This window comes from Diceros bicornis, chromosome 20, assembly GCF_020826845.1.
Source record: "Diceros bicornis minor isolate mBicDic1 chromosome 20, mDicBic1.mat.cur, whole genome shotgun sequence".
Lineage (NCBI taxonomy): Eukaryota > Metazoa > Chordata > Mammalia > Perissodactyla > Rhinocerotidae > Diceros > Diceros bicornis.
In genome coordinates this window covers 21,923,412-22,067,590 of record NC_080759.1, presented here as the reverse complement: position 1 = coordinate 22,067,590, position 144,179 = coordinate 21,923,412, and the positions used below count along the sequence as shown (strand labels likewise).

Here is a 144,179-nt window from a genome sequence, read left to right as displayed (position 1 = left end):
CCTCTAGGATTAAAATAATTGTTATTAATTATAGAAAAAAAAGGTGGAATCGTGGCTCATCAACCAAACTCTACCTTGAAAATGCAATGAATGAGGAATGGCACCAATGAAGACCAGAAGCACCAGAGTAAACATTTTTTTTTTTAATGGAAGGTAAATATAATTTTAAAGTATTTTAGCCATGTTAATATTTAACAAAACTTCACGATGTTCTAGGTGCTGTAGCAAAAGTGCACAGTTCAAAATAACAGGTTTAGATATATTATTTCCCATAGAAATCTAGAAAAATGTCACTTTCTACCAACATTTTCAAAGCCACAAAATGTACCTTTTGTCCTTTTATTCACACACCCAACACAATCCCTGGTAATAAACTAAATTAAATCATCTTCTTCAATTTTAATATGATTTCCTACATGAGGACTATAGATTCCTAAAGAGGGTAATGAACTATTTCCAAACTATTAAAAATCCTAGTGTAGGGCCGCCCCGTGGCTTAGCGGTTAAGTGCGCGCACGCTCTGATACTGGCGGCCCCGGGTTTGGGTCCCAGGCGCGCACCGACACACCTCTTCTCCGGCCATGCTGAGGCCGCGTCCCACATACAGCAACTAGAAGGATGTGCAACTATGACATACAACTATCTACGGGGGCTTTGGGGAAAAAAAAAAAAGGAGGAGGATTGGCAATAGATGTTAGCTCAGAGCGGGTCTTCCTCAGCAAGAAGAGGAGGATTAGCATGGATGTTAGCTCAGGGCTGATCTTCCTCACACAAAATAAATAAATCTCTTTCAAAAAAAAATCCTAGTGTAAATTATGCAATTACTAGCTGTAAAAATATGGTATATTATTTAAATAATAAACTCATTTATTGAGGAACATTTTTCAAAACTTGGGTCCTGAGACAGACACATTTCTGTCTTCCCATTCCACTTTCCATTCAGATCAGCACAGTCATTCTTCAGCCAAAAGTTGTCTTGTAAATAGACTCCAGGCATGCCTGCTCTGCGTATCAGCAGACCTGCCCAGACATGTCCGAATCCCAGCTTCTATTTAGCTGGAATCCCCCCATGAGTACTGGATGGTCCCTAGGGTTTGCCATCCTTGGACCTCAGATATCTTGGCTGGTACCATCAAGATTCCTGTGGCTGAGCCCTTCACACACTTAAAAACATATTCTCTGGATTACACCAAATGAAGTCTTGGCAGAGCTGTAATTTATCATTTTTCTATTTTAAGAATATGGCCCAGGAACCAACTGGTACTATTGGGAGCCAGATATTCTCCCACCAAAAGTCTCTTATATTCATTCCCTGAGGACTCAGGTCTCTGGCTAAAGAATGAGCATAAGCTTTTCTCAAGAATTTGGCGCATGAAAGAAGTTAGAGGCAAAGTTACAATCCTAGTGAGGAAGAGGAGGTTCTCCATCTATTCTAGTTCCAAGAAGAGATCTTAATAGATCTCTATCTTTTCCAGCACTAAAAAAATTGCTGGGATGATTTCATGGTCATGATGCATCCCATAAGCGGTGGTGACAGTGAAAGACCAAGGCGAAGGCCAGTCTCTATAGTTTCCTGAGATTGCTGTGGCCTTAGGGCCCAATGACAGTAACAGAGCGGTTGGATTACTCAAAAGGCCAGCGATACCTAGAAATCCTAACGTAGAGTCTACTGTAGGATCAGTGCCCCAGAAGAAGTCATCAAATGGACTTAGGACAATTTATTCATTGGGTATGTGGAACCAGGACCCAGTTAATAAAATTTCAAATATAAACAGTAGTACTCAAGGTGTACTGGACCAGCAGCATCAGTGTTATCTGGGAGCTTGTTAGAAATACAAGATCTCTAGCACTACCCCACAACCACTGAACCAAATTCACTGAGGGTAAGGTCCAAGAATACGTTTTAACAAGCTCTCCAGGTGAGTCTTATGTATGCTAAAGTTCGAGATCTACTACCCTAGAATGATTTCAAGCTTTGAGTGAGCCCTGGCTACCTGATGTTCCAAAGGCTGCCAGAATACCCATGCTTGGGTCTCTGGTAGAGCACCAGGAGAGCCATTTTCAGCCCTCTTCCCCCAGCCTGATGTGGCCAGGATTCCCACACGTAATTGGGCCTTATGCTGCAAGAGTGTACCTGCTGGTAGTAAAGGCACTTGGCCATGGACATCATAAGGCGTGTTTTTTCTAACAGAATATTCTCATCCTCCACTATCTTAAAGGAGACATTCCCAATGAGACTTAAGCTGGGCTGGCTAGAAGCTGTGGACTCCCCTCCACCCTCCCTTCCAGCCACATGTATTGACTGGTAAGTTTATCAAGAAGAGAACCGAATTCTGAATGAACAGTAGTGTCATTCCAACCCTGGTCCTCCTTTAAGTTGACATTTGGTCCACTTACCTTCCCTGGCACTTGCCTGCAGCTTCTTCCCAGAGTTCTGCATCATCTTTTTAGACTAGCACTTCAGCTTCACCCATGGATTAGGAAATCAAAACTGCCACTCATCCGACCCACCTCTCCTAAGAACAGGGAGTTCTAAGCAACCAGATGCACTAGACATGTAGGCTTGAAACGATTGTAAGTGACATCATTCAAGATATGCATCCAGATGCAACAACATCCCAAGGTCTGTAGCCAGAGCCAACAATGGAAGGGCCTTTCTCTCCATTTTCTGCCATTCTACCCTTCCTGGCCTCATATCATTTCCTACCTCCATCACCTCAATGATTCTCTCACTAGAACCTTGGTTCTGTGAATTTCTGTTCATTTCCCCACACCCTGTGGCCAAAATCCTAACTGTGGATCAGTGAAATCCACCGTCTCTACACCTATACCTATGCTGCTGAGCAAGGATGAAATCTTCAAAAAGTACCAATTAGTGCCCCTAGGCAAGCATGGGAGCTAATCTCAACTGGGTTCTTTAACCTCCTGAACAATATTTTATATACATCTCTCTTTCCCATTCCCCTCTCTGGCATTTCCAAACCTTCACCACTCTCCTCAAGCAGCGTATGCAGTCCCTCTTCCCTCACTTTCAGTGAACTCTATCCCACCTACTTAACCAGAAAATTGCTGCCATCAGGAAACTCCCTCAGCTTCCTCCACTGCCAGCATTAACCATAAGTCTGTCCAATTCCATATCATTTCTAATTCCCTTCCCTCCAAACTCAGTAAATCTCGTTTTCATGTCTGTTTTCCACCACACCACCTCCCATCTTCTCCAGAAATTCACTCTATTAGTAGCTTTCCCTCCATCATTTTTAATTTCTCCCTCTATAGTGGTTTTATTAACCTGAGCCTACAAATATGCTTCATAAAAAAATTTTAAATAAAGTTATAGAAAATTGAAAAAATAGTAAAAATTGCCTAATTCAAAGATACACATTTGCTTCAGCCTTGGCTAGACCTTTAAAAAAAGCCTTCTTGTGTCTGCTTCTAGACACAAGTAGTAATCTCCACTCTGTCTTCATTGCCTCACCTCTCCCTCATTCATCAACCCACTGCAATTTGGTCTTTTCTCCTATTATCTATCTAAAGAGATTTGACAAAGGTTATCAATGACTTCCAAGCTCCCGATACAATGGACACAATGGACATTATTCTGTGCTTATCTAATGGTACCTCTCTTTCTTGTGTTCACACTGTTAACCAGACTCTACTCTTATCAATTCCCCTGGCTTTTGTGTTCCCACCCCCTCCTAACTCACCATTCTTACGGGGCTTCTTTATGAGCTTGTATTCTTCTCCGGTAAAGCAAAGATCAAAAACCAGCAACCCATGGGCTGTATCTGACTTAAATTTCATCACACAAACCTGTAAAATAATTTTGAATTAGTGGACAATATATAACATTTAGGAAATTCCACCAAAAAATCTGGATTTCCGCTTTCTCTTGAAAAACCTGAAAACTGGATGTCACTGAGCCTGTGATGCCACACAGGCACAATCCCCAGGAGCAGAGCAGACAGTAGCAGCTCTCTCATTTAGATAGTGAATGCTCTCCCTAGTTCACCGCATTTCCTATATCTCCCATTGTCCTTCACCTGGTTTGTTTCACTCATCTACGTTATCTGACTGCCCTTTGTAGGCCGAGTTCTATCCTCCACTCCCTTGCTTTTCAATCTACAGTCTTCTGCATATTCACAGTATCCAATATCATTATGGTTTTCACTGCAATCCATATGCTTGTGACTGCAGAGCTCTATGACCAGCCCTGACATTTTATTGAGCTTCAGATCATACTTCCTCTTCTATGATCTGGAAATAGCACCTCTACAATAGACCCACAAAACCAACTGCCCCTGCCAAAGGGATGACCCTCACTTTGCTTGTTTCTTCACATAGATTCCTTCCAAATCAAAATGTTATAAGAGTATATCTCTGTGGTAAAGCTAAGTCCCTAGCAAGGGAAGCTGGGAAATGCAGGGTTATTTAAGTTCTAAGCTGGGAAGGTGGAATTCAGCATCGAGAAGGATAAGAATGTAGAGAGGGTGTCCCAGAGATCTTGGCAGCCACAATGACAGGCAGATACTACTAGATAATCTAAACACAGATGGTTAAAAGTATAAGGGTATAAAGTTGTTAAAAGTAAAACTGGAAGAGGCTACAGCCAGAGGGAGAGTATAGAATTAATCAACATCAGCAAATTCCAGAGTATTTTCTCAGAAGCACTCAACAATCTACCAGTCAAATGCTCCATCCAATAAGATGGCAGCCTCCAACCACTCTGCATTGTCCCAACACAATTCAGAGGAGCATGGTCAGAGCAGAGAAAGAGAGAAGAGAACAGCAATATCAGGCAAACTGAGAGAGAAGCAATTTCCCAAATATTGAATGGCAGTCAGCATTTGCCAGAATGTTTTGCAAGCAAAAGCTTCTTGGACCTCCAGTGACTAGTGCAGGAGCCAGTGAGTACAAACACAGCGCTGAGGAGCCTGAACTCAGCCTCAAGCAAAGGCTGGTGGAAAACAGATTTCTCTGACATACCAAAGACACTTATAGGGGAAAGTCAGATCTCCAGAGCTGATCACGTGGGACAGAGATCTAGGTGACAAAAGAAAAAGGACCAGATCTAGATAAACATTTCCCTTCACCAATGTCCAGGGGCAGAGGGAATGAATATGGATGAACGTAATATTTTGAGAGTTGTTTTGTTTGATTGATTGATTATCTGTTTAAAATTCTCCTGAAGTGCTTTACATTTTATGGGCCAAAATTACACCTCAACAAAAGTGCACAGTTGTCATTTATTTATATTTTATGACAGAAGTTTGGGGATCAACTGTAAATTTTTCAAAATCTTATAGTATTAAATTAATGCAAATCTTCAATAGTCAAGCAGGGGGCCTGGGCCCATGGCCTGGTGGTGATGTTTGGCACGCTCCACTTCATTGGCCCAGGTTCGGTTGTCGGCAGCCATGCTGTGGTGGCGACCCACATACAAAATAGAGGAAAATTGGCACAGATGTTAGCTCAGGGTGAATCTTCCTCAAGCAAAAAGAGGAAGATTGGCAACGGATGTTAGCTCAGGGCGAATCTGCCTGAGCAAAAAAATAAATAAAAATAAAATAGTCAAGTAGGAGGAAAATATAAACAAATTTCTATCGATACATAATAAATCAATATAAAATTCAGAATTTGTCAGAGAAATATTGCACCTTTAAAAATTTGCCAAGATGTCCAGAATAAACAAATCTATAGAGACAGAAAGATTAGTGGTTGCCAGGGGCTGGGAAAACGGAAGAGAAATGGGGGGTGACTGCTAGTGGGTATGCGATTTCTTTTTGAGAGGATGAATATGTTCTAAAATTGATTGTGGTGATGGTTGCACAACTCTGTGAATATATAAACCCCATCGAATTGTATACTTTAAATGGATGAATTGTATGGTATGTGAATTTGATCTCAATAAAGATGTTATTGTTTTTTAATTACCCAGATAATTTAAGTGGAAGAATTTCAGTTTCACTTAATTTTAGAATTGTTTTAGTTTTACAAGAATCGATTTATAAAAGACACACGTTATTACACTTTAACACATTCTAGTTGTGTACCCATATTCACTCTAGATTTCTACACTCTTAAATACCAGTTTTGATGGTGGTAAATATAAACCAAGCATTGACATTATAGCTCTAGAAAATTTAGTCATTTTAGCCTCAGTAGGAAAAAAACAGAACTTTTTCATGGATTGAAAATATGCCATACTTTTATTCTAGTTTTATTGCTGTAGTAACTGCATTATTACCACAGAGATGATGAGAAAAAAGGAGTCAGAATTCTATGGAAAAAAAGACAATTTACCAATGTACATTTCCTTGAACATCACTAAGAAAATCCTCAGACTAGAAAATGATAAAAATCATAGTCTTATCACATACTACTTTTGTACTAAAAGCATTTAGCATAAAATTAAAACATCAACAACAACCAAATTCGTATAACAACTTTACCAAAAGAGAGAGAATAATTTTGGACCCACCTGGCTATTAACACAAACAGTCTTAAGGCAATTAATTATGTTATCACATGTTTTTATTGGTGAGCTGCCAATTTCTATCAGCACAGAAGTTAATTTTTTTCCCTTTTGGGTGTAAAGTGATGCTGGAAAAGAGAATTATTAGTATAAAACAGTTTAATCTATGGTAATGTTTTACTTGTTATACTTCATCTTGGAAATGAAAAGTTTGCAACTTTTTTGGCAAATATATTTATACCACTCATTCATTCTGATAAGAGCAAATTATTCCTTCTTTAAGAAAAATTTTCGCGCCCCAAATAAATATGCTTTATGTTCCACTTAGAAACTAAGTAGAAAATTAGACCCTACCATCTGAATGCTAATTTTCTTTAACTAACTTTATTTTCACAAATTACAGCTTTTAAATTGCAGCTTTCGCCTTCAGAATGTGGAAGAAGGAAAGAGTTAACTGTATCTTTTCTCCTTAACACGATTTTTCACAAAATCCTCTAATCTTACTCAGATTCTTATTCTTCAGTTCAAGTCGGGTGTGTACTTTTTTTTCAGATTTTAATTTGATCATTTAATTCTTCTGGAGGAAAAAAACTTGAGAATTTATGCAAGCATTTTGTTGTTTATCTAGAATATTAATTATATATCTCAGGATATGACATGCAACATACTACGGCAATGATGCATATGCATATATAATAGATATCCAAGAGCATCTTTCCCTAAAACCCCATCTCAATTTACATAGGGCTCCCATCATCATCCAAAGCTAGTTGGGGTTTAGATAGACCAAGGTTACTAACAGCTTACCCGTCAGAGAATCACATTTTGGGATTTGCCAGAGGCCTTTAATGCACACTACGGTGAGTGTGCTGATTATTCTGTTTGCAATTCCACTCTCATCCATTCTCCATCCTTCTCTCCTGCTCTGTTCCCTGGAAGCCTGAGCCCTGCAGACTGCACCTGCCAGGGCCCCAAAGGGGCTGGTTTCCCTCTAGGTTTGGCCAGGCCACTGAGAAGAGAGCAGAGGATGGGAGGAGAGAGACACTGGCTATTGCTTCCCTGCTCCCTCCTGTTTTTAATAGCAGCTCTCTGGCTGAGCTGCTTCCCCCCTCACCACCCAGGAGAAGCAGGGCAGCCCTATCTAGACATTTCCATCTCTCTTTGAGCTCCAGAAAATCTATTTCTTCCCCTCGTCCCCTCTCTGGAGAAAGTAAGAGCTCCCTGTTGTCACTAGTCTGGGTGCCTCTCGTAGCTCGCTTACTCTCTCACCCCCACCCACCCCACTGTAAGTAGTCCTGTAGTGAATGCGGGTTCTGACAAACCCTCTGGGGTGAATTCTCTTTTCTTGTCAGAACTATGACTGACACAGGCACCATCTAAGACTTCCTATTCAGACCTGATTTGTTGTTGATCAAGCCTTAATTTGTAAAGGAAAAGAGAGTGAGAAAACACTCAGGGAGAGAATAGTTTCTCTACCACAGCCTGATACTCCTGCTTCTCAGTTTGATCTACCTCATTTTATACTATTAAAAAACATTGCTTCTAAACTTCTGATCCTTACCCAATACACCTGAATGCATGCATTTATTTTTTTGTATCTAATGTAGTGAACACAGAGTTTCATGCTTTCAGATTGGGAATAGACAGCAAAGACAGGCAGCTTCTACTGAAAACCAAAATAGAGGTTCATGAGGCCTCCTCATTTGTTATATTAGCACACTCCAGTTTTAGGGCTAAAGCAGTCTATCCCACCACCCTCTATTCAGACTTGTCTCCAGGACCACAGTACCAATTCATTTGAAAGCACAAGGTTTTCAATTGTGTTTTCGATCATGAGTCTGCTATAAGCACTGTGTTATTTCCTTGCACAACTGAGGAGAAAAGTCTAGACTCAGAATCTGCTACATTTTTTAATTAACAAGGGAGCTTATCCTATTTATACAATAGAGAGGATAATTATAATAAGATCAGTAAGCTCATAGTCAATGTGTTAATTATCACAAGTAGGTAAATAAATTCAAATTCTTTTTTTTCCCCCCAAAGCCCCAGTAGATAGCTGTATGTCATAGCTGCACATCCTTCTAGCTGCTGTATGCGAGACGCAGCCTCAGCATGGCTGGAGAAGCTGTGCGTCGGTGCGCGCCTGGGATCCGAACCCGGGCCGCTGGCAGCGGACGGCGCACACTTAACCGCTAAGCCACGGGGCTGGCCTGAATAAATTCAAATTCTTAAGACGAACATATTTATTACTTTAAGTGAATAAATGTAATTTTGTGTAACAAATATTCTAACACGTACAGTTTCTTATAGTAAGCGTACTTAATCATGCTTTGAGATTAACATAGCCTTAAGTTTATAGGTTATAATGTTAACCAAAAAACCTTTATATTTAGAAGGTGCATATCATAGAATACTTCCTTTTAAATATTAATAGACATTTATAAGGAATCATAAATGTGTTTAAAAGAGACAAAATTTATACAAGTTTAAAATGGAAGAGCTTTACTCCTCTTCCCACCCTAGGTTGAGAGTTATTTGTACATCATGTCCTCAAAACCACTTAAGCACTTAAAAAAAAAGATATGTTTGTTTGATGTGAATAGGAAATGCATACACTATGAGATGGCATTCAAAGGGAACAAAAGGATATCTAGGGAAAAGTCGTTTCTCTCCTACCCCCATACCCTGGTCACCAAGTTCCCCTCCTCTGAAGCAACTAAGATTAAGAGTTTCGTGTATATTTTTCAAAAATATTCAGTGCATAACAAGCATGTACATGTATTTTTGTTTTGTTTTGCATAAATGGTACCACACTAGAAATTCTATTGTGCAGTTTGCTTTTTCCACTTTTTATATCTTATAGATTGTTCCACATCAGTATAGAACTGGCCTATTTCTTTTAAAAAAGATACAGTGTTAAATGGTATAGATGTACCAAACTTAGTCTATTTTATAAGACCTTTCTTTTAATAATATTTATTTATTTATTTTTCCCCCAAAGCCCCAGTAGATAGTTGTATGTCATAGCTGCACATCCTTCCAGCCGCTGTATGTGGGACGCGGCCTCAGCATGGCCGGAGAAGCGGTGCATCGGTGCGCACCCGGGATCCGAACCCGGGCCGCCAACAGCAGAGCGCGTACACTTAACCACTAAGCCACGGGGCCGGCCCTATAAGACCTTTCTTGCTTTGGGTGCCCAGTGCTACTACTCGTCAACCCTTTATTTCTCCCTTACCTTTTATTTTCTGTCCACATATTAGGTTTGTTTGTTCATTTGTTTTCACTTATATAGCAGAGAAGATAAAAACAAATGTGATGATGATGATGATACAAGAATATATGAAGGTGAAGAGACAACTTGCTTCCGCTGAGGATTTTTCAGTGGTGTGCTGGTGTGATTTAATAATCAGCTCTCCAGGGAGAAAAAGCCCTGGTTTGTGGCATTTGCTGATTATCCTATCACAGTCAATTACAAGCCACCAATGTGATGTCACTGAACCCAGATTTGGGAAGAGATGTGTGCCATTCTATAGTATTTGCACTGAGCAGATACGAAAGACTTAACCTCCTTGTCATAGACAATAGAAAAGTAATTAGGAAGTGATGAGTTTTAAAATATGTATTACTTTTGTTTTAGTATATTTTAATATACTTTATATATTTATATAGCTTAATTTTGAATAACATCTTGTTAATTTTTAACAACTGGCTCACAAAATTCCTAAAAATGTCACAACCAGCTCTCATGAGCTGGTGTGAGCTAGCTCAAGCACGCCTCTGATTGTGTTTATCCTCCTTGAAGAGGTACCTACATTAGAATACATCTACAGACATCTTCTCTTGACTCATAATCATCTCAAATTTAATATGTCCAAAGTCAATTTCCTGATTACCCCCATCCTCAAACCTCTCCTCCAATAGTCTTCTGTATTCCAGCAAACAGCAACTCTCTTCTTCCCATTGCTCCGGTCAGAAGCCTTGGAGTCATCCTTGACTCTTTTCTTTCATACACTAGATCTAATCTGTCCGTGAGTCCTGTTGGCTCTACTTTCAAAACATATCCAGAATCCAGCCACTTCTCGATACCTCCACTTACACCAACCTCGTCCCTCTCGTAGGCCCAGCAGCTAGAATGTTGCCTAGCACATATTAGACACTAATATTCATTGAATGAATAAAGGTATGAATGCGAGGCAGAGTATTTTGAAAAAGAACTTCTCATTTTTCTGTGGTTTAACTTTTCTTTGTCATTACCCAATCAAAAAACCTTCCACGGGTTCTTATTTCCTAGAAAAATGTTTGCAGTTTGTAAGCTACTGAGTTTGCAAAGGGCCTACATATCCATGTACACACCAAACATTGTAATACATCTGGTAACATATGAACATCTTTTTTTTTTCCCTATGTTTGTAGATGCTTTGGTGATAAATAAAACACAAATTTATTTTAAAATAAATTTATAGTAGCTTTTTTGTCATTATACAGGTTTTCAGGAAAGTCCAAAAAAATATGATTACAAAGGAGTCCTTGTACTAAAAAAAAAGAAAGAAAAAGAAAGACAGAAAAAGCTAGCCTAGAGGAACAAGTCCAAAATCAATTGCATTTAATTTTAAAACTCACTAATTAAAATTGTGCCAGTTGATGGGCCAGCCCCGTGGCATAGTGGTTAAGCGTGAGCGTTCTGCTGCTGGCTGCCTGGGGTTCGGATCCCGGGCTCGCACAGACGCACCGCTTGTCAGGCCATGCTGTGGCGGTGTCCCATATAAAGTGGAGGAAGATGGGCACAGATGTTAGCCCAGGGCCAGTCTCCCTCAGCAAAAAAAAAAAAAAGAAGAGGAATGGCAGATGTTAGCTCAGGGCTGATCTTCCTCACAAAAAAATAAATAAATAAATAAGAAAAAAAAGAAAAAGAAGTTCATCTCGTCCATTCTATTATCAATATATTAGTATCTGCTAGATTCTAAACTCCCAAGTTCAGGATCAATGTCTGCCTTGTTCATTACAACTCACCCACCACCTGAGACAGTGCCTGGCACATAGTAAACCCTCAATAGATACTTGTAGAATGAGTAGCTGCACTTAGTTTTGTTTTGTTTTGTTTTGTTTTTTTGTGAGGAAGATCAGCCCTGAGCTAACATCCGTGCTAATCCTCCTCTTTTTGCTGAGGAAGACCAGCTCTGAGCTAACATCTATTGCCTATCCTCCTCTTTTTGTTTCCCCCAAGGCCCCAGTAGATAGTTGTATGTCATAGCTGCACATCCTTCTAGTTGCTGTATGTGGGACGCGGCCTCAGCATGGCCAGAGAAGCGGTGCCTCGGTGCGCACCCGGGATCTGAACCCGGGCCACCAGTATCGGAGCGCGCGCACTTAACTGCTAAGCCACAGGGCAGGCCCTGAACTTAGTTTTAACATACTCCATCATCACATAGATTTTTGTATATAATTCTTCTTTCCAAAGAATTCCACATACCTGTCTAATCCACTAACCCACTTTATTCCCCATCGTTATACCCACATAAGGAAATTGCTCAGCTTAGCTCACTCCTTGAAGCCTCTGAAAAGTCCTATATTAAATTTGTGGATCTATGGAAATCACAATCACTAAAGTAGTTTATTTCTTTGACCAAGTACAATGCCCTTTGAACTGAATTCCTCAACAAAAGTATAGAAGCCTTTCTGGTTAAAAAATTATTATTTCAGCACACACAGAGAAATGAAGAGCATAAAGATGATTTAAATGACAGCATGTCAATATCAAAATTCTCAAGATAGAGACACAAGAGAAAAAGCCATGTGCCTGACAAATGTTAAAGAGCTGTGATTAAAAACAAATGATAAGCTCAAGGTTTTGTAAAGTCATCCAAAAATCAGAACTGAGGCTATAACATTATTTAGATATCTTTATTATCTTACCACGTGCCAGAAAGACTAAAATGACTCCCCAGAGTGCTGGGAGCATATTTCCTTGAGCACTGCTTTGAATAGTACTGATGTATTATAATGCTGTTTCTGAAGTATTTCATATTAAAACTCTATGTGTGTGTGTGTGTGTGTGTGTGTGTGTAAAACACACGGAATACTGCTTTAGTGAGCATTTTTCTCCTGATGAGTCAATTAGTAATACTTCATCGTACACCATACTGACCTTGCCTCCATTTGAGTGGGCGTATCAATCTGTTTCTTTACTTGAGCATGGTAAAAGGGAAGGCAAAAAAGTGGGAATGATGGGGCCAGCCCTGTGGCCTAGTGGTTAAGTTCAGTACGCTCTGCAAACTTCTGTAATATGGGTTGAAATGTACCCAGTACTAGATGTGCAAAATATTATACATTTCTTTATTATAAATGATCTCATCTTGTTATTGAGTCCCCACTGCCACTGGTAATTGAAGAAAAACTTGGTATCCATTAACTGTCCTCTCTAGTTAAAAGTGTCTGAATCAATCCATAATTTTAACTCCCTATCAAAGACGTTTCTTACTGCTGGAGGGAACTCCTCTTCCCTTCTTTCTTGCTAAGGTTGCTTCTGAGTAGAGAGGGAAGCTTCTGTGTATAGACAATGGTGGGAAGGAAAAGAGCCTTCAGTTTACCGCTATTCTCTTGATCTGGGCTATCCAATACAGTAGACACTAGCCATACATGGCTATTGAGCACTTGAAACGTGGCTAGGCCAAATTAAGATGTGCTGTAAATGTAATATACACACTGGATCTCCAAGGCTTAGTACAAAGAAAAAGTATATATATATAATCTCATTAATATTTTTATATTTATTACAGATTGAAATAAAAATATTTTGGATATATTGGATTAAATAAAATATGTTAACTATTAAAATTAATTTCACCTTCTTTTTTAACCTTTGCAATGTGGCTACTAGAAAATTTTTAAATTACATGTGTAGCTTGCACTCTATTTCCATTGGACAGCGTTGCTCTGGATCTTCTCCTATCTCCAATGCAGTAGTGCCAGTCTGTCTGTTTTCTCAGCCGTGGGCACTGGCGTCTGCTGAGGAGCATCTGGTCCTGAACGGTAACCACTACTATGCGATGACTACCGTCCCCATCATGGCCTCCAGTTGTAAGTTCTCCACCAACTCCAGCTTTCTTTGCCCAGTCCAAGCCGCTCCTTTCTGTCAGTCTGGGATACTGTGATTTATAAGAAATATATATTTGGTTTTCATCCCATTTCTGGCACAGAGCTCCTAAAACCCTTGGAATTTCCAGTGATAAGAGCAGATAAAGTTGTTTCTTGTTATGTTAATGAGGCAACTTTGGGAATGCACCTTAGGACGGGGGCTGGTTGCCTGGAGAACCAACCATGTGATTAAAGGGTTGGAACTTTCCGTTCCACCCTCTTGACCTCGGGGGAAAGAGAGGAGCTGGAAGTTGAATCAATCACCAAAGGCCAATAATTTCATCAATCATGCCTGTGCAGGGAAGCCTCCATACAAGCCCAAAAGGATGGGGATTGATAGCTTCTGGGTTGGTGAACAAGTGGAGATTTGGCGAGAGCGGCCTGCTGGGAGAGAGAATGGAAGCTTCCCGCTCCTCCCTGTACCTTGCCCTATTCATCTCTTCCATCTGACTGTTCCTGAATTATATTCTTTAATAACAAACCAGTAATCTAGTAAGCAAAATGTTTCTCTTAGTTCTGTGAGCCGCTTTAGCAAATTAATCGCATCCAAGGAGGGAGTCGTGGGAACTTCTGATTTATAGTCATTCTGTCAGAAGCACAGGTGACAACCTGGACTTGCGATTGGCTTCTGACGTGGGCACGGGGGTGGGGCGGGTGAGGTGGCGGGCAGTGGAGGACAGTCTCGTAGGACTGAACCTTTAACCTGTGGAATCTGGCACTATCTCTGGGTAGTGCCAGAATTGAGTTGAATTGTAGGGCTCCCAGTTGGTGTCCAAGAATTGCTTGCTTGGTAGTGTGGGAAGCTCCCCACACACACACCCACATTAGAATTGGGGGTGTAGAACTCTTACAGTCCTTGCAGCATCTCTGCTTCCTACAATTAAGTAGCATATGATGGTCACAGGCTGCAGATAATATCCCAGGCCCATCTCTAGAATCCTCCCAGTGCCCTTGCCGATTGACCTTTCCAGAGCTACGATAGATAAAGCAATGAGGCCAACTACAAGCCTGGATGTTCTCAGATTTCCCCTCAAGCTATCTGGGGTTACTATCATCTGGCCACACCCTCCTTTGCCCAAGAACAAGAATGATGGCTCATTAATCCCTATTCAGAGATCCAATTATGCTTATCTTGTTGCATTCTTTCCCAGTCAGTCTCAGTTTCTCCCATCCTACAAAACTTTCTCTTTCCTCTTTCTGTCTATCTGATAAGTAACTCCCGTCTATCATGTTCTCCAAGCTCTCTATACTATGGGTTATGGTAAAACTCTATAATCTGAATTCATGAGATTGGCTCTTGATATTCAAAGGAGAGCTTTTAGAAGATAGACTATAGAGCCACTGAGCTCTGCTGGAAAATACCATATCATCACTAACATCATTGACATAAATGTACAACTTCCAATTTTACCTAGACTGTCAGTATTTCCTGAAATCCTGTAATTCTCTACATAACAATTGCTTCTAGTCTTCACATAAACTATTTCATTCCTTCCTTTATTATATGTTAAAAATAGCTGTAGCTATATATATATATTTTGTAATATTACACATATTCATTTTAAAAATTCAAACAGTATAGAAAAAGCCAAATAAGAAAAAAGCACCCAAAATACCCACACCTAATGATAACTGCTGAACAATTTTGTAATTATCTTTCCAGATACTATGATTCCAGATTACTATGCTTAGTAATCAATTTTAAATAAATGAGGTTGTTCTATACATGCTGACTTTTTCACTGTTAGAATATTGTGGATATATTTTTACGTGAATTAATATAGAAATATATATTAATTAGGCCACAGAGTATTCCACTGTAGAATTGTACCCCAATTCTCTTATCCAGTCCCATGTTAATGAATTGGGAAGGATAAAATAAACAAAGTCTGAATGGACATCCTAATAGATACATCATTTTGTGCTTCTGCAATTACCCCTTGGAATATACTCTAGAAATGAGATTGGTGGGTCAAAAGCTGTATGTATTTTGTATTTGATACATTGTGTCAAATTGCCTTGTAGGATGGTTGTATTGATTTTATGTCAGTGAATGAGAGGGTCTATTTTCCTTCACTTCCTAGAACAATGGGTCATTTCAATCTTTCAAAACTGTGTAGATGTGGAAACTATATTTCACAGTTGTTTTTAGTTACATGTCTTTGATTATTGGTAAAGTTGAACATGTTTTTATACTTATTCACCAGTTGTGTTTCTTCATGTATCATGGGCCTGTTAAAACCTATCACTGATTTTTTTCTATCAAATTGTTATTTTTTAGTAGATTTATTCATTTGTACATTCTGGCTGTTAATCTTTTGCTGTGTGTTGTAAATTTTTCTTAACTTCTTATTCATCTTTCAGCTTGCTTGTGGTATTCTTTGCCATAAAGATGTTTTAAAATTTAATGCAATTTCTAGTTTCTGTGATAATTTCCTAACAATGAAATATCAATATATACACTTATATTTTCTTCAAGTTTTTTTACATTTAAATCATTGATTTATCTTTAAGTTTATAGGGATCTAAAAGTAGGGATTTAACTTATCTTTTCTAAGTTACTAGCCAACTGTTAAAATATCATTTGATGAATAATTCATCTTTTGTTCTACTGGTTTGAATACATCTTTACCATATAATAAATACCCATATATAAACTTGGTCCTATTTCCTGACTCACCAGTTTATTTTATAAACTCATTTCTGAGCCAATAACACACTGTTTCTTTTTTATTGGTAGCTTTATAGTACATTTTAATACATAGTAGGGCATATCATAATCCTCCAAATTCACCCTTCTCCACCTGATCTGTCCCCAAGAGGCTGATCTGTCAGGAACTACAACACAGATTCCTTTGCTCTCTGGCTTCTGGTTGGGGTTGGCCAACAAAGAGATGCAAGGAATTAAGGATAGTGAGGTCTAAGTATTTATTCTCCCATCTCCCCACTTGTGGGTTCCTATGAATGGCTGTCGCTCTCATTCTTTCAAAAGTGCCTGCTCCTGAAAGCCAGCCTCTCTAGGCAGCTTTCTAAGTCTCTGGGTTCCAGGAACTGTTTCCTTTTTTTCCTACTTCAGTCCTGGGAGTGATAACTGTGCCCTGGATTACCAGTCCTGGGGGGTTGCACTAAATCTTCCAATTTCCCTTATATGCTGCCCAAACCTTTATGAATAGTCCTTTTTTTTCCCCTTCTCTTTTCAATATCCCAACTTGAGTGTGTCATCTGTCTTTTGCTGGGAACTTTACTGATCCAAGCAGTAATAGTGAATACTTCTCTAGTCCTGGCTTAAATTAGAATGCTTCTAGTGTTTCGCCATTAACCATCCTATATTGCAGTGACATCAAACTATCTATAATGTCTTTGAACATCCACTCTATCACCTCTTCCCTCTCTCTCAGAAAATGGTCTCACCTGCTACTACCTCTGCGAACTTACCTGCACATCCTTCCTTCCTTCTCTCCTCCCACAATGGAAGAGTGATTTCTCCTGTCTCAGCCTATTTCCTCCAGCTATGCTCAGGATTCCATTCCTTCACTTTTCTCAAGGATCTTGGGCTATCATCCTTCCTTTCTACTCACTCCACGTTACCCTATCAGATCAAAATATTTCATGCCTGTCCTATCTTAAAGAGAAGTCCTCATTGGCTGGAGTCCCCCTCCAGCTTCTATCCTCTCTCTTCCTCTTCACCATTAAAAGTTTTGAACTTTACTATACATTTACTCTTCAACTTCCTCTAATACTCATAATTCCATGGAAACTTCTCTTGCAAGATCACTGTGTTAGAGGTGGACAGAGGGAAGAGTGCAAGAAGTTTATCTGGGAATAGCACCTGTGAAATACACAAAAGGAAAGAAGCAGGATTTGGGCATGGAAAGCCTTCAGATGGTGATGCAAATCTGAAAAATTTTCGGTCAATCAACAGGAAGCTGTGATTGCTCCTTAAAGGAGCCCAGTGCTGGGCAGAAATGTCCTCACTTACTCGATGCCCTTGTCATGCTGCGTCATTGGCTGTGGACTGTCCAGGAAGAGCTTGGCCTCAGTCTGAAAGCTGAGACAGATTCTGACGGTGCTAGAAGCTGGGCTCTGTCAGCCCAATGCTGTTGATCACTCTGTCCTTAAAAACTGTTCTCTGATTCTCCCCTATTACTCTCTCAGCTCCTTCTCAATCACATTTGAAAGATTCTCTTTCTCTGACCATCCCACTTACATTGTTCCTCAGGGTTTTGTCCCAGACCTTGTTCGTTTTGTACCCTGAACACTCTATCTAGAAAAGTCTCATACAGGTTGATAGTTTCAAAACGTTGATGACTTAAAATGTGTGGCTCTAGCCAAGATCTCTGTCCTAAGCTCTAGACCCATACAGCCAACAGCCCACTAGAAATTTTTGCTTGCGTGCCTCACAGGAACATTAAGACGTCCTACTTGAATTCTTTATTTTCCCTCCAAACCTGCTTCTCCGCCTCCAGTATTTTCTATGTCAGTAAATAGCATAGTCATCTGCCCAATTATCCATTATCTTCATCTCCTCCTCTCCACAATCGTGTTCAATCAATCACAAAGTCTTGCCTTTTTAAACTTCAACCATCTCCCCAATCTATTCTCTTCATCTTCATTCCACTATCTTACTGTAAGTCATGGCATTTTTCTCTTCTAAAATATTGCAGCAGCCTCCAAACTGGTTTCTCTCCTTTCTGCTTTGTGTCCCATCTTCACCAACCTTATTATTAATTAAATAAACAAAATTTAAAATAACTTTGTCTCTGGTGGGAAATACAGATTAAAGCAAGACTGAAATACAAAATTTTTACCTGTTATACTCATTTCCTGCGGCTGCTATAACATCACTACAACTCGGTGGCTTAAAACAGCAGAAATTCATTCTCTCACAGTTCTGGAGGCCAGAAGTCGGAAATCAAGGTATTAGCAGGGCCACATTCTCTCTGGAGTCTTCAGGGAAAATCTGTTCCTTACCTCTTCCATCTTCTGGGTACTGCCAGCATGGCATCCCTGGGTTTGTGTCCCCATCGCTCCAATCGCTGCCTCCGTCTTCACATTGTATTCTTCTCTGTGTGTCTGCCTCAAAACTTCCTCTGCCACGTGATTGCATTTAGGGCCCACCTGGATAATCCAGGATAAACCCACCTCTCAAAATCTTTAACTTAATCACATCTTTTCCAAGGTAAGGCAATATTCACAGACTCCAGATATTAGGATATAGATTTGTCTTTTTGGGGGGACCATCACTTGCGCACTACAGCTATCCAATTAACAAAGCTTTAAATAGAATGCATATTCAATGCAGGCAAAAGAGCCAAAAAACAAAATGCCTACACATCCACAGCTGGTGAGGCTATAAATTGCTACAACCCTGTACAAAACAATGCGACAGTAAAAATTAAGACCATTAAAAATATTCATACTCTTATCTAGGAATCTCACATCTAGGAATCTGTCTTAGAGAAATATGTTTAAATATAGACAAACAGAAGATTTGAATTTATATATGTCTAAAAATTTATACACACATCGAGAAAAACTAGGAAAAGCTGCATCAAAATGCTTATGATGGTTATCTCTGGATGGTAACATTATGGACATTCTTATTTATACTTGTCTATGGTTTTTAAAAATTTTATGATGAGCGTGCATTACTTTAATAATCATTTAAGTCAGTTTTCAAGTTTAATCGTATGAAATGTGGATTAGAGTTTGATTCACAATGAAGGAATAAATGACTAGCCATAGATTTGAGAATTACTTTCCAAAATATTTAAAATCCTATTTTGGGCCGGCCCCATGGCTTAGCGGTTAAGTGTGTGCGCTCCGCTGCTGGCGGCCCGGGTTCGGATCCCGGGTGCGCACTGACGCACTGCTTCTCCGGCCTCATGGCCGCGTCCCACATACAGCAACTAGAAGGCTGTGCAACTATGACATGCAACTATCTACTGGGGCTTTGGGGGAAAAAATAAATAAATTAATTAATTAAAAAAAAAAAAAGGGGGGGCCGGCCCCGTGGCTTAGCGGTTAAGTGCGCGCGCTCTGCTGCTGGCGGCTCGGGTTCGGATCCCAGGCGCACACCGACGCACCGCTTCTCCGGGCACGCTGAGGCCGCGTCCCACATGCAGCAACTAGAAGGATGTGCAGCTATGACATACAACTATCTACTGGGGCTTTGGGCGAAAAAATAAATAAAATTAAAATAAATAAATAAAATCCTATTTTGCTATATTTCCAGAGCCAAAGCAAGAAAGAATAAAAAATAGATTCTGGAGGGGCCGGCGCCATGGTGTAGCGGTTAAGTGGGTGCGCTCTGCTGCTGGCACCCAGGTTCGGATCCCGGGCGCGCACCAACGCACCACTTGTCAGGCCATGCTTAGCATAGTCCCATATAAAGTGGAGGAAGATGGGCACGGATGTTAGCCCAGGGCCAGTCTTCTTCAGTAAAAAGAGGAGGAATGGCATGGATGTTAACCCAGGGCTGATCTGCCTCACACACAAAAAAAGTAGATTCTGGAAATCAGACTTCCGGGATTTGTGATTAAACCCCCAAATGTGTCGGAGTTCATCTATCTCTGGAGAAAATTAAAAGTAAGAGAGAGAGAAGTGAAGTTGGCATTGCCTGCTAGGATCACCCTGTTATTTAGCTAAGGGGGACTCAAGAAGTCACCTTGTTCATTGTACTACCTAAAGGCACACAGGTGCACTCCAGAGAAATGTAAAAGTCTCCTTTTTAAAAAAGTATTTTAGAAAGAGAAACCCAATATCTCCAGTGGGCACCCATGTTCTTAAATATATCAATTATATTTGACAACGTTCTGCAGGTTAAGTAACTGGAGGAGAGATATGAGTTTATGAATTTTCTTTTGGGAACAATTAAAGAAACAAAGGAGAGACTGTTCCTTTGATTCTATGCTAAATCTAGCTACATAGAGCACAAAATTATTTTATGATTCTATTTATAACAGACTCCTATATGAACTCTGGTTTAAGATCAAGATATTAGTAACAAAATAATTATTAAGCAAAAGGCTATCTCTATGTAAAATATTGTGAAAAATAAAATAAAATTCCCCCAACAATAAGAAATATTTTAATGTGCCAAATCTAGCTAGGAGTAATGTGTTCAACCCACATCATTAACAGAAGAAATCATATAGTTCAACAAGACAAATGCTTTTTTCGTTATGAAATGTTATCACATATAGTTAAATATAACCTGAGGACACCAATTAACCTGAAAATATAGTTACAGTGAATTTATTTAGCATGTGCTTATTTGGTAATTATTAACTTCTTCTATTCAATGCATTACTCAATAAAATCACTGAGAAGCAAATATCTTGCAGATCCTGTCTCAGGAAGCCTTAGAAGAAATGATGGCTTCCCCATTCATGACACACAAAACATCTTAAGGATTAAGACAATTGTAGTCAAAGGACTCTCCTCTCCTATTATGTACAAAGATCCTCAAAGCCTTTAACCTCAAGAGATTATGCAGAAAATGTGCATACAGTCTCCCCAGAGGAAATTCAGTTTGGGTGACTAACTCCATGAGAAGATGAAGCACAAAGAAAGGGACAAGAATAACCAAGGTAGACAAGCTGAAGTTGTGCAATTATCCTGAGAATTAAGATCCAGTTAGGTGTAGTCATCCTCGAGACAGTGGTTACAGTTCTGAAAGTCATCTTTCAAAGGAAGGGACTATGCTATAAGCAGGGAAATTATGTAGGCTTGATTTGCAAATAATCTATTATTTGATGGAGTTAGTAAAGATTTTTGTGTTTTCTTACCATAACCTGCGGAGCAAATAATTTTAAATGGAGAGTGAGACTTAAAATATGGTAAAAATAAATACATGCATATGTCAAGCATACATATATATTTCAAAGATACATACATATATGGATATATGAATTCAAATATGTACAAGAACTGTCTTTTGCATTCTTCAGTCGAAAATCATGAAATCACAGAAATATTCATTTTTGGAGTAAACTTGAGAAAGCTTCAGTCTCAAGAGATTGGTGTGGGGATAAGAAATTAAGAAAGGCCATAACAACAGTGGTTACAAGTAAATAGTCTAGCACTGCAAAAAGAAACACTAGACAACTGTTAAAAATGATGAGATAGACATTTGTTGTCTGTGACATTTTTTTATGATAAAAAAAGCAGGTAATAGAACAGCATGTATGTTGCGTCTCTATTTCTGTAAAATTGTGTGTGTGTGTATGTGTGTGTAGAAAGATGTTTCTGTCATAGAGTGAGCACTGAATAAATATTTTGTTACATGAACACGGTTAATCTCAAGGTCATAAGACCTGGGATGAATTTTAGTTCCTTGTTTTTCTTTTTCTCTATATTTTTTCCAAACAAACAATTAGAAGTTGGAAAACATTTTCCTTTTTTTTTTTAAAAAACGGAAACAAAAACCAGATAAAAATCATAACATTGTTAGTTTCCTACATGTAATGCAATATCCTTGAAATACCATTCATCACTCAATTTGGACTTCAATAGAATTCATTCTGCTGTTCCAGGTTTTCTCTTTTTCCAAAGCCCTGGGTTTTTCAGAGACAGAAGAATTTGGATGAGGAAAACTCATTGAAGATAACGGTGTGTATATGAACTACCATAAAGTTAGGGAAAGAGAAAAAAAGGATTGCACATTTCCGTGTGTCAATTCAGTGTTTCTCACACTTTTCTGCTGGGGCACCCTAGTTGTAGGGAAAAGAATCTGGAAGGCCTTCAAAACCTTGAAATTTCTTTATAGTTTTACGTTTGATTTAAAAAATTTGAAATTTTGGGTTGTAGTCCATAAAATGGCTGTAATTTTAATGCAAAATGAGGTTTAAATTTATTTATCCTAGAGTAAAATTGATGCTCGAAGAAAAAGCTGGCCACATTTTTCTTGTGATTTGAGTGCCTGGTGGGCTGAGGGGGTGGGATAACTCATCCCAATAGAGAAGAGGCAGTGCGTAAAATCAGTATCACTAACAGACTGGTTGCTCTTGTGAAATAAAGCTCCAACTTTGCCCAGGATGTCTTAGCACCTGATCAAAATCACAGAACAGGGAAGGAAAACACACGATGAGAATAGAATGCGTTCGATCATACTTACTGTTCCTTTAAAAAATATTGTTCATTTTACTAGTTCTCTTCAACATTCAAGTCCTAAAAATTAAAATAGTATTTAAAAAAGTAAAATAGGGACTGGTAAGGTAAGTAAAACATAGTTACTAAGTATTCATATCAGTACATCAAAAAATCAGGGAGAAGCTGAAATAAATTTTTTATTTCAAGATTTTGTGTGTGTAATAATCTTATTGGTATTCTGACAATATTATATCTTTACTACAAATGTTTTGTAAAATTTAAAATGTATACAGATGCTTATTAGAAAATGAATAAGCCCCAGATGTTCATAAATCACCCACAATATCAAATTTAATTTTAAAATAAGGTGTTTCTTCCTCCCCTTCCAGGGCAACAAATAAAATTTATAATATGTATCTATCCTCTAGATAATAATGTTATCCTTTAAAATGTGCAGTTTTTCTCTCTTAAGAAAACCGTTCCCACAAGCCTTGAAATTAAGAAAACAAATCTTTTAATAAAGCATTTAATAATTCCAAATCTATTCATGACTTTTATCACTCTTCTCGTTTAGAAAGGAAAAATGTAATTACCCAGTATATCTCAATAAGAGGGAGGCATGGAGTAATGAAGATACCAGTTGATGAACATTAAATTAAAACCATGTGGAAACTTGGTAAGAGGATCAGGACAACCAAATTACAATTTAAAAAGTAATCTTCTCTGAATTTTTGGTAACTGAGCAATCAAGAAAAATAAATTCTATGTTGTTATAAACCAGTTACTGTTCAAAAACTCTAAAATAATATATCTTTCTGCAGGAGAATGTAGCTGGAGCGGACGGTCAGGGGAAGGTTTCCAGTGCTAAATGAAACTTTAAAAGCCTTCTTTTCCTTTTGCAATTATTCCTTTCTTGGGTTCAGTGAAATGTGTTGGGTCACAAAGAATGATCTAATTTTATTTTTCCCCCTAAAAAACCATAGTGCTATAAATTTAAAATTATAGGAAAAAAATCTACTTCTAGCAAAAAAGGAGCATTTAAAAGAGAACTACAAGAAGTTTTTTTACATTAAAAAGCAACTCAATGTAGTAAATTACTGTATCTGAATATCCTATTTTTGCACCACATTTAAATTGTTGGAGCCTGAAAAAGTAGATGCCAATGCTTGATGCAAAGAGATATTTATCACATTCTCTAAACTGATGGGAAGAATACACAGACACAATAGGGATTACAAGTCTCTTTGATGAAGTCTCCCTGATTTGAACCTGTTTTTTCCTCTTTCACGGAACAAGAGATAATCTCCCTGAAATAAATATTTCTCCCTTTGAAAAATGATTCAAACGAAAGATAATTGGGCAAAATAAGGTACTGAATAAATAGTTAAGGTGGGAAATATTAAATAAATATAAACACATAAAACACTAAGATTATATCTCTCCACTCTATTTTCAAAAGAAAAAAGGTAATGAGCAGACACCCACTTGTAATTTACTAGCTGAAGTCTTCCTTTGACAGCCCACGGATCAATTAAATCCTCTTCAAATTAGTTTTGATGTGTTAATGTGTAAGTTCCCCACCTCCCCAAGTTTCCATGGACCATTATTGGGTTTTTACGCTGGCTTTCCACTGAACTGTTTCTAGCGTTTTGTTGCATGTTAATACAAGGTCATTTAAAGCTATGTAAATACAGAGAAAAATAACTCTAAAGCAGATCATTTCCTACTTTGCTTTATTTTCTCACACTGTCTTCTCTCTTCCACTAGTTAAGGAAAGATTTAAATCTTGATTAATTTTTCTCTTCTATAGCTGTATTTGTAATCTTTAGCAATACTTAGATTATCAAAACATAGCAGGTGGCCATTTCCTAATTTCCACAAGCTGTTCAAAAGCACCTAGCTTCAAAAAATTGTTAACCTTAACCTGTCACAAATACTTAACTCTAACTTGGAGTGACTAACAGGTAAAGAAAGAATATTTTAAATTTATAACTGGGTAATTCTTTTCACATATGATGGAATCCAAAACAATACCTCAGTTTTATCTGACAGGGAATTACTGTCACGTTTGCCTCCCCAATGCTTCCTGTTGGGGGTGAGTGGTCTATTCTTCAGCATGACAAAGTCTGATTTCTGAATGGCTGGTAGTGTCAAAGGGCCATTAGTATGCTAAGCCTTTTAGTGGCATGGGATAGCTCCATCCTGCTTTCCTCAATTGTTGCAATCAGGCCACGTGATTGACTGATGATTTCAAGGCAAGCTTTGGAATCTTGATGTCCTCCAGAAATTAATATTCCTTCTGGTAATATAGTCTATTGACTCCTCTTGCTCAGTTCTTTAATGCCTGAAACAAGGCACAGTCTTAGTAAAACTCCTGAGCAATAAGAAAAGAGAAGACTCAACAAACAAAATTGCTAGTTTCTCTCATGATTAGGTTTTAAGAGTTTCAAAAGACAAGGCTAATCTATTTGGAAAAACTGTTGACAGCTTTTATCATGTTCTTCATTTTTTAAAATTCTACAAAGAGCGGTGACAATTAGACTTTGAAAGCAATTTTTCAAAACTGAATTAACTATAAAAATGTTTATAATACCTTTTTTTGTATAGTCAACTCTTCATTACCCAGCATTGATATTTCTTTCGCATTTCTTGAAAATATTTTTTTATACTTATTAACTGCCAGCACCCACAGTCTAGTAGAATAAGCACCAAACAATCATTTGAAAATTAAAGGCACTGGACTGGATGATTTCTGATTCTAGACTGACTAATTACTTATTTTATTATGTCTTATTCTACATTTAGCCTGCAAATCAATAAGCAAGTTTATTGAAATAGCACATTTAGCTCCAAAGAAGATTTGAAAGACAATACACTTTAGATTCGTTTGTCAGTGGTACCAAAGGAAGAGCTGACCAGGGGAGACTAGATGACAAAATCGATCAGTTTCTCGGCCTTGCAGGAATGAGATCTATATAGTGCATGTTATTTGGTTAGAGGGGTATTCCAGGAATATCAGCCACATGCATAGGTCAAATGCAGAGAGAAAATATCTACCCAAGTCCAATGCACAATATTTTTTAGATTATTAACATATTCATTAATGACAAATGTACCTATTCCTAATGGGTGAAAAACTGAAAATTATGGATATCTTGTCACTCTGTGACCTAGTGCAGCAGAGACTGCCCGGCTTTTCAGAAAACTTGTTTCTTTTTTTTTCCTGGGCTCACAGCTAGACAACACATCTCTGCCTTCTTTGCAGTTAGGTATAATTATGTGACTGAGTTTCAGCTGTAGGATGTATTTAGCTAATAGGATGTCCTTCACTGCCATGACTGGCCCATAAAAGTCTCCCACACATGATCTTTTATGTCCTTTCTCCACCTGCCAGCCTGATTCAGAGAATGATGACTGAAACCTTGTGATGAAGAGGGCAGACCCATAGGATAGAACTAGCCTCTATTCCAGAAACACTGCTGAAAGGAGAACTGCCCACCAATCAGGAATACTTATATTGGACTTTATGTGAGTGAGAAATAAACTTCTATGGTTTTTGAGCCATCGTGCCTTACATATTGGAAATGGAGTACTGCTGAAAATAACAACCCCAAATTTCTGACGTTGGTTTAGTGATTGAGCATCAAGCAGTGAGGAAAGTGATATTGGAGGATGGAAAGATAGAGAATCATGATATCTAGAAGAAAAACACATGGTAAAACCATCTCCAATGATAGCTTGAAGGAAGATCATCTAACCACCGACCCTGAAGCACTAGTGAAAGTGACTGGAAAAACTAAGAGTGACTGTTTTTAGCAAGTCATGACAAGAAACTGATGTGCTCAGAAAAGAACAGTTTGCAAACAGAAATGAAAGATGATAAAGAGAGTCCAGAAGTTTAGTTCCTTGAAGGATTGGAAAAGTCAACTGCTTCTAAACTCTACAGAATAGGAAAGAAGACTGGAAAAAAAAAAAGTTATGAGCAACCAAGGGCCATAAAGCAATTGTATGTTCTAGTTTGCCCAAGATAGTCATGGTTTATGCCTGTTATTTCTGCCTAAATATCAATTGTATTAATGTGACTCATTCTGAGACAAAAATCAGATTACAGGTGTGGCCTTCCTACCCAAAGTCCAGGTGCCCTGAAGGCAGCTAGCTAGTTAAGAGAAAAGAAAAAAAGCATAGGATAATGTAGTTATCTGTTGCTATGTAACAACCAACCCCAAACTTAGTAGATTAAAGCACAACCAGTTATCTACTCACGATTGTGCAACTGGGGAATAGCTCAGTGGGGATGTCTTGTCTCTGCTCCACACAGAATCAGCTAGGGTATCTCAGTAGTTGCCTTTAACTGGAACACTATTCACCACAAGAGGCAAGGAAGCAAAGAAATAAATGAGGCTTGAGAATTATGTCAAAGAAGGACATTTAAGCGTGGTTACTGACATGTGGAACTGAAAAGTACATGAATCAGAAATCTACTATGATTTTGAAGGATTGAACTATCAACACAATCACAAGCCCAAACTTGCACATCTGAGCAAGCACTAAAAACTAGGCAGCTCCCAAGAAGGGCACACTTCAGATGTATCTATGGACAAGGAAGTACCCCCCAGAGTGCAGGGTCTAGAAACCACAGAGAACAAAGGACAAGGGTCTTCCTAAAAGAGAGAAGAATCAGGGTCTAATCAAGGTAGGGTTCTTCATAATGCCCACTCAACAAAATTTCAAAGTTGCAAAGAGTACTGACGGCTGTGTATCTCTAATTCTTTCCTTTCTGAATAGGAGTGTTTATTGCAATTATCTGCCCCATTCCACCATTGTAATTTGAGTGTATATGTTGGCACTTGTCTTTTTATTTCATGTTGGTAGGCCGTGGATTGGTACATTAATATGAACTTCATCTGGATGTGGTATCTTGCATGAAACTTTGGTTTGTTTTCCTTGGGAAGCAAATGAGTGTTTTCTGTATGTAAGGAGAAAAGAGGACAAGAGATATTTGGTGATCAGAAGAGCAGACCATGGTAGAGACTCTTATGCGTTAACTGAAGTCCATTTCCTTTTTCTTCTAACCACATGGATATGCTACTTTTTCCAGAATTCCTCTTGCAGTGAAGTGTGACTGGGTGACTGAATTATGGACAACAGAATGTGGATAGAAGTGATCTACGCCACTTCCAAGTCTGATCCATTAAAAGTTTTCCCCATCATCTTCATAGCATCTTTTTTTATCCACTTAGTGAATGTAAAGTTCTCCAAGAACCTTGAGAAAGGTGGAGCCAGGGTCCCTGGCCTGACTGGGAACACTTTATTTTACTGATATGTGAGAAATAAACTTTTATTTTGACGAGCCACTGAGAATTTAGAGTTTATTTGTTAAAGCAGTTAGCATTATCTTAACTAATACAGGAAATTGAATGTACCAGAGACAAATGTTATCCGATTCACAAATTACTATAGGGTTAGTCTTGTTTATGATCAATAAACCCAAATGTGTTCATTGTCAAAAAACATTCTTAAATTTTTATTATCTTTTATGGGTTTAGGAGAAAAATAAAACCTATATCTCTTAGGCAAAAGTTGGGATATCTACCTGGCTCACATACTTTCTTTCAGAATTTGTCTCTTCTGAAGGGCTGGGCACAGGCAGCCATATCCAGCCCATGTAGTGCCATCACCTAGTCCAGCTGATTGGCAGGGGTGGAGATCTGACCCAAAATGGACCAATCTGATTCATCTTCCACAGGAAGCTGGTATTGGAAAACTACTAAGTAGGAATTGAGCATAACTGAGTCATTTTAATGGTGGGATCCTAGTGTGAATTCCATAAACTTGTGTTGATTAATGAGTAAAATATATGATGTCCAAGATTTGTTTTAAAATACTCCAGAAAAAAAATGTTGAGGAGGATATGTGTGTGTATGGGTCTTAATTTTTTAAAAATATGAGAATAGTATGATAAACCCCCATGTGCTCGTTAGCCAGCATCACCAACTATCAACATTTTGCCACTCTTGCTTCTACGTGTGTACACACAAACACACACACAGTTTTTAAAAACAGTATATCTCTTGTATGGTTAAAAATTTAGATTCTGGGGTGTGATGGACTGGGCTTCAAATCTTGTGTCTGTCACTTTCTAGCGGTATCCAGCTTGCTCAAGTTACTTTGTCCTTTGCAATATTCTCATATGCAACACAAAGAAAACATTAGTACTTATATTGTAGGGTTGATTAAAGATTAAATGAAACATGTAAAGCACTTAGCACCTTATCCAGCACATAGTAGGTACATTAGATTTACTTTTTTATTTTTAATAATGCCATGGTAGAAATTTGTACAATGTACAGTAATGGCACGAGGGAAAAACTGATGATACCCCTGGGGAGGTGGGGGGAGGGGGGACATTAAATGAAAGAAGAAACTGTTAAGCTGGGTCTTAAAGGTTGCATTGGACTTTTCTAAAAGGATAAGATAGCGTAAAGGGTATCCAAGAGAGAAAAGCCACAGCATTTTGGATACATACAAAGATACAGTGAGCATTTGTTATTTTTTGGCTGTCCAGCATGTAAATCCCCTTTGTAAGTTTGGGAAATTATCACCTTATGAATATTGATGAGAGGTGGAGACTGCATCTCACCAAGAAAACTGAAAATAACACATACCCTTTCCCAGCTCCCTCTGCAGCTAGGATATAATCATGTGATCCAGACTCAGGCACTCAGACACATTTGCCTGGATTTTGGAAAGGGAGCCATTGATACCTAGGGCCCAGGGCAGTGGAGAATCCCTTATGGAGACAGATGGTAGGAGTAGTGGCAGTGATACCCAGTTTTCATGGACAGCAGTGGCCATGGTTCCAGCAGTGGGGTCTAGTGTCCAGTGAGACACCAGGCATCTGTGCATCTTTATTTAACACAGCCATACTAGAGTTCTCACTGGGCTGGTTTCTGCGGCATGCTTTGGCTTTGGTCTGGCTCTCTGTCTAGCTTCCCTTGGTACTGCTCCTTTCTAATAGACCTCAGTTCTGCAGACCTCCCATGATTCTATTTGCTACTCAATACATTTTCAATAACCTCCTTTTCTACAGTCACAATAGGTTTCTGTTGCATACAACTAGGAATCCTGGTAGACAAGAAAGTGGAGCAGGGTAAGAGGGACTAGTAGTATGTGGTAGATGAGGGGCTTGGGATCTTGCAAATTTAGACAGGGTGGTATGTTGAACTTTTGCCAGCTTTTCTTAGATTCCTTCCCTGACTTCCCTGCTCTGCCATTTCATAAGGAACAATATCTCCCAGGTTCTCTTGACTTCAGGTTTCTTAGTAGGTTCAGTCAATAAGAGGCACTGGCAGACTGGAGGGCAAGTTGGGGTATTTACCTGCCCTCTCTCCAGCTTGGGGGGTGATCTCTGGCACTTTTTCCATGATTCTGCTCTAGTTCCTGTTGGACTGCCTCTCCCTTCCTGGTCCAAGCTCCCGCTTAGCATCCCTTGCTAGGGTTTCAGATCCCACTGGATGGCCCCAGCTTTGGAGCTCTGGTAACACCACTTATTCCCTGTGGTGCTTAGCCCCGGGGGTGACAGCAGCTCCTGCTGATTCTGACATCTGAGTTGCCTCTTGATCTCCCTTGTTTGGCTCCTCAGCAGCTCTATCACCTGTGTAAACAATTCCCTGAATTAAATTTTCTCTGTTTGAAATAGTGGTCTCTGTTTTCCTGGCAGGACATTGAATGATAGGTATGTCAGGGAAAGGTGACATTTGATCAAAGACTTCAGAGAGGAGGAAGTTAGCCACGTTGATATCTGGGGGGGGGGAAGTGAATTCCAGGCAGAGGGAACAATCAATGCATAGGCCCTAAGGCGAGAAAATGCTTGGCATGTTGAAGAAAACAGGGTGAGGAAGGAGAGAATTATAGCAGATGAGGTAAGATTGGTAATGGAGCCAGATCATCTCTGATGTGAGGACCCATTGGAGGGTTTTGAGCAAGGGGGTGACATGAATTGCCTTATATTGTGAAAGAACCATTGTGGCAGCTGTGTTGAGAATATACTGGAGGGGGCAAAGATGAAAGAAGGGAGACATGTTAAAAGACTCTAGCAGCATTCTAGGCAAGAGATGATGGTAGCTTGGATCTGTGAGTTAGCAATGAAGGTAGTGAGAAGTGGTAATATTATAGTTATACTTTAAAGGTAGAGCCAGAGGAATTTATTGTGGTGATAAAGAAAGAGAAGAGTTAAGGGGGACTCCAACGATGTTGTGAATATCTAATAAGGGATATACACAGTGGCCAAAAGTCTTTAAGCATGGTAGTGAGAAGTTACCTGCACGTGCTTCTCTAATACCTGCACAAATTTTGTTTTTTTTCTTATCTTCTTCTGGACATCTTTCAGATATTTTTTTTTTTTTTTTTTTTTTTTGCTGAGGAAGATTCACCCTGAGCTAACATCTGTGACAGTTTTCCTCTATTTTGTATGTGGGTCACTGCCACAGCACAGCCATTGATGAGTGGTATAGGTCCATGCCTGGGAACTGAACATAGGCCGCCAAGCAGAGTGCACTGAACTTAACCACTAGGCCATGAGGCCGGTCCCCATCTTCAATGTTAATGGTCAAAAGTCACTAAGCAGTTTCTGGTAACTGTCTTTAGGTCTTCAACTGACGGTTGTCAAATCTCACTTATAAGGACTTTGTGGCCACTCTGTAGTATAGAATCATTTTTCAGAAACATCCCAACGTGTTTTAGAACTAGTGTTCCAAAGAGAGAGAGAGAAGTCAAGGATCATTCCAAAGTTTTTAGGCTGAACTAGTGAAAGGATAAAGTTGCCAATAGTTAAGAGGGATAAGGATGTGGGTTGAACAGATTTTGGGGAGATCAGGAATTTTGTTTTTGACACGTTAAGTGTGTGATATCTATTAAATATGCAAGTGAGGAAATCAAGTAAAGGAGTAGAAATACAATTCATGGAAAAGACTGAGCCGGAGATAAAGTTTTGGGAGCTGTTGGAAAATTGATGACATTTAATAAGGTTGCCAAGGGAGAAGAAAAGACCAAGGATTGAATCTTGGGACACTCCAACGTTAACAAGTTTGGGAGAGAAGGAAGAACCAGCACTGGAGTCTGAGAAGGAGCATGTAAAAGATGTGGGAGGAAAACCAGGACAGTATGGTGTCCTGGAAACCAAGTGAAGCAAGTGGATCGAGGACTGAGTAATCAATTGTGGCAAATGACGGTTCAAATAACATGAAGTCTTTAGCAACACGAAGGCCGTTGGTGACCTTGAAAGAGCAGTTTCAGTGAAGTGGTGGGAGAGAAAGCATGACTGGCTGGGTTGCAGAGAGCATGGGAGAAGAATTGGAGATAGTGTATACAGACAACTCCTCAGAGGATTGTTGTGGCAAAGAGATGGGGCAGAAGTTGGTGGAATAAGTTAAGTCAAGAGAAGTTTTGTTTCTTAAAATGGGAGAAATGACAGCGTGCTTGTGACCTAAGGAGAATGTTCCGGGAAATAGTGAAATATTTACAGTGTAGAAGAGAAGGGGCGGAACTACCGGAACAATGTTCTCAGGTAGGTGGTTTAGGATGAGATCTAGGGCACAAGTGGAGGAATTAGCTTTAGACAGGGGCATGAAGAGATCATCTATGAAAACCAACAGAAGGCAAAGTATGTAAGTGCCGCTGCTGGTAAGTGACATGCTGGTGGGTATCTGAAGAAGCGTTCTTCTGATTAATTCAATTTTCTCCGTGAAGTAGGAGAGTCATCAGCAAGAAGTGAGGATAGGAGAAGAAATAACAGAGGTTTGAGGAGAGAGAAGAAGGTGGGAGTCATCTAATAAAGTGAGAAAATGAATGGGGTATAAGAATATACAAATATAGAATATAGGAAAGTTTAATATGATTGCCAAGTAACGTTAAGGGCCACCTTGAGGTACGTGGCAAGTGAGGCAAATCAGTATGGTTTGGCACTTTTCCCCATTCATGTTCAGTTGCATGGGTGCGGGTACAGGATAGAAAGAGAGTTGGATTTAACTTAGGTGGCAGTTACGCTGAGTACAAGGAAGTGAGAGAGGGGCAAGGGGAATTGTGAGTGTAGGCAAGAAAACGATCATAGTAATTGGCCGTGGAATGTAATCTGGATGAGGAGAGCGAGTCCTCATCAAGGGAGAGAAGAACAGAGAAATAGCGGTAGGACCTATGGGTTGGCAGTTCTTGTGGAATCAAATGATGATTGGAATATCCAAGCTCCTTCCACCTCATTATTTGCTCATCATAGAGATCTTGTCTTCATGCTCTGAGTCTTCACATTTACATCTAGATAGCAGGATGATAGAAGAAATAAAGAAAAGGCAAGGGAAAGGAGGTGCAACTGCTATCTATGTTTAAAGAAAGTTTCCCAGAAGTTGTTACATGATGCTTTTTTCTTACATGTCAACAGCTAGAAATTGTTACATGGCTACTCCTAGCAATAGAGAGGCTAGGAAAATAGAGAGGCTAAAGAAAAACAGTCTTTATTCCAGAGACTTCTATTACTAAGGACAAAGGGCAGGAAATATGTTGGGTTAGGCAATTACTATATTTCTTTGCTTCTAAAATGTACATTGTCCCAATTTTACTTCTCTGAAATCAGGATATATAATATAGTTGGTAGTGTGTCATGGTTTAATTAGTGCATTTTTTTGTGCTTAATAGTACAGAAAATAACGATGCATTTTATAGTTGATGACATCTTATATTGGAAGAAAGATGATAGTATTTTGCCAAGGCTGAGAATACTGGATGGGAGGAACAGATTTGCTTCGGGTAAGAGAAAAGGATGGAATATAATTAGTTTGGTTTTCTACATGTTAAGTTTGAGAATATTCTATAAGCAGTTGAAAATTTAGGATTGGAACTCCAGATTGTGATAGGGCATGTGATCAAACTGATATGTGAACTTTCCTGAGTTCTTAGGAATTTTGATTGTTTGTACCCTTTGTTTTCCAAAAATAATTTCAGGGGCAGTTCTTCACTATAGGTAGAAATTATTTCATTTGTTGCCAAAACCTCAGCAGCCCTGCCAGATGTCATGATAATTTTATAAGATGATAAGGTATTAATTCAAGATTTTCAATTAAATTAGCAGTGAAAAATAAGATGTGATTTAAAATAATGGTTTGTAGCCAATAAGTGATGGTGGAATTTTCTCATGTCTATAGCGATTGCATGTGAAACTTATGATAGAAACATCTGATTTTAATTTATTTTCTTCTGGATGCTTTATTGAAGACCCATGTGCAACGGGAAAAAATTAAAACCAGACAACTTTAGATCCACTGCAAATTTCACATGCCATCAGAAAGACTAAACTAAATGTTTCTTTTGGCCACCATGCTTGAAATACAAGCAAAAAGTAAAATCAATTCACATTTTAATACTCTTATTTGAAATAATAAAATGGTAGTTGGACCTAGACAACTATTAAGCATAGTGGTAGTATCTATAGTTTGGGTGAAATTGTGAAAAAAATAAATGCACACAGCCAATTATTACTGTTCCATTTTCAGGCCTATATCCTGTATTTGAAATGTGAGAAATAAGGAAATGAAAGGGGTTATTAAAATTTTTTTTAATGTAAGCCAAGTAAAAAGTAGATTTGTGGTTTCAGGTCTCTTGCCAGAAACACTGGGCCCCTACCCTCAACATCCCACCAAGGTCTTCAGGAAATGGCAGTTGATCAAAGATGAAATATTAGAAACCAATAAGATCTGTACATCTGAGAGAACGATCACATTAAAAATAATTTGTACAAGCGTTTTCTAAGCAAAAACAAAACAAAATAAAAGGCACTCCCTTCCTATTTTTGACATTTCTAAGTTCCAATTAGCTTCATTTATTCTACAACTTTTTTGGGGTCTATTATGTGTCAGGGAAAATGATGAGCGAAACCAGATACGATCCCTGTCCTCAGAACTCACTTTACCTTCTGGAGAAAGAGATGAGCACACTGCATGATAACTGTAGCATGGGAGGTGCTCTGAAGGAGAAAGATACAGCGCTAGGTGGGTCTACAAAGAGAGGAGCTGACGTGCTCAGGGAAGTCAGAGAAGTAGTCCTTGTGTGAGAGCATTGGTAAAGATATTTTTGGCTGCAGGATACATAATAAATGGAGGCTTAAACAATTAAGCCAATTGTTATTTCATATAACAAATTCTGGAGGTATTTTGATCAGAGTTGATTCAGAAGCTCGACAATGCCGTTAGAGCCCTAGGGTCTTTCCCTCTCTCTGCTCTTGCATCCTTCCTTGTTGGCTAGGTTCTTATGCTTGTCCCCTCGTGCCGAGAAGCTGTCACAGCTCTAGGCATTATGTCCTCATACAACTGCATCCAAAGGCAGGAAAAGAGGCATTTTTCCTTGTGTGTCTTTTTTTCAGAAGTTTTTTTTCCCAGAAGGATTTTAGATCCCCTTGGCCTTGAGCATATCCATATGCTAGCTGCAAGAGCTGATGGGAAGTATATGACATTTTTTAGTTTCTATAGCAGGAGTCAGGCTTTGTCAGCAAGGAAGGGCGGGGGGGGTGGGAAATGCCTATAAGATACTCCAGCCATGATCTGAAGGGCAAGGAGGATGATTGAGAAGAGGCAAGGAAGAGCACTCCAATAGGCAAAAGCTTGTGAAAGGCTCTGGGGCAGGACAGAAAGACAGCCAGTGGGCCACAGAGGAAGGTGGGGGACAGACCATGTGGAACCCATCAGGTAGGGCTAAGGGATTTTGTCTTTATTCTGAGGGCAATGGTAAGACATTGGAGGGATTTATATAGGTGCCATGATCATATGTTCATTTCCAGAGTGGGATATAAATTGGAGGCCAAAATGAATGTGGTAACCCAGCAGGAGCCATTGCAGATCTCCAGATACAAGTGAGAGTAAAATTATATAGTTTACTAATTACTGTAAGTGAAGTAAAAGTTTTCTCATTTAATCAATATTTATTGCAGAATTACAATAATTGTTCCTGGAAGCATTACTGTGAAGGTAAGGAAAAGTTTATGTCCACAGCTGGAGGGAGAATGACCTTATTTACTGAGGGGTTTTTCCTCCTTATTTTTTGTTTTATTTTATTTTTATTTTTTGGTGAGGAAGACTGTCAGTTATCTCAGACTGGCCCTGAGATAACATCTGTTGCCAATCTTCCTCTTGTTGCTGAAGAAGATTGGCCCCGAGCTAACATCTGTGCCCATCTTCCTCTATCTTGTATGTGGGACACCACCACAGCATGGCTTGATGAGCGGTAGGTCAGTCTGCACCTGATATTTGAACCTGTGAACCCTGGCCTGCGGAAGCAGAGTGCGCGAACCCAACCACTACGCCACCCCTTATTTCATAATTCATATTTATCATAGAAAGTTCATAACGTACTGAAACTTACAAAAATTCTAAGGAGGAAAAATAAAGTGGAGAAGATGTATAGAACATGTTGGAGTGGGGTTGAAAATTTTAGATAGGGTGGTCAGGAAGGACCTCACTGAGAAGGTGACATGTGAGCAAAGACATGAGAGAGAGAGGGGGACACAGGAAGAATATTCCAGACAGGGAACAGCATTCTAGGCACCGGAGACAGCAAGCATAAAGGCCTTGAGATAGGAGTGGGCCTCTGTATTTTGGGAATATCAAGGAGGCCATTGAATCTAGAATACAGTTGAATGAAGGGATAGCAGTAGGAAATAAGGTCAAAGTGCCTTTAGGGTGCCTATCGTCCAGGGCTTTATATGTTATAATAAGGTCTTTGGCTTTTGCTCTGAATGAGATAGGAAGTCCCTCCAGGGTTCCAAACAGAGGAATGGCATGACCTGACTTTTTTTTCAATAGCTCGATTGCTATGTGGAAACAGTTAGAAGCCTATGGCAAGAATCCATGCAAGAGGTGATGGTGGCTTGCAACAGAGTAGTAATAGCAGAAGTAAGGAAAACAGTCAAATTTTGAATACATTTTGAAGACCGAGGTGGAAGGTAAAAGAAAGAGAGGAATTAAGAATGACTCCAAAGTTACCATATAATCCAGCAATCCTACTTCTGGGCGTATATCCAAAGGAAATGAAATCACTATCTTTGAGAGATATCTGCACCCTTATGTTCACTGCAGGATTATTTACAATAGCCAAGATATGGAAACAACCTAAGTGTTCATTGACTGATGAATGGATAAAGAAACTGTGGTGTGTATATACACAATGGAATATCATTCAGCCTGAAAAAAGATGGAAATCCTGCCATTTGTGACATGGGTGAACCTTGAGGGCATTATGTTAAGTGAAATAAGTCAGCCAGAGAAAGATAAATACAGTATGATCTCACTTATATGTGGAATCTAAGAAAACCGAACTCACAGAAACAGAGTAGACAGGTGGTTTCCAGGAGTGAGGTGGGGGTGGTAGGAGTGGGGAAGTGTTGGTGGGGGGGAGGGAATGGATGAAGGTAGTCAAAGGGCACAAACTTCCAGTTATAAAATGAAGAAGTTTCGGGGATCTAAAAGACAGCATGGTGACTATAGTTAACAATATTGTATTGTATGTTTGAAAGTAGCTAAGAGAGCAAATCTTAAAAATTCTCACCATACACACACACACACAAAGGTAACTATGTAAGGTGATGGTTGTATTAACTAACCTTATTGTGGTAATCATTTTACAATATATGCATATATCAAATCATCATGTTGCACACCTTGTTATTTGTCCATTATATCTCAGTGAAGCTGGAGAAAAAAAATGACTCCAAGGATATTGTGACTATCCAGGTCTGAAATAGTAATAGTAATAATATGGAATCAAGTTTTAGGCGCATCTGTTAACGTCTCTGCAGAAGTGTTCTGCAGAATATCATTTGGGAAATGAGGTTAAAGATACTTACTAAGTGAATTAAAAGCTATGCTAAACTACTGAGAGGTCAGATAAGGTGAGATAGCCAGTACACATTGGTAGTAAAATAAGTGTCTTAGGTTGCCGTTTTGTTCAGCAATGATGAGCTCAGAAGGAGGATTCTGGTCACCATGCTTGAAATGCAAGCAAAAGGTAAAGTCAATTCATATTTTAACACTCCTACTGAAATAAGAAAATGGTACTTGGACCTAGATATTCTGTTAAGCTTAGTGGTAGAATCTATAGTTGAGGTGAAATTGTAAAAAAAAAGAAAAATGCACACAACAAGTTATTTCTGTTCCGTTCTTAAGCCTATAGCCTGTATGTGAGGTCAGGAAGGACCTCAGGCATGGGCGGCTGAGGGAATCCAGCAGAAACCATCAAGAGAACCAGAGATCCTCTCAGGAGTATATTGTTGGCAATACTGCTTTTGGATCATGGGTTGTGTAGAAAGGCAAAAAGACCAGAGAGTGGAGGCTTCCCTGGGGATTCCAAATTCACAGAAGGAGGGACTAGAATAGGTGGAGAGGTTGGGTTTTCATCGATAGGACCAGGAACAGGGTTACAGTAAGTTGCCTTTATGAACACTGGGACAGATCATAAGTTACCTTAATAAAGAAAAAATTCTTTATTAAAATTTAACTCAAACATCAAAGCCACTCTTGGACTTAAAATTCCCTCTGAAATAGAGAACCCAGAAGTAGCCACAAATAAGTACAGCCGACTGATTTTCTGACAAAGGCATGAACACAATTCAATGGAAGAAGGATAGTCTTCTCAACATATAGTGCTGGAGCAAGTGGATATCCACAGGTTAAAAACTGAATCTCAACCTAAACCTCACAACTTATTAACTAAAAACTTAACTCAAAAACTAACCCAAAATGGATGAGGGACTTAAATGTAAAAGGTAAAACTAAAAAACCTTTAGAAGAAAACATAGGAGAAAATCTTTAGGACCTAGGGTTGGTGACCAGTACTTGGACATGACACCAAAAGTACAATCCATAAATTAAAAAATGACTAAAGTGGACTTTATCAAAATTAAAAACATTTACTGAGCAACAGACCCTGTTAAGAGGATGAAAAGACAAGCTACAGATAGGAGAAAATATCTTCTAACAACATATCCGATAAAAGACTTGTATCTGGAATATATAAAAATCTCTCAAGGGCCGGCCCCGTGGCTTAGCGGTTAAGTGCGCAGGCTCTGCTACTGGCGGCCCGGGTTCGGATCTGGGCGTGCACCGACGCACCACTTCTCCGGCCATGCTGAGGCCGCGTCCCCCATACAGCAACTAGAAGGATGTGCAACTGGGGCTTTGGGGAAAAAAAAAGGAGGAGGATTGGCAATAGATGTTAGCTCAGAGCCGGTCTTCCTCAGCAAAAAGAGGAGGATTAGCACAGATGTTAACTCAGGGCTGATCTTCCTCACACACACACACAAAAAAACAAAAAACTCCTCTCAAGGTGTAACAGCAAAAAACAAATATTGCAATTAGAAAATGGGCAAAAAAAAGTTGGGCTGGCCCCGTGGCTTAGCGGTTAAGTGCGTGCGCTCCGCTGCTGGCGACCCCCGGTTTGGATCCCGGGCGCGCACTGACGCACCGCTTCTCCACCCATGCTGAGGCCGTGTCCCACATACAGCAAATAGAAGGATGTGCAGCTATGACATACAACTATCTACTGGGGCTTTGGGGAAAAAAAAATAAAATAAAATTATTAAAAAAAAAAAAGAAAGAAAATGGGCAAAAGAGACGAGATATTTAACCAAATAGACTATACATAAGGCAAATAGGCACATGAATAGATATTCAACATCATTAGCCATTAGGGGAATGCAAATTAAGACCATGATGAGATGTCACTATACCCCAATTATTTATGTTAGCTGAGCTGAAACTAAAAATAGTGACAATACCAAACGCTGGTGAGGATATGGAAAATTGGATCTCATCCATTGCTGGTAGGAATGTGAAACGGTACAGCTACTCTGGAAAATAGTTCAGCAATTTCTTAAAACATTAAACATACATGTATCACACGACCCAGTATTGCACTTTTGAGCATTTGTTCCAGAGAAATCAAAATTTATGTTGACACAAAAACCTGTACATGATTGTTCACAGCAGTTTTACTTGTGGTAATAGCCAAAAATGGGAAATAACCAAAATGTTTTGCAATAGGTGAATGATTGAACCAACTGTGGTGTATCCATATATATATCCTATTGGTTTTGTTTCTCTGGAGAATCCTGACTAATATACCATGGAATACTCAGCAATAAAAAGGAACGAGCTATTGATATGTGCAATAACTTGGATGGATCTCAAGGACATCATGCTGAGTGAAAGAAGCCAATCTCAAAAAGTCATATACTGCATATGTCCATTTATAGAATATTCTTGAAATGTCAAAATTATAAAAATGGAAACAGAGTAGTGGTGGTCAGGAGTTAGGGGTGGGTGGGTGTTGCTATAAAAGAGTAGCATGGGGGACATCTTTGTGGTGAGGGACTAGTTCTGTATCTTGATTGTGGTAGTGGTTTCATGAATTGACACATGTGATAGAATGACATAGGACTACACAAACACTTTATATCAGTGTCAGTTTCCTGGCTTTGATATCGTACTAGAGTTATATAAGATGTCATCAATGGGGGAAACTGTGTGAAGGGTACACAAGACCTGTCTGTACTACTTTTGCAACTTCCTGTGAAATCTATAATTATTTCAAAATAAAACATTTAAAAGAGGGCCAGCCCCATGGCTTAGCGGTTAAGTGCGCACGCTCCGCTACTGGCAGCCCAGGTTCAGATCCTGGGCACGCACCTGCACCTACGCACCGCTTGTCAGGTCATGCTGAGGCGGCGTCCCACATACAGCAACTAGAAGGATGTGCAACTACGACATACAACTATCTAGTGGGGCCTTCAGGAAAAAAGGAGGAGGATTGGCAATAGATGTTAGCTCAGGGCTGGTCTTCCTCAGCAAAAAGAGGAGGATTAGTATGGATGTTAGCTCAGGGCTGATCTTCCTCAAAAAAAAAAAAAAAAAAGAAAGAAAGAAAAAAGAAAAATTAAAAAAAAAGTTTAAAAGAAAATTCCCTCTGAGACATCTCTCCTTAGCTTTCCTTCATCTTTCTGTGCATTTCCTCTCTCCCTGGACATGGCTTTCTTTTCCTTTGGTGCTAGGTGCTACGGTGCTAAATCTCTTTCTTGCCCCCTTTGCCTTGTGTATTGAGTTTTCCTTTAACTGGCCATATGCAGAACCAAGTTATTTCCCATCCTCCTGTTAATCCTATTCTTTTAACAAAGGTTATGGTTCCATGTGCTTAATTTTAAAAGCAGCAACGTTCTAACTTTTTAAAAAATCTCTTAAAAAACAAATCCCACAAACCAACCTGCTTTTTATTTTATATAATCCACAGTTAATCATTGCTCTTAAGGTCAGCAGCCCACAATACAAACATGTTTCCAACACTTGTCTCAGAAGATAATTTTTGTTTTATATGTATGGAGCATTAATAATATTCCTGGTGTTTACGGACTATGACCACACATTCAGGATTTACTGGGAAAACAGTGATATCAAATACTATGTTCCATTCGTTTTTAATATAAATCCACATGTCAAAAAAATAATCCTTTTTCAGGCCATGTGTCCAGGCTTGTCGTTTGGAAAATATGATCATTACAACTACAAAACATCAAACTGAATACAGCCCTTTCCTGAGGGCTTGCAAACTGAATCTGGCAACACTTTGGAAAAGTACTACTTTAGGTTCTCAAGAACCCAAAGAGCCCTCTGGCTCTTCCAGTGGGCTCAGCCCCAAATATTCTGAGTCCTTTGAAACAATTATGAGTTGCAGGTGTTTAAATTTTCAAGTATTTTCTTTTGGTCTTTTCATTAAATAACCAGTCCTAACAACAAACAAGGATTACACTTTATGGTGGTAATATTTACACTTAATGTACTTCTGCATTTCTCTCCCATCCATTTTCCTTCTTATCTCTTTCAACCAAACCTTTCACCTCTTTTCTAAACTCCAGTATTTAACAAAACGGCAAACAAAAATAAAATACACAAAAAAACCACTCCACTACATTGTGGTTACACTGGCTTGAGAACGAAGGAAGTTTGTCCCTTGCGGTGATCCGTCCTGGTGTTTGCCTGCAGCAAGATGGCGGCCGTCTCAATGTCAGTGGCGCTGAGGCAAGCGTTGTGGAGGAGAAGGGCAGCTGCTGTAGCTGCCATTTCCGTTTCCAGGGTTCCGACCAGGTAACAGGATTGTCAGGCTGCTGCTTCTAGCTTCTCAGGTCTCTCCACTTTTGCGGAGGTCTCTGCTGGCCAGGTCCCGGACCTCGGGGAAAGCGTTCTCTCTTGACCCTTTGCTCGGGAGAGGGCGGGCGGATTTGGGACTAGCTGCGATCGAGGGGCGCTGGCCTGGCGGGTGGGGGCATGAATGCGGGCAGGGGCGAGGAGGACCTTTGGTTTCTTGGAAACTTAGGGGCTGTTGCTATGGGAGAGGGTCTGTGGGGTGGGGTTGTCTCCGGAGCTGCGAGCCGGGCCCCAGCCCCAGAGAAGGGGAGGAGTCTCACTGATTTCCTCCCCACCTTCCGCACCCCTCCGTTCTTCACCTGTTTGCCCATACTCCAATCCTTGCTGGAGGGGTAAATCCCTCTCTTCTTTCCGCGGCTTCAAGTGGTATCGATTGGGTTTCTGAACAGAAAGATGTTTTATTCATCAGTCTGCTTGGAAGGAAAACTTGGTTGGAATTCAGTGGTAGTAAAAATCTCACTGCTACTAACATGGGAAGGTAGTTTTTAAAAGGCTAGTGGTAATGCTAGGAGGTTTCTTATCCAAAGTTTTATTAAAGCCTCGCAATGATTCAGAGATTGTTATTGTTTTGCCTTGAAGCATTTTTGTGCTGGTGATTTCTTTTTTCCTGACTGCTTTACTTAATCCTCCATTTCCCTATTTTTCTGAATTTTCCCGACTGCGTTATAACACTACCACAACGGCATACATGCACACACTAGCGCTTTTATCTGTGAAGCATTTTTTTTATCGCTGTTTTCACAGCTTCTTAGTATAAATATAAACCAGGGCTTAATATTGAGTGTCTTCTGCATGCTGTGCAGATTACATTAAGTGCTTAGAACAACGATGGAAAGACTGGATGAACAGTTGTGAAGGAGGTGGGAGGAATGGGGGTGGTTAAAAATTGGAAAAAAAGATCTGGTCAAATGCTAATTAATTTAGTGTTTTATTAAATATATATAAAGGGAATGCAGAGACTTAGAACTAGAGTTAATTAGAAAGGATTTCTGAAGGTAAGTTTTATTAAAGTTTTAAATAGTTGTTGTTGGGTAGGAAAGAAGAGGATGTCCTGGGTAAGGTCAATGGCTTATGAAAAGGCTTGAAGGCAATAGTAGAGAGAGATATACATAATATAGTCATTGAAAAATAAGGATGCTAAGATTGGGGGAAGGTAAAAAGTTTATAGTTAACTGTTCTACATATGGGCAACTTGACGAATGGAAAGTGTTTCTCTAAGGTAAAATACTCCACTGGTTGACTTAGGGATAGAATCGAGGTAGCCAGGTTAATTCTTGTTCCACTAGACATTATGGAGATTAATTTTGCATTCCCAAATAATAATGTATTCACAGTAGCCCTAGAACTGCAAACAAATTTGAAAGTTCCGCTGGTGCATGGCTAATCAAAACGTGATTGTAAATCTAAGCTTATGTCACAGATATTTTGTCAGCAATTACAGTAGTTGAAGTTAAGATACTAGAATTTGGAAACTTCTTTTTTTTTTCTTGTGAGGAAGATCAGCCCTGTGCTAACATCTGCCAATCCTCCTCTTTTTTTTTTTTTGCTGAGGAAGACTGGCCCTGGGCTAACATCTGTGCCCATCTTCCTCCACTTTATATGGGACGCCGCCACAGCATGGCTTGACAAGCGGTGTGTCTGGGTGCGCGCCCGGGATCCGAACCGGCAAACCCCGGGCCGCTGCAGGGGAGCATGTGCACTTAACCGCTTGGGCCACTGGGCCGGCCCCAGAATTTGGAAACTTTGATGATAATTTGTACTACCTATGCAAATTTAAAGAGTTTTTGCTTGAAAATTTGTTAGAAGAGATTTGAAAATAAAATTTTAAGTCATGTAAAATGACCTTTGTTTCACACTTAAAATTTTTTTTTTTTCTTGAGGAAGCTTCACCCTGAGCTAACATCTGTTGCCAGTCTTCCTCCACTTTGTATGTGGGTTGCTGACACAGCATGGCTGAGAGTGGTCTAAGTCCGCACCTGGCATCCGAACCTGTGAACCTGGGTTGCTAAAGCTGAGTGCTCCAAGCTTAGAACTACCCCATGGGGCCAGCTCCCTGTTTCACTCTTTTAAAAACTTAGAAGCCAAAGAAAACAAATTTTGAACACAAATCAAATGACACATTTATTTGCTTTTTATACCACTTTTTACCCAAAGAACTTACGATGCTCTTCTCACCTTGAAGGAAGTTTATGGCCCTTTTCCTTTACATATTATTTGCTTGTCCTCTTTAAGCACTCTTTCCATTATGATTTGAAAGTAAAGAGGATCTTTTAAAAGGTTGAGTGTGGAAAGAGAACAGTTAATGGGGAAATCTACATCTAAAATTCATTTTATTGTAATGCTTAGAAAACATTTGCAAACGATGTAACATTTCAGATCATTTGAGTAAAATGAGGGAGAGTAAAATCAGTAAGGCACTTGGTAAGGGGGGGAAGTAAACAAATACAAATATTGAAGAAAAGGAACTATCCGTAGAAGGAAAGAAGCAGTTAACTGCTACATTAACTTATATGAATTTAACTATAATATATTAGTAAAAACAAGCAGACCTAGAAGCCCAACAACATATACGCAGAAAGAGAGAGAAAACAATTATTTAAACAGTGTAGATAATTCAGTTCATCTAGTTACTGAACTCTCGCTGTAGAATAAGTCTTAAGTTTCCACGTGCTTCTCATTTCCCTGAACTCAATGAGAGGAGGATAAATGGCCTACATTTGTCCTCACTTTCCCTGACTTTTCTAAGGGATTGTCCAGGGTAGGTTTAACTATTTAGGATATTAATCTGAAAGCCAGATAAAATAGCACTCTATTTCAAAATAGCAATACTTAGGACTCAGGACATCTGATGCAGAGGTTTTTGTTTTTGTTTTGTTTTTTACCTATTCATTTATACTCATCTCACCTAGCCTTGTTTCATCACTTCTCAATTTGGACTGAGTCTTGTGTTTACCTCAAACATAGCTCCTTAGGGTCCGCAGAGGGTGTTAATTAATGACTGTAGTGGGGACTAAGTGTGTGGGACCTTTTTGTGAGGCCTATTTTGTGCTCCAATCTCTGGCTCTATTCTGTTACTCTGTTTCCTTTTTCAGCATTAGATAAGCCAGTATGAAATTACCAGTCTGCAGCAACCTCCAATGATTAAGAGGTTCTAAGGTTGACAAACGTTCTATGTATATTACACTTTGCCGGGGAAACTGTCTCAGCCCAAATTTGAGAAATATTTAGGACATTTAAAATCTGTAGATTAACTTCTACTTCAGATAGGCTGGATAAACAAATTCCTCTCTGAAGGGCAGCTACTTTTGCTGTCTTTGAACATATCAAAGCCAAGTTTTGTGAGTGTGACATGTTTCTAGTGTCTTCTAATAGGTTTCATTGTTTTGCTTATTTTCCTCATTAAAAAAATACCTATCATTAGTTGATCTGTTTTCATCAGTAGCAGACATCTTTGTTGAATTATTCTTAGGAGAATTAAATATTTTACTACTAATAAATGTTAGAATAGTGTCTGGCACATAGTAAACCTTACCTAATAAGTGCTAATTTTATTATTAGTTTGAATAGCCTTAATATATTTCTTTTCTTTAATCTAGATGGTATTATTGTTTAAAATATTTTCTTCCCTGTGACAAGATTATGCATCACTGCCCCATTGGCTAAGTGACTTGTTTTGGCCAATGAAATATTACCGTAAATGATATGCCATGTCAAGCAGAAGCTTTAAGAACTGTCCCATGTTTTGCCATGTCCTTTTTCCCTTGGAAATGAACGTTTTGCCATGTCGCTTTGCTCCTGGAATGAAGATAACGTGGAGCAAAGCAGAAGCTTATTCTCGTAGGTTATATAAAATATAAAGTAACTAAGAAATAAAGCTTTGTTTTAAGCCACAAAGATGTTTAGATTGTTGATTACCTCGGCGTAACAACCTATACTGACCGTTTTTTACACACACACATTTGCAAATGAGCAGGTCTTAGCACATGGACTGATGGTCCAGTGAGCTCACAGGCTTTTGAAGGGCTGGAAAAAATTTTATTTATTTTTGTATACTTCACAGCACCTAGTGAATGGCTTACACATAAAAGGTAAATGCTTATCACATAGATGAGTAAATGCATATTTAGAGATACATGATTGTGAGGAAAAGCAGGAAACCGTAGGCAGTATGTCTGTTAATAGCCTCATCAGTTAAAGCCAGGCAGGCACTAACCTACATGAATGTGAATATAAGATGTCTATAGCACATTCTGTTCCAATTATTTGCAGTGGTCTGAGTTTAGGATATTCACCTAAACCTCTGTTAATTTCTGGACTGAAGTTGTCTTATAGATTGATTTTTTTATACTCACATATTTCCTTGACAAGTGTCCTGATCCTCCTGTATTCAAATTAAAAAAAGAGGGGGAAATGAATTTATTTGGGAAAGGGTACTCATGAAATATGAGAGCTTTTTTGGAATGATAGTAACTTAATGTGATTATTAGACTTACTCTCTGCAAGCTACTTTACATGAAGTTTTTAAAAATTAATAATACATGAGGCTTAATGGAGAAAGATGGAGCAACTTGGTTCCTTTGTAATGCATGTTGCAAGAGGTCTCTGGCTCTGGGGTGAATACAGAATAAGACAGTTTCAAATGGGAAAGCTTCTAAAATATATCTCTTGGTGAAAGTTGAGAGTCATTTTTATTGTATTTGTTCTGAGCACAAATTAATAATAGCAGCTAACATTTAATTCTCGCTGTGTGTTAGTGGCTGTGTCCAGGATTTTCCCTACATTATCTCATGTATTTTTCACAGTAATCCTGTGAAGTCAGGTGTTCTCATTCTCATTTTTCAGATGAGGAAACAGATATAAATGAGGAAACAGATTTTTAAGTTTGCTAGGAAATAGTCTGATTTAGCAGTCTAAAGGAATATGTTGACTTTTGCAGTGAGAAATATTATGTCTGGTAATAGTAAATTAAAACGCTAGTGGTCTCCTCTGTTTTCCTTTTAGCAAGGTATGTTCTTTATTTGAGAGACTGATGCTCTGTACTTGCACTCCACTGTTCCTTTTGTAAATTGAGAGTCTTCAATTGAGGAGTTAGGTTTCTTTTGTTTTGTTTTTTTATAGTGTGGATTTTTTTCCCCTAAGTTTTGTAATTATTTTTGGTGAGAGGCTTTTTTTTTTTTAAAGATTTTATTTATTTATTTATTTTCCCCCCAAAGCCCCAGTGGATAGTTGTATGTCATAGTTGCACATCCTTCTAGTTGCTGTATGTGGGACGCGGCCTCCGCATGGCCGGAGAAGCAGTGTGTTGGTGCGCGCCCGGGATCCGAAGCTGGGGCCGCCAGCACCGGAGCGCGAGCACTTAACCGCTAAGCCACGGGGCCGGCCCCCGTGAGCTCTTATTGTAACTTTTCTTTTTTAGTTTGCAGTGTCCAAAGACCTGGATGGAACCTTATTGTACCTGAATTATGCAGTGGCCACATTCTTCATAAAGACTTCCATCTAAATATTTGGATATTTTAGCAAACTATTCTAAGTCTTTTGTCCTTTAAGTAATGGCATGAGAGCAATTCAGAATTTCTGTTTCAAATTCTTTTCCTGTTGTCTGTTATTGAGTATTTTGATAGGTGAATACAACCTTAGGTTCTTTAGAACTAATTAGTTGCTCAAATGTGACATTTTCTTCTTGTCTTTACTCACTAGACTTAATTTTTCTTTATACGATCGTGTTCCTGTTCAGTGGTTTTTATTTTTTTATTATTATTATTTTTTTTGTGAGGAAGATCAGCCCTGAGCTAACATCCATGCCAATCCTCCTCCCTTTGCTGAGGAAGACTGGCCCTGAGCCAACATCTATTGCCAATTGTCTTCCTTTTTTTTCCCCCAAAGCCCCAGTAGATAGTTGTATGTCATAGTTGCTCATCCTTCTAGTTGCTGTATGTGGGACGCGGCCTCAGCATGGCTGGAGAAGTGGTGCGTGGGTGCGCGCCTGGGATCCGAACTCGGGCAGCCAGCAGCAGAGCGTGCGCACCCAACCGCTAAGCCACGGGGCTGGCCACTGTTCAGTGGTTTTTAAACCCTTGCTGTGCATCAAAATCACCTGTTGTGTACATAAAAAGTTCAGATGCCTTGGCCCCGATATATGTTGTTTCAGTAAGTTTAGGTTAAGGCTTAGCTCCATGGTCATTCTGATGGGAAGCTTGGGCTGAGAACTACTGTTTTATTTTATTTTTATTTTATTTTATTTTATTTTATTTTATTTTATTTTATTTTATTTTATTTTTTAAAGATTTTATTTATTTATTTTTCCCCCAAAGCCCCGGTAGATAGTTGTATGTCGTAGTTGCACATCCATTCTAGTTGCTGTATGTGGGACGCGGCCTCAGCATGGCCGGAGAAGCGGTGCGTCGGTGCTCGCCCGGGATCCGAACCCGGGCCGCCAGCAGCGGAGTGCGCCCACTTAACCACTAAGCCACGGGGCCGGCCCTTATTTTATTTTTTGATAGTTTCCATGCTATATCTTGAAAAAATTCAAAGTGCATTTTTCCTTGCAGGAGAGATGGAGGAGATTTCCAGAAACAAACAAAAATGCTTCCCTTCTTGTATATTTTCCTAATCTAAGTTTTATGTTTTTCACCCATGCACCGTATAGAGGCTTTTTCTTGGAGAAACTTCCCTTTGAGGCAAAGCAAGCATTTTGATAATTTTGGAGAAAGCAGGCCATGTTACTCGCTCTCTAGAGACCCTTGTTCTTCCTTTTGGAAGGGCTCAGGTTTAATATAGCACAGCTGTTGAACTCTGCTCTTCAAAGTTTTAAAAAGAAGTGTTTTATCCTTTAAAATGAAAATACTTTTTTTAGGGAGGTGGTCTTTGGCTGGATGTAGTTCTCTAAGAAAGTTTCATGCTTTTCTAGAGTTATTTTGTTTCAATGATTTCTTAGAATTGTTTCAGATGTTGAACACTGCCTCTTAGAGTAGAGATCTGGCTGCTTTGTTATATGTTTTTGTTATATCCTTAACAAAGCTAGATCAAGAGTTTCTTTCTTTGTGTTTTCTAGGACTCAAAAATATGTTCTTTCCTTTATTCAGCCACTCCATACATAAGTAAATGGTCCTTGAATAGGGTTTACTAGACAAAAGATCCTGTTCTAGGTGACTGTTCAGCAACCCATATGCTTCTCCTAAAAATGTCAGTCTGTCTTGATGAGCTTTAAAGTGAATACAGATGTTTTGGCTCTTTTGAGGACTACCACTCTTTGTGTGGAAAGAGTACTTTTTTTCCAAGAGATTTCTTCAATATACTTATAGAAATTTGCATTAAATTTATAACTTTTGTCTTTTAAGTCTAATGAAATTAGATTTAATTAGACATTATTAATTTGAATTTAATTTTAATATCCTCAGTACAAATGAGATTTGGAGAAATAAAATAGGTCTCAATATGGCTTTTGTTAAGATTTTGTATTTATTCTTTTTAAAAATTTGAAACTTAAAGTGCTTTATAATATTTACTTTCATACAATGAAAGGTGATAATCTGGCAGGAAGGGATAACTTTTTAGATGTTCAGTGTCTTCTACTTTGGTAGGTTAACTCTAGAAGTTATAGTTCATAGATTCATATAATGTTTGAGTTAGAAAACTCTAGGATCATCCTGTCTGACCCTTTATTTAATGCAAGAATCTCTAGAACTTTCTGCTTCTTGATTATCTAGCAGTTGAGGAATATATGGTGAATTTCTGGTAGCCCTAGAAAACCCTCTATATTTTTAGACTCAGTAAATGATGTTTCCCTTTAATGCTATATAGAAAAATTCTAACCCCCATGCACACGTCAGCCCTTCAGATAATTGAAGACATTTGTCGTCACTCATTGTCCCTTCAAGTCTGTGCTCCAGGCTTAGCATGTCCAGTTTGTTTACCCTTTATTATAAATGACCAAAATTCCTAATGCTTTACTACCTCCTGGTACTCCTTAGTACCGCTCCTTGCCAATGTCTTTCTTTGAACTATATACTGTACTTTTAACTAAATGAGATTATTAGAAGTGTTAGCTTAGTGAGTCGAAATTAAAGAGAAGAGTTGACTCTAAGTTGGATTTAAAAACTTTTTAGTTTTAAAATTATAAAGAAAAATTCACCTTTTTCCTTTTGGTGAACAGTTTTTAGAGTTTTAACACATGTATAGATTTGTGTAACCACCACAGTAATCAGGGTATAGAAGACCAAAAGACTTCACCCGAAAAGACTCCCTCAAGTTATCCCTCCCATCTCCTCTAATCTCTGGCAACAGGTTATCTTTTCTTCATCTCCATAGTTTTGTAATTTTGAGGCTGTAGTATAAGTGGAACCATATAGTATGCAACCTTATGAAGATTGATTTTTTTCACTCAGCATAATGCCTTTGAGATTCATCCAAGTTGTTGTATGTATCAGTGGTTCATTCCTTTTTATCGCTAAGTAGTATTCCATTGTGTAGATATACCACAGTTTATTTATCCCTTCACTCCTTGAAGGACATTTGGATTATTTCCACTTTTTGGCAATTATAATTAGAGCCCCTATAAACACTTGTGTACTGGGTTTTGTGTAAACATGATTTCATTTCTCTAGAGTAGATACCCAGGAGGGAGATTCCTGGGTCATAGGTAATATATGTTTAAACTTTATATGATAACTACCAAACCATGTTCCAGAATGGTCATACCATTTTGCTTTTCCACCAGCAGTGTATGAAAGTTTAGTTGCTCTTTATCCTCATTAACATTGGTATTGTCAGTATTTTTAAATTTAGCCATTTTAGTAGGTGTATAATGGTATTTCATTGTGGATTTTTTATAACAACTTTATTGAGATGTAATTAACATACCATAAAATTCACTCATCTAAGTATATGATTTGATGGTTTTTAGTATATTCACAGACTTATGCAACTATTCACAGTCAATTTTAGAACATTTTCATTATCCCAAAACGAAACCCCATGCCCACTAGCAGACACTCTCCCTTCCCCCCAGCCCTAGGCAACCACTCATCTACTTTCTGTCTATAGGTTTGTCTATTCTGCATATTTCATACAAATGGAATCATGTGATCTTTTGTGATGCTTCTTTTTCTTAGCATAATATTTTCAAGGTTTATCCAAGTTGTAGCATCTATTAGTACTTTATTCCTTTTTACTGATGAATAGTATTTTATTGAATGGACATACCATATTTTATTTATCCATTAGTTGGTGGACATTGGGTTTGTTTCCACCTTTTGGCTATTATGAATAATGTCTTATGAACATTTGTGTACAAGTTTTTGCATGGACATATATTTTCATTCTTTTGGATATATACAGAGGAGTTGAATTGCTGGATAATGTGCTAACGCTGTGTTTAGCCTTTTGAGTTAACTGCCAGACTCTTTCCAAGGTGGCTGCACCATTTTACGTTCCCACCAGCAGTAGGTAATGAAGGTTCCAGTGTCTTCACAGCCTTATCAGTGCTTGTTATTATCTTCTTTATTATAACTGTCCTAGTGAGTATGAAGTGGTATCTGGTGGTTTTGATTTTGCATTTCCATGATGGCTAACTCATTGTGGTTTTAATATGCATTTCCCCAGTGGCGAATGATGTTGGATTTTGGTGAAGTGTCTGTTCATGTCTTTTACCCATTTTTTAATTGGGTTGTTTATTTTCTTATTGTTGAGCTTTGAGTTCTTAAAATATTCTGGATATAATCCTTTGTCAGATATGTGGTTTGCAAATATTTTCTCCCAATCTGTAGCTTTTCTTTTCATTCTTTTAATGGTTTTTTTTTTTTTTTTATAATTTCATTTATTTATTTTTCCCCCCCAAAGCCCCAGTAGATAGTTGTATGTCATAGCTGCACATCCTTCTAGTTGCTGTATGTGGGATGCAGCCTCAGCATGGCTGGAGAAGCGGTGCGTCGGTGCACGTCCGGGATCCGAACCCGGGCCGCCAGCCGCAGAGCGCACGCGCTTAACCGCTAAGCCACGGGGCCGGCCCTTAATGGTATTTTTCATAGAGTAAATTTTCTTAATTTTGATAAAGTCCAGTTTACCAGTTTTCTTTTATGGATTGTACTTTTGTTGTCATATTTTTGTGTGTATGTGTGTGAGGAAGATCAGCCCTGAGCTAACATCCGTGCTAATCCTCCTCTTTTTGCTGAGGAAGACCGGCTCTGAGCTAACATCTATTGCCAATCCTCCTCCTTTTTTTTTTTTTCCCCCAAAGCCCCAGTAGATAGTTGTATGTCATAATTGCACATCCTTCTAGTTGCTGTATGTGGAATGCGGCCACAGCATGGCTGGAGCAGCTGTGTGTCGGTGCGTGCCCGGGATCCAAACCCAGGCCACCAGTAGCAGAGCACGCACACTTAACCACTAAGCCACGGGACCAGCCCTGTTGTCATATTTAAGAACATGTCATATCATGGCCTAACCCAAGGCCATGAAGATTTTTTTCCTATGTTTCCTTCATGAAGTTTTGAAGTTTTATGTTTTACATTCATATCTATGATCCATTCTGAGTGAATTTTTGTATAGAGTATGAAATTTAGGTTGAAGTTAAGTTTTTTGTGTATGGATGTACACTTGTTCCAACACCATTTATTGTAAAGACTATCCTTTTTCCATTGAATTGCTTTTGCAACTTTGTCAGCTATCAATTGGTTATGTTTGTCTAGGTCTGTTTTTGTATTCTCTATTCTGTTCCATTGCTCTAAATCCCTTTGCGAATATCACACAATCTTGATTACTATAGCTTTATAATAAATGTGTATTATAATTAAGTAGTTGTAATTCTTCCAGTTTCATTCTTTTTTCAAAAAATTTTTAAGCTATTCTAGTTCTTTTGCCTTTCCATCTAAAGTTTAGAATCAGTTTATCTATATCTATGAAAAATTCATCTGGGATTTTGATTGGTATTGTTTTAAATCCATAGATCAATTTTAGGAGAGTTGTCTTTTTTACTATGTTGAGTCTTCCAACACATAAATATGGTATTTCTCTTCATTTATTTATTGATTTCTTTCATCACTGTTTTGTGGTTTTGAATGTGCAGATCCTATATATGATTTGTCAGATTTATGCCTAAGTATCTCAATTTTGGGGGACTATGGTAAATAGCATTGTTTTTAGAATATCAGTTTCTAATTGTATATTGCTGTATATAGAAATAGGACTGGGGCCTCCCCAGTGGCTTAGCGGTTAAGTGCGCGCGCTCCGCTACTGGCGGCCTGGGTTCGGATCCCGGGCGCGCACCAATGCACCGCTTCTCCGGCCATGCTGAGGCTGCATCCCACATACAGCAACTAGAAGGATGTGCAACTATGACATACAACTATCTACTGGGGCTTTGGGGAGAAAAAAGGAGGATTGGCAATAGATGTTAGCTCAGAGCCGGTCTTCCTCAGCAAAAAGAGGAGGATTAGCACAGATGTTAGCTCAGGGCTGATCTCACTCACAAAAAAAAAAAAAAAGAAATAGGATTGATTTTTGTGTGTTGACTTTATATCCTGTGACCTTGCTAAATTCACTTGTTATTTCTATAAGTATTTTGTAGATTCTTTGGGATTTTTAAAATAGGTAATCATGCAGACTGTGAATAGGGACCATTTATTTTTTCTGTTCCAATTTCTACACCTTTTGTTTCTTTTTGGTTTCCAGAAAGATGTTAAAGAGTGGTGACAGTAAACATTCTTGCCATTTGCCAGTCTTAGGGAAAAGCATTCAGTTTTTTCATCGTTAAGTAAAATGTTAGCTAAAGATTTTTTTTTGTAGAAATGCCTTTTATCAGATTAAGGAAGTTTCCTTCTAGTTTGCTAATAGTTTCTATCAAGAATCGGTGTTATATTTTGTTTAATGCCTTTTCTGCATCAATTCATATGGTCTTGTGGTTTTTCTTATTTAGACTGTTAACTATGGTAGATTATATTGATTGATTTTCAAATATTGAACCAGCCTTGCATTCTCAGGATAAACCCCACTTGGTTGTGTTGTTTAATTCTTTTTATACGTTGCCATATTTGTTTTGCTAATATTTTGTTGAGGATTTTTACGTCTGTGTTCATGAAGGATATTGGTCTGTGGTTTTCTTTTTTTGTATTGTTTTTGTTTAGACTTGGTATCAGGGTAATGCTGGACTCATAAAATGAGCTGGGAAGTGTTTCCTCATCTTCTGTTTTTTTTGTTTTTTTTTTTTTTTGTGAGGAGATCAGCCCTGAGCTAACATCCGCCAATCCTCCTCTTTTTTTGCTGAGGAAGACGGCCCTGGGCCAACATCCGTGCCCATCTTCCTCCACCTTATATGGGACGCCGCCACAGCATGGCCTACCAAGCAGCGCGTCGGTGCGCGCCAGGGATCCGAACCAGCGAACCCGGGCCGCCGCAGCGGAGCGCGCGCACCCAACCGCTTGCGCCACCGGGCCGGCCCCTCTTCTGTTTTTTTTTTTTTGAATTGCTTTAGTTTCATCCCACAAATTTTGATATGTTGTGTTTTATTTTCATTTGGTTCAAAATATTTTCTTATTTCCCTTGACACTTCCTCTTCGATGCATGGATTATTTAGAGATGTTTTGTTTAATTTCCAAGTATTTGGAGATTTTCCTATATGTTCTGAAAACCCAGTTCCCTGGGGTTTCCCTTTTCAGCTTCTATCCAGAAACTTGTGGCTCTTGTTACCCTGCTCTGTAGTGCAGTCTTACAGTTGCACTCGCATCAGGGGCTAAGGGACAAGAGGACAGAAAGAAAAAACAAAAAAAAAAAAAAGGAAAGAAAAACCAAAAAAACAATAGGTGTTGGTCCTACCTTCTTAGAATTACAACCTCAATGAATGCAGAGAAAGATTTCCTTCTCTCAGAGTTTTGGCTCTTGCAGGTTTCCACATGGCCGCAGGATTGCCTCTGGCTAATGTTTGGTGATGAGAGAACAGAGAAAAGAGAAAAAAATGGTTGATTTCCACTCTCGCTCATTTCCATTAGTTCCCTTTCTAGTTCCTTGGGGCAGAGTGCTTCTTCTGGAGCAGTGCTCACTTCCAGGTTTCTAGTTGCATTAAGTTCAGGCAGCAGATACTGGTGGGAAAAAATATGGTAAACTCACTGCTGGTTGAGTGGTACTTTGAATTCTGGTGATCTTCCCTGATCTGCCTGCTATTTACTTTGCAGAGTCTTCAGTAGCTGTTCCGTGCATCCTGTCCAGAGTTTATGGTTGCATTCAATGGGAGAGACAGGGAAGAGTGTGCTTACTACATCTTACCAGGGCCAGCCATCCTAAGATGGATTATTTTTAAAGCTAAATTCTAATATTTGTTATATTTTAGCACATCTGAATAGATTTAAAAGGTCTAAAAATGACTCAAAAAGGTCTTCATGCCTTCAGATTCTAAATCATTGATTCACAACTGTAATGGGAGGAAGGAAGGAGTTAACCTACCAGAATCTTAGAAATGGGGCAGAGAAAGGGTTTCGAAATACGTGTGCCCTTGGTTGAAAATCATGACATTTAATAAAAGATGGAAGTTTGTTGTCCCTGTAAGTGGGCAGAAAAATACATTGAGTCACTGGTTTAGACCATCAACCAATAAATCTTAACTTCTCTGTGAGAATGTGGATTTATTTTGAGTAACTGATGAAAGTTTTGGTGACTTCTCTCTAGAAACCTGTACACTCATATATATAAAATCAGAGTTACATTTCTAGGGGATTCAAGGATCCCAGGCTTTGTAGCCCTTCCATAGAGAGTATTAGATCTTATAAGTTTTGTTTATACTAGCTCTTGTGTTAGACCTTTCTGAGTTACAAGTCACAGAATCCTAAAAACTCAAATGACTGGCTTAGGCAAGAAGAGGGAATTGGTTTATGTTACCAAGCAACAGAAAGGGCAGGGGTACTGCTAACCAGTCTCAGAGACCAGAGCTAGAAAGCTCGGAGGCTCTCTTTCTAGTTTGTCTCTGTCATTCTCTGAATGACAGCTACTGTTTCAGATTGTTTTTTCCTACACGGCAGATATCATAGCTGATGGAAATTTTTTCGTTCTTATGTCTTATAGCTTTATCACTAGAGAGGAACTGAAAATCCCCGTCTTTGGTACCAAGTTTAAAAAAATTGGGGGAGATACTCAATTGAGTCAGATTAAAGAGACTAAGAGTTTACTATAATATAGTCATTGTTTGTAATTCTACTTATAATGCTGTATCATATGCATGTAGATCATAGGAACCCTGGAAGTCAGATGTAATGAAAGCTGGGCTACCTGAACAAAAATTAACGACAGGATTTTTTTTTTTTTTTTGCTGAGGAAGATTCACCCTGAGCTAACATCCATTGCCAGTCTTCCTCTTTTTTTCTTTTTTTATGTGGGCCGCTGCCACAGTATGGCCACTAACAGACGAGTGGTATAGGTCCATACCCAGGATCCAAACCCGGGCTGCCGAAGTGGAGTGTGCCGAACTTAAGCACTAGGCCAAGGCTGGCCTAGCAATATTTTATATTGAGATATCTTTAGGGAACAAATAATGTTTATATATATTGTGGAGGCTGACCTCTTAACTTTTTTCCTAATGAACTCTGGGTCTTTGCTAAAGTTTGTTCAGTCATTCAACAAGTATTTGTATTTCTTTTCTAGTCTCAAAAACTGCATTTCTACAGACTTTACTAGGATATATGCCTTTGGAACGTCTGCTTTGAGGATGAATGTGTAGGGAAGAAGTATTCAGGCAAAGGCTAGATGATCATTTCTCGAGAGTCTTGTGGACAGGCTTTGTCTTAGATTGGCATTTCCTAAAGTTGAGTCTGAGACAGGAACATGGGTGTAGGTGGTTTATTTGAGAGTTGACCTAGGAACTAGAAGTGAAGAGTCCCGGAGTGAGACAGGGGTGAAAGAAAAAAGTGTGATATTGAGATTGCTGCTGTGAGCAATAGAAGCTCAGTTCCACTGACACCTCCTGAGAAGCATACAGATTGCCTTTCAGTATTGCCCATTTGAAAGATAGAAGGCTTGAACATTTATCCACTGATTCTGATTTCCCTTTGGTTGAAGGTGTTAGCTGTTCTGTACTTTGACCCATACTTGTGCTCCTGAAGGCCCTGAGGCATAATGGGATCACTTGAGGTGGGATGCTGGAGGATGATCTAAGTCTGAGCTACTATAGCTGTGGCTGAAATGACAGATGGGCCAAGGGAATGTGATGTGAGTACCAAAGGTGTCGGTTACAGGTTTCCTTACAACTTGAGAGTCTCTGTAACCTATTTTTTTGGGGGGGGGGTGCTAATAATAAGAATTCTGTCATTAATAAGAATTATTAATGATAAGAATTCTATACTAGAATAAGAATTATATCTATAAGAATAGCTATCATTTATTGAGCATTTCCGCGCTGAGGTAATCGCTTTGTTATTTCATGTCATGAAAGTCATCTCTGACTGATTACTATGGTGGTAGCCTTCTCTTCCGTCTTATTGTGTTTCAGCATATCATTTTAGTGCATGGTTAACACTGGGATGGATACAACATGCATCCAAGGTTATTTCACAAATTTCAGTTTCCTCTTCCTTTAGTTGAGACTTAAAAAATTGTTATTCTGTTGCTGATGAATTTCATGATTTAAGTACCTCTTAGTTACTACTTGTAAGTGGCTCCTCATTAGGGCTCAAGTTTTTATTTTGGTCTCAGATTTCATCTGTTGGCTTTGAGTTCAAACCATTCTGATTCACTTAATAATCTCGTACTAGCATCCTTAACTCTAGCTTTGGGAAAAACTGCTTTCCAGAGATTTCCTATTAACTCCTGATATTAGCCATGGTGCCAGGCTGTATTCTTAGCTTTCTCACTACTTGAACTACTCTATTGGATCAATCACATCAGTCTAAAATAGTAGTTAGGAGGACACGTTTTGGAGTCAGCTTTACCTACATTTGAGTCCCAGATCCAACACTTCCTAGCTCTGTGCCTACTTTGTGCCTGTTTTCTGTTCCATCAAATGGACATAATAATCTTTGTTTCATAAAGTATATAAAGTGTTTAGGGCAGTGCCTGGCATATGCTAAGTGCCTAATAAATTGTAACAACATTACATCGTCATCAACATCATCATTATTCTTTCTTTGGTGACTTCTTTCTTTTCCTTTTTGTTCCTTTCTTCCTTCTCCACATTTTTTTTTTTCCTTTTTGTAAATCTTACCTAGGTTCTAGTTCCTCTTCCTGGATTATCAGAGCATCTTGGATTTTGTCTATTTACAGTGTTTTATTCATGAGTATATAAAAGAATTATTTGCACCTGGCTTTTTCCAGATTGTGACCTCTCATGCACTCCTCAGCTCAACACAATCTATTTTTGGCATCCACCATTCCATGGAAATAGCTTTCATCAAGGTCGCCAGTGACCCTGTTGCAAAATGAATAGACTCTTCTCAGTCCTTATCTTACTTGATCTTTGCAATCCAAAAAAATGACTTTGTCATTCTTGAAAGATTCTCCCTTTGACTACTTTTTTGGCTTTCCTCCTCCTCAGTTCCCTTTGGATGCCCATCATCTTCTGCCCACTCCTTGATCTGTCAGTGTTTCTCAGAGTTTGATTTATAGTTCTTTACTCTTTTTAAAATGTTTTATATTATACAATATTTTATATACACATGAATGTATGTAACATATATATGTTAGGAAGCATAATGGCAAAATGCACTTGTGTGGACCCACCATCCAAATTAAAAATGAGAGAATTACCAATACCTTTATTCTTTGCATACTCTCTGTGTTAGGCTGCATAATGTCCCCCCTCCAGTACGTCTATGTCCTAATCCCCGGAACCGTGAATGTTACCTTAGATGGCAAAAGGGACTTTGCAGATATGATAATGGATCTTGAGTTTGGAGATTATCGTGGTGGGCTCAGTGTAATCACAATGGTTCTTATGAGAAGGATGCAGGAGGAGTCAGAGGAGAAGGAAATGTCACTATGGAAGCAGAGACTGGAGTGATGTGACCACATGCTAAGGAATGCCAGCAGTCTCTAAAAGCTGGGAAAGACAAGGAACAGATTGTCCCTTGGAGCCTCCAGAAGGAATCAGCCTTACTGACACATGATATTAGCCCTGTGAGACTCATTTTGTACTTCTGACCTTCAGAAGCATAAGACAATAAATTTGTGTTGTTTTAATCCACTTACTTTGTGATAATTTGTTACAGCAGCAATAGGAAGCTAATACACTCTCCCTGTATCTTATCTACCATGACTTCGATTACTATCTGTTTACACTAAAGCTTAAATGGACACAGTTCATTAGCATCATATACATTTTTCACTCAAGAAAGTCAACACATGTGGCAACTAAACAAGTGTAGAAAATGTTTTAGAAACATTAAAAAATTTGAGTTAATTCTCTCATTATTCTACTTACTGATCGTTTCGTACCCAACCAAAGAAACAGCAGTTGGTTCCAGTGCTAGAGGACTGGCTTATTAAGAGATGGTATGTGAGTCTCCACTGAGGGACGTGGGGGCTTCCTAAAGGATTTCCAAAGATAATTTTTACTATTTGAAATTTTTGCCTAACACACTGACTTTAGGACCTACTCTCTGGGTAAGAAGTGACTCTGTGTCTTTTTTCTTGATTTTAGACCTTTAGCTCTAACCAGGACATCTCCACTTGGCTTTTCCACAGGCATCTGTCTCAGTCACAGCATATCTGAAACAATTTGGTGATGATTGTCTCCTCCACCACTCCACTCATTTTCTCTGTTAATTACTGTCACCAACACCCAGCCAGTTATCTAAGCCAGAAACCTGTGTATCCTTCTTGTCTCCTCCCTCTCTTAAGCCTCCTATCATTTAGTTATTCAATCCTAGTATTTATTTTCCTAACTCTCATTCAATTTCCATCCTTACTGAAACTGTAGTTACTATCATCCTGCCTCATAACTGGTCTCCATGTCATCAATCTTAATTTATTCTCTATGTTGCCTATAGGATAGTGTCCAAACTTCTCAGCATGCCACAGAGTTCTTCATATTCTCTGCTCACATCTTCTGTTTACTCCTTGACATCCACTTTCTCATCTGTTTCCTTCTGGCCCAATCTCTAGCTATACTCAAACTGTATTTTAATGATTCGGAACTACTTGCAATCTCTGATTACTCACACTCATGTTCTCTCTCTCTCTCTCCCTCCCACCCTCTCCTATAATTAAGTTTCTGTTTCTTCTGCTTTCTGCTCTGTTCTCCCTGCCTTTACCCCACTTCAACACCCTTTGCCTATTTAGGTCCTCTTCGTCCTTCAGGTGGCACTTGATACATCACTTTCTCTAAGGAGCATTATTTGAATTCAAAAGCTTAGGTTAAATACTAATCCTGTGTGGTCTTAGAGCCCCCTGTTCTTACCTCTTACTCTTTCTAGTACTTATTATACTTGAAATTATATTGCCTATTTTGATTGCCTATTTCCTTGTCTGTGTTTCCCCATAGACTTAAGTTCTTTGGGAGCAGGAACTGTTTCTTCTTCACCTTTGTGTTTTCAGAGCATAACACAGTGCTTAGCATATAATAAATACTTAGTAAACATGTGTGGGCTCATCTGATTATGGAATAGTATGGAAATTTAAAAATATTTCGTAGCGTCTCCTTACGCAGGATAACATTTTAGATTTTTGTTTTCCTTGTGAAATAACTATTTGGGTTTTAAAGGTAACCGTCATGGACAATGGTGTTATAGATTACTGGAAAATGATGACTTTTATAGTTTTATGATGAGTCCTACTTCTTCCATATATTGAATAATAGTATTGCAGACTATATCTTAAGGCAAGATAAATATTTGATAATATTTGACTGAGATAAATATTTGCTAAAATGTGTGAGTGGAATTCTGTCAGAAAGATAGCTTTTTGTGTGATTTGGGTTTTTACTAGGACTCCAGAGTTTTCCATCAGAGAAAGAATGGAAAAGATGGAAATGTATTGCAAATTTAAGTAATTGCCAATAGTAATGTAATTTTTTTCTGTAATAAATAGCTCTGTGGCTATTATACTATAGATATTAGGATGGCAGAGTGCTTAATATACAGAATAAACCCTGACCTTTGAGATTGAGAATTACACATTCTGCTGTTATAGTCCACATTAAACAAACCACATGATTTTACTTAGTTAAATTTGTGCGGTTCTATTTAATTTAGAATAAAAGCAGATAAAAAATGGAATCTATTAGGGTTTAAGACCCTTTGGAATATTTTGGAAACTGTTAAATTTTACCATTTTATTTACTGGAAGGGAGTTGGGAGGAGGCAAAATAAGAAGTATTGGTGGAAAAATAAGCATTTTGGAGAAAATAAAGAATTCATGACCAAAATTGAAACTACTGGTTTTGTGGTACTATGTCTTAATTTAAAAATAAAACTACCACACATAATAGGCACTAAATATGTGAATGAATCAAAGTAATATGTTAAATGTTTTTTAATTATCTTCTCAATCTTCTGCTTTCCCCTCTGTTCTCCCTGCCTCTACCCACTTCAACACCCGTTGCCTATGTAAGTCCTATTCGTTTAGTGAACCAAGGTATCACCTCATAGAGCTACTGAGAAGATTAAAAGAGATATAAATGATAAGCACTTAGCACAGTCCCTAATATATTCCAAGAAAAGTACTAACAATCATTTAATAATTATTTATTTTGAGAAACTAAAGTTAAATTAACAGTTAAATTCCATTTAGAAGTTTTAAGTTTTTATTAGCTTAATCCTGATTCATGCCAATTCTCAGAGTGGATTTAACTACAAAAAAAATGTTCAGATTAAAAAAACTAAACAACAATTCATTTCTCTAAACATGTTTACTGAGTATTTATTATATGCTGAGCACTGCGTTGTGCTGTGAAGACACAGTTGAAGAAGAAACCGTTGTTCCTCTGTGTATAGAAAAGCACCTTTTATATAACATATCATAGAAATTACCACTAGCATTTAAAGTAGTGACATTGAAATTATTGTTTATATGTCTGCCTTCCTCCAATAAAATCTGTAAAGCCAGTGGCATTATGCTAGGGTGTAGCATTATGCATAAGACATAGTAGATATTTCAATGGGTATTTGATGAACTAAGAATAGGAATTAGAATCTTAGTGTACCTTCTTAAGTATATGTGGTCAACAGAGTCAGCTGGGCTTTTTGAACATACATACACTGTCTTTTAGTTGATAAGTATTAACTCTTGCCAGATCTTTCAAACTTCTTTTCAGAGAGTATTTTATTGCCTGGATATTTGTCAACGTAACAAAAAATGTTTTGTTTTGTTTTTAATTAATTTATTTATTTATTTTTCCCCCAAAGCCCCAGTAGATAGTTGTGTGTCATAGCTGCACATCCTTCTAGTTGCTGTATGTGGGACGCGGCCTCAGCGTGGCCGGAGAAGTGGTGCGTGGGTGCGCACCCGAACCGGGCCGCCAGCACGCACTTAACCGCTAAGCCACGGAGCCGGCCCCAAAAAATGTTTTAAAGTTAAAACATCTTCTTTAGGTATAGCATAGTGACTGTAGTTAATAATACTGTAGTACGTATTTGAAAGTTGCTAAAAGAGTAGATCTTAAAAATTCTCGTCATAAGAAGAAACTTTTGTAGCTATGTATGGTAATGGATGTTAACTAGACCTATTGTGGTGATCATTTCACAATATATACAAATATTGAATCATTTTGTTGTACACTTGAAACTAATATACTGTTGTATGTCAATTATACTTCAATTAAAAAATCTTCTTTAGGGCCTGGCCCGGTGGCATAGTGGTTAAGTTCGCCCATTCTGCTTTGGCGGCCTGGGGTTCGCCAGTTCAGATCCTGGTTGTGGACTTACTCATTGCTCATCAAGCCATGCTGAGGCGGCGTCCCACATAGAAGAACTAGAACAGCCTACTGCTAGGATATACAACTATGTACTGGGGCGGTGGGAAGAAAAAAGACAAAGAGGAAGATTGGCAAAAGATATTAGCTCAGGGCCAATCTTCCTCAAAAAAACAAAAAATCTTTAGGTGAATTTTTTTTAAACAGTTTTAATTAATTGATTAATTAATTAATTTATTTATTTATTTTTGTGAGGAATATCAGCCCTGAGCTAACATCCATGCTAATCCTCCTCTTTTTGCTGAGGAAGACCGGCTCTGAGCTAACATCTATTGCCAATCCTCCTCCTTTTTTTTTGCCCCCCAAAGCCCCAGTAGATAGTTGTATGTCATAGTTGCACATCCTTCTAGTTGCTCTATGTGGGACGCAGCCTCAGCATGGCCAGAGAAGCGGTGCGTCAGTGTGCGCCCGGGATCTGAACCCAGGCTGCCAGTAGCGGAGTGCATGCACTTAACCACTAAGCCATGGGGCTGGCCCTAGGTGAATTTTTTATTTTTTATTTTTTTATTGATGTTTTAATAGTTTTTAACATTGTGAAATTTTGGGTTGTACATTTTTGTTTGTCCATCGCCATATATATGTCTCCCTTCACTGCTTGTGCCCACCCCCACCCCCATTGCCCCTGGTAACCACAATACAGTTTTCTCTGACCATGTGTTGGTTTATATTCCACATATGAATGAGATCATACAGTGTTTGTCTTTCTCCTTCTGGCTTACTTCACTTAACATAATACCCTCCAGGCCCATCCATGTTGTTGCAAATGGGACGATTTTGTCTTTTTTTATGGCTGAGTAGTATTCCATTGTATATATATACCACATTTTCTTAATCCACTCGTCAGTCGAGGGACACTTAGGTTGCTTCCACTTCTTGGCTATGGTGAATAATGCTGCAGTGAACATAGGGGTGCATAAGCCTCTTTGGATTGTTGATTTCCTGTTCGTTGGATAGATTCCCAGTAGTGGGATGGCTGGGTCATAGGGCATCTCTATTTTTAATTCTTTGAGGAATCTCCAGACGGTTTTCCATAGAGGCTGCACCAGTTTGCATTCCCACCAGCTGTGTATGAGGGTTCCTGTTTCTCCACATCCTCTCCAACATTTGTTGTTTTTTGTCTTGGTGATTATAGCCATTCTAACGGGTGTGAGGTGATATCTTAGTGTTGTTTTGATTTGCATTTCCCTGATGATTAGTGATGTTGAACATCTTTTCATGTGCCTATTGGCCATCTGTATATCTTCTTTGGAGAAGTGTCTGTTCGTTTCCTCTGCCCATTTTTTGATCGGGTTGTTTGTTTTTTTGTTGTTCAGTTGTGTGAGTTCTTTATATATTATGGAGATCAACCCCTTGTCAGATGTATGTGTTGCAAATATTCTCTCCCAGCTGGTGGGTTATCTGTTCATCTTGATTCTGGTTTCGTTTGTCTTATAGAAGCTCTTTAATCTGATAAAGTCCCACTTGTTTATTTTTTCTTTAGTTTCCCTAGTCTGGGTAGGCATGTCATCTGAAAAGATTCCTTTATGACCAATGTCAAATAGTGTGTTGCCTATATTTTCTTCTGTGAGTTTTATAGTTTCAGGTCTCACCTTCAGGTCTTTGATCCATTTTGAGTTAATTTTTGTGAATGGCGATAGCAGATGGTCCACTTTCATTCTTTTGCATGTGGCTGTCCAGTTGTCTCAACACCATTTATTGAAGAGACTTTCCTTTCTCCATTGTATGTTCTTAGCACCTTTGTCGAAAATTAGCTGTCCGTATGTGTGGTTTTATTTCTGGGCTTTCAATTCTGTTCCATTGATCTGTGTGTCTGTTTTTGTACCAGTACCATGCTGTTTTGATTACTATTGCTTTGTAGTATGTTTTGAAGTCAGGGATTGTGATGCCTCCAGCTTTGTTCTTTTTTCTTAGGATTGCTTTAGCTATTCCGGGTCTTTTGTTGCCCCATATAAATTTTAGTGTTCTTTTTTCTATTTCTGTGAAGAATGTCATTGGGATTCTGATTGGGATTGCATTGAATCTGTAGATTGCTTTAGGTAATATAGACATTTTAACTATGTTTATTCTTCCAATCCACGTGCATGGAATATCTTTCCATTTCTTTATGTCATCATCGATTTCTTTCAATAATGTCTTGTAGTTCTCATTGTATAGGTCATTCACCTCCTTGGTAAGATTTATTCCTAAGTATTTTATTCTTTTTGATGCAATTGTAAATGGTATTATCTTTTTGAGTTCTCTTTCTGTTAGTTCATTATTAGCATACAGAAGTACAACTGATTTTTGTAGATTGATTTTGTACCCTGCAACTTTGCTGTAGTTGTTGATTATTTCTAATAGTTTTCCAATGGATTCTTTAGGGTTTTCTATATATAAAATCATGTCATCTGCAAATAGTGAGAGTTTCACTTCTTCGTTACCTATTTGGATTCCTTTTATTCCTTTTTCTTGCCTAATTGCTCTGGCCAAAACCTACAGTACTATGTTGAACAGGAGTGGTGAGAGTGGGCAACCCTGCCTTGTTCCTGTTCTCAGAGGAATGGCTTTCAGTCTTTCCCCGTTGGGTATGATGTTGGCTGTGGGTTTGTCATAAATAGCCTTTATTATGTTGAGGTACTTTCCTTCTATTCCCGTTTCATTGAGAGTTTTTATCATAAATGGATGTTGTCTAGGTGAATATTTTTAAAAGATAGAATGTTATTATGAAAAGTGAGTGGAGAAAGTACTAGTTTCATGTCTCATTTTCTTATTGATTATATTAGTTTTGTGATTGAAATCAAATTGCGTATACAATTCTGACAATACTTGTTATTTAAAAGTCATAGACAGGTATTTAGTTAAGTAATTTACTTAGGGAAGTCAGTGGGAATTTTAATTACTCTTTTCAGGTCTAGTAGTCTGCAGTTTTACTGACTGGATTTGGATAAATTTTATAGTGATTGTTTTTCATAATTGGTATGAAGATCCATAAAATTATTAATTGAATAACAGGCAGGCTATTAAGCTAACCACTATGAAATTTAGTGTGTGTGTGTCTTTATTTTTATATGGCCTTTTGTGCTTTTGCGCATATATATTTTGTTGTGTTACATTTATGAGATGATAAAGTCTAGATTGTATTTTACACTTTTTTGGGGGGAAGCTTGGCCCTGTGCTAACGTCTGTCACCAATCTTCCTCTTTTTCTTTTTTCTTCCCAAAGCCCCAGTACGTAGTTGTATATTATAGTTGTAGAGTTGTAGCTCTTCTCTGTGGGGCACCGCCTCAGCATGGCTTGATGAGCGATGAGTAGGCTGCACCCAGGATCTGAACTGGCGAACCCCAGGCCGCCAAAGCAGAACGCACAAAGTTAACCACTACACCACCAGGCTGGCCCCTTGTATTTTACACATTTTTTAAAAAATTCCCTTTGAATTTGTTTAAACAAATTAAAAGTCTGTCCAGTTTACAGACATGCTTTATTTTAAAAAAAATACTGTATTTTAAAGTAGCACTGCTCTGTTAACTAGTACAGGATATTTTCAGTTTTTCTTTTATTAACAACTCACCTCTAGTTACAGTAATTTATTACTAAATCTTTCCTTGATTTCAGCTGGATTTCAAAACATGATTGCTTTAAATCAGATCATAGGTAGCAAACATCTGCTGTAGCTGCTTAGGGAGATGAATTGTTTAGTTATTTTTAATCTGAACATTTTTTTGTAGTTGGATCCATGTCTTAGAATTAGCATGAATTTCAGGGTTAAGCTGATAAAAACTTCTAAGTGGAATTTAATTGTTAATTTAACAACTTTAGTTTCTCAAAATAAATAGTAATGATTGCTAATAATTTTCTTGGAATATATCAGGAACTGTGCTAAGTGTTTATCATTTATATCTCTTTTCATCTTCTCAGTAGCTCTGTGAGGTGATACCTTGGTTCACGAAAGGTGGACAATAAATTCTGATGATAGGAATGGCCTGCTGTCTAGTTAGTTCAGGTAACAGGGTTCTCTATGAAGTAGTGGTTCATGGGCCCTATGATGAGAATTTTGGTTCACTAAAGATAAACAATAACAGTAGTCTGATGGCAGGACTGATCAGGTCAGGCAACAGTGTCTTCCTCGAAGTGGGCGATCCTAGGCCCAAATGGAGCTGTAGACCTTGAGCGTTGTTCTAAAAGTCTAGGCTGCTGAGCTTGCTGAATTGTTAAACCTTGTTCGCTGGTGCCCACGCAGTTTTTCTAGCCAGTCATATATTTCAAATACCACTCATTTCATCAAGGAAAAATAATTTCAATCTTGATTTATGCCAATCAAAAAAATTCTTTGATATTAATTTTGATAATGGTATTTGAAATTCATGTCTCTAAGTAGCCACTTCTGGAGAGCATGACTAACCATCCCTAGGATGTAGATTAAAATTAACTCGTACACATTAGATAGTACTATTAATACTGAAGATTTTTTTTCCTTACTTCAACAGCCAAACTAGCAAACATTTATCGAACCATAACCAAGTTATGCTTAAGCTTTATATATGTTGTCTCATTTAATCTTCACTAACCGTATGCATTATGTAAAGATATGATCAACATTACTTCTCAGTGCAATATTTGAATAGATAATGCAGTCATAGAGTTCTATGTGTACAAAGTAAGTTATATGTAAGAGTCTTCCTCTCATCTCTCTCCCCAATCTGCTCATTTACCGCTGCTCTCCTCACCTCCCAAGAAACCATTGTTACTAGTTTCTTATGCTTGGAGTTTGTCTCTGTATATTCAAGCAAATACACTTTTATTCTTTTCCATTTTTCCACAAATGAAGCATACTAATGATAATATTCTTCATTTTGCTTTCAATTTTACTACTTTTTATTAAAATCTTCGCATAGACAAAAAAGTTAGTGTACAATGAATCCTTAATCTCACTACCTAGATTTAACATTATTAATATTTTGCTGTTTTTTGCTCATTTTACATGTATGTATTATATATATATAGATAAGCCAAATGCAGATATGAGTATATATTCTTTTTTACTTAAGCTATTTGACAGTAAATTATAAATATCATTATACTCCATCCCTAAATACTTCCATTTTTTAAGGTACATTACCACCAGCCAATGAAGGATTTTAAGCAAAGAAATGGCATGATTGAATATAATTACTTGGTGATGTGGAAGATGCCTTTAAGGGAGATGAGACTAGAGGCAGGGAGGCCAATTAAGTGATTGTTGTATTAGTCTAGGTGAGAGGGAATGAGGCCCAGACGTAGAACAGTAGATTTCATAAAAAAGAAAATTTAGCTGTTTACATTTTTTAGAGAAAATGGAAAAGATGTGTTTGTTAATCTTTTGTAGGGTTCTCTTTCCCTCTCTTGCCACTAAATAAACTGGTCCTGCTTGTTACTAGAGGGAAAGAAATGAACATTTATTTCTCTCTACACCAGGCACTCCATGACAATTACTTAACATGTTATTTAATTCTGCCAGTCATTCTGTGAGGTATTATTATCCTTATTTTTGCAGATGAGGAAATTGAGTGCAGAGTTGTGAAGTAATTTGTTCAAGATCATATTGCTCTTAAGTGGCATATCTGGAATTTTAACATGGGTCTGACTAACTCTGAAGTCACTTCATGACTGTTTTCTGAATTGTTTCATGAAGTTAAAAAAAATATATGAATGTTAGTGACTTTTTTCCTTCTAAATGTATTTGTAATTATTCTTATATCATGTAATCATCAGCCTTTAAGAAATACTGTGCCCAAGAGTGACAAATTTGCTGATGGACAGATACTTCATCTTAGAATTGAAGAATAGGGCAGGCCCCGTGGCTTGGCGGTTGGGTGCGCGCGCTCCGCTGCTGGCGACCCGGGTTCGGATCCCTGGCGCGCACCGACGCGCTGCTTCTCCGGCCGTGCTGGGGCCGTGTCCCACGTACAGCAATTGGAGAGATGTGCAGCTATGACATACAGCTGTCTGCTGGGGCTTTGGGGGGGAAAAATAAATAAATAAAATCTTTAAAAAAAAAAAAGAATTGAAGAATAAACAACACCTACCAACTAGCTTTCTCTTTGATGTAACATTACTGGGTAATGAATGCTAGTCTGTTCAACTATCATGTCTTATAATTTCAGCATATTTTCTGTGATTGAATTTATTATTTAATATATTTTAAATACTTTTGTGATACAAACATGATTCCACTGGTTTTATGGCAGCAGTTTTTTTTTTTTTTTTGTGAGGAAGATCAGCCCTGAGCTAACATCCATGCTAATCCTCCTCTTTTGCTGAGGAAGACCGGCTCTGAGCTAACATCTATTGCCAATCCTCCTCCTTTTTTTTCCCCCAAAGCCCCAGTAGATAGTTGTATGTCGTAGTTGCACATTCTTCTAGTTGCTCTATGTGGGACGTGGCCTCAGCATGGCCAGAGAAGCGGTGCGTCGGTGCGCGCCCGGGATCCGAACCCGGGTCGCCAGTAGCGGACCGCGTGCACTTGACCGCTAAGCCATGGGGCTGGCCCTATGGCAGGAGGTTTAAGCCAAAAGATTCCTAAACTGAAGCAAATAAGCAACAAGTTGCAATACTTCAAAGTGAAGATAAAATACATAGCTCTTTTTTTTTTTTTTTAATTAGGTGAGCTGTCCAAGATGAAACAGGGGCATTAAAGCTCATGTGAAGCAAATCATCTAATGGCTTTTTGATGCTTTCTAAGCTTTGGAGGCATGAGAAAATAAATCATGTTCCGTTCTAGACCAAAAATGTAGCTTTTTAAAGGTAACATCTTGATTCACTTGAAAATAGTAAACTCGCTGGCTGGCCCGGTAGCGTAGTGGTTAAGTGGTTAAGTGCGCTCCGCTGCTGGCTGCCCCGGTTCAGATCCCAGGCGCACACCGACACACTGCTTGTCAGGCCATGCTGTGGCGGCCTCCCACATAAAGTGGAGGAAGATGGGCACGGGTGTTAGCTCAGGGCCAGTCTTCCTCAAGAAAAAAGGGGGAGGATTGGCAGATGTTAGCTCAGGGCTGATCTTCCTCACAAAAAAAAAAATAGTAAACTCTCAATCTATAACACTTCCAACCTCAAACAATCAGTGTAGAACAGACATCATACAATTTAAGTTCTCATATGGCATTCCCTAGAGAAGTAATGAATAGAGAATTGCTTATCAAGCTGTATCAGTCAGGATACTAAACCCCAGAATATCTATGGCTTAAAATGACAAAGATTTATTTCTAATTCATGCTGCATGTACCTTGTGGGATAGCCGGGAGCACTACTCCTCCATTTGTCCTCACTTGGGGACCCAGACTAACCATGGTTGATTATTCTGACAGAGGAAAAGAGATAGGCAATTATACGCTTGCTTTTAAAGCTTCTGCTAGATAGTGTCACTTCCTCTCATATTTCATTGGCTGAAGTACGTCACTAGTCCACACCTAACTTCAGAGATGGCCGTGAAGTGTAATCTCACCATATGCTTGAAAGGAGAACTGGAATATTGGTGCACAGCCGTAGTGACCAACACACAAGCCTTGTGAGGAACGTAGAGAATTATGCATGATTAGTAGAATCATTTTTTTCAAAAGATGCTAAGTACCTCTGAAGTGCTGTGATTGAATTAATGATCTTGATGCTGAAAGGTGAACTAGATAGATAAATGACAACAGTTATTAATTTTATTAGAGGAGTCAGCTGGTTTATGTGGGCTTGCTTTTCCTTGTGTTTTGTCCTTTACATTTTTGTAAATATATTAAAGAGGATTTGCTCTCAAGTGCTTATTTGTAACATAAATCTGTTAGTGAAGAAAGATTCAAAATTATCAACTATTTTTATGCAAAACGTGTGTTGAATAATGGTGCCAATGCAACGGTCTGAAAAATCACCAGGGTGGTAATTGGTATTAAGTATGGTAACAAAGTATCACTTATTCTCTGTTTACATAGACATGTGCTAGAAATTTTTAAAAAGTATATAATGTTGGAAAATATGCTAATGAGGCAGTAGAAATGAATAATCCTCTTGATGTTCAGTAGCTTCAATTGGTCTTCTAAAAATTTGTGAAGAGATTAGTGATTAATATGTGTGTATAGACATACTTCTACATTACTTCTACATACATACATACACAAAGAGGCTTTCTCTAGATAAAGTTATAAATCTTCAGCTTTGACAAACTTTTATGTGTGTGTTCCTCTTTATTGGGTTGAAAACCAGGGTTCAACAGTTTTCTCACAAGGCGTATTCTTTTTTTTTTAATTGTAAGATTAAATATACGTAGACAAAATTTAACATTTTAATCTTTTTTAAGTGTAGTTCAGTGACATTAAATACATTCATATTGTTGTGCAACCATCACCACCATACATCTCCAGACCTTTTTTCATTTTCCAAAACTGAAACTCTATACCCATTGAACAATAACTCTCTATTCTCCTCTCCCCTAGCCTCTAGCAACCACCGTTCTACTTTCTGTCTCTGAATTTGACTACTCTGTGTACTTCATGTGTGGAATCATACACTGTTTGTCCTTTTGTGACTGGCTTATTTAATTTAGCATTTCTTCAGGGTTCATCCGTATTGTAGCATGTATCAGAATTTCCTTCCTTTTTAAAGCTGAACAATAATTCAATGTATGTATATACCACATTATGTTTAATCCATCCATCCATTAGTGGACACTTGGATTTCTTCCACTTTTTGGCTGCTGTGAATAATGCTGCTATAAATATTGGTGAACAAATGTCTAGTCAAGTCATTGCTTTCACTTCTTTTGGATGTATATCCAGAAGTAGAATTGCTGGGTAGTAATTCAGTTTTTAATTTTTTTTAGGAATTGTCATACTGTTTTCCATAGCACCTATACCATTTTACATTCCCACCAGTAGTTCCAGTTTCTCCACATCGTTGCCAACACTTGCTCCTTCCTTCCTTCCTTCCTTTGCCATTCTAATGAGTATAATATGGTATCTCTCAGTTTTGATTTGCATTTCCCTGATAATTAGTGATGTTGAACATCTTTTCATACGCTTATTGGCCATTTGTATATTTGCTTTGGAGAAATGTCTCTTTGAGTCCTTTGCTCATTTTTGAATTGGATTGTTGTTTTGTTGTTAGTTTTAGTAGTTCCCCTCTATATTCTGGATATTAATCCCTTGTCAGATATGTGATTTGCAAACATTTTCTCTAGCCCATTTCTTTTTCTCACTGAATTACATTCTATTGTATAGCTCTACCACAGTTTATCAATTCACTAATTGAAGGATTTGTTTTTGGCAATTATGAATAAAGCTGTGTCAAACATTCTTGTGCAGATTTTTGTATGGACATATGATTTCAGTTAAATTGGGTAAATACCTAGTAGCACGATTGCTGGATTGTATATTAAGCCTACGTTTAGCTTTGTGAGAAACTGCCAAACTGTCTTCCAAAGTGGCTGTACCATTTTCATTCCCACCAGTATGAATGAGACTTCTCGTTGCTCCACATGCTCACTAGTATTCGGTATTGTCAGTTTTGGTGATTTTTAGCCATTTTAATAGATGTATAGTGGCATCTCGTTGTTTGAATTTTCAATTCCCTAATGATGTATGATGTTGAGCACCTTTTCATATGCTTATTTGCCAGCTGTATGTTTTCTTTGGTGAGGTGTCTATTCAGATCTTTTGCCTACTTTTTAAATGGGTTATTTTCTTGTTTAATTTTAAGAATTCTTTGTATATTGTGGATACAAGCTCTTTGTCAGATATGTGTTTTGCAAATATTTTCTCTTAGTCTGTGCTTGTCTTTTCATTCTCTGAAAGTCTCTTTCACAGAGCAGAGCATTTAATTTTAATGAAGTCCCACTCATCTATTTTTTCTTTCATGGATTGTACTTTTGATATTGTATCTAAAAATTCAGCACCAAACTAAGGTCATGTAGACTTTTCTCTTATGTTATCTTCTAGCAGTATGATAGTTTGCTTCTCACATTTAGGTGTATGATCCATTTTGAGTTAATTTTTGTGAAAAGTATAAGCTCAGTGTGTAGATTTGTTTTTTTAATTTTTGCATGTGATATGTTCCAGTTCCACTTATTGGAAAGATTATCTTTGCTTCATTGGGTTGCCTTTGCTCCTTTCTCAAAGATCAGTTGACTGTATTTGAGTAGTCTGTTTCTGGGCTATTGATTCTGTTTCATTGATCTGTTTGTCTGTTCTTTCACCAATACTGTGCTGTCTTGATTACTGATATGTGTAGTGAGTCTGAAATCAGTTAGTGTCAGTCCTCTGACTTTGTTATTCTTTTTTCAGTGTTATGTTGACTATTTTGGGTCTTTTGTATTTCCCTATGAATTTAGAATCAGCTTGTTGATATCCAGCAAAATAACTTGCTGGAATTTCAATTTGGATGTGTTGCATCTGTAGATCAATTGGGGAAGAATTGACATCTTAACAATATTGATTTTTCCTATCCATGAACATGGACTATCCCTTCATTTATTTATATGTTTTGTGATTTCTTTCATCACAGTTTTCTAGTTTTCCTCATATAGATCTTATACATATTTTGTTAGATTTACCCCTAAATACTTATTTATTTTTTGGTGCTAATGTAAATGGTATTGTGTTTTTAATGTCAAATTCCAGGTATTCATTGCTGGTTGTATAAGAAAGCAATTGACTTTTGTATATTAACATTGTATCCTGCAAATTGATGTTATAATTACTTTTTAGTTCCAGAAAGTTTTTTGTTGATTCTTTGGGATTTTTCTCTATAGACAATGATGTCATCTGCAAGCTAGGATAGTTTTATATCTTCCTTCCCAATATGCATACTTTTCATTCCATTTTCTTGTCTTACTGCATTAGCTAGGTCTTCCAGTTAAATAGGAGTAGTGAAAGTGGATATCCTTGCCTTTTTCCTAGTCTGAGGGGAAGCTTCTACTTACTAACAATTAAGTATGTTAGTTGTAGATTTTATATATATGTTCTTTATCCAGTTGTGAAAGTTCCCCTCTATTGCTAGTTTGCTGAGAGTTTTTAGCATGAATAGGTGTTGGATTTTGTCAAATGCTTTTTATGTGACAGTGTGGTCATGTGATTTTTCTTTTTTAGCCTGTTGACATGCTGGATCGTATTAATTGATTTTTGAATACTGAACCAGTCTTGCATACCTGGAGTGAATCCCATTTGGTCATGGTGTATAAATCTTTTTATACATTGTTGGATCCGATGTGTTTTGTTGAGGATTTTTGCATCTGTGATCATAAGAGATATTAGTTTGTACTTTTACTTTTTTGTAAATTTCTATTTATTCAGTTTTGGTATTAAAGTAATGCTGGTCTCATAGAATAAGTTAGGACGTGTTACCTTCCTTCTATTTTCTATAAGAGATTATAAAGAATTAGTTTCATTTCTTCTTAAATGTTTGGTAAAATTCACCAGGAAACCATCTGGGCCTGGTGCTTTCTTTTTTGGAAGGTTATTAATTAATTAATTATTTATTTATTTTTAAGATTTTATTTATTAATTTTTACCCCCAAAGCCCCAGTAGATAGTTGTATGTCATAGCTGCACATCCTTCCAGTTGCTGTATGTGGGACGCGGCCCCAGCGTAGCTGGAGAAGCGGTGCACGCCTGGGATCCGAACCCGGGCTGCCAGCAGCGGAGCGCGTGCACTTAACCGCTAAGCCACGGGGCCGGCCCTGAAAGGTTATTAATTATTGATTCAATTTCTTTAATAGTTGTGGGCCTCTTTAGATAATTTCTCCTTGTGTGAGTTTTTGTGGTTTGTGTTTTGCAGATAATTAGTCCATTTCATCTAAGTTATCACATTTGTGGGCACAGAGTTGTTTATAGTATTTCTTTATTACCCTTTTAATTTCCATGGTATCAGTAATGATGACACCTCTTTCATTTTTGGTATTGGTAATTTGTGGCATCTCTTTTTTTTCTTGGTTAGCCTGGCTAGAGGTTTATCAATTCTACTCATCTTTTCAAAGACGAGTTTTTGGTTTTGTTAACATTTCTTTACCAATTTCTTATTTACAATTTCATTGAATTCTGCTATAATTTTTATTATTTTGTTCTTCTGCTTGCCTTAGGTTTATATTGCTCTTTTTTCTACAGTTTCTTATGGTGGAAACTTAGATTACTGAATTTAGACTTTTCTTCTTTCCTGATATATGTATTCAGTGCTATAAATTTCTAAACACTGTATTTGCTGCATCCCACAAATTTTGAAAAGTTGTAGTTTCATTTTCATTTAGTTCAAAATATTTGAAAATTTCTCTTGAGACTTCTTTGACCCATAAGTTATTTAGAAGTGTGGTGTTTAATCTTGAAATAATTGAGGATTTTCCAATTTTCTGTTACTGATTTCTAGTTTAATTTCGTTTTTGACTGAGAGCGTATGTTATGTGATTTCTATTCTCTTAAATTTGTTAAGGTGTGTTTTATGACCTAGAATGTGGCCTGACTTGGTGAGTGTTCCATGTGAGCTTGAGAAGAATGTGTATTCTGCAGTATTCTATAAATGTCATTTAAATCCAGTTGATTGACGGTGCTGTTCAGTTCAACTAAGGATATCCTTACTGATATTCTGCCTGCTGGCTCTGTCAATTACTAAGAGTGTTGAAGTCTCCAACTATTAATAATGAATTTGTCGGTTTCTTCTTGCAGTTCCTTCAGTTTTTGCCTCACGTATTTTGATATTCTCTTGTTTGGCATATACACCTTAAGGATTGTTAATGTCTTCTTGGAGAATTGACCCCTTTATCATGATGTAATGCCCCTCTTTATTCTTGATAATTTTCCTTATTCTGAAGCCCACTTTGAGATTAATGTAGCTACTGCTGTAAGATTTGATTGTTGTTAACATAGTATGTCTTTCTCCATCTCTTTACTTTTAAATCTATCTATGTCTTTGTATTTAAAATGTTTCTTTAAGCAACATATAGTTGGATTCTGGTTTTTGTTATCCAGTCTGACACATTCTCTCTTCCAATTGGTGTATTTAGACTATTTTCATTTAAAGTGATTATTTATGTAGTTAGTATTAATGTCTACCGTGTTCATATCCTCTGCTCTCCTCCTTCCTTTTTGGGGTGATTTTTGTCTTGGTTTCTAAGAGTCCTTTATATATTCTAGATATTAGTCTTTTACCTGCTATGTGTGTTATATTTAGTATTTCTGATATTTCCTTTATTTTAATTTAGTTTGTAGTACCTTTTGTTGGTCAGAAGTTATTTTTCTTTCAGTTTGTGGTACTGTGTCTTGATTAAGAAAACTTCTCCACCCAAAAGTTATTTTAAAAACTCTAACATTTTATTCCAATAATTTACACACACAACACAACGTGAGTGTATGTGTGTGTATATTAATCCATCTGGAATTCTTTGGTATATGATGTGACTATTTTATAAGAGGATTCAAACATTTTCTTCCATGAAAGGATAGCCAGATGTCTCAGTATCATTTATTGAATAGTCCAGCCTTTTACCACTGATTTGAAGTTGCACTTTTATTATATAATAAATTTACAGATCTACATAGTCTGTTTTTGTATTCTGATCTGTACTATTTATTTGATCTATGTGTCTGTGTCTCTGCTAATACCATGATATTTTAATTACTGTAGGATATTACCTGGCAAGGTACATCCTACCTTATAGTTATTTTTCAAAATTTTTGTGAATTTTTTTCTTCCTGGTGAGAATCATCTAATTTTATAAAAATTCTGTTAGAATTATTATTATTATATTTATTTGTAGATTAATAATTGATATCTTTATGGTACATTTGCTTCCAACTATTTACAAGACATGCCAAAGTACAACTCAGTTCCTTCCTTTAAGGCATTCCAACCTAGTAGAGTTACTCTTTAGTGGCCAGTATAACTCAATGATGTGACCTTCCTAACTATGAACTTTTCATATATTCATTGTGTTTTGTAATGTAACTGTTATCATCACCATGACATCTATATTTCTTATTCCCTTTATTTTCACCTCATTTATGTTTATTTTGATAACCTCTTGCTATAAACTTGGGTATATTTCTTTCTCCTTTACTTCACATTTTCTATCACGCCCTCCAATTTCTTTGTTACCACCCTCTAAAACCTTGCCCACATTCTCCTTCTTAGTACTTCTTAGTTCCATTCCAAAGTCTGGTATGTGAGCGTAATTACCCTTATCCCTCTTGCACAAATCTTTCCTTAGTCCATTGGATGATTCTCAAAGGATTATTTTAAGTTTTTGGCTTGAGTTGTGTCCAGAGGCACAACTGCTATTAGTTCCTGCTACAAGTTCCACCTGGCTCAGAAGAATGGGAAAAAGGACACCTGTGAGCAGGAGATTATTAATTTTTACTGACTTGACCAGTTGAACATTTTAAGATAATATTAAGTACTGTAGGTAAAGATTAGAACTTAATGTGATAAATCTGAATTAGAATCAAAGAATTTATTTATGAATAGATTCTAAACTGTCTTCACTGTTATTTCCACTGAAGTTAACCAAAACATTTGTAGGATCTTTGCCTCTCTACATTTGTGTAGGCACATATGTGCCTACTCTCACATAATTTCCCAGAAAATTAAAATGGTCCCTTGACCCCTCATCTTTATTTTTTACGTTAACAATTAGTTCTTTCTTGTTTCTGTCTAGTGAGTACAGTGTGACAAAGACAGTTTAAATTTTCTCTATTGAGTCAATGATCTTGAAAAGCTTCAAGGTCATTAACTTGAAAGTGATTGACCCAAATATCAACATATTTTAAGTCTGAGATAATTATTGTGGCATAGAGAATATGTATATATTGTTATTTTATTATTTCAGTTATAACTCTTAGTAATATTTTCTTATGGGTTAGTATAGAACTAAACACTTTCTGATTTAATGTAAATTTGGATTAATTCAATTTGCGATAAATTGGCAACAAGCGTAATTGGTTTTAATCAAAAGGTTGAGGATTAATTGATTCCTTAATAATTTCTATAGAATTAGGAATTCTACTTTGTCTACAAGTCCAGCAAATCATTTCTGGTTCCTTGAAGTTACTGTTTCAATTTTAATGTTTATAAAACCATATTTAATTATTTGTAGGGATGTTTTCATTATCTATGGTTAGGTACAGACTACCCCACTACTCAATTAAGTTTCTTAAAACAACAATAGTCATTTGTTTTGCTTACAAATCTGCAATTTGGGCAGGATTTGGCAGGGAAGCTTGTCTCTGCTCGATGTGGTGTCTGCTCGGATAACTCAACTTGGGCTAGAGGGTCCCTGTCCAAGATAGCTCACTCACATGGCTGGCAAAGTGATATTGACTATTGATTCCTCTTCACATGAGTCTTTCTGTGGGGCAGCTTGGACTTCCTCACAGCATCGTGCCTGGGTTCCAAGAGTGAATATCCCACGAAACAATGCTATAAGAGACAGGAAATGGAAACTACTAGTTTATGTTGTGTTTTTTTTGGTGAGGAAAATTGGCCCTGAGCTAATACCTGTTGCCAATCTTCCTTTTTTTGCTTGAGGAAGAGTGGCCCTGAGCTAACATCTGTGCCCGTCTCCCTCTATTTTGTATGTGGAAGCCTCCACAGCATGGCTTGATGAGTGATGGTGGTCCATGCCCGGGATCCAAACCCAGGAACCTGGGCTGCTGAAGGGGAACATGCTAAACTTAACCTCTACGCCACCAGACCAGCCCCAAAACTACTAGTTTTTTAAGGCCTGAGCCTGGAAAGATGCATAGCCTCACTTCTTTATTATATTGATCAAGCAGTCACAGGGTTCAAGGGAACAAAGACCTCTAGCTCTTGTTAGAGGAGTGTCACAGAAATTTGGGGCCAGGTTTTCAAACTGCTACAAGGGATATGGTAATTTTACTATTCTTAGTTGATAACGTTAATTTGCTTCAGAGGGAGTATAGTGTTAGTACTTGAGTCAGTAATGTTATTCTTACTCAGATACTGTTTTCCATTGCAAATGGTTTATCTTTTCACCATTAAGACTTCTTGAAGAGTATATTTTGAAGTATCAAAAACAGTATTTGCAAGATGTATATGAGGAAAACTACAAAACTGGTGAAAGAAATCAAAGAAGAGCCTAAGAAATATACATGGATAGGAAGACTCAATATTGTTAAGATGTTAATTCTTCCCAGCTTGATCTGTAGATTCAACACAATCCCAATCAAAACCTCAGCAAGCTACTTCATGGCTATCAAGAAACTGATTCTAAGTTTATATAGAAAGGCAAAAGATCCAAAATACTCGATATAATAGTGGAGAAGAATGACAAAATCAGAAGACTGACACTGACTTCAAGATTTAGTACACAGCTACAGTAGTGTGGAATTGGGAAAGGAATAGACAAATAGATCAATGGACAGAATCAATAGCCCAGAAATAGACTCCTCAAATATAGTCAACGGATCTTTGAGAAAAGAGCAAAGGCAACCCAGTGGAGAAAAGATAATCTTTTCACTAAGTGGAACTGGAACATATCACATGCAAAAAAATGAATCTATACACTGACCTTACACCTTTCACAAAAATTAACTCAAAATGGATCATGCACCTAAATGTAAGAAGCAAAACTACAAAACTTCTAGAAGATAACATAAGAGAAAATCTACATATCTTGGTTTGGTGCTGAAATTTTTAGATACAACATCAAAAGTGTAATCCTTGAAAGAAAAAATAGATGAGTTGGACTTCATTAAAATTAAAAGCTTCTGCTCTGTGAAAGAGACTTTAAGAGAATGAAAGACAAGCACAGACCAGAAGAAAATATTTGCAAAACACATATCTGACAAAGAGCTTGTATCCGCAATATACAAAGAATTCTTAAAATTCAACAATAAAACAAACAACTCAATTAAAAAATAGACAAAATATCTCACAGATACCTTACCAAAGAAAATATATAGATGGGAAATAAGCATGTGAAAAGGCGCCTCAACATCATATGACATTAGGGAATTGAAAACCAGTGAGATGCCACTACACACCTATTAAAATAGGTAAAATCGAAAACACTGACAACACCAAACACTGCCAAGAATGAGAGAGGAAGTCTCATTCATTGCTGGTGGAAATGCAAAATGGTACAGCCCCTTTGGAGGACAGTTGGGCAGTTTCTTACAAGCTAAACATAGTCTTAACATACTATCCAGTAATTTTGTTCTTATGTATTTACCCAAATGAGTTGCAAACTTGTAACCCAACAAAAACCCACGCTAGAATATCTTCAGCAGAAACAACCCAAATGTTCATCAACAGATGAATGGATAAACAAATGTGGTATATATATGTCTTTGAAAGATGTACCTCCTTAGATTTTTAGAGCAAAACAGATTATGAGTTGAGTAATTATTGCACAGCATTTCCATAGGGAATTTTAAAACAGACTAGAATTATACTCAATTCCACTTATTAGCATCACGTAGACTCATCACTAGAAGAAACTTTAGAGCAACAGGTCCATATTTTACAGATTTACAAAGAATGAAATTGAGATGCAGAGAGGTTAAGTGATTTGCTCATAGACACAACTAGTAAGTAGTAAAACCAGAGTTAGAAATAAGATCTCTTGATATCCATTTCCAGGATATCTCATTTTCTTACAGGAAACTTATACAGAAAAACTAAATATAAATATATAAATATTTATATATTTATGAGTGTATAAAAATGGCTTCCACAGTCAATGATAATTGATAATAACAGTCACAACTCGCAGAATTTATCCTTTGGGCTCAGAATTAAGGTTGACACTTAAGAAACCTGAATATATGAACAAGCCAGTTAGCAAAACAAATGGGTAGACGGAAAGGCAAGCTCATGAGGCAAGTACAATTTCTAAGTTTCTTGAAAATGGGTGCTAAATAGCAAAGTAAAATTAGCATTTATTTACTGATGATTACATATTAGTCATTTCTACATGTACGCTTAACTTCCTAGTGTTATGCATTGTCCAGTAAAATATGATTATTAATATTTTGGTAATTGTTGCTTTTGGCCATTGTGAATAATGCTACTATGAACTTTGGTGTACAAATATCTTTTCGAGTCCATGCTTTCAGTTCTTTTGCGTATATATCCAGAAGTGAAATTGCTGGATCATATGGTAATTCTATGTTTAATTTTTTAGCAACTGCTGTACTGTTTTCCACAGTGACTGCATGATTTTACATTCCCACAAGGGTTCCAATCTCTCCATATCCCACCAACACTTATTTTTTTGATAACCATCCTATTGGGTGTGAAGTGGTATCTCATTGTGGTTTTGATTTGTATTTCCCTAATGATTAGTATTGTTGAGCATCTTTTCATGTATTTATTGGCTATTTGTAGATCTCTGGATAAATGTTGATTCAAGTCCTTTTCCCATTTTTAATTGAGTAGTTTGTTTTTTTGTTGTTTGTCTCTTTTGAAACCTAAGAATTAGCCGTAGTTACTGATTTGTAAGAGCTCTTTTACCTATTTTGGATATTGATCCTTTACTGTTTTATGTTGTAAGTATTTTCTCCTTGTTTGTTTTCTTATTCTTCATTTACCATAACTTTGGTTTAGAAATTTTTATGTAGTAGCTTCTGTCATTTTTTCATTTCATTTTCATTCATTTTTTCATTCATTTTTTCATTTATTATTATTTCATTTTGAGGTTTTGTGTCTTTTAGTAATATCTTTATATTCTAATATTATTAAAAATGTTTTCTTTACTTCTACCATTTCAGTGATGTGACATTCTTTACAGGCTAATCAGTAAATAGATATTTGCTATATAATTCACGTTTAATCTAAAATTAACTACAGATTATATTTTTTAGGCATAATTAATTAAATGCTGTGTTTGTAATTGACTCTGGACCTCTGTTGCTACCTTCATTATCTAGAATTGGAGGAAAATTTTTCTCCACATCTAAGATGTGATATTTTTTTAATAATTGCTATCTCCATGTTTAAGAAATAGTTACTTGACATGGCCTAATATAACCTACACATACACATATACATACACACGTATTATATGTGCTTTTTTTTCTTAAATAAATTATATGAATATATTGTTTCAAATAATAAATAAAAATTCTTATGATCTCTTTGCAATCTAGCCTATCTTAAAAGTTTTTTCTTACAAAAAATTTTAATTGTGATTTTTAACTCTTTCTGGTAGGATTATTTTATTTAACATCTTTTGTCTTTTTTTATTGTGTTGCCTTTTACATGTAGCCTGATAAAAATATAAGAGAGAACTTTTCATTTGTGTATTGGTTTATAATAGTTATCTCTTTACAGAAAATGATAGTTTCATTCTTATGATTAGTTGAAGATTAAAATTATTAAAATATATCTATCTCTAAAGTATATATGCTTTTAAAAATTTACTTTGGGTTATGAACTAATGTACATTAAGATTTTATTATACAACTTAAGAAAAAATTGTTTAAATCAAATCTGTGCAGTCCAAAATTGTACAGTTCATGGATTGTAGCGTTCTAATATATCTAATAGTTTGCACTATTTTGATCTAACACTTTTCTTCATTAGAGGAACTATGTAGCTTCATTTTCTTAAAATGTGGCTACATTTTCTAATATTTCAAGTTCTCTTAGTTTCTTTATCATTACCTAATTTTTTTCTTGTAATATATGGATTTGGTTAAAAGTATTCAAGATGTTTTTAGTGTCATGTTATTGGTCTTAATGATTTCCAGAGTAAATAGATTTTTTTTTTTTTTTTTTTTTTTTTTTTTGTGAGGAGATCAGCCCTGAGCTAACATCCGCCAATCCTCCTCTTTTTTTTTTTTTGCTGAGGAAGACGGCCCTGGGCTAACATCTGTGCCCATCTTCCTCCACTTTATATGGGACGCCGCCACAGCATGGCTTACCAAGCAGTGCGTCGGTGCGCGCCCGGGATCCGAACCAGCGAACCCGGGCCGCCGCAGCGGAGCGCGCGCACCCAACCGCTTGCGCCACCCGGCCGGCCCCCAGAGTAAATAGATTTTAAAAGGTGCTTAATTATACTTTAATATTATAACAACCAGAACGTGTATTTTAACAATTAAATAACTTAAAGTAATTTCCATGTAGATGTATTTTGTATAGATGTATTTCTGAGCAGGGTATTTACAGTGGTAAAGAATTATATTAATTTTGGGAAATAATTAACATAGATATTTTCTAAAAATATATGTTCATAAAGTAGAAAAGCCTTTTGTATTATGGGCTATCTTTATATTAGTAAGTAGATTTTCTATAAAGCTGTGTACACTGTAGCTTTTGAAAGTTGAACCTTTGGCATGAAGTTTTGCATCAATTATTAGTGATTATGTTGCATCAAAATTATGGTGATTATATTGCATTTAAAAAAAACAAGAACTGAACACCATATATTTATTTGGTATGTAAATTTGAGTCATAATTGGATATACTAACTTACTTTTAAAAGAGAAATCCACATAAGATGGCTTAATATTTTAGAAAACTCTAAAATGCTAAATTGTCACAATCAGTGATAGCTATGGCATTCATTAGTATAAACTACAATGTGTACATGAAATAAAACATCTGTTAGCTTTAGTAATTTTTGGGGGGTGAGGGTGGCACGATGCCACGTATAAATATAAGAGAGCTAGATTCTGTGTGCATTTTATTTTTGACTTTATATTTCTATTTTAACTATTCACACTTTCTTCAATTCTGTGAATGGGATATAGGACTAAACTAATAACATTAGTTAAAATGATCATACAAATCCTTCCTGTTTAAACTACCCTTGTTTTGAAATTAGAGTGAAAAAACTTTTTATTTGTTAACATTATGTAATTAAATTCTATAACTTTTACTTTATTTAGGCCATTAAGAATATGATTGAGATTTTTCTTTTTCTGATGCCATCATTTGGGAATCAGCATTCCCAAATTTTTCTTCCTGGTAATGACAAACTAGCCACTGTATACTCATAGAGAGCAGTACAGTGCTTGTCACTGGTGGCCTTTCTGTGACAGAGAGCCTATAGACTGACATAAAGTGCAGCCTGTTGTGAACTGTCAAGTAAGAGTCTGCCAAAAACTCAGCAGACAGAACTAATTGGGGAGCAAAAGGATTTTTGTGCCCTCTTCTCTTTTTTTCTATTCTCTTTGTTTTATAAGACAGATATTGTTAGTAGGTAGTTTGTTTATGTAAGATTTGTCTGCCTCTTTTCTCATTGCATGGATCATTTTTTAACTTAAAGTCTTGCACTGCAGGTCGTTGAGCACTTCCACATGGAGGCTGGCACAGGACCAAACTCGAGACGCGCAACTCATAACAGTTGATGAAAAATTGGTAAGAATTTTCTGTTACACACTGCTGTGATTCTGCCTTCAGGGTTATACAAGTTTGTACAATAGGTTATACAGGTTTGTACAATAGATTTTCAGTATGGTGTTTTGGGTTCTTCTAGGAAAGTGATTTGAATTTGAATTTCTAGATCATATATAGATTAAGAAGAAATACTCGTCACAGAAAGATAAAGATAGTTTGTGTTAAGCATTATACACAAATATTGTCATATACAAATATTAAGAAATTAAAATTATGGAAGGCTTCCATTTTTGTGGTGTTTATAAGTAGCAGTCAGAACATTTTTATTTTTGTAATGAATGTATTTATTTTCTCACTCTCGTGTTTGATTAAGTTGTAAGACACTAGTATTATCTAAAATTAAGTATATTGGTTTTTTCTGGAACCAATTATTGTTATTGTTAGTGTGTGTATATATGTATGTATGTGTATACACACATACCCATTTCTACATTATGCCTGAGAGATTACAACTAGCAACAAATGAATAATATTCTTCTGTTACTCAGTAGCAGGTAGAATTTTGGTAACCATTCACTTATAAAATTTTTTAATGTGTGATGTTAGTTTAGATGCAACTTGTTATTTATGCTTATATTGTACAATAGCATAAATTTTATAAAGTTTCTAAGACTTCTAATAAAAATGTGTAATAGTATAAGCATGCTTTTCATTTTATATCTGGTTTACCATTATCAAATATATGGGTGTGTTTCTTAACTACTCCCCTTCTAATTGTTGTACATTCTTTTATCACTCAATTTTGAGCCCATAAGCATAATTTAAATAGTTGGTCACCCTTAAGTTTTTATTTGCACCATTAAAGATACAAGCAGGTGAATAAATAGTAAGTAAACAGACAGACAATTGGGAAAACTCACATCTTATGCTTAAGGCTGGTTGGTTTTGTCTTTAAATTATCTCTTAGATCTACTTACTGACATTGCCATCATCCTAGTATAGGCTACCATCATCTTTTACCTAGATTGCTGCAGTGGTGTCTTGATTGATCTCTATAGATACTTTAATCTTCCTCACATTCATTTTCCAAAGGGTAACCAGAATAGTGTTTTTTAAAATGCTAGTTTTGTCATCCTCTTGTGTAAAATCCTTTGGTATTTCTTACTGACCTAAGAGTAAACATTAAAATCCTAACATGGCCTTTGAGGTCTTAGATGATTTAACTCCTGCCTTCCTCTGTAGGTTTATCTTGTACCACTGTCTTTTATACTCTGTGCTCCAGCCACACAAAGCCTGGAACTTGCTGTTCTTTTTCCTGCCTTAGGGCATTCAGATTCCAGTTCACCATGCCTAGATGCCTTTTACCAGTCCTCTAGCTCTTCATCGAGGTACCATCTATTTATTCTTTAAATGTTAATCAAACATCACTTGCTTAGTCAAGTATCAAAGAAATGAGGCAGGTATGTGTGAGAGGATGATGATTTACACATGCCATGTGTTCATTAATTAATGAGAGTACTATTATTTTTTTATTTTTTATTTTTTTTTGTGAGGAAGATCAGCCCTGAGCTAACATCCACGCTAATCCTCCTCTTTTTGCTGAGGAAGACTGGCTCTGAGCTAACATCTATTGCCAATCCTCCTCCTTTTTTTTCTTCCCCCCAAAGCCCCAGTAGATAGTTGTATGTCATAGTTGCACATCCTTCTAGTTGCTGTATGTGGGACGCGGCCTCAGCATGGCCAGAGAAGCGGTGCATCGGTGCACGCCCGGGATCCGAACCCGGGCCACCAGTAGCGGAGCACGCGCACCTAACCGCTAAGCCACAGGGCCGGCCCGAGAGTACTATTATTTTAATTTTTCCAATGACCATCTCTTTTAAGCCCCAGGAGCTTGCAGTCTTGTTTCAGTGTTACAGGATTTACTCTATATAAAATTTTTAAATTTTATAGAGTTCATTAGTAATGTTTCTAAGTTCTCTTCTTTCTAGTTTGAAGAATGAAAAGTCAGACAGCAATTTATTGCTCTAAATAAGGTGCTATGAAGCATACCAGAGAGGTATACAGACTGCTTTGAACTTTGTGTTTTTAATTCTCATAAAATCAGTTGCATACTTTTAATGAATTTTGTTGCCCTGTATAGATTTTCCCCAGCTTTGTTATGTCTTTTCTTGAAGTGTATTAGTCAAAATGTCAGTATGGCATTCCAGTTGAAATCAAGTCTTCTTTTTTTTTTTTCTTTTTTTGGTAAGGAGATCAGCCCTGTGCTAACATCTGCCAATCCTCCTCTTTTTCTGCTGAGGAAGACTGGCCCTGGGCTAACATCTTTGCCTGTCTTCCTCCACTTTATATGGGATGCTGCCACAGCATGGCTTGCCAAGCAGTGCATCAGTGCACGCCCGGGATCCAAACTGGCGAACCTCTGGCCACTGCAGCGGAGCGCGTGCACTTAACTGCCTGCGCCACTGGGCCGGCCCCCAATTGGAGTCTTATGTATAATTATTCATAGTTATTGAAGTAATATTTAATACGGATTACTGAAACCCACAGGTAATTTTCATACCTGAGTTTTAGCCATTTATTTAGGTTTATATTAAAATGAAAGTATTAAATAAGCAAATAGGTAACATAATGCTGATAGGGATTTCATGTTCCTACACACTATCAGATGGAGAGTTCAGTAAGCAGCATAATGACAAGACTGGGGGCTGAAGGGTACGTCGAGAAATATTGAGCAATTGGAGTTGATTATATTTGCATTTTGAACAAAAATGGTTCTAAAAACATATGTCAACATTAATGGGGCCAGCCCCGTGGCTTGGCGGTTAAGTGTGCGCACTCTGCTGCTGGCAGCCCGGGTTCGGATCCAGGGTGCGCACCGACGCGCCGCTTCTCCAGCCATGCTGAGGCCGCGTCCCACATACAGCAACTAGAAGGATGTGCAGCTATGACATACAACTATCTACTGGGGCTTTGGGGGAAAAAATAAATAAATAAAATCTTTAAAAAAACAAAACAAAACTTTAATGATAAAAACTTCAAAATGTGAAGTAAATCCTTATGAGCATTTTAAAAGGAGCTGTGGAAACAGCATTTTAATGTCACTATTATATAATGTAAACCAATTTATTAACTTAGTATACCATTTTTATTAACTACTCATCACTAGATTACTGGTAAATTTGTACCTGAAATTGGATAGAAGCTAGACTCTTTGAAGGTAAGGGAATTAGCCATTATCATGATTTCTATTGGATATTCTTTTATAATGTATTTTTTAAATGAATATAGGTAATGCCTATTTAAGCCCAGAGCTTAAGTACGTGGACTAATCTTAGTTGGGGATCAATTTAGATGGTTATTTCTAGTTTCAGAAAATGGATTGTAGGAATTTAAAACCAGATAACTTTATTTTATTTTATTTTTTTTTTAAAGATTTTATTTATTTATTTTTTTCCCCCCAAAGCCCCAGTAGATAGTTGTATGTCATAGCTGCACATCCTTCTAGTTGCTATATGTGGGACTCGGCCTCAGGATGGCCGGAGAAGTGGTGCCTCGGTGCTCGCCCTGGATCCGAACCCGGGCCACCAGCATCGGAGCACGAGCGCTTAACCACCAAGCCACGGGGCTGGCCCAGAACCAGATAACTTTAGATGTTACCTAGTTATGTTACTAATCCAGTTATTTTTCATTTAAAAACTTGTTTAACCTTTTATTCAAGAGAAATCTTATGTGGGAATCCAAAAAGTAATAAACTAGATAAAAGCTGAACTACTAGAGGGTGAGCGTTTGGAGCATGAGGGAAGGCTTGTAATCCTTCCCCAAGACAGCCTTCTCATGGGACTTCCTAGAGTGAGATTTGGAAAGATCATTTAATCTTCTGCCTTTTTTTATTAGACTGAACAACTGGTTCTGTTTTAAAAATTTCCAATTAAGTTCTCTTTTCTTTTGAGGCTGCTCTTTATATTATTGATCAGCCATAATTATTAGAAAGCTATTTCTTATAGGGAAAAAAATAGTCTTTTCAACAAATGAAGATGGAACAATTGTATATCCAAATGCAAAACAAAAAAACACCCCAAACCTTGAGTATAATACCTTACATCATACTCAAAAATTAACTCAAAGTCCTAATGTAAACTCATAGTCCTAAATGTAAAACTAAAAATTATAAAACTTCTAGGGGAAAATCTTTGTAACTTTGGGTTAGACAAATATTCTTTAGATACAACACAAAAGTATAATCTATTTTTAAAAAAATTACAAAGTTGGATTTCCTCACAATTAAAAATTTCTGCTTTTTGAAAGACATTGTTAAGAGAATGAAAAGACAAGTCACAGATTGGGAGAAAATATTTGCAAAACACATGTCTGATAAAGCAATTATATCCAAAAAATAAACAACACTTATAACTAAATAATATGATATTGACTCAAATAAAAATGAGTAGACACTTTACCCAGAAGATATTCAGATGGCAGATAAGCAGATGAAAAGATGCTCAACATCATTAGTGATTATGAAAATGCATGTTAAAACTACAGTGAGATACCATTACACATTTATTTGAATGGCTTAAAAAAAGTGACCACACCAAGTGCTAGCAAGGGTGCAGAGCTACTGGAACTCTCATACAGTGCCGGTGGGAATGCAAAATAGTACAGCCATTTTGGAAAACGGCGTGGCAGTTTCTTATAAAGTTGAACAGAATGCTTGCCATATAACCTAGCAGTCCCACTTCTAAATATTTACCCAACTGAAATGAAATCTTATGTTCACACAAAATCCTACATGCAAATACTTGTAATAGCTTTATTCATAATTCCCATAACTAGAAACCACCCAACTGTTCTTCATTACATCTATATAATAGATTTCTACTCACCAATTAGGAACAAACATGAATGAATCTCAAGTGCATTATGCTAAGTACAAGAAGCCAGACTCAAAGGCTACATACTGTATGATTCCATTTATTTGACATTTTAGAATAGGCAAAACTCTAGGGACGGAAAATTGATCAGTGGTTGTCAGAGTTGGATATGAGAGGAGGAATTAACTATAAAGGACATTAGGAAATTTTGGGCGGTGATGTAACTGTTCTATATCTTGATTGTGGTGTTGATTCTTTTGTCAAAACCCCTATTTGTTTGTATTCATTTGTTTAAAAAAACCCCATAGAACTGTATGCTTTAAAGGATGAATTTTACCATTCACAAATTATGTGTCAGTTTTTTAGAAGATTATTTCTTAATTTGGTACTAATCTACCTCTTTATAACTAACATCCGTTGGTTCAAGATCTGCCCTAATAACATATAAGGCATGCTGGGTTTTTTTGTGTTTGTGTGAGGAAGATCAGCCCTGAGCTAACATCCATGCTAATCCTCCTCTTTTTGCTGAGGAAGACTGGCCCTGAACTAACATCCGTGCCCATCTTTCTCCACTTTATGTGGGACGCCACCACATGAAGTGGTGGCCTGAGAAGCAGTGCGTTGGTGCATGCCCAGGATCCGAACTGGGGCTACCAGCAGGGGAGCGCACACACTTAACCGCAACGGCATGGGCCCAGCCCTGGGCATGCTGTTTTCTACATGACAGCCTTCAGTATATTTGAAAACAGCTCTTTGGTCCTAAATGAGTGGTTCTCAAAGAGTGGTCTGGGCAGGGGGGCCCAAGACCCTTGTAGGTAGGAGGTACACAAAGTCAAACTGTTTTCATAATTATACACAGACTTTATTTGCCGTTTTCACTGTGTTGACATTGACACTGATGGTACAAAAGCAGTTGTGGTAAAACTGTTAGCACCTTAACACATATCAAAGCAGTGGGCCCAAACTGTGCTACTGGTCATTGTATCCTTCATTTCTTTGCATTTGAGGTTAAAAAAAAAAAAAAGTTAGTTTCACTTAACATCCTTGATGAAGCAGTGAAAATTGTTAATTTTTAAAAATCTCAACCCTGCATACACGTCTTCCTGTGTTCCACGTAGCAAAACAGAAGTATGCATAAACACATTTGCTGCATACCAAAGTACCACGGTTGTCTCAAGGAAAAGCACTTCTATGGTTGAGTTGCCGTTGCAAACTGAACCTAGCCACTTTTTTTCATGGAACACCTTTTAATTGAAAAAACAATAACAGATGATAGACAAACTATGGTTATTCAGTCTTCAGTTATTCAACACTTTCAAGAAAGTGTTGTACATGATAAACTTCAAGCTTTTGAGTGAAAATTAGAATTTTTGTAGAACTGGCTTCTGCCACTGATTAATTAAGCTTGACAACTTCCCAGTAGTTAAGACTATTCTAATGGGATTGGTGGTGGTATAAGTGAATGTGATTTTTTTAAATGTTGTGTAATGAAATACGTTAAGGAAGATCTTCATACCTCTGTGAACCAGTATTTTCCATATGACCAATGTATGATATTATAAAATCATACATAGGTAAAAATTTAATTTAAAGCACAAGAGAGAACAATGGATTTAATGAAACCGAGTATGAAAATATTAAGGCTATTAAAATATTGCTCCATTTTCTAATTACATATCTGTGTGAAGATGCATTTTCTTCATATATTGCAACCAAGATAACTTAGCTAAACACTTTGAGTGCAAGGTGTTAGAATTCAGCTATCTTCTATTAAGCTAGACATTAGAGATTTTCAAAAATGCAAATCAGTGCCACTCTTCTCACTTAATTTTTTAGTTTTTGAAAATATAGTTATTTTTCATAATAATATGTTAATGTATAATTAGTTTCTTATTTTAAATTAAGTATGTATTTAAATTTTTCTTCATTTTAATTTCTTACATGGTAAATATCTATAGATATATCTCACGTAAAAAAACTTCATTGGAGTCCCAGTAATTTTTAAAAATGGAAAGGAGTCCTGAGACCAAAATGTCTGATAATTATTCTCCTAAGTCTTCTCTTTTCTGGGTTAAATGTCCCCAGGGCTTTGATTCATTTCACACGAGTTCCAGTTAATTCATCATCTTGATTATCTTCCAGTTTGACTGAATCTCCTTTAAAATGGTGTTGCCGGGATCTCTCATGATACTCCAGATGTATGGGGCAGGGTGTGGTGGGGATTATTATCTCTATTCCTTTTAATCTCAGCAGTTATAGTAAGGCAACTTAAAATTTAGGTTCTCATACTTCTTCCTTATGTGGATTTCATGGAGAGCTAAAACCTCAGATCCTTTTTTATTTGTACTGTTATCAAGTCATGTTTCATTTCTTCCATCTTAAGTATATGCTGTTATTATTTTTAATTCTCATTCTCAGATTAGCTCAAAGGGCATGTTAGTAAGTGAAGCTTAATTTTCTTTTTTTTTGCTGTTACATCAGACAGGCAGAATTTAATATATAGAACACAGCAAATTAAAGCTATTTTTATAGTGTTTCGTGGATGTCAGTACCATTATAAGTACAAAGAAAAAAATGTTTTATTCTGGGCATCAGTTCTATATTGACAATATGTATCCTATCTTTTTATTAGGCATAGACTGTAGAGGGGAAAAGTGTGTCTGGCATTTTCTAGTGAAAAGAATCTAGCCTCTCATTTTAGAACTATGTACAATGTTAACATTGTTAGAGTACAAATCTTCAGAGAATGAAATTGTAGTAATTCCTGGATTATTGTTAATAATGAATTATATATCAGAGCACATAGTAAATTTCTAATCAGTCAATCTTAAGACTATCTGCTCTCGGGCCGGCCCTGTGGCTTAGCGGTTGAGTGCGCGCGCTCGGCTGCTGGGGGCCCGGGTTCGGATCCCGGGCGCGCACCGACTCACCGCTTCTCCAGCCATGCTGAGGCCGTGTCCCACATACAGCAACTGGAAGGATGTGCAGCTATGACATACAACTATCTACTGGGGCTTTGGGGGAAAATAAATAAATAAATAAAATAAAAAAAAAAAAAAGACTATCTGCTCTCTTGTTTGTTGTGTATAAACTAACTATCCTTTTCATTTACTCTCAGAAATAATAAATTTTTAAATATAGAGAGACTAGATGACAGCATCTTAAAATAATCTTGTCAATTTATGTAGAAGCACAATGTTTAAGAAAGAACTTTTTGTGGGTTGCACCGTTGTTATTTCCAAATATGTGATACTTCCTACAGATAATAAGGAAAGCTTACAAATGGTTGTCTACTTGGCCCTTGGTTTTTGTTGCAGGAGTTGCTGTGCTGTGGAGGTTGGGTGAAGAATGTCTTTGCCTTTGTGCTTTATTTAAGAGAGTAACTTTTTTTCCTTTATGCCGCCCCACCCCAATCTCCTTTCAGTACATTTGATGAATACTCAAGTCCAATGAACATATTGTCTTTTTATATTCGCTTGGACTGTACAAAAGAGAGAAGTTAAATTTTCAATACTCTAAAGATTTTGAGTAGGTGCTCCCCCACAAAAGAACCAAAGCATGAATTAGACCTACATAGGTATATTTTTGACTTGTTTTTAAATCATTTTTATTACCTATTTTTTAAATACTAATTCCCATTTGTCAACAATCACCTTATGTTAACTATCTACTGCTATAGTTAAAATTTTATATAAAAAATTGAAAAATATTTATTAATAAAAAATGTGAAATAAGCCTTAATAGTTTGGACATTACTATATTAATTCTGTAAAATTATGTTGGCTGCCATCTTTCCTTCATTCATTTATTTGTTCAGTAAATGCTTATTGAACATTTACGTGTACCGTAAATGCTTCAGTGTTTATATTGAGTGCTATGCTTCAGTGTTTATATTGACACTTTCAGTGGTTTGTTTTCATTTAGGTGCTTGCTTATTTTATTTAAAACCTATTAAGCAGCACCTGTTTTACATCTTTCAAAAGTATTATGGTTATACATGTATCCTCAACACAAATGCATATGAAAAAGGAAACTTTATAAAATCTCAAATCTGAAGGGTGGGGAAGGATGGCTATCATTTCTAAGCTTTTTTTGAGAAATTATAGTACACACTATTAATGTAAAATCCTACTATTTTGGACATTTTAAGTAGTCTGTATTGATATCTTTATTTAAAAATTAGGTGTGCATGTAAAATAAAGAGAGTCAGTGTTTTGAATGTTGCCAATATGTTGTGTTTTACTGCTTGACAATTTTTTCCAAATAGAGATAACAACACTTAAAGCTTTGTTACTTGCTGATATTTGCAATAAGTAATTGCTGTTTGATTAAACACATGTATTAGTAGCACAGTCGGCCAACTGGGTGATAATATTGCTGCTTTAGAATGTCTGCAAGCAGCAACAAGTTATTTAATAAAATTTTTTGTGATTTTTAATAGGTTTAAAATTTTTTCATTGCTTGAACTTGGTCTAAGAAATTTGTAAAAATGAATGCCTTTTCATTTTTGCAAGCCTTCAAAAATAAAACAGTTATATTTGCTATGCAAAAACAGTTATATTTGCTATGCAAGTAGTTGTTTTATGTTGTTTTTGCTTTCTAACATACTAAAAGTTTATAGATGAAAACTTTTATAAGTCTGCAAACTTGAATCAAAAATCGGTCATTAAGAGGTGACCTGCACAAAAAGATAAACCTAAGTTAAAGGCTTACATTTGCGTTGATTGCTTGCTTTTTTTTTTTTTTCCAAGGGGTCAGTTTTCTTTTGGTGAGATTACTTTCTTTTGGTGTATGGCAGCGCTATCTCTGCTAGATTATTGGAATGAGTAGTGTCTGCAATTGGGGTTATACAGCCTTCTAGCATCTCAAGTGTCTGTTTTGTCTGGACTTTCCTCATGCAGCATTCTTGTGCAAAAATTTCAAGGCTTTAGTCTGGAGCACTGGGTCAAAGGATATGTCTCTTTGAAGGGTAGACAGGAGTTTTTTATGTTTTATTCACTAAGTAGTATTTCATTTTACATCAAAGAATTGAAGCCTTTGAGAACCTTCCATGGTGGCAGTTTAGCATGTGGGGTTTTTTTCCTTGAGGAATTTCACTAAATATGGAATAATGTTGCTTCATGTATTTCAGTCTACAAATGCTTTTTATATTCTTGTGTTTAGATGAGACTATTAAAATAAAAAGAGAAAAAGCATTACTAAATGTTAGTTTGCAGTATAGTTTTATGTTTTAAAAACAACTGTAGTTTTTTACAATGTACTTCTCTCTGTTGGTTATATATACTACCCATAAGCTACTGAAAAAAAAATGGTGAATAGCCTTTAAGGTTGTAGCAGTGCTGTTGCTTAAAATTCTAAAGAAGGGGTAATGACTAATGATTTCAGAAGTGTAAATTTTATAGTGAAATGGCTGTTCTTTAATTGGCCTTTTTTCAAGTACTGTTTTGTGTGTGTGCATTGTGGGGGGACAGTGATTTTGAAAAATATCAAAAACTCAAGTAATGAAAAATGTTAAGACTTAGTATAGCTATACAAGTAAATGTTCTTCTTTCTACACTTTTGGGATAGGTTAATCAGTAAGTGTATTACGAACCAATAACATAATCACGATTGCTTATATGTTTAGAACATCATTAAATTGCATTTAAAATTCCTGTCACATGACATATATACCTAAGCATTTGAACTAATATTAAAATAGATTGTTTTTATGTTTATGGGTAAAACGTGCTCTTAAATTACTGAAAATTTATCTAAATAGAATTAATTGATCATTTAAAATAGAAATATTTCTACTCATTAATGACATAGTTTTAAAACAACTTCAGTTAACTCTGACATTTAACGTTGATTAAAACAAGTCAGATCATTTATTATATACAATTATTTTAAATAAAATTATATTAAGTACTGAACTTTGTTTCCTAAAATATACTCCCAATTAAAATAAATTATTTTCGCATATTATCAAGCTATATAAAACTTGCACTTATTAAATACTTACAGAGGAAATGAATGTTAATAATAGTTTTTATACTAGGACATAATATAATGGCAGACAGGAACCATTTAAACTTAAAATAGAGAATGATCTTTCTATATTAAAATTGTTTAAGGAACAAAAGATCTTTCCTCTACAGTATTCAGCCATCTCTATTATCCATGATTCTTCAGCAATTAAAGCAGATTTATTTTCCTCTTTGTTCCTATTTGGAATACTTGAACAATGCTGGAGAATTGAACTGACTGGAATGTTTTATCTTTCAAAAGCTTTAAAGTTCTATGTACCAATTAGCAAAATACAGTAAAGGTTTAAACTGTTAATAGCCACAACATCTTTAATGCATAGATCTGTAGTATGCCAGGGCTGTATAACAGTTCTCCATTGTATGTCTCTTTTAAGGAGAGTAACTGTGTCAGTTCTTTTCTTGCTTTACTACCTGCTGTGTATGGAAATGGTGTATAGTACTTGACACTTGCTTTCAAGAATTTAAAATTCTTGCATGTTATTATGTAGGAGCTTTGGCTCTCAGTAAAGGATTGATAATATTTTATTTATTTGGATTTTATATTAAGATTTTTTGTCGTATTTTAGAGATTATATAATTTATATGTGGAAATACATTATCTGTTTTTCTTTAATGATTCAAAATATGTAAGCTATACATTATCTCCTTGGAAATTGCTTGTCTAATTTTATTCATTTAACTGAATATAATTATAAACTAATCATCAAGGTTTATATCAGAGTATGTAGATACATGATGTTTTATTTTATATTGTATTTGTAGGTGGGGCTTTTTTTGTTGTTTGTTTCTTTGGTAGTAGAGAGTATTTTGTTTTCAGAGTTACAGCTTTTTTAATTGGCCAGCTTACCAGATAATTTCAAAACTCAAGAATTCATCCAAATACCCACCTTAAACTTGTTAAAGCCTCGTGTCTATCATCTTATAGTAAGTTCTTAATGAAGGCAGGGGTGAGGGGAAGTGAAGAAAATAGAGTAACATCTTTTGGTGACAGTTATTTTTTCTCTTTATATCATTTATCTCAGGAAATAGAATTGGAGCAAAGAAAAGGAGAAGCAGACCTCAGAATTTGAGACTAGCAAACTTCGATTGTTTCTGTGTTCAGGCTTTCTAATCTTGTATGACTTAGTCTGTGCTCTGACTCCACTCTTCAGAATACACTTGCATGCTTGCAAATATCATTCATGTTTTACAAGATGAGGAGTTTAAAAAATAGGGTAGTGATATGGAAGCTTTACTGTATGCAATGTACTATGCCTCCACAGAACTCTGCCTCTTTATAAGGCATACTTTTCAAGAAATGTGTGAATAGGCTTTTTGTTCAGTTCCTGTTTCATGTTTAATACTTTACCTCTTTCAGCTTTGAATATATTGCATATTAGTTAATGAGTTTTTTTTTTTTTAATTTTAATGCTTCCAATAAAATAGGTATAAAAAATGATCTTGGCTTTCTCCAAACAACATGTAGGCCACAGATATACCAAAATGTTGGGCTGAGAATGCTGATTTAAATTCAAGAACTGAGGATATAATTAGTATACTGATTTGCATTTATGACATTCACTACTGAGTATTTATTGTTATAATTAAAATCTATCAATTAAAAAAATTTTCAAACCTAATTGAGTAGTTTGAAATTTGACATCCAAAAAATTAAAATAAGGTTTCTGGTTTAGTAAGCATTATAATGTATTAAACATTCAAATATGGCTGGTGTGGCCTGTGCCTAGAGTGTTTAGAGATTAAAACTTCTCTAGGGCTAGGAGTTTTCAACCACGACAATGTGTAGTTTTTTGTGACGATCCTGCAAGGGATTTTTTTACTCGTCTCTTATTTAGAATATAAAATGTTACTGTACTTTTTCATTTGTTCATTCAGTTATTTTGAGCACCGGCTATATACCATATTTTAGGTCCTGGGGATATAGTAGTAAATAAGGAACAACATTGTTGCCCTTAGAGTTTATGTTCTCATCTGTAAGAATATGCCAACTTTATTTATAAATAATTAAGATATTTTCATAGATTAATGAATGTTATAGAAGAAAATCAAGCAAGATGATGGGATAGAGAGTAGCTGGGGGGTTTGGGTAAAAGAGGAGTTATTTATAGTGCAATCAAGGAAAGCCACCTTGAGAGGGTATGATATATGAACTAAGATCTGAATGATCAGAAGGAGCCAGCTATGTGAGAATCCAAGGTAGGAGCATACCAGGTAGAGGAAAAAGCTAATGCCCCAGAGTGTAAACTAGCTGATAGTAGTCAAAGAAGAGAAGGAAAGCTATGACATAATGATAAAGGGGGAGATTTGTATAAAATGAGGTCAAAGAGGTAGGCAGGGACTGGATCAGGTACGATTTTAGGTCAGTGGTAAGAAATTTGAATTTTATCTTAATTACAATGAGAAGCCATTGTAGGGTTTTAAGTAGGAAAGTGATTTGATCTGATTTACTGATCAAAAAAGCTTGAGAATTACTTAGCTATTATGGTTAAAGGTCACTTCAAAGAAGCTCAAAGGAGGTGATTTTTAATTTGTTGCCATTTTTATTTACTCATATGCCTTTTTTTTGACATTCATGAAATAATTTTTATAGTTTTCATGAAGTTTTCTATGTAAAGTTTTCTACAAGTGATTGAATTTTTAACAACTACTTTTTTAAAGGATCTCAGTGTTTTTCTTTGGATTTTAGATTTTACGTATAGTATAACAATTCAGTGATTCTTCTATTAAAAATCTTCTGAATTTCAAATTGCTTTTTGATAAAGGTCATATTGAGACCTGGAATAATAAATTCATCTCCTTCGTCTAATTGCCCACTCTCCATGGCCCTCCCACACCACCACCACCCCTAACGCACCCCCTCCTCCTCCATCCCAAAAAGGGGGAAAAAAGTTAGTCAACACAGTGAAGGAATATAAGATGGAGACTTGTCATCACGGTAGCAGAAGATATGAAATTGACTAAGCTGCTGTCCACCAGGTAGGTGCTGACAAAGCCCCAAATACGTTTAAGCTTCTGCACCTTGCTTCAGCTGGTGGTGATGATTGTCTGTCTTCATCTTAACCTGGACTCTGCTTCTCTCTCTGCCTCTGCTTTCTCCTTCTTTCTCTCTGCTTCTTGGAATTTGTTTCTCTTTCCACTGTTTGTATGGCTTTTTTCCTCTGTCTTTGTGACTCTCTGTTCCTCTTTTGCTGACTATTTAGCTGATAGTCATGTCTCTCTCCCTTTCTAGCTGCTTGTGTTTCCCCCCATCACCTTAAGTCCTCCCTTCCGGTGGCTGGCTATTTCTTTCTCTTCCTCTGCCCCTTTTGTCTCTGTCTCTATCTGGTTTTTGGCTCTCTGGCCAATTCTTTGGCTATCATCATTCTTTTCTTTTTTTCAACTCTATGTCTTTTCTACTCCCTTTATTGTTCTTCGTCCCTTTCTCTCCTTTCTTCCACACTTCTGTTCTTTTTGTCCTTTTTCTTCTTCCTTTACTTCTTTGTCCTTTTCCTTCTCCCATAATGGTGGGAGAGCTATATCAGATCTAGAGAGGAGAGACAGAGATGGCCCTACCCTCTAATTGTTTTTTTTCCCCATTGTCTTATTTCCCTCTTTGGGAATATACAGGACTTTTGAAGACATTCACTAACTGGGAAAAGAAATGCCATAATTTGTACATTATATTATTTGAAATTTTCACCCTAGTGAGAAACTTGGGATACTGGAAAGACCATGGACTTAAAGATTTAGCATTAGGTCTTAAAATCCCTTCTTTTAGCTCTATAACCTTGAGCAAGTTATTTAACTTCTGTGAGTGTCCTCATCTTATAAAATGAAAACCCCTTTTTAGAGTTGTTTTGAACATTTGAGAATACCTACCTTAAACAACAGGAGAACACAATGTCTTGTTTATTATATCATTCAATAAAAGTTCTTTTCCTCCCTTTTTTTCATATTTGGAGTTGTTAGCAAACTGGAAATATAATTGTTATCCTTAATTGAATCTGAATTAACTGAGAAGATTACTGTTCTGAGTCACATTTGCTGTTCAGATGCTGAGTTCTAGGGGATCTTGGAGCAAAATATTGGCCTCAATTACAATGGTCTTATATTAGTCAAGTGTGTTCATTTGTGTATGTACCTGTACGTATAGTTGGTATTTAACAATTTTTGTCATGTAATTTGTTTGCCCTCCAGATAGCCTGTGGCATTTTACTAAATCATCTATGATATTACTATCTTTCATGACATAGTTTCTGACAATCAGTTGTGTAGATGTATTGCTATATAATTATCATTTCAATGAGAAATTTCTTTAGTCATTTATAACCTGTTTTTAATGGTAGGAATTATAAACTGTATTACTCCAAAGAAGTTTCTGAAGACCTTATTCACATTATATTATATTTGGTCATTAAACTGTATGTAATTAAAAAATTTTTTTATTGATTTTAATAGTAACATGCACGTTGTAGAAACATTAACTTGGAAATGTTAAACTATAAAAAAAATTAAAATCACCTTTAATCTCATAGTCTTGGTGAGTTTACTTCTTTTTTATATGCATGTTTAAACACATCAACATCCAGCATATTTATATATAACACAAATCAAGCTTTATAGTTTGATGTTGTTTTTTTCACTTTATTTGCATTATATTTTGAATATCTTTCTGTCTTTAAAATTATTTAAAGGCATAATTGTAAATCGATATATAATTTCCCATTGTATGGCTGAACTATATCGTCTATTGTTATACTGCAGATTGTTTACAATTTTTCACAATTATACACAATGCTAGAATGAACATCTTTATACCTAAGTCTAATCTTTGATAACATCTTTATTTTAGGATTGATTTTTTGAAGTGGGATTACTAAATCAAAGGACTTAGTATTAATATTTTAAATATTTTTTGATACCCAAAGATAATTGATACAGAATACTTCTAGAGAGGTTTTTATTGCTTAACTCTATGTAATTTTAAAGATACAGCTCTTCATAGCCTGTGCTTTTTTTCTAGTATACATGGTCCAGTTCTACGGATGACTTTCAGACTCAGACGCAGGGTTGTAAGAAAGTCTACCTAATAGATAAATACCGTACATCTAAGAATTAGAAAATAAAAACGCTTAATACTTTGATGAAGTAGCAGTGAATTAGAAAGTACATCCTGAGGATCAACATTATGTATCATTGTACTATCAATTTGTGGATATGCAGGTTGATGAGATTTCTATCATAAATCTATGTAAAATATTGGGCCAGTGCATAGCAATTAGTACTACTGCTGCTATTACTGTTATTTTATAATGCATTGTAACAGAGTTTGTATTATAAAGAAGGTACCTGAGGAAGTTATGAAACATTCTCCCTATCTTACAGGTCAGTTTATATTCTTCTTCTTGTTACAAAGCCTCTCCAGAACGATGCAAAGTGATCATTCTCTAAAATATCTGTAATACTTACCATCATCATTTATTCGGTGAACTACATTATTACTGATTTCTAATTTAATTTCATTGTAGTCAACAACACAGTCTTTATGATTTCAGTTTTGAAATTTCTTGAGACTTTTTTTTATGGCCCTGAATATGGTCTATCTTGATTAATGTTCCATGTACATTTGGAAACAATGTACATTTTCTAGTTTTTGGGTTTGGTGTTCTATAAATTTCAATTAAGTTTTAAGTTGGTTAATAGTGTTGTTCAGATTTTCTTTATCTTTACTGATATTTTGTCTCCATCTTCTGTCAGTTACTGAGAGAGAAGTATTAACATCTCAAACTATAATTTGTTTCTTCCATTAGTTAGATCACTTTTTTGCTGTACTTATTTTGAAGCTCTACTGTTAGGTGTGCAAACATTGAAGATTGTTGTGTGTTCTTGATAAATTCATGTTTTTATCCTTATGTAACATCCCTCTTTATACTGGTGCTAATCCTTGTTCTGAAATCTGCTTTGATGACATTAATACAGCTGCTCCCCTTTTCTTATTCTTAGTTTTGCATGGTGCATCTTATTTCACCCTTTTACTTTTAATGTATTTGTGAGCTTATATTTAAAGTTTGTCCCTTGCACATATATTTGGTTCATGCTTTTTTTTTATCTAGTTTGACAATCTCTGTCTTTTAATTCCCATCTGATTCTTTTTTTGATCCCCTCAACCCAAACCCCCCACCTCTGGCAACTGCCAATCTGTTCTCTGTATCTGTGAGCTTGGTGGGGCTTTTTTAATTATTTTTTTAGATTCCACATATAAGAGAGATCATACGTATTGATCATATGTATTCATCTTTCTCTGTCTGACTTATTTTGCTTAGCGTAATGCCCTCAAGGTCCATCCACGTTGTCACAAATGGCAAGATTTCATTCGTTTTTATGGCTGAATAATATTCCATTGTATATATACATACAAAAATTTCATTCATCCATTGATGAATACTTAGGTTGTTTTCATATCTTGGCTATTGTAAATAATGCTGCAGTGAACATAGGGCTGCATATATCTTTTTGAATTAGTGTTTTCGTTTTCTTCAGATAAATATGCAGAAGTGGAATTGCTGGATCATATGGTAGTTCTATTTTTAATTTTTTGAGGAGCCTCCAAACTGTTTTTCATAGTGGCTGCACTAATTTACATTCCCACCAACAGTGCACAAGGCTTCCTTTTTCTCCACATCCTCTCCAACACTTGTTATTTCTTGTCTTTTTGATAACAGCCATTCAGACAGATATGAGGTGATATCTCATTGTGGTTTGGATGTGCATTTCCCTGATGATTAGTGATGATGAGCATGTTTCTGTGTATCTGTTGGCCATCTGTATGTCTTCTTTGGAAAAATGTCTATTTGGATTTTCTGCCCATTTTTTAATCGGATTGTTTGTGTTTTTTGCTATTGAGCTTTATGAGTTCTTTATATATTTTGGATATTAGCTCCTTATCAGATAGATGATTTGCAAATATTTTCTCCCATTCAGTAGGTTGCCTTTTCATTTCGTTGATGGTTTCCTTTGCTGTGCAGAAGCTTTTCAGTTTGATGTAGTCCCACTTATTTTTGCTTTTGTTGCTTTTGCTTTGGGTGTCAGATTCAAAAAATCATTATCAAAACCTATGTGAAGGAGCTTATCACCTATGTTTTCTTCTAGGAATTTCATAGTTTTGGATCTTATTTTCAAGTCTTTAATCCATTTTGAGTTAATTTTTGTGCATGGTGTAAGATAGTGGTCGAGTTTCATACTTTCGCATGTGGCTGTCCAGTTTTCCCAACACTGTTTATTGAAGAGACATCCTTTCCCCATTGTATATTCTTGGCTCCGTTGTTGTAAATTAATTGACCATGTATGTGTGGGTTATATCTAGGCTCTCTATTCTGTTCCATTGATCTGTATGTCTGTTTTTGTGCCGATACCACTGTCTTAATTACTGTAGCTTTGTAATATAGTTTGAAATCAGGAGCGTGATGCCTCCAGCTTTGTTCTTCTTTCTCAAGATTTCTTTGTATATTTGGGGTCTTTTGTGGTTCCATACAAATTTTAGAATTGTTTGTTCTATTTTTGTGAAAAATGCCATTGGGATATTGATAGGGGTTGCATTGAATCTGTAGATTGATTTGGGTAGTATGAACATTTTAACAATATTGATTCTTCCAATCCATGAGCGTGGAATATCTTTCCATTATTCGTGTCTTCTTCAGTTTCTTTCATCAACGTCTTGTAGTTTTCGATATACAGGTCCTTCACTTCCTTGGTTAAGTTTTTTCCTATTTTATTCTTTTTGATGCAGTTGTAAATGGGATTTTTCTCTTAATTTCTCTAATAGTTTGTTTTTAGTGTATAGAAATGGAACAGATTTTTGTGTATTGGTTTTGTATCCTGCAACTTTACTAAATTTGTTTTTAGTTCTAACAGTTTTTTCATGTAACGTAAGACTCTTAAAACAATGCTTCTATCTATCACTGTAGTCCTTTGTGTTAATGTTTAAACAATCAGTTATCTTTTTTTGGGGGGCTGAGGAAGATTTGCCCTGAGCTAATACCTGTTGCCAATCTTTCTCTTTTTGCTTGAGGAAGATTCACCCTGAGCTAACATCCATGCCAGTCTTCCTTTATTTTGTATGTGGGTCACCGCCACAGTATGGCTGCCGACAAGTGGTGGAGGTCTGTGCCCAGGAACCGAACCCAGGCTGCCAAAGTGGAGCATGCCGAACTTAACCACTGGGCCACGAGGCCAGCCCTGACAATCAGTTATCTTTTAAGGAAATTAAGAAATAAGAAAAATCTTTTATATTTACCACAAATTTACCGTTTCTGGTGCTCTTAATTTCTCCAGGTAGATACAGATTTACATCTGGTCTCTCTTTCCTTCAGCCTGAACTTCATTTAACATTTCTTGTAGTGCAGATCTATTGGGACAATATCTCTGAGCTTTTGTTTATCTGGAAATACCTTGATTTTGCTTCTGCTTTTGAAAGACCTTGTCTTAGCTCAGGCTGCCATAACAAAATACCATAGACTGAGTGGCTTAAACAACAGAAATTTATTTTCTCATAGTTCTGGAGGCTGGAAGTCAGGTGCCAGCATGGTTGGTTTCTGGTTAGGAGTACCTCCCTGGCTTGTAGATGGCCACCGTCTCACTGCATCCTCACATGGCAGGGAAAGAGAAAGAGCAAGCACTCAGCTGTCTCTTCGTAGAAGGGCACTAATTGCGTCATAAGGACCCCACATCATGACCCACCTAATCTTAACTACTTCCTAATGGCCTTTTCTCCAAAAACCCATCATATTTGTGGTTATGGCTTTAATATATTAATTTGGGGGGCAGCAGGATACTGAATGTTATGGACATTCAGTCTGTAACAACCTTTTCATTGGATACATGTTTCTAGGTTGTAGGTTTTTATTTTAGCACATTGAAGATGTCATTCCATTTTCTTTTTTTAATTGTGATAAATATACATAACACAAAATTCACCATTTTAACCATTTTTAAGTGTGCAGTTCAGTGGCATTAAGCACATTGATGGTGTTTTGCAACCATGACCACTATCTGTTTCTGTTTCCAGAACTTTTTCATGATTCCTTACAGAAACTCTGAACCCATTAAACAATAATTCCCCATTAACCCCTTCCCCCAGTCCCTGGTAACCTTTGTTATACTTTCTGTCTCTATGAATTTGCCTACTATAGGTACCTCATATAAGCAGAATCATGCTGTATCTTTCCTTTTTTGTGATGGCTTGATTCATTCAGCATAATGTTTCAAGGTTCATCCATGTTGTAGCATGTCAGAATTTTCTTCTTCTTCTTCTTCTTCTTCTTCTTCTTCTTCTTCTTCTTCTTCTTCTTCTTCTTCTTCTTCTTCTTTTTTTGGTGAAGAAGATTGGCCCTGAGCTAACATCTGTTGTCAGTCTTCCTCTTTTGCTTGAGAAAGATTGTCTCTGAGCTAACATCTGTGCCAGTCTTCCTCTATTTTGTATGTGGGATGCCCTTACAGCATGGCTTGATGAGCAGTATGTAGGTCTGCGCCCAGGATCTGAACCCGCGAACCCCTGGGCTGCTGAAGCAGAGCATGCGAACTTAACCACTGTGCCACCAGGCCAGCCCCTGTTTCTTTTTAAGGTTATGTAATATTCTATTGCATGTCTATGCCATATTTTGTTTATCCATTCATCCACTGATGGACATTTGGGTTGTTTCCACCTTTTAGCTGTTGTGAATAATGCTGCTGTGAACATGATGTACAAATATCTCTTCCAGTCTCTGCTTTCAGTTTTTTGGGTATATACCCAGAAGTGGAATTATTGGATTATATGATAATTGTATGTTTAACTTTTTTTTTTTCTGGTGAGGAAGATTAACCCTGAGCTAACATCTGTTGCCAATCCTCTTCTTTTTGCTGAGGAAGATTGGCCCTAGGCTAACATCTGTACCCATCTTCCTCTACTTTATATGTGGGACACCTGCCACAGCATGGCTTGATAAGTGGTGTGTAAGTCCATGCCTGGGACCCGAACCTGTGAACCCTGGGCCACCGAAGCGGAGTGCACGAACTTAACCACTACGCCACCTGGCAGGCCCCTCTATGGTTAACTTTTTGAGAAACTAATGTACTGTTTTCCACAGTGGCTGTACTATATTCACGTTCCCAACAGTGCCACACAAGAGTTCCAGTTTCTCTACATCCTCACCAATGCTTACTTTCCATGTTTAAGATAATAGCCATCCTAATGAGTGTGAAGTGGTATCTCAGTGTGGTTTTGATCTGCATTTTTTTTTTATTGAGGTCATATTGGCTTATAACATTGTATCAGTTTCAGTTGTACATTATTATATTTCAGTTTCTGTATAGACTGCATTGTGTTCAACACCAATATCAATAGTCTGGTTTTTATCTGTCACCATGTATAAGTGCCTGTTTACCCCTTTCACCCTCCTCCCACCCCTTTCCCTTCTGGTAACCACTAATCTGTTCTTATCTATGTGTTTATCTTCCACATATGAGTGAAATCAAACAATGTTTGTCTTTCTGTGTCTATCTTATTTCACTTAGCATACTACCCTCAAGGTCCATCCATGTTGTCGCAAGTGGCACAATTTTGTCTTTTTTTATGGCTGAGTGGTATTCTATTGTATATATATACCACATCTTTATCAATTCATCCATCGATGGGCACTTGGGTTGCTTTCACGTCTTAGCTGTTGTGAGTAATACTGCGATGAACATAGGGATGCATAAATCTCTTTGAATTGTAGATTTCATATTCTTTGGATAAATATCCAGTAGTAAGATAGCTGGATCATATGGTATTTCTATTTTTAATTTTTTGAGAAATCGCCATACTGTTTTCCATAGTGGCTGCACCAGTTTGCATTGCCACCAGCAGTGTATGAGGGTTCCCTTTTCTCCACATCCTTTGCAATGTTTGTTATTTATTTGTCTGGTTAATTATAGCCATTCTGATGGGTGTAAGGTGATATCTCATTGTAGTGTTGATTTGCATTTCCCTGATAATTAATGATGTTGAACATCTTTTCATGTGCCTGTTGGCCATCTGTATATCTTCTCTGGAAAATGTCTGTTCATATCCTCTGCCTATATTTGATCGGGTTGTTCATTTTTTTGTTATTGAGTTGTATGAGTTCTTTATATATTTTGGAAAGTAATATTTATATATATCCCTTGTCGGATATGTGATTTGCAAATATTTTCTCCCAGTTGGTAGGTTGTCTTTTCATTTTGTTCATGGTTTCCTTTGCTTTGCAGAAGCTTTTTAGTCTGATGTAGTCCCATTTGTTTATTTTTTCTTTTGTTTCCCTTGCCTGAGTAGACATGGTATTGAAAAAGATACCAAGACCGATAACAAAGAGCATACTGCCTATATTTTCTTCTAGGAGTTTTATGTTTTCAGGTCTTACATTCAATTCTTTAATCCATTTTGAGTTAATTTTTGTGTAGAATGTAAGATAATGGTCTACTTTCATTCTTTTGCACGGGGCTGTCCAGTTTTCCCAGCACCATTTCTTTTTTTATTTTTTTTTCATTCTTTTTTTTATTATTATTATTTTCTCCTCTTTTTTTTTTTAATTGTGAAATGTTTGTTGTACCTTATTGTTTGTCAGTCACCATGTAAGTGCATCCCTCCACCCCTTGTGCCCACCCCCCACACCTCTTGCCCCTGGTAACCACCAAACAGTTCTATCTGTCTGTGTGTTGGTTTATCTTCCACATATAAGTGAAATCATGCAGTGTTTGTCTTTCTTTTTCTGGCTTATTTCGCTTAGCAATACCCTCCAGGTCCATCCATGTTGTTGCAAATGGGATGATTTTGTCTTTTTTTATGGCTGAGTAGTATTCCATGGTGTATATATATATACCACATCTTCTTTTTTTCCAGTCATCAGTCGAGGGACACTTGGGTTGCTTCCGTCTTTGCTATAGTGAATAATGCTGCAGTGAACATACGGGTGCATAAGCCTCTTTGGATTGTTGATTTCAGGTTTGTTGGGTAGATACCCAGTAGTGGGATAGCTGGATCATAAGGTATTTCTATTTTTAATTTTTTGAGGGATCTCCATACTGTTTTCCATAGAGGCTGCACCCGTTTGCATTCCCACCAGCAGTGAGTTAGGGTTCCCATTTCTCCACAGCCTCTCCAACATTTGTTGTTTTTTGTCTTGGTGATTATAGACATTCTAATGGGTGTAAGATGATATCTTAGTGTGGTTTTGATTTGCATTTCCCTGATGATTAGTGATGTTGAGCATCTTTTTATGTGCCTATTGGCTATCTGTATATCTTCTTTGGAGAAGTGTCTGTTCATTTCCTCTGCTCATTTTTTGATTGGGTTGTTTGGTTTTTTGTTGTTCAGTTGTGTGAGTTCTTTATATTTTATGGAGATTAATCCCTTGTCAGATATATGGTTTGCAAATATTTTTTCCCAGCTGGTGGATTGCCTATTCATTTTGATCTTGGTTTCGTTTGCCTTGTAGAAACTTTTTAATCTGATGAAGTCTCACCTGTTTATTTTTTCTTTTGTTTCCCTTGTCTGAGTAGACATGGAATTCAAAAAGATCCCTTTATGGCTGATGATGAATAGTGTACTGCCTATATTTTCCTCCAGGAGTTTTATAGTTTCAGCTCTCCCCTTCAGGTCTTTGATTTATTTTGAGTTAATTTTTGTGCATGGCGAAAAAAGATGGTCTACTATCATTCTTTTGCAAGTGGCTGTCCAGTTTTCCCAACACCATTTATTAAAGAGACTTTCCTTTCTCCATTGTATGTTCTTGGATCCTTTGTCAAAGATTAGCTGTCCATAGATGTGTGGTTTTATTTCTGGGCTTTAAGTTCTGTTCCATTGATCTGTGTGTCTGTTTTTCTGCCAGTACCATACTGTTTTGATTACTATAGCTTTGTCATGTACTTTGAAGTCAAGGAGTGTGATACCTCCAGCTTTGTTCTTTTTTCTCAGGATTGTTTTGGCTATTCGGGGTCTTTTGTTGTTCCATGTAAATTTTAGGTTCTATTTCTGTGAAGAATGTCATTGGGATTCTGATTGGGACTGCATTGAATCTGTAGATTGCTTTAGGTAATATAGACATTTTAACTATGTTTATCCTTAGAATCCATGAGCATGGAATATCTTTCCATTTCTGTATGTCTTCTTCGATTTCTTTCAATAATGTCTTATAGTTTTTAGTGTATAGCTCTTTCACCCTGTTGGTTAGATTTATTCCTAGATATTTTATTCTTTTTGTTGCAATTATAAATGGGATTGTATTCTTGACTTCTCTTTCTGCTAGTTCGTTGTTAGTGTATAGAAATGCAACTGATTTTATGTTGATTTTGTACCCTGCAACTTCACTGTAGTTGTTGATTATTTCTAATAGTTTTGATCTGCATTCTCTTAATGACTAGTGATATTGAGCATCTTTTCACATGCTCATTGGCCATTTGTATTTCTTCTTTGGAGAAGTCTATTCAAGTACTTTGCACATTTTAGTTTTGGGTTGTTTTTGTTGACTTGTAGGAGTTCTTTATATATTCTGGATATTAATCCTTTATCAGTTATATGTCCTTTGATGCACAAAAGTTTTAATTTTGATGAAGTCCAATTTATGTATTTTTTTCTTGTGTTGCATTTGATTTTGACATATCCAAGAAATTCTCACCAAATTCAATGTCAGGAAGATTTCCTCCTATGTTTTCTTCTAAGAGTTTTGTAATTTTAGCTCTTAGATTCAGGTCTTGGTCCATTTTTAGTTAATTTTTGTATATGGTGTAAAGGAAGGGTTCAGTTTCATTCTTTGGCATTTGGATATGCAGTTTTCCCAACACCATTTGTTGGTGCTTTCCACATTGAATAGTCTTGACACTCTTGTTTAAAATCATTTGACTATACATGCAAGAGTTGGGCTGTCTATTCTATTTCATTGGTCTATGTATCTGTCGTTATGCCAGTACTACACTGTTTCAAATACTATAGCTTTGAGGTAAGTTTTAAAATCAAGATGTTTGAGTCCTCCAACTTTGTTCTTTTTCAAGATTGTTTTTAAGCAAAAATTCCATATGAATTTTGAGGTGAATTTTTTTTTTTTCTGGTGAGGAATGTTGTCCCTGAGCTGAGCTAACATCTATGCCAGTCTTCCTCTATTTTGTATGTGGGATGTGTCCACAGCATGGCTTGATGAGTGGTCTGTAGGTCTGCACCTGGGATCCAAACCCGTGAACCCCAGGCTGCCAAAGGAGAGCGTGCAAACTTAACCACTATGCCACCGGGCGGGCCCCAAGGTGAAATTTTCTATTTCTGCAAAAAAACATCATTGGGATTTTGGTAGGGATTGCCTTGAATCTTTAGATTGATTTGGGTAGTATTGTCATCTTAACAGTCACCTTAACTTCCAATCCATATACACGGGACATCTTTCCATCTATTTATGTCTTTAATGTCTTTAATCAATGTTTTGTAGTTTTCAGTGTACAAATCTTTCACCTTCTTGGTTAAGTTTATTTCTAAGTGTTTTATTCTTTTTGATGCTATTGTAAATGGAATGCTTTTCTTAATTTCCCTTTCATATTGTTCATTGTTAGCATATAGAAACAATTGATTTTTCTGTGTTGATTTTTTTATCTTGCCATTTTGTGAGTGTGTGTGGCATCCTATATAAATCTGCGAAGAGAGAGAATTTACTTCTCACTTTCCAATTTGGATGCCTTTTATTTCTTTTTCTTGCCTAATTGCTCTTCAGAACTCTGCTTCATAAATGTTAGTCAGCTCAACAGCCCCAAACTCTGATCTGTACCTTCTCTGCTCAGTGAGACTGCTGTGTTCCACTTGGGCTCCACTATGGTCTAGCATGTGCCTCCAGGCATAAAGCTGGGAGAAATGTAGGACTACATCATAAGTTTTCCTTCTTTTAGGGATTACAGTGTGATACTGCCTGTTATCCAGTTGTCTAGTATCTGAAAATAGTTGCATAAAATAACTTTAGCAGTTTTATATGGCAAGAGCAGTAGTCTGGTACCTGTTATGCCATCATGGATGGCAGTGAAAGTCCATGTACTACATTGTGACAATTCTTTTACGATAATGGCCCTGTTAACGAATCTTTACTTTTTTTAACCAACCTTTAACAATTTGTTCAGTTATTGATGCTCTCAATTCTTTCTATAAAACATACTTACTAACAACTGACACACTACATACTATGGCTTAATTTAAGTTTTATTTTAGTATACTACCAGATTCCAGCTCTCAGTAATTGAGTCATATGCTTACTAAGACTCAGTTGTGCTTGTTTCCACACCTTTCTATGCCAGTTTTATTTGACATTGTAATTACATAATTTAATTGAATACTGCAATCTGAATGCTATATGGAGGGCAAGGAGTTCTTTCTGTGACAGTTCTGTTGAATACTTTGAACAAAAAGACAGTAATGGTGAATTTCTGACAAATAATTTTTGTCAAATTAAGTAGAGGTGAAGCAGTTATAAAAGGTTGTGATATGAAAGGAATCATAAAATTCTAGATGGATTTTGGATTCAGATTGTTTCACAAATGTCTTTACATTCTCACTTCTCATTTAAAAAACCACAACTATAAATTATAGATGATGTATTTTCTTGGTAGTCTATGGAAGAAAAACACTTGGAATTCTAATCACTGGACATATACTAAAAAGGTACTGGCCCTATGTCAGAAGATTTTTAAAAGAATGTACATGTATGCTTTTTGAGTTTTAAGGTATGCGTGTGTATGTGTGCACACGTGTGCACACGTATGCATACGTGCATTTACTTACTTGGTGATCCCGTTTTCACTAATATTTTCAGTTAACTGACCAACTGTCAGTTCCTAAGTCAGGAAAGAAACTTTTATTGCATAGTTTTACTTTTATTCTTAGGCTAAATTAACAAGGGATTGTCTTATACTTTTTATGTGCCTCCTTGTGATCTAGTTTGACTTTCACACATTGCCTGTTGAATATTGTTTTATTAAGCCAGAAGCATTCAGCTTTGGATCCATTATTTTCTATTATTTCCAGCTTCTTTTCCAGATTTAATTAACTTCATTTATTACTTAAACCATCACTTGATTTTAGGAGGTTTATTTACCGTGTGTTCCTTTGCCCTGATGTTTATTCAACAGTTATTTCATATTTAGTTCTCTGCTGCCATGGCTTTTACTCTAATAATTCTTAATGTATGTTGTATGTATGTCAGCCTAATTTTAATTTATTACCAGAGTATGGGGAAGACTGTTTGATTAAGAAATAACAGATTGGATCTTTTCAAAATGTAATATGCTATCTAAGTTCCAAGTGCTTTGTGGCCAAACTTTTTTTCCCTTTTATATCACCTTCTGAAAAAGCTTCTACGAGACCTAATATAGCTACATGACTTAGTGTTTTAAAAATTCAAAAAATCCTGGAGCATTAGATTAAAAAACAAAAAAAAAGTCTTTTTAGCTATTAAAAAGTTGATCATTATTAATATGTTGGATACCTTTCTCATAAGTTTAAAAAAATTGTTAGCTTAATAACTTTCAGAATGCTTCAGTGAAGCATGCTGGTTTTCACTGAGGCAGTATTGATCATTCATTTATTTGTTAAGCATGATTTTAATTTTTTTTAGAAACTTTCATTTGTCCCCAAGTTAGTAGAAAATGAAGGTTTATTCAAGTGTTTCTTTGTAAAATTGAGGGAGGTCTTCCAATGGATTTTCCTGATTTGGGGGGAAAATAGTTCATTTCTAAATCATTTTTTTTTTTAAATAATTTTATTTTTTTTATTTTTTCCCCCAAAGCCCCAGCAGATAGTTGTATGTCATAGCTGCACATCCTTCTAGTTGCTGTATGTGGGACGCGGCCTCAGCACGGCCAGAGAAGCGGTGCGTCAGTGCACGCCCGGGATCTGAACCCGGGCCGCCAGCAGCGGAGCACGCGCACTTAACCGCTAAGCCACGGGGCCGGCCCTCTAAATCATTTTTAAAAAGTGTAGCATTCTGTCTTAAAAGGTGCTTAGTGGACTTGATTTGGCTATGCCGTATGTCAAATCGTGTACTGCAAAATATAACTACGTACAGTAAAGATCGGAAAATATTTGCTATCCCCACACCGTTATAAAGAGATTATACATCTGTGTGATGTGCCAGAGTTATATTTTGAGAAGTTAATTAGATTTTAGGTGAGTGTTACCTTTTTGTACCTGTTCCTTCTGGTAGCAGATCTTAAAAAATAACATTACATCATTGGGGTTAATTTTGAGGAAATTTTGTTAGTTTTTTTTGTATGTTTTTACAAGAGAAAAATCAAACTCATCCTCTCCTTTATAGTTTTGTTTGGAAGAACACACACTAAATAAATTCAAGCCAGTTAATATATACCCGTTTCTCTGTGCCTTGAGATGGTAAAGGAAAGTTGGCCTACTTTGTTGGTGGTCATATAAAATTTTACCACCTTTTTGGAAAGCAATTTGATAACATGTCAGGGACCATGGAAATTCTTGTAACATTTGACTCGGTTAATTCTCTCCTCAGTGACTAACCTTAAAGGAATTAGATTCCTGAGATTTTCATTGCAGTAATCTATACTTAAAAAGCAATAATAACAAAACAGTTTGATTTTTCAATAATAAGGAATTGGCTAAGAAATTGTGGCATATCAACTTAGTAGATTATTAATGAGACCATTAAACAAGAAAAATGAAGACTGGGTGACTACATGGAAAAAAGTTAGCGATAGTGATACTTGAAAATAATGAGTGCAAAATAACATTATTGGAACTGTGTGAAGTAGATATGTATATGGATTGTTGGTAAGCATATAGATATATTTTTAAAAATCCTCTTTAATATTGTTATAATGTTTTAACAGTATCTCTTAAAAATCATAAGTATCCTGAAAGAACCATCATCTGTTTCTCTTTGGTCAGGTATTTTCTGATACGTTTCACCTTTAAAACCAAATGCAATCTGTCTTTTATTTGACTCCCGTGGCATTTATCCTATTTTCCTTCACATCCTGATTTAGTCCTTCCAAACAGTGCTGTGAGGTAGATTTTGTTGTACATTTTTTAGAAGAGGAAACTGATGTACAGAATGTTTAAGCAACTTGTCAATAATGCACAGGTAGCAAGTGATGGAAGTGGGGTTCCTTCAGATTTATCTGGATCATAATTCTTTGCTTTTAACCAATATTGTGTTTCACAGTATGATTATTTATCTCCCCACCCCCCTGCTATGGGTGCACAGATTATAGACTTCTTAAATTCAGAAATAATGCCTTATCTTTAGATCCTCTGTTGCCCCTGGCATAGATAACTTGGCATAGTGGGATCTTTCAATTTGACTTGCAGTGAACAAAGGTAAATTATACTTTATTCCTTCATTTTCACGAATGTCATAGGCTTTTCAGTGTGTGGTTTCATACTTAATAAAATAAATTTATTTAACACATATTGTACTCATTGTTTTTGACGTATACAAGAAACAGAATATTCAGCCCTTATTAAAAAAGAAAAGCTGGATTTTTCTCTCCTCTAGACTTGAAGCAACTTAGTGACTCTAATTATAAAACACTTTGTTGTATTTTAATTACTAACTCATATTTTTCAACGAAGATGGGAGATTTTCTGCATCTTGACACTAACTTCCCATTACTTGTTCACTCTGTCCTTTCTAAAAATTTCAATAGTAATTTTTGTGAATAGGGATCATGTCTGTACTGTTGAGTATTGTGTCCAATGTTTAATATATCGTAGGTGCTGAAAACTATGAATAAATAAGACACATTCTTTTTATTGCCCAAGGTAAGCACTTTACAATACATTATTTAGTCCTCATTTTATCTCATTGAATTGATTATATAGATGACAAATTAGGAGAAGTCTATTCATTTGCCCAAAGTTGTGAGTTGGGATTCTAACCAAGTTTTGACTCAGCCCTTTGCTTTTAGCCTTTGCTCTACCCTATCCTGCTCAGAAGGATCTAAGAGTAATGCAAGTAGTTTGAGATTGAGACACATGTCTCTAATTCTTAGTTTTTTACCCATTGTATGATTGGCAGCATCATTTGCATGATCTGTTTCTATCTTCACAACATTCCATTTAAAACTTAACTTTTGGTTCCCTGTTAGCTTTGCCCAGTATACAAAATATAATGGATGTCACATTCCAACACTTGTTTCATTACCTGCTGGACTTCCACATTAATGTGTTGCTTTAACAAACAAAAATTGTGTCTACTGGCACACCTCTAATTTATTTTTACTGTTGTGATTGTATCTGCATGGCTGTGGCCACTAACTTTTTATAAAGTGTTTAAATTTCTTCCATGGTAAGTAAATACATATGGTTATGCTATCTGCCAACTCTCTGTTTTTCAAACTGTGGAACTTATTTTGTAAAGTGTTCTTCATTATTTATGAGACCATTTAATGAGTTTCTTGTATTAAGTATCTGTAGGGTACTTGAAAGGAAGTTTTTATTACAAATCTAAGATTGTTTTCCTTTTAAGATTTTTCATGGTTGAAGTAGAATATAAACACGATCATCAAATTTAGATCAGTTATAGCCCTAAAATAAATTTAAACAGATAATTGGTTAACTACTAGCCTGCAGTAGAACAAGTTTCTATAAGCAATATTTGTACTTAATTTTCCAATATGTGCTCTATTAAAACTTTTCAACATTGATCCGTAATAACTTGCAGTTTAGCGAACTTATTACCAAAAAGCCTGACAAAAATTTTGACTCTTCTAGGTGTACTGAGAGATCTATCAAAAATTCATCCAAAGTGGTGAAAACCATTTTCATTTATTTCTCTTTATGACAAGTGTAAACTATTAAGGTTAAGTGGGTGTGGCAACCGGAAGTAATTACTAAGGCCAGTGGCATTTTTGTGGTTTAATAAAGGCAGAAGCTAATTATTCAGTTTTTATTTAAGTGAAATGGTGCCAAAAAGGAGGTTCCTGCAGAGCAGCTGCACTCCTTCAGTGTTACCCTAATTTACCAAAGACACAACTGTCACAAACAAAACTTTTAAACTTGATATATAGCCACAAAAGTAAGGAGGCTTTTGTTTGGAGTGCATGCAGAAGAACTCCTTTATACAAATCAACCGGCAGATGACGGACAATGATGAAAATTTGATTCTTTGAAGTCATAATAGTCATTGAAATGTGTGAAATTCTGGTATTGAAAAGAGAGCGGCCAGCAAGACTCTAAATCCTGGGTGGTTGCAAGAAGCTTGCTGGGAGGTTTTTCTGCATTTTGACACCAACTTCCCATTGCTTGTTCCCTGCTTCCTTTGTTAAAAAAAAAAAGTTGAATTCACATAAGATAAATGGAGACAGTTGATAACCGAATCATACAGTTTTTATATGGAAAGCTAATATTTTATAATGGAAATGGGTATTTGAAAGAATCAAGTTTATTTACATATACTGGCATATACTTTCTTAATGATCTTTTAAATTTAACTAGACTTGTGAAATGGAGGGTCAGCTATCAGCTCTTCCAGAATTTAAAATTGTGGAAAAGATGGTGGCTGAAAAAATGGAACTTTGAAATGTGATATGCATCTTTTCAGTAGCAAATTTTTATTTGAATGCCCTTTAATCTATGAATTGTGCTTAGTTACTGTTTCTTAAAATAGCATATTGTACATAAGATTGTGTTTCTGAAACTTGATTAAGATAGTGACATTCTTTAATAGGAAGATAGGTTTCATGCTTGACCCAACAGCTTAAAAATTAAAAGTTTTAAAATTCAGTAAATGTGTGTATAATATCTATAGAGTAACTTGCTTTATTAGAATTTATAGATAATTATTAACTGGTAAATCTTGAGGTTCTTCAGGTGCCCACTTGAAGGCTTCTCATACCTTACGTGGTTTAACTTTTTTGTAATCACAGACAATTTATGAATTATTTATAAATTATTTTACTAATAAAATGAGAAATTTTCTAAAAGGCAATATTGACATCTTCAAAGCATTTCTATCTTTTATAAGTAGGTTTTTTGAAAAATCACAGGTGATTCATATTGCAATACAGAAGTAGCAATCTAGAGAGAATATCATAAGTTCAATATAAAGTAGTTTGCAGATGTTTTATTTATTCACTTTTTGCAAAAGTTGAGTCACAGGTAGATCAGTGAGAACTTGGACGGAAAGCAAAGCATTGACGACACAAGTAAAGAGTTCAACATAGTGCCTCGTAGTTCTTTTCAAGTATTACATTGTTTTAATGGAATCTTGGAGTGGGAGCTTTAGCCCATTGAAATGTCGCTTAAAGGACAGGTTCTTCTGTACTCGCTGAAGCTGTGTGGATGAAATGATAACAATAGGGTGTCGTAATGCATTTTAAATGTGTGAGAAATCAGTTTGTCTAGACCAAGAGTGTGGCTACAGGGACTAGGAATTTTAGAGCTTCTGTGCCCTTTAGGTGTCAAGTATGTGAGAGATGCCAAGCCTTTTTATTCTGTCTTTGGCAGCAGCTCAACTGGGCTGCAGTGCCCTACATGTGTTCTGCAGGCAAAAACAGGGATTCTATGTCAGACAACTTGGGTTTCAAAATTCAGAAACACATTTGTTCGAATGCCAGCTTTAAATTGGGCGAAGATATCAATAAATAATTGCCAAAATTTGAGAATGCATGGAAGCACTGGTTGTTAGGAGTTCAAAACATAAAGAGTTTAGCAACATGTTGTAGCCACTTATTTTAAGGGGGTTTTCCATCCTAAAAAATAATTATCTTTCTACTTTAATAGATAATACAAATCAAGAAATACAATTTCCATTTTTTAAAAGCTTTATTGGTTTTTAAATTACTTTGGCATATATACATCACATTATAGAAGTTTATAAAGAAAAAGTAAGTCTCTTTCCTATTATCCCATCTTCCTAAGGTAGCTAGTGTTAGGAGTTTAATATGTTTCCTTTCCTATAAGTCTTAATTTAAGGAGTAGCCAATTTATAGCTCCACTTTTTATGGAATTTGGAAATGGACTTTGGAAATGCCTTACCCCGTAACTTTTTAACACAAATATATTGTTTGTTTATACCCTGCTTCAACTATAGTTGAGGAAATAGGATATATTATATAAAAATATATAATATTAAATAATAAGTTAATATGACAGATTACAAATGCTGTAGTGAATTCAAAGGGGGAAATAAGCATTGAGGATTTCCCTGGAGCTGAGTCTCTTTCAGGTTCTTGAGTAGAAGAATATGCTTTAGAAAGTCATTAAATGTAATAATACCTGAAATTAACTTTTCTTTGAAGTTGAACTTGACAATCAAAAATTACCAATTAAAACTTATATTGATACCTTTAAAAATTATGTACCAATTGCACTCATTTTGTTTTTATTTTATCCTATATGCAAAGAAACTTTTTTAAAAAATGTAGGCACATATGTGAATTGCATATTTGTGTAAATATTTATGTGGATCATTTTGATAGTTTCTCCAAACAGACAAGCTGTGACAAAGTAACCGCACCTAATTATTGGTGCAAGTGTAAGGGTATTGTGGTAAGCAGAGGATTGGCTGCCAGCTAAAATAACTTTCAAGAATTGTTTTTTTAAAAATCTGTGGGTAGAAAGACTAGTTGAGTCAGAAATAACACTTAGTGCTGCAATATGTACTGGGAAAACACTAAGTATTTATACTAATTCTTTGGTCCTTAGTATTGATTAGAGTGGAGCTACAAATAAACATTAGCCTTCATTAGGGGATATATTACATGAAATTAAAATTCACAAAATGGGTTAAATTTTCTTGTTTTCTAGTTATACAAGCTTGATATACTCATTTTCATGTTACTCTGCTGTTTGTAACGAGCTATTTAAAATTTACGTTAGTAAGTGAACCATGATTTTAAAATGCTTCTTTATAAGAATGGTATGGTTGACCTGAATATGATCTTATTTTGACAGAATAAAGTATTTTACCATAACTAAATGGAGACAAACTCTGAATTAGTTTATTATTTTGTGTCCTGACTGCTACTATAATTTGATAAATATGTCTAATCTGAGGCATCAAAATTGTATGCATTCATCAGTTGAGCATTTGTTACTAGATAGATTTATAGAAAAAGAGAGTCAGGAAAGTTACCAATGTTTTCCTCTTACATTTCTGCAAAAATTGTGCAACTTTTTGGCTTACCTTTGCTAAATAGATTTGATGTATCATTTTCTCTTCGGTAGGTTTCACCAAAGGGAGATAAATCAAAATGCTGGTTGAAGTTGTTAATTGATTTTAATTGTTCACAAAAAAGGTTCAGGCCTTCCTTTGAAGGGAATGCCTTGTTGTAAGCTGTTTGACATAGAAACTACTGGTAATAGATTTTTTTCTATTTAAAATTTAGTCTCTTTTTATATCCCCAAATTTTTAATATCCCTTTACATTCTTTCTCTGCTGACTAGTAACGTCTGCTCATGAAATAAGAGTCTATTGACACAGGCTCTTCTACCAGCAAACTCTTCAGAAATTACCAATGCTGTGTTGGACAAAAGGGACCTAAAATTTTTTTATGAACACTTTCCCACTGTACCCTAACCCTCTCCCCAGTATACCTTTTCCAAATATCAAAATAGCAATTTACATGGTAAATTAGCAGAGTAGTGAACCAACCAGAGAGCTAAAAAACCCAATTTATAAATAAAACTCAATTTATAAATAAATCTGAATAGAGTTGCATGAATATAGAAAGCAACAAAAGTACATTAGAATGTAGGTGGGCTGTTAGAAACTGTTTGCTTATTTTTCTGTAGGATATCACTACTTTAACTGGTGTTCCAGAAGAGCATATCAAAACTAGAAAAGTCAGGATCTTTGTTCCTGCTCGCAATAACATGCAGGCTGGAGTAAACAACACGAAGAAATGGAAGCTCGAGTTTGATACCAGGGAACGATGGGAAAATCCTTTGATGGGTTGGGCATCAACGTGAGTACTATGGTTGAATTTGAATATTGTTTTCAGTTCTCTTTTTCTGTGTAGATTTTCCTTTTAAATATACTGATTTTTAAACTCATGTATGGTAAGCTTTATGACAATACTTTTTGAGACCATTTGGGTAGGTATCACTATGTTTGATGGCATAGACATATATATTACATTTATTTACATATATTATATACATTTTAATATTCATATATGTGTGGCCCAGCACAATAAACCATAGAAAGTCTTTTTCAGAATACTATTTATGGGATAAAATGGCTGACATTGTGAGTACTGTTAGCATGGTCCCCAAGCTATGTATGTTAGTTTAAAAGATACACTATGTGAATAGTGGCAGTTTCTTATTTTTAAATTAAAATAAAACTTCTTTATAAAGAATTTTTTTGTTTGTAAGGGGAGGAGACTGGGTGAGTTTAGAAATTAGCTATTTTGAGGGAAACTTGTAAGTTCCTGAGATCATGTGATTAATAAATTTACAGTGCATTGGAATAAAGTAGTCATAAATTCTCTGGCACCAGTCAAGTCAATGACCTAAATCTCTACGGTGGAATAAGGCCCAAGTGTTAAAATAGCAAGACTGCTTCTAGTTGAATAAAAGAAGCTGCTTCTAGAGAAAACAGCCAGATAAGCTAGAAAATTGTCATTTTTATTGAGACTCCTAGAACATTATGTGTATCCAGTCTCCAGTTGGAGGTAGTTAAGTTTAAATTATGTCTCATTTTAGAAAAGTATGATATATAACATCTTTTCCTATTGATGTACCTGGGAGAATTTTTGTTAAAAACATCTGCCCTGTTGCAATTTAAGTAGTATTATATTTTATTTGGCAAAATGATATATAGGCAGTTTTTTAGGTGTTTTGATATCTTTAGATTTTGTTTCATGTAATATATGGAGTGGTATTGTAAATCACAGGCTTGTAGAGACTAAAGGAATTTATAAGGAACAGCTTTGTCCATACCCAATGGTTGAAATGTTATGATTACTCTTTTTTAAGTCACATGAAATTCTGTGTTCATCTATACACAAGATTTATCCGTTGCACTATTTATTGATGGCTTTGGGTAGTTTTCAGTTGTGTTTATTTTGCATAATACTAAAATGAAGCTTCTTGTACATATCTTTTTTGGTGAATGTATGACTTCTTGTTGATATGCTAACCCCTGAAATATTAGTTATCAGTTGATAATCAAACCAACTTATATTAAGAAGTATCAATAATCTATTAATTCTCTATCCCTTATGCTTATCTAGTTAATGATAGTGGCAATGTGATGAGTTTTATTCTAGCAGACAGTTAAACTACTGATAGATCATCTTGAACTTGTAGAGGATATATTTTATGCGTTACTGGGTGGGTCTGCTTCGATTTTACTCACCTTAGTCCTGGAAAGTAGTGTTAAAAAAATTAAAAGGCATGGCCTTTATGAAGTTGTGATGGAAAGCACAAGCTGTTTACCAAGTCCTTCTAATGCTACAGAACTCCAAACTAGGTCTCCTCTGTAGCAAGTAGACAGCTGCTGAAATCTCTGCTCGTTTCTTTCAGCCTTCTTGTTACCGCCCAAAAAGGGAGTTTGTCTGCCTTCCACAAGACATCCCAATAGTCAAGAAGCAAGGTGGTAGGAGAAAAAGGACTTTTTATTACAGCTTGCTAGCAAGAAGGAAGATGGCCAACTAATGTCCAAAAAAAACCATCTTACAGAACAAAGACTACAGGCCAGTTATATAGAGGGCTGGTCTCCGAGTTGGGGGGCATCCATCTGGTCTTAGTTCCTAGCAGTCTTTTGTTTTACTTGATATGCATCAGAGACTGGAGCAACGCCCTATACCCTGATCTTTCAGTTGTCATTGATGATGGCTATCAGCATAGACTCTCTGCCAGGGGGTCATCACATTCGTAAGGAACTCAAAAGAACAAAGTGATCAACTTATAGCAGCTGGGAGGGGCCATAAAATCCAGAGTTAGTCAGAGTCATTCTAAGTTACAATATAGTTTCTTTTCTACAATATGGCTTCCCTTATGTCAACCTTATGTTGAGCCTGTATCATTCTCAGCTATTGTTTTAGAGCCTTACCCATTCATGTGCAGTTCAAAAGTTCCCTGCTCTGGAGATCCCTCCTTTTCACTGTTTTCCCCACTAAATTTCCAGCTGCTCTGGCAACCCTAAACTCCATCTCGAGACTCCCTGTATTGATAAGACTATGGCTTTCTGCTTGAGTTCTTGATGTTCCTAGCTGCCTGGACTAGAGAGTACCTTTAGGGGTAAAACTGTATAAACTTGGATCTAATCCAGTTTGGTTCCCTTCTTTCAAAAGTTAGAGAGGTCCAGATTCTTTCCTGCTTTTGGTCACTCTCTGGTCCCTTCAAACAGTTGTTTTTTTCTGTTTTGTCCAGAGTTTATACTTCTCATATAATTGTTAGGCAGGTAAATCTGATTTTAATGGTAGGTAAATCTACCATTACCCAAATTGGAACTTCAGTAATTGGGAATTGAGCAAATAAAGTCTAAAAATATAAGCACAAATTATATTCAGTAAAGATTGAAAAGAGAGATTGGAGGAGGGTAGGGTATGAAAGCCTTCATGGAAAAGATTGGAATTCGCTGTAAACCATGAGAGGTGGTTGGGATGGACTTCCATATGCTGAGATAGTGTTCTTCCACTATATTGCAAGCGGAAGGAACAGATTGAGCTGGTGGGAACATACGGGCTATGTTTAGAGGAACAGTTAACAATGTGATTTGACTAGTTGTTTACTTCCATGAGGAGTAATTAAAAAGACTGGAAAGTGGGTTCTGATTATTTTGTAGAAGTGCTTAAATGCCAGGGTGGGAGATTGAAATTAATTTGGTAGACAGTGGAAACTAAAGTTTTTGAGTTGGGCAGCGAGCTTGGGAGTTGAACTTAAGGAAGATTAATCTGGCAACGTGGCAAAGGGTGGATTGGAGTCAAGAAAGGAGGCAGAAAGATTAGTTAGGAAAGTATTATGGTAGTTTGGGGAAAAATAAAAAAGGCTGTAAGCTGGTGGTAGTAACATAACTAGAAAAAGAACTGCAAAATTAGGAGATGAGGGAGAATAGGAAGGGTAGAAACTGAGTGAATGGTAGCTTATTGATACCAGTTGTTACTATTTAGCCTATACATGTTTTTTTTTTTTAATTTTTTATTTATTTTTTTCCCCCAAAGCCCCAGTAGATAGTTATACGTCACAGCTGCACATCCTTCTAGTTGCTGCATGTGGGACGCGGCCTCAGCATGGCAGGAGAAGCGGTGCGTCGGTGTGCGCCCGGGATCCAAACCCGGGCTGCCAATAGCAGAGCGCGCGCACTTAACCGCTAAGCCACGGGACCGGCCCTATACATGTATTTTTAATAAATAAAATGAGGATAATAATAAAGGCTGTTTCACCTTTGCAGGAAGTAGAGCTCCTGGCTCCTAAGTTTTTTCTGTATTATTTCTTCTTCTCCACTAAGCTAATGTGTATCTCAACACTCATCAAATTACTTGATCATGTTTATATTGACACTTCTATTCTCAGCATAGTTTATCTAACTATAGTTTATCTATCAACTGAGAAATCATATGTGCTTTGAAAAGGAAGAACCAATATAAAATTATCATTTGTTAATAGTACTAATACAGCCAGCCAATGTGAAGTTCTTTTGCTTACAAGGTGGGGTTTATAGTAAGAATACCATACCGTGGTAAGATCATTATAGGGATCTCATAGGAGTCCCAGAACAGTAACCACAGTGTATGACCAGAACTTGAGTAGCAAGAACTTGTGGATCTTCACTTCAATGAGAGCTACTTCCCATGTATTCTCTTCTGTGTATATCTCATATCTTTCCACTATCCAAATTACTTACTGAACCCTCTTTTCTATATTTTTTACTTCCACATTTCTAACCAATGTTTCATAGAATGCTATGCAGTTGTCCTTCGGTATCTGCGGGGGATTGGTTCCAGGACCCCCACGGATACCAAAATCTGCAGATGCTCAAGTCCCTTATATAAAATGGCATAGTATTTGCATATAACCTGGGCACATCCTCCTGTATACTTTAAATCATCTCTAGATTTATAGTGTTTAATACAATGTAGATACTATGTAAATAGTTGTTATACTATATTGTTTAGGGAATAATGACAAGAAAAAAATGTCTGTACATGTTCAGTACAGATGCAACCATCGTAGGCCTTTCCATCTGTAGTTGGTTGAATCCATGGATGCAGAATCCATGGATGCAGACCCTAGGGGTATGGAGGGGTGGCTGTATTTGCCTTTGAGAGATTCGTAATAAACATTTGTAGCAAACAGTGTTCTCTACCTTTTCATAAACATACTAATAAAAGTGACATTTCTGAAGTTATTTGGTGTTTTGTAAAGAGTCTATGTAGATTTATAAACATTACCACTATCCTAGATTGAAAAACTCAATTAGATGTCAGATCTTGGAGCTTTATTTTTTTAAGTGGCCATATGCTTAAAAGAGTATTGTCCATAATGATGGAAGGTTCATTAAGAAGAGTGGGTGTTTTTGCCATCTGTTTTTTGGGGGGTAATGATAGTACTGACAATTGCACTCATCAGTAATTTTCTAGATATTAAATTTATAAGGTCAGTTTGAGAATCCTCTTCGGTTTTTTTTATTAAACTCTAATTTTTCTTTTTTTGTTGTTGAATAAATAATTTTATTAAAGACTAAAAATTGCTGAATGTCTTCGCAATTATAAATTTTTTTATTTGACAATTCATGTTGGAAAATCTCCCAAATTTAACACAGAAAAAGATCTTCAAACAATTAACAGTTTTAAAGAGATTATTGAAAATATTTCATCAGTAGTGTGCTTATTTGACATTATAGCGACTGTTTATTTTCTAAACATTTTACTTTACTTTAAATATTGATTTTTTTTTTCAGCCAAAACTTAATGTTAAATCCTGGAAAAAAATTGTTTCTTACAGGGCTGATCCCTTGTCCAACATGGTTCTAACCTTCAGTACTAAAGAAGACGCAGTTGCCTTTGCAGAAAAAAATGGTATGTTTGGTCTGTTTTTGTTTTGCTTTGACAAATAAAATCAAGATATGATTTTATGTTCTTAACTTTAATCAAAACCAGTCAAGGATATAGAATTTGAGTTGAAAGAAGTCTTTCAATGTGTCTAATCCAGTGGTTTTTAGATTTTTTACAGCATCAGAACACCCCCTCCCAAAAGAAAAATCTAAAATGGAATGCCCACGTAACATGTAAAAGTTGAACTGCTCTAATTTGAAGTAGAGGCAGGGGATAAAACTACTTGTCTAACTCCTACCTTGTTTATGCATCCCTTTGCAAAATCACTGACATTTGGTTTTTAAACTCTAATTGAACATCTTATAAGGCAGGCTGTTCCAATTTTGACACCTGTTTATTTTCCTTTTTAATTTGAGCCAAAATCTCATGTCTATTATTCCACCTAATAGCTCTTCAATTATTTGAAAATAGTTATCATTATCATATTCCCTCTAAAATATCATGTAAGCCTAAATGTCTGTCTGTATTTGCCACTTTTTTAAATATAGTGGGTCTAGTACCAAGTATAATCTCAACTCGACAATTATATTAATGCAGCCTAAGAGTATATTAGCTTTTGAAGTTGCCACCTAAAACTGTTGGTTTATGTTGATCTTGCTATCAACAGAAATGCAAAATGTCCCTTCTCATTTTCTGCTGTTAAGCCATACAACACAGTAGTGAAAAAAGGCTTTGGAGTCAGACCAGTCTGAATTCTAATCCTTATTATGCCACTTTGAAGCTACATGATTTTGGATTAATTTCATAATGGACTTAATGTTTTTTCATTGTTGAAATAACAGTACTTATCTCATGGTGTACCTAGTCCAATATCTGGTACATTATAGACACTTGGTAACTGTTAGCTCTAACCCTTAGCTCCCTCCATCTGGTATTTCTGCTCTTTGCCTCTCTTGGATTTAAATGCACTACTGTGCATTTTTACCTAATGTATTCTGTTGCTCTAGTTGGTCATATTGAATTTGAATCTAATTTAGTTATCTATTTAAATAAGATAATGTCTATTTACGTGTATTATTACTAGAAGGCAGTATATAAAATATTATTAGTGTTATCTAACATATTTGACATAAATGTGAAAGCACCATAAGGTTATTATTATTATCTAAAATATTTGCTTTTCACTGGAAGTTAGTATTATATAGCTTATGATTAAGAGTCTGAAGCCAAAGTGCCTGGATTTGAATTCATATTGGGTCTCTTACTATTTGTGTGACTTTGTACTTCCATTTTCTCTTATGTACAATGAGAATTGTTGTGAGGATTGAATGGGTTAATAAAAGTAAAGTGCTAGAACATAGTTAAGTAAAGTGTATAATAGTATATAAGTTTATCCAATTATTTTATTGGTAGTAGACTTTTAAAATCTTTAAAAAAAGATTTTTAAGTGCAATTCCTCATTAACACTTCTTTGGTAATTTTCAAATTTCTTAGTTATGTAATTGTTCTCAAAGTGGTCATAGTATTTAAAAATTATTTTGATTTAAAATTAACATTGCTCTCTTTTTAATTAAACTGTAATATAGCTTATCAAAAACAGTTCTATTAATGTTTTCCATGTTTGCAGCCTACCATATTTCATGTCTGGCACCTTGAAAATTATTCATTTGAGGTCTGTAACATGAGTTTAATAACAGGAAATCTAATTAAACTGTTAAATCTCTGGTTAGTGTCTCTCTAAGCAGTCACAAGGACTCCATGACTACAGTTGCCATGTGAATTACAGGTGTGAACTAGCCACTGCTGCTGTTGAAATCAGGTGCTTTTCCAATCTGATTTCTACCTCCCCAGGAAAGAAAATTGAGGAACATTATCCAGGTCAATAGAAGGTACAACTTGAAAAAGCTTAGTGGATAGTACCTTATAAAACTGTAGGCTAACAGTGGATCAGAAATTTTAACCTACAAGGTAGCAGGAATTATATCCATCTTAGTCATTGCTTTGTCCCCAGCACAAAACCTACACAATGGACACTCAATATCTGGGAAATTATTGACTTTCTAAAATATATTCCTCTACTCTAGAATTTGAAGCCACTCTTATCTCCTGGGAAAGGCCTCAATGATTATTCCTCTTGGATTCACTATATTACTTGCGATCTGCCTCACTTATTTAACATTTAGCGTTATATATCTTTAAATAGATAAGTCCTGTTTCTCTAGCTATTATGGCGGCAAGTCTAAACAAACACCATTGAAGTGGTACGGAATCATGGGGTGGAGGATCTTTTCCAAATTACCCAGCATCCCCTCCATTCTGATTTGCCTCTCTTAAGTAGGTGGATAGTGGTGGGAGACATACAAGTGAATCCCCTCTCCCCCTGACACCTCACGTCATTCTGTTGTGAGCTAGTGCTGTTGAAGGTTGGGTGAACCAATGTTCTGGTAAATTAAGGCATTAAAAAGAAATGCTTCAGAAGCACTGATATGTGAAGACTTTTGGATTAAGAGGATGGTAACTAGGATTCTTATTCCATAATTGTCTACCTCACAGGAGAGCTTGAGCAAGTCATGTTTTACTATACTTAGCCTTTGATAAGCATATTTCTTCATCTTTCAAGTGGGAAGTTGGATTGGGTAATGCTCAAAAACTACAGACTTAAGGATGTTAAGCCCATGTACCAGCTCATATATATCTTCATTTCTTTACTGTCTAGCTCAGTGCCTTATTCATTATGTGCTCTAGGGGAAAAATGTGTTTTTGTTGATATAGATGATTCTGTGTTGATAGTAAAATCTGGCAAAGGTTATCCATTTATGAGCATTAAATGTTTGCCTTTCAAAAGTGTCTAGAAGTAGGAGGTTAGGGTAAAACTGCCAGAAAAAAAAAAAAACATAATTTGTATACTCAGGGACTATTCTGAAAACGAACAACCTTTCATCACCTTCTTAGTTTTCTCATTTCCCTTACTTTTAAATAGTTAAAAAAAAAAGTTATAACCATCATTTCCCTTGACATAAAAGATTGTATTATAAAGAATAAGTATGATGAGAAACAAGATTTTCAGATTCGGTTGCTTTCTAGAAAACATTTTTAATGCCTTCTAACTATATTTCAGACTCAGGTAATGAGTATCATCATCACAAAAGTTAACGTTCATAAGCGCTAAGTCATGAGCTAGTCACTCTGCTAAGTGCTTTTCATTCGTTCTAATTTAATCCACACTGCAAGTCTGTAAAGCAGGAACAGTTATCCCCATTTTATAATTCAAGGAAACTTGATGTTTCTAAAACCTCAAGTAACATTAACAAGGTCGCATACCTATAAGTGTGTGAGCAAGTTGAATTTAGACAGTCATATTCATTCATTTATGTATTGTCCATGACTGCTTCTCAGCTACATTAGTGGAATTAAATAGTTGTAATAGAGACGATATGGCCCCCAAAGTCTAAAAATATTTTCTGTTTGGCCATTTACAGAAAATATTTACTGACCCCTGGTCTAAACCATTATATATACACTGCCTCAATACTGTAACCCTTTCTTCTTTGACATTTTTATAAATCCAAACTACTCTTTATTCAGACATCTTGAAGGGCCAATGCTTAATAGATATACTCCTCAACTGGTAGTTCAATATAAACACTAATTTAATCACTAAAGCACTAGCCTAGCTTTATCTTACTATGCCACAACTGTGTTTCTGCCCTTATCCCCAAACCTGCTATATACTTTCCTCCACCTACAGGCTTATTCATGCTGTTCTCTTTCTCATCCTTATCCCGGCCTATGAACTCCAACCTAGTCGTCAAAATACATTTTAAATGTTATCTCCTTGCTGATCCCTTTTCGGGTTTCCCACCTTCATCTCCCACCCACAACTGGATGTGCTCTCTCTTCCTTTTCTTAAACAATAATTTGTTCCTTTCTTACAGCTCTTATAGTATGGTTTTGTGTTTTACCTTTTTTGTACTGCATTCAATCAGACATATGTGGAGCACCCTGTTGCATGCCAGCACTGGTGGCTAGGCTCTGGGGATTAGTAGTAAATAAGGCATAGTTCTCGTACTCAAACTGTAATACTTTATCCTGCCTGGTGGATTATAAGCACCTACTAGGGAAAACACCCAGTCGCACTCATCTTCATCTTTTAATGTGCTCAATAAGTATTGGTGAATTTGAACAGTACACTTAGTGATGTTATAAATTATTCTCCAGATCATGTTTTAAACTTTTCTTTAAATCGCTTTAAATTAATTTACCTACTTGTTCTGTCTTTTAGAAGAACTGCTAATTCCCTCTAATTAGAAATCTGAAGAAAGAAAATTATAGTATGGTGACGTAAAATAACCAATAACCATTCTATAGATAAGAGAAATAAGGTGAGTTGCACTTGAGCCAGAGTGAGGATTATAACCTGGGAAGGCCTTAGAAAGCGTTCTGGAGAAGCATGGTTTTCAGTACAGTCTTATATCTTTTTAGAATAAAGAACATACATTAAACACACCCAGAATACATTTTCAAAGTTTCAAAGAGGTATTTAGTTGCAAATTAGCAGGTCAACACAACCCTGATGTCAGGAAAGGAGCTAATACGGGCCTTACCAATAGGTTGTTACCAGTATGGAATAGGAGGGGAGGTACGCATTCCTATCTTGAGAGTGCATTCTTTACTTTCATGGGTAAAGCAGATGTACAATGTATGTTTGATAGAGCATAAGTCAGGCTTCTTGAGTTCGAGCTGAATCAGTTTTGAACCTGAATGGTAACCCCATATACCTCAATATGTGAAAATCTCTTGTCAAGTAGAATGATTAGCAATTTCTTATATTTTAGTGTGTTTGTAAAATACAACCAATAACTATTTTTCTGTCAAATTAATTTGGAGCTTATCCTGAGTTTATTAAGGGGTAGTACCCTGAAGTATAGTGCAGTGTACTTAAGATGGTCATTTTATAACCTTAGAGTAGTTTCCAAGCTGTATATTATTTGTTCTAAACTCTTCCTTTTTTAAGGATACCTGAGACCTACAGAAGGTAGTAAAACAAGACCAAGATCAATCACATGTTCCCAATTGATAGGGCCCGAGTTTCTAGATACCAAGTCCAGTGTTTTCTCTGTGATACTATGCTGCTGGTAGATCTTAAAAATTAATCATTTAGGTCTGCACTGTCCTATATGGTAGCCACATGTGACTGTGTAGCACTTGAAATGTGTCTAGTTCGAATTGAAATGTGCTGTAAGTGTAAAATATACACTGGATTTCAACAACTTAGTATAAAAAGCATATCAATATTTCTAATAATTTTTATATTGATTACGTATTGAAATGATATTTTGGATATATATTGGGCTAGGAAAACATGATTAATTTTACCTGTTTTAGAAAACTTTTTAGTCATTTTTTCAGTGTGGCTACTAGAAAATTTAAAATTATCTGTGTGGTTCACATGTTTCTGTTGAACAGCACTGATCTAGAGTACTTAGCAATATACAGGATATACATCATATACATGTTCTAAATATTTCATTAATATATATTCTATAGTGACTATGAAAGTAGGAAAACCTTATCCAATGAAAAGTTCACATTTTATACTTAAGAAATACAGTTCCATTCTTCAGACACTCTTACTCAGGATGAATCAAGGATAAGTGGAAACTCTTATATTGCACATAATATAATAATGAAATAAAATAGCTTAAAGAGACCTATATTATATCACAAAAATCCCATTAATCACCTATTTTCAATTTTTTAAACCAAATAAGTTATTGTGTGAGTCCATCTTTTTATATAAGAATGTCCTCATCTGTGAGACTGAAAGAAGTTCTCTTCTTTCAGCTATTAATAATTCCTTCACCTACCCTCCCCTGCTTGTCTGTTTTGCTTAGGTCTCTCTCCTCACCATACCTCACTTCCTATGGAAGGCTGGTTCTGTGAAACTGGGGAGTGGGAAAGAAGAAAAGACGGAATGCCCTCCCATGGCTTCTTTTTCCCCCTGCTCCCCACCTTCCACTTCCCCAGCTCCTACTTCTCTCCCAACATACAAAGTAAAGAAAATACAAATACCCCTATGTCTTTTGGCTTTAACTCCAGGGCCTCATCCTAAAAGTCTCCCTTTGAGCTCAGCATATATTCCGGAGGAACTCTTTAAAGATACTCTTTCTCTTTTTACAAAGAAAGGTTATCTGGAGTTTCCTCTGAAATGTAGATGAACCTTGCTTTAGTTCTTTGTCTCTCACCCCTGGCTTTTGTCTTTCCTTGTGTTTCATGATAGGGTCGAAGGGTGGGTGGGGAGGAGAAGGAAGCTGCATCACTGATAGAGGAAGTGGAAGATAGCTGTGGAAAATTTCAGTGGCTAGAAGGCTAGGATCTACTACCTTTTACATGCTAATGAAAACCAGAAAGGGCTTTTTTTCCACCTGTTTGATCTGATTTGAAACTTTGTGACTTTCCTCTGGTATGCCATTTTACCCCCTGTGTTTTTCTCATTGTTGTTAGTTGTAAAAACTCTTTGAAATTCTCAAAATGGAGGAGAGTTTCTTTCAGGAATAGGAGAGAGAATAAGCTGTGAAACAGCTTTCTGTTCATAGTGGATCTATTGAGGAAAACCTGCCTCTGAAGTAATAGAAGGTAGAAGCAGGGAAGGAAGCAGACAGGTCTGTAAAATTAATTCTTGTTTCACTGGATCATAAATTTATCTGCTTCTCAACTAAAGTTCTGGAAATCCTGACTCAGTCCACTGGTATGGTCTTATAATTAAGTGATACCTTCAGGAGTCTTTACCCAAAAGTGCCTAACATAGTCCTTTCTCCACAGGGCTCTGAGACAGTCTTTTCTTGTTGAAGATAAGGCTCTCTGGCCTGTAGCTGACTGCAAGAGCTTTAAGGGAAGCATCAGAGTGAAAAATGTCTATCCATAAATGATAAAAGACTTAAAATGACTCTAGTTAACATTACTGATAAATTTCAAAAGTGAAATGTATTATAAGAATTCATAACAAGAAAAATGCGGCTTAAAGTCATTCCAAAAATGTTATAGACAAAATATCTGCAGTCATTTAAGCCTATTTTCAAAGAAGACAGTGCATGTTCATCTAATTTATAAAAATGTATAAACATAATCTTTACAGAGAAAAAATCTTGAGATATGACATAATAATCCTGAGACATACTGTAAATATGCCAAACATATAGTAAGAATATACCAAAAATATATCAAGCATTTCAAGTAAAGAGATTCAGTAAGTCTGGGGTAGATCCTAAATGTCTGTATCTTAATAAAACTCTATAAATAAGTGATATGGATTTCCAATTGACATATACTGACCTAGAAGTTACAAGATCCAAACTAAAGAAGGATAGATGCAACCAAGTTAATATTTTTAAAAATAACTGAAATAGTAGTGACTGATAACCTATACTGTTGTCTAATATCAGGCAAAGCAGCACCAGGGCTACTGTTGTCTAGTATCAGGCAAAGCAGCACCAGGAAGATTTAACCTCAGGATGGTTAAGCATCTCTTCTGACTTGACAATTCTTAATACAGCTCATTGATAGTAATGTATCAAATAAACCTAATTATTTCTGGCACCTCTCTGAAAGGATACATCTTTGTGATTTTCCAGAGGCCCCCTGGGGAATCTCAAAGATAGTTTTAAGGTGCAAAGATATTCTGGATGTTTTATTTTACATTTATTATTTGATTTTGGGGAAGCAAAAATAAAATATTGTCAGATTTGAACACTTACGATAGGAATAGGATCATGGGTGCCCGAGAAACAGTATTTGGCTAGTAGATTCGAACACTTTGCGTAGCAACAGGATTATGGATGCCCAACAAGCACTATTTGGCTGCTCATTTCAAAGTGACAATAAGACTTATAAACATAGAAGGTAACATGATTATTAAAAACTTGAGTTCTTACATAAGCACCAAGGACTTAAAATCAGCATAAAGCATGTATGGTTATTCAGATAAACCACAGAACCCATTGCAGTCTAGGCAGATTAGACAAAAAAAATAACTCATCATATTGTAGGTGAAGGCAACAAACAGTAAACTATGAAACAAGCCCATCAAAATTGAGCAAACTTTGCTACACATTTCATAGCTTTTCAGACTTATTTTTTAGTCATACTGTAAGGCAAATAAAATTTCCTTTTTGCAAATCTTATATAACTTTCTGTATTCATTCAGGTTTTGTCCTTCACCATTCTCTTTCTCATTCTGGAATAATCAGTCATTTTACATTAGGACCTAAATATTCTCTTTTTCCCTTAGTAAACAAAAACATTTCATTACCTTGCATACAAAGTTATACCTCTTTGCCACTATCGCTCCTCGTAGAGTTTCATTCATGTATACTAATTATATCTTTTAACCAAAGTTACTTTGATTTCATAAAGAAAACTGAGAGAGAGATAATTGAAAACTATTACATACCAGCATTTTAGTAGACTAGCACAACTCATAAGTACACATAGCACAACTTTCTACAGTTGTGTGTGTTCTTTATAGTCCAGCTTCTCCAGATGGCAAAAATGAATGTGTCCATTAACAAACCTGAAGATCCAGTCTCTCTGTAGCATATAAAAATAGGAAGCAAAAGTGTATAAACTTAAATTTTTGCTTAGTAATCAATGGTTCAGTGTCCTATCTTAGAAATGATCTAGGAGGGCCAGCCCCGGTGGCCTAGTGGTTAAGTTCAGCATACTCTGCTTCAGTGGCCTGCATTCGGTTCCTGGGCGCAGACCTGCACCACTTGTCTGTCAGTGGCCATGATGTGGCGGTGGCTCACATACAAAAAAAAAAGAGGAGATTGGCAGCAGATGTTAGCTCAGGGCAAATCTTCCTTGGCCAAAAAAAAAAAAAACCGATCTGGGTATCTAATAAATATCCATTAATATCATCTAAGGTTTTAAGTTACCCAAAGATCTTGGAAATTAATTTTCAAATTGACATACTATAAAACATAATTACTGTTGAAATAAAAAGAAGTAATGCTAGTTTATTTGATCAGTAAACTTGTATAAGTTTAGAAAGAACATATCCAAGTAGAATAAAAATCTATGCTTGTGTTATATTTAACACTGATAAATTAGAGACAACATAGCTGTTTTTATTAAACCAAAAGTATTAAATTTGTCTTGTTTGCTAAAAACTTGCCTATGTTATCTGAACTTGAATTCTTAAGTATTTCCTGGGTCCTATAAGAATACTTTTTAAATCTAGCACATTAAAAGTATTAGAAGTTCAATTTCTTTGTTTTCTGGGAATTTTAGGAATATTCCACTTATACAAGTGCTTATTTTTCTCTGTAAGCCAATCAGAACAGAGCCCAGAGCCCCTTAAAGAGATTTTATAATCTAATTCATTACTATCATCTCGAGGTAGAAAAACATTATCCATACGCATAATGAGAGGTAAAGGCCTTTCTGAATTAACAGACATATAGACAAACATATAGTCACACAGCTTATAACTTCAATTCTAAAATTTCAGGCATGGGTTAATAGTAAACACAGAATTATGAATGCACTGGTCCATACTCAAGAGCTGTTCTCTTCTCAGTGAGTATAAATTCTTCATTTATTCGATCTCAGATAGACAGAAAAGACTAACCAGATTTTCTGTCTTTTCTCACCTAACAGATAATAGATCTCTAAAACCATTAACCCATTTAAAGGAATCATCAAATGATCAGACCATAAAACCAATTTCCAAAATTAGTAGACAGCGAAATTAAAATTAGAAAAACAGAGAGTCAGCAAAGTTCTCTTGTGTTCACTTCTTGGAACCAAGAAGAGACGTGCTTGGGCTTGAAATAATGTGTACCACTTCTAGTGAAGAAGTTTGCCTGGCTTTGATTGGTGAATCTAATAGGTGTCTCAGTGGGACCTCCAAATTTGTTAAAAGATATTTACCAAAAAATATAAAATCATGACTCTAATGTGGATATAAATGTTGAAGGATTTATTTTACTCATGAAATAAGGGAGCCAGGCAGATGTTATAACCAATTGAAAGGAAAAGTCAATACAGCACAATTTCTATAGAGTAAAAAGAATGTTGAGATCGTTGCAAATGGAGACAAAACTGGTTTTCAGGGCTGGGGGAGTCACTAGACAGGACAGAATTTATATATCCATCAATTACAGTTGATTCTCGATATTTATGGTAGTTATGTTCTGTAAAGTCACTATAATCACCTCAAACACTAAATTTGCAAATACTGAAATATTGCTCTTAGGGAAAATATAGGATTAGATACCTGCAAGCCTCTGATCACAAAATTTTGTTAACCAATTAATACACAACCCTGTTTTTACGTATGTTTCTGTTTAAAAACACCTAATGTAATGTATATTGTTGATTCATGAACATTGAACTCATGACCAACAGCACAATAATTTATGCCTGAATGAAGCTTATCTAACACCCATTGGCATATTACAGCCTTCTTACATTTAGGAACACTGGAAAATACTAAAGCACTACATTTGGGGGCCATTTTAAACAGCGAAATCACCAACAAGAAGCACAAAAATGAAAAAAGATGTGACTGTAAATAAACCACAAAAAGGACATTTGTTTACAGTGTGAGAGCTGAAACAAGAAGGCAGAGCATTACTTTGCTTGACCTCAGCTGGGAACGTGTGTGTTGGGTGACTTAAATTTTCACCACTCTATGCATGTCACAATGACCATGGAAGCATCGTGAGTATTGATTTGGGGGTTACAAATAGATTTTAGTAAGTAGGCAAATTCACAAATAGAGAATCTGCAAATAATGAAGGTTATTTGTACCTACAACTTACAGAGTTGCAAAATAACTCAAAGACAGTGAACAGGGCTAAGGTCTGGTGTGCTGTAGACACTACGTGGTTTTCTATTGAGGCACAAAATTTTATTTCTACATAACTTTCTCTTCCTAATCCCCAGTCCCAGGTACTGAGTGTCTTGTGGCTAGGGAAATGTTCAACTTGACTGCTAAGGCTCCTGAGAGAGAGAGCAAGAGAGATGAATTCCTTAGATTCCCTATTGGAAGTCTGAAATAATTTTTCTCATAGAGATAGTGTTATACATGGTGGCTCAGTGAGGTTCCTAGTGTATTATGGGTTAAGCAGGATTCTGGAAATCCCCACACCCCAGACCAATTACATCAAAATCTCTGAGAGTGATTTTTGGACATCCACCATTGTTGTATAGTTTTTTTCTCTAGAAAAATGTGTTCTACATTTTTAATGACAGATTTTCAAATGTACTTTTGGAACGTTTGTTTTGTGTCAAGTTCTGAATAATGTGGTTCCAATTACTGCTTTGCAAATAATAATATTGTATAGCAATTATATTATTTAAAAAGATCAAATTTAAGGGGGCCATTGACTATCACATCAAAGGTGGGGTGTCTTTTGAGGTATTGCAGCTGTGGCAGGTGTAGGGTGTTACTAATCTAATAAATATTTCAGGTGCCTCTCATTTTCACCTTATTTGCTTATATCATTTTATATAATTTTTGTGGAAATAATTGCTTTGCCAGTGTATCCAAAACCCTGTTATTTCTCCTCCGTAATATTTTCTAAAAGAAGATCTAAGATACTTTTAAATTATTCTAAACTTCCTCCTCCCCCTGAAATATTAGAATTCTTGAGAATTTCAAAGTAGAGGAATTTTAAAGTGAAATTCCTGAAAAGCTATTTTTTTTCCTTTTCCTTCCCCTTTAAATTACATTTTATGTTTATGCTTGCTTTCACTTAGGCATAATATGGGTACATAGCCTGATGAGGAATCTTAAAACCTTCCAAGTACCAACATACCTCACTTTGGCCTCCCACAGCCTTTGCTACTCTGATCGCATGCTTCTGTTAGCAGTGACTGCCAGTTTTGTCAGTTTGTGCCAAATTATGTGGTGGTTCTTGCTTGTACACAAATGGACAGTAGGAAAAATCATTCAACTGTTCACTTCCGAATGTCACGGTTTGAGATTAGGTTATTAGAGGAGAAAGACCTTTTACAGGACTTGAACCAAGGTTACTAGAGGTAACATATTTCACAAGTAATAAAAGCACTGATGAATGTGTCTCTGTATTTTTGCATTACTGAACCATAAATGAAATGGATCTGTAAATAAAAATGAATGGAATTAATTTTCCTTTTCTGTCTCATACATGGAATTCATAGGTTAATTGTGGTGTTGTTATTTTTCAGAGGTTTTTTTTTTTTTTTTTGATGGCATTTGAAAAGATTACATCAAACATTCATATCATAGGAAGTAGAATATCCCAACTACAGTCTGGAGATCAACAAAATAAATGGGCATATTTCTGAAAAAGAAGTTGAGCATATGATATTACAGATCACGTTTTAAGTTTACTAGAGCATTTGCCAGAGGTACTTCTCTGATACTAGGGCTTAAAATTTGAAATCTCTTTGTGAAAGCATTCCAGTGTGTGAAACAGCAAAGGGAGTCAGCATCTCATCATTTAGGTGCTAGTGGTTGGATTTGTGGTTAATCCATGCCATATGGCTGCTCTCCCTCAGTGGGAAGTGACGGCAGCCCTAGGAGCTTTACCCCATCCCTGGGGCAGCTGCCTTGGACTCAGTTGCTTTGATCTTCTTGTCTTGCACAGCTGGGAAGAGCAAAGGCTGGTTTTCAGCATCCTAATAGAATAACATATGGGACCATTGTTGTAGACTACACCTTGATTCTATATAAGCATTCTTCAGAGAGTGCAAGTCTTTTCACTTCCATGATCTCACTCAGAAACTCGTTTGAGTTTTTTCTTTAAAAATACCCTTATTTTAATAGGGTTGAAAAAGAAATTCTTATAGAAATTTAAACATTTCACAAATAAGATTCCATTCTTAAATTTCTACATTCTATTTCTTGCAAGTCATATTATGTTCTTTCTTTTTAAGAACAAGTTGCAAATGGAAGTAGAAAAGATGAGTACAGTTCATCTAACTTACCGATGAAGTACAAATGTTTAATGTCCTTTCAAGTGTTGTTATTCTTACAATTATTGTCTTGTTAGCTGAAGCTCACTGCTTGCTCCAGTAACCTTTATATTGCCACAGTATTACAAAAACATATTTGGAGAAGATTGTGGTATGAAGTATAGTGGGACCAGTAATTTGTTCATCTAGGCACTGTAAGGTAAACAGTTTGAAGAGGGATGCTTGGAAATGTGGTCTGATTCTTAACAGAGTTCCAAAAAAGAGAAAATTTTCATTATAACGTCAGTCCTACATAGTAGAAACGTTTTCTGAAAGATAGATAGAAAATCCAAAGGGAGAGATACGTAGACTCTGACTTGAGTTTCAGTCTCTATTGTGAATTGTCATTAGACTTCCTCATACCCTTCTTCACTTTTACTTAATCAGAGAAGCACAGTTGCATGTGCAGCTTTGGGAACAAAGTTGTTTTCCACAGAAAAATGTGAGGGGAAGAAACTTTTTCCCCTGTGTATCCTAACAATTATGGGTGGCTGTGGTAGAGTAATAATATGGAGATGGATACTGTTAGCACATGCAGGTTTCTTCCTTGTGTGTTTTTGTTTGTTTTCACAGGGTGCTTTGCCCATCTGCATTCCAGTCCCTATAATGATACTTCTATTTATTGTTGTTATCACCATCAACAGCAACTATAATCTGGCTCACAATTCCCAAGAGCCAGCTCACTCCTTAGTTACCAGGAGAAAACCCAAACCAGTTGTTCTTTTATGTGTACAAAACCCCAGTCTTCTCACATTGCAGTGACCCTGACAGCATTTTGAGACTCCATGAACAGAACAGATAATAGAGCTACGTCTGCATTCTGATGCAGTAAAAAAAATTCTTTTTCTCCCTGGTGATTGAAAGACAGATTAACCATATAAATGAGAGAGTGATTATCGGGTATGTGTTTGTGTATAATACCAGTTCCTAAATATTTCCAAGTGCATTCTCATTTCTTCAGTTCCTCTTATACTGTCTTAATTGGACTGGAGAATGTGTGTTGGGAAGCAGAGCAGGGAGGGAACATAGGTTCTCTCACCCATCATTTGGCAAGGAAAGGTCATGGAGGTCTTGGGTAACTTCCCAACACTCATTATAACCAGACATTGAATGTACACTAGAAACCATTTCCTTGCTCCACAACGGTGGCGGGAACGTATCAGGGACATAGACTTACTTTCTAGGGATTCTTAAAACAGTCTTTTCAACACATTTACAAAAATCAAAGGAAAAAAAGTTATAGAATCACATAGATTGAAAGGCAATGAATGAAATAGATACAAATTGCAGTTACAGGATATTTTTAAAGAAATGCAGTTTTATTTAAAAGGTGGTCAGTTGCATAGCTTTAAAGTCAACCAAGTTAAAATCCTGGCTTTGCCACTTACAAGCCGTGTGGCTTTTGGCTGCTTGTTTATTTTCTCTTTGCTTTATTTTTCCTCATAATTAAATATAAAATTAGAGTATATAAAATGCCTACCTCCTAAGCCAAGCAACATATCAACTCAATTTTAAAGCTTAATAAAAATACATTTAAAGCACTTAGCACAGAACCTAGAACATAGAACACCAGGCACACTCCTGCCCCAAGGCCTCTGTGCTTGCCGTTCTCCGCCTGCAAGCTCTTTTCCCAGACATCCCCAGGACTCACTCTCTGACTCCCTTCAGGTCTTCACTCAAATGTGACCTTCTCAGGGAGGGAATGCTTGTCTGTCTATCCTCTCTAAAATGTTCTCTTAGTACTCATTAGCATGTTTTTTTAATCTTAGGTATGACTATATTAGTACCTAATATACTATGCTTTTACTTACTAATTTCTCTTCCCCTACTAACTTGAGGAAGTTTGGGAATTTGTTTGTTTTATTCACTGCTTTGCCTCTGGTGTCTAAAGAGTCTCTGACACAGAGTAGGCAATAAATAATATTTATTAAATGAGTAGCAAATGCTCAGTAAAAAATAATTATTGTTATAGCTGCTTCATTGAATTGAGTATTTTTATAATTATCAGTACCATTTGCTGATTAATGTAGGAAGTGCTTGAGAAGTTTATGTTGAAGTTATCATGATCAGTTCACAGTATTAATTTGCTTACCAAAACTCTATTCTATAGTTAATAACTAGGCCAAATGATACCTAACTAGACCTAAAGCATCACAGATTCAAAATTAATGAGTTCCAATGTGATGGAAATTTTATCTACACTAATACTTCATATAGAAGATGTATTGCTAGGAAGTTGCAAATCAAACTTGAGGGAGAAATAATAGCCTCACATTTATCGAGTGCTGACTGTAAACCACAAGAGAAAGTATAGTTAAGGCACAGGCTCCAGAATCAGGCTCTCTGTTCAAATCCTGATTCTGCCCCTTCCTAGCTGAGTGACTTTGTGCTAGTTACCTAACCACTCTGTCTCAGTTTCCTCACTTACGTAAAGGAAATAATACTAATGAAATAAAGGTCTTACAAAAGGACCTTTCTTATAGAACTCACATGACTGTTAAGTGTCGGGTACTTTCTCAGCGCTTTACATGAATCAGCTTATTTAAGCCTCATGACAACCTATGAAGTAGGTACTATTCTTATACCCTTTAGTAAGTGTCTTGAAATGCAAATAACCACTTGTTAAAGTACTTATTTTTAACTTTAGGTCCTCTTAAAGTAAGATATAGCTCTGTGATTTTTGTTTTGTTTTGTTTTAATGGGTAGGAAAGTTCTCAAAACATTTTCTCTACTCTGTGAAAGTAAGGTTGTGTTAAGCAAGTGAATTGAATCAGTATTTTCTCTCCTGGATTCTGATGTTTCATTTGTATTATTAAACCATTTATTTCATTTGCTTTCCTGCTTCTCCATTTCCTTTTACAGCAAATGGACTTTCTTTGAAGACGGAGTTCCAGCAGTGGAATTGTTAATTATTTCTGCTCTTTGGACACTAAAATAGGCAGCAGTAGCAGTACATTTTGATGACTTGAGTTTCATAGGCTTCACTCTTGTGGCAAAATTGAATTAACTAAGGGGCTGTTGAAACATAAAGCCAGCCTTGGTGGTCCAGGTTTGTTTTCTGGTCAGGGAACCACATCGTCTGTCATACTATGGCGGCTGTGTGTTACTGTGATGCTGAAAGCTATGACACTGGTATTTCAAGTACCAGCAGGGTCACCCATGGTGAACAGGTTTCACCAGAGCTTCCAGAGTCCACCCACTTCTGAAAAAATTGGCCATGAAAACCCTGTGAATAGCAGTGGAGCATTGTCTGATATAGCACCGGAAGGTGAGAGGATGGCACCAAGCAGGGTTCCGCTGTGCTGTACACAGGGTCACTAGGAGTCGGACTCGATTCAGGGGCACTAACAACAACAAATTGAAATGTAAGCTTTGTGGCAGCAAATACTATACTCACCAGGAGATAGTAGAATTCATGATGACTCACAAGATCCAGAAGCTTACTTAAACAACTATATAATACTCAGTTTGAACATTTTATATATCACTGCATGATTCAGCTATGAATCAAATGTTTCAAGATGAGTTATTTGAAGAATGTTCTGAGAGAGAAGAATGATAAATTACAGGGATGGAAAATGGATCTTATGAAGAAAAGTGAAAATTATAGAGGTTGCTTGGACTAGGGAATAGAAAGGTGACTTAATTATATTTTTAAGGAGGAGGATGTTGACTTGGTTGTTCTCCATATCTTAGAAGAACTGAAGAACTGGACGTACAGCAGAAGACATAGATATAAATAAATCTAGTTTTCAAAATTATAAAACATGAGAAGGGTTTTAGAGAGAAGGTATAAACTCTTAGAAGAGAATAGATAGTTTAGACCAGTGGTTCTCAAACACCTATGCATAAAAATCTCCTGGGATCAGTAAAGTGCAGATTCCCAGGTGCCCACCAGAGATCCTGATCTGGCCTTTGGTCAGGCTTAAGAATTTGCCTTGTGATCTAGTACTTCTGTGGGATTCTAATGTAGACAGCCCTTGAAACAAACGTTGGAAAACTTTTTGAGTTCAATCAGTAGCCTGTCAAAGTCCAGGGAGCTTAACCAAGTAATCTCAACTTTGTGATTTATATAGATAAATATGTACGTTTTTCTGTATCACCTCGAGTGAGCTGCAAAGTGTCGTAAAGGGACCAGCTTTTAGAAAACAGTGAGACAGGTTCTATTGTTCAATGCTCCTCATTGCAGTTATTAAAGAAGTCACATATTAAACGACACAGAGGAATGGAAAATTTTACATAATGCATAACCATCAGTAATTGAACAGAGAATATTGAACAAGGAGAAATCGAATCATGGGTTACACCTTTAATTTGAGATAAAGTAAATCATCTTCAGGCAATGTTTTGGACCCTCTTGTCACAAAGGATTATAAGGGAACAAATTACTAAGTAAGTATTTATATTTCAGATGTGTTGACATGTACTCCTGATGATAAATGAATGTTAAATTTATGCAAGTTAGCCTCTGCTTGCTGTGTTCTTCAGGTATCCTCTTTAATTCTGTTCCTGTGGATTTGTTTTTGTTTTTGTTTTCTAGGATGGAGCTATGACGTTGAGGAGAGGAAGGTTCCGAAACCCAAGTCCAAGTCTTATGGTGCAAACTTTTCTTGGAACAAAAGAACAAGAGTATCCACAAAATAGGTTGGCACTGACTATATCTCTGTGCTTGACTGTGAATAAAGTCAGCTGTGTAGTATTTATAGTCCATGTATAATACATCTCTTAATCTCCTAATAAATTTGACCTTTAAACTACAGATACATTTTGTGGTGTCTATTTTAAATGTTTTTTGATGTCTCAAATTGAACATGTTACAATTTCCTATATATAGAGGAGATTTGAGGTGATCATACCTTTAGGAAATTTCAGTACTTAGAATCTATTAAAAGGAATGCTTGAAATCAGCTGCAACATTAAAGTTTACGCTTGCTTTTTATAGCCATTCGCAAGTTAATAGTGTTTATAAACCACCAGCCATCATTATTAAAATGCCATCTTAGAAATTCTTCTGTTTTATCATAGGTAGAGAAATTCATGATTACATTGCAATCTGATAAACCTAAACCCAAATCTCCTTATTATTGAAGTTCTCTTCTTTATTTAGAGCTTTATATTTTCTAAGCTTCTTTAAGCCTGAGTGAATTGTGTTTCATACTAAACTCTGCCCACAAATCAATACTTTATGATTGTGAGGGGGTTCAGGTGAAGATTTTATATTCTTATGAATTAAAAGACTCAGCGAAAATAAAAATCAGTTCATTTTTGGAGATTTTTAGTGTTCACTGTTGTTTTTAGAAAATATAAGTAGATGAGGCTTTTGTTATATGTTAATCATGTAGGTCATGCAGTATGAGTTATCATGCACCATACTTTCGTCAGGCTCTTCAGTAAACACTTTGTATGCTAAGCTTCATAATAATTCTATTAGGTAGGCACTATTATGTTGCTCATTTTGCAAAAACATAAATCAAGGCTTAAAAGGACTAAATAACCTACTTAAAGAATCACACAGGTCTTAGGTGCCAAGGCTGGGACTGGAACCCACATTTGTCTGTCTTCAAAGCCCATACTCTTTCATTACTTTAGCTATAAAGAAATAGGATTGCCTAATGGCAGATGATTTCTTCAGATTGCTAATGTGTTCTTTAATGTTTCAAAAGTTATATGCTAAATATACATTCTCTCACAATTACATTTCATAAAAACACTAATAGCACATTGACCTAGCCCAACAAGGAAAACATCAGAGTATAAATTTGTACAATCTTGTTTTGGAGAGCATGTTGGCAGTCTCTTTTCAAAATGTTAACTGCGTATTCCACTAATTCAAAAAAATCTACCTCTGGGCCGGTCCCGTGGCTTAGCAGTTAAGTGCGCACGCTCCGCTGCTGGCAGCCCAGGTTCGGATCCCGGGCGCGCGCTGACACACTGCTTCTCCAGCCATGCTGAGGCCGCGTCCCACATACAGCAACCAGAAGGATGTGCAGCTATGACATACAACTATCTGCTGGGGCTTTGGGGGAAAAATAAATAAATAAAATTATTAAAAAAAAAAATCTACTTCTAGGCAAATAGCATGTGGGTATACACAGTGGTGAATGTACAAAGATAGATATTGCAGAATTGTTTCTAATAGCTAATAGTTGAAACAATCTAAATGTCTATTAAAAGGGGAATGGAGTTAAATGGAGTATTATGGAGCTATTATAAAGAACAAGAAATAACTGTACAGGGTATTCTGAATGATGTTCAATACATATTCCTAAGTGGAAAAAAAAACAATAATAGTAAATAACCTATCTGGGGATGCCCTAGGGGATGTGGCAGATACTTACATTATTCTAGGATATTTTGGGAAAGATACATGAGAAACTATTAACGTGATTTTACTGGTTACCACTGGTTGTGGGAGAGGGGAGTCTGGGGTCTTTCACATTTATTTTAACTTTGAATACACTGTTTGAATATATTACTATATGGATGTGTTATTTGTATAATTAAATGTATAATTATAAATATATTTCTACACTATAATATCTTGCCATCTTAAGCTTTACTTAGTGATTTTATTTAGAGTTTTATTCAAGTAAATGGTAAACTCTGCAAAATGATAAAATATAACTGTTAAGAAGTTCCACAGATATTTCAATTAGTATGAGTTGAAATTTCAGTTAAAAAAAACCTACTTATATCCCATACTATAAGGCAGTATAAGCAAGTTTTCTTCAAAGAATGCTTTAGCATTCCACCTTAGCTTTGGTTTTTAACATAGCACTCTTTATTTCTGTTACTCTGGTAGAACTAACTTCCTAGGCAACCTCATGCATTGGCTGAAAAATTCAGTATTGTTCTTTTCTTTTGTAATATCTTACCCTTATTTACATAATAAATCAATGCCCAACTGTTTCTGGGTTATTTCCATCTCTCTCATTATTCTATATGTGCTGCTGATTTGGTGACTCTTATGTTCATATTTAGTATAATTTATAATTTGAGTTATTTCTGTAAAACTAGTATAAAGGGGCTCCCATTTGTTTTTGAATAAATTTTTGCCTTTTCGGGTAAGTATGACAGATCCAAAAAGAAAGAGAATAACCTAGATGGCTGTCATTTTTATAGTATCTGTCTTATGCTAAGGGATCCTGTGATAGAAATTTTCTGGGTCAAAAAAACAAATACTCTACCAATAGTCCTGAAATAGACTATCAACACAAAA

General features: G+C 36.4%; 1 protein-coding gene across 1 annotated transcript; it reads left to right on the top strand.

Annotated features, from left to right (window-relative positions):
- The first annotated feature begins 41,755 nt into the window (after positions 1-41,755).
- NDUFS4 (NADH:ubiquinone oxidoreductase subunit S4) lies at positions 41,756-141,719 on the top strand. Its single transcript, XM_058564097.1, has 5 exons — positions 41,756-41,868; positions 84,030-84,108; positions 118,749-118,921; positions 123,909-123,982; positions 141,501-141,719. The coding sequence occupies exons 1-5, from the start codon at positions 41,771-41,773 to the stop codon at positions 141,602-141,604; spliced, it is 528 nt and encodes a 175-aa protein (XP_058420080.1). The 5' UTR covers positions 41,756-41,770; the 3' UTR covers positions 141,605-141,719.
- Positions 141,720-144,179: the final 2,460 nt, after the last annotated feature.

What these genes read in the sequence shown, in the direction of transcription:
- NDUFS4 (XM_058564097.1), top strand. Translation starts at nt 41,771, where the DNA reads ATGGCGGCCGTCTCAATGTCAGTGGCGCTGAGGCAAGCGTTGTGGAGG. An exon ending in GTTTCCAGGGTTCCGACCAG is followed by an intron (nt 41,869 to 84,029) that starts GTAACAGGATTG and finishes CTTGCACTGCAG; the next exon opens with GTCGTTGAGCACTTCCACAT. An exon ending in TTGATGGGTTGGGCATCAAC is followed by an intron (nt 118,922 to 123,908) that starts GTGAGTACTATG and finishes TGTTTCTTACAG; the next exon opens with GGCTGATCCCTTGTCCAACA.